A 144,179-nucleotide genomic window follows, 5' to 3' on the forward strand; every position below is an offset into this window, starting at 1 on the left:
ATTGAGAGGGTGTCTACACTCTCAATGTTTAACAACTACCATGATAGTTAAATAAAATTTATTCCTTTGCAGTAGGGAAAAATTGGCTTTACGCAAAATTGTAACCATAGAGCTTACCACCAGCCAAATATGCATGTAGTATAGCCTTACTCTTTCATTGCTCTCTATGTGTTACTTTTCCAGCATATTCCATGTGCTGACCCATTTTGGGCTGCAACGTTCATGTTGCAGACTTTTCAGACGATGAGTAAGGTGCCTTTAGGTCGTGGTTCTATACTCAGTGATGCCGTTGTAGTTGATGGACTCACTTATCTTCCAAGCCTTCCGCTGTTATCGTTATTAGAGGGCCTTAAGCCATATTTATTGTAATAAGTTCTCTTTTGAGGCACTCGATGTAATAAGTGTGTGATTGCTACTCTGTTATAAATCCTTCAAGTACTGTGTGGTGTCAGCATTACCGATCCAGGGATGACACCGGAGCACAGAGATTGGACTGTTTGAGGTCTGGTCGCTACAAGATGGTATCAGAGCACACGTTGACTGTAGGACACGACCACTAAGCTAAAGCCCTAGATCACTACTCACTCTTCTCATTCTGACTCCTCATCTTTTCTACTCTTTTAGGATGGCGGATGCAAGGAACAAGTTCACACAGCCGGATGAAGATACACCCATTGGACGTCACCTGAAGGAAGTCACTAAGTACCTGAACATCGGAGTACCAAGCTTCACCGGAACCTACAACGCCACTTTACCTGAAGAGGAGCGCGGATGATTCAAGTTCAAGTTCCAGGAAGGACATTCATGCCAGTCACCGAGCCCATAGAGTTTTCCTTTGATGCACCGACATGGAGTCTAGGAAAGAGCATGGCAGCTCACATCACCATGGGACGTATTGGAGAAGTTTACCGCAATGATCTTAAGGATACAATCTACCAGATTTGTGGGCGTTGAGATGAGCACTGGGAGATGATAAACACCAAGAAGGATAGATCAATTGCAGCTTTTATCCAGGAGTTAAACCAGCACATTCGACGTCAGGAGAACTAGATGTGCGCCGACATGATAGATCTGAAGAAGGCGAGGACAAGAATCAAGGAACTGGAGGAAGAACTCAAGGCTACACGTGAAGATTATGAAGAGGAAATCGAAGTACTGGTGGAGAAGAATGACGACTTGATCAAGAAGATCGGAATATTTATGGGAGGCCCTACACCAGTAGAAGAAGACGAAGAACCCAAGGAGATTCGCCCTGAAGACTACATCATCATCGACGACACCGACTCGGATCCAGATGATAGTGATGATGACTATGTTGATGAAGCTGGAGCATATATCATGGAGTCTGCAACCGAAGAATATTTCTAGTAGACCACCCCAACAGTAGTAGTAGTCCACCATGTAAATATAGTAGTCCGAGCACTTTTGCGATGGTTAGATCGATTGTATGCCCTTGTTGATTGAATGAAGTGAATTGTTTGCTTTTGCCTCATGTGCATATGGGTAGTGTTTTCTCTCTAGACCCCCTCTATTCTTAATCTCATCTTTTCTAAACACTCAGATGCCTTCGAGATGTGACCCCGGATTTACCTTCCCACCGGAGCTCACTCAGTTGACCCAGCAGCAGAACACACTGATGCAGTTGCTAGTCCAGAATCAGAATCAGGGGAACAACAACAACAACCCACCACCACCACCACATGTTGACCACTTAGCCCGTTTTCTTAGGCTGAATCCACCGGTGTTCTCTAGTAGCACCGAGCCGATAGTAGCATATGATTGGCTCCGCAAGACAGCTAGGGAGTTGACCACGGCAGGATGCACAGATGCGGAAAAGGTGAAGTTGGCCGCACATCAGCTTGAAGGACCCGCAGCATCATGGTGGGAGAATTTCACAGCCACTTTCCCTATCGACACTATCACATGGGACCAGTTTCAGCAAGCTTTCCGTACTGCCCATGTTTCAGCAGGAGCTATGGCCATAAAGAAGCGTGAGTTTCGCAACTTGTGCCAAGGAGGACGGATAGTTGGCCAGTATGTGGAGGACTTTAGTAAGCTAGCCCGTTATGCCCCAGATGACGTTGCTACGGATGCGGCTAAACAGGAGAAGTTTCTGGAAGGATTGAATGATGAGTTGAGCATGCAGTTGATGGTAGCAACCTTCAACAACTACCAGGAGTTGGTAGATCGTGCTCTTATGATTGAAGGGAAGCAACAGCAGATTGAGAACCGCAAGAGGAATTATGGACAAGGGAAGTACAATTCTGGAGCTCAGCAGAAGCCACGTTTTACCCCTAGACCGGGAGGACATTTTCAGCATACCCATGGAGGAGGTAGCTCACACAATCATAATGGCCCCAAGAATGGTAATGGGAATGGAGGAAGCAACGGCCAGAACCGTACCAACCCATCAACCCCAGCCAAGAGAGACCTGAGCCAAGTCACTTGTTTTAAGTGCCAGAAGACCGGACATTATGCCAATGAATGTCCTGAATCCCAGAATGGAAATGGCAATGGAAGCTCTAGGAAGAAGCCGAACCCTTTCAATAGAGGACAGGTGAACCACGTTAACATGGAGGAGGTTGAAGAGCAGCCGGATGCAGTAATCGGTAAGTTTTTGGTTAAGTCATTTACTGCACTCGTTCTTTTTGATACCGGTGCATCGCATTCATACATCTCAAGGGGATTTGTGGATAGGTATAAACTGCCAACCCAAGCCCTTAGGTCACCCATGTTAGTAACCTCCCCTGGAGCAGAGTATATGGCTAGTCTATGGTGTGATCGGTTACCATTAAGGATTGGTAACTACGTATTTCCCTCAGACCTAATACTATTGGAATCTCAAGGATTGGATGTGATATTAGGCATGGATTGGTTATTGAAGTATGAAGGGAATATTGAATGCGCCAGTAAGTCAATTTTGCTTACAACGCCGGAAGGAAGGATCAAGTATGTATCCCGGCATGTGCCAAAGAGGACTCAAGTAAATTCCCTAACGGGAGTTGTGCAGGAGGAAGTACCAGTGGTAAAGGATTTCCCTGGCGTATTTCCAGAGGGGTTGCCAGGCATGCCACCGGATAGAGATATTGAGTTTTTGATTGAGCTTTTGCCAGGCACAGGGCCAATATCTAAGAGACCATATAGGATGCCCGCAAAGGATTTGGAAGAGATTAAGAAGCAGATTAAAGAGTTATTGGATAAGGGTTATATTCGCCCAAGTTCTTCACCTTGGGGATTGCTGGTACTTCTAGTGGAGAAGAAGGATGGATCGTTAAGGATGGTTGTTGATTATCGAGGATTGAATGAAGTAACCATCAAGAACAAGTAGCCACTATCGATGATCAGTGATCTGTTTGATCGATTGCAAGGAGCTAAGGTATTTTCCAAGATCGATCTGCGATCAGGATACCACCAGTTGAAGATTCGAGAACAGGATATACCTAAGACAGCTTTTACCACCAGGTATGGGTTGTACGAGTATACTGTTATGTCATTTGGTCTGACTAACGCACCCGCATATTTTATGAACATGATGAACAAAGTATTTATGGAGTTCTTGGACAAGTTCGTCGTAGTGTTCATTGATGATATCCTAGTTTACTCAAAGAAAGAAGAGGAGCATAAGGAGCATTTGCGTTTGGTACTTGGAAAGCTCAGAGAACATCAGCTATATGCTAAGTTTAGAAAATGTGAGTTTTGGTTGAAGGAAGTTGGATTCCTCGGACACGTTATATCTGGAGAAGGTATAGCAGTAGATCCCACTAAGGTTGACACTGTGACTAATTGGGAAGCCCCAACAACAGTTGGAGAGATCCGGAGTTTTCTTGGACTCGCAGGATACTACCAGAGATTTATTGAAAACTTCTCGAAGATTGCGAAGCCTATGACGGAGTTGTTGAAGAAGGGTACCAAGTTCAAATGGACTGAAGAGTGTGAGGCCAGTTTCCAGGTGTTGAAGAAACGTTTGGTTACATCACCAGTGTTGATTTTGCCAGATCAGACCAAGGATTATGAGGTGTATTGCGATGCTTCACGTCGAGGACTTGGAGCAGTGCTTATGCAGGAAGGAAGAGTTGTTTCATATGCCTCACGACAACTTAAGCCTCATGAGTTGAATTATGCCACGCATGATTTGGATTTAGCAGCCGTAGTGCATGCGTTGAAGACTTGTAGAAATTTTCTCATTGGAAACCATTGTGAGGTGTACACGGATCACAAGAGTTTGAAGTATATCTTCACGCAGAAGGAGTTAAATCTCAGGCAGAGGAGATGGTTGGAGCTCATCAAGGATTATGATATGAGATTGCATTATCATCCCGGAAAGGCTAACGTAGTAGCTGATGCATTGAGCCGTAAAAGCCATGTCAACACTCTAAGGACGGGAGATTTACCAAGAGAGTTAGCCGAGAATCTTCGTGAGCTATGTTTGGAAATAGTTCCGAGAGGCTATGTAGCAGCATTGGACATTCAGTCTACTTTGATGGATAAGATTAGAGAAGCTCAAAGGACTGACAAGGAGATCGCTTCTATTAAGGAGAAAATGAGCAAAGGAAAAGCTAAAGGATTTAGTGAGGATGAGCACGATACCTTATGGTTTGAAGACCGTGTTTATGTGCCTAGTGACCCGGAGATCGGGAAGTTGATTCTACAAGAGGCCCATGATTCACCATATTTGATTCACCCAGGAAATACCAAGATGTATCTGGATTTGAAGGATACTTCCTGGTGGACCAGAATGAAGAAGGATATTGCGGAGTATGTAGCAGTTTGTGATGTATGTCAGAGAGTAAAGGCAGAGCATCAGAAGCCAGTCGGATTGCTACAGCCATTGCCAATACCCGAATGGAAGTGGGATAAGCTAGGCATGGATTTTATTACGGGATTGCCCAGAACTCGTTCAGGCTATGACTCGATTTGGGTAGTAGTCGATCGATTGACAAAGGTAGCTCATTTCATCCCAGTGAAGACTACCTATACTAGTGCCAAGTTGGCAAAGATATACATGACCGGGATCGTATGTCTGCATGGAGTTCCAAGGAGCATTGTATCAGATAGAGGAACCCAGTTTACCTCAAAGTTCTAGAATCAGTTGCATGAAACTTTGGGTACCAGGCTAGAATTCAGTACAGCTTTCCATCCGCAGACAGATGGACAGACCGAGAGAGTCAATCAGATTTTGGAGGATATGCTGAGAGCTTGTGCGCTAGATTATGGATCTAGTTGGGACGACAATTTGCCATATGCAGAGTTCTCTTACAACAACAGTAATCAATCCAGTTTGAAGATGGCCCCTTTCGAAGCCTTGTACGGAAGGAGGTGCAGAACCCCGTTGTCATGGGATGAAGTTGGAGACCGACAGTTGTTTGGACCGGATCTGATTAAGGAGTCTGAACAGAAGGTGAAATTGATTCGCGATAGGCTCAAGGTAGCCCAGTCCAGGCAGAAGAGCTACGTAGATTCTAAACGCAAGGAGACAGTTTACAAAGCCGGAGACCGAGTTTATCTTCGAGTATCTCCACTTCGAGGAGTTAAGCGTTTGGAGTTAAGGGAAAGTTAGCGCCACGTTTTATAGGACCATACAAGGTTTTGGAGCATATGGGAGAAGTAGCCTACAAGTTGGAATTACCCGAAGGATTGTCAGGAGTTCACGACGTGTTCCATGTTTCCCAGTTAAAGAAGTGCCACGCGGAGATGGTTGATATACCGCTGAGAGATACAGTGCCGCTGGAAGCGATTCAGTTGGACAGTGATTTGACCTATGAGGAGAAACCAGTTAAGATTCTTGAGTATGCCAGCCGAGTAACCCGCAGCAAGGTAATCAAGTTTTGCAAAGTTTAGTGGAGCCAAGTATGCCAGCCGAGTAACCCGCAGCAAGGTAATCAAGTTTTGCAAAGTTTAGTGGAGCCACCACACGGAGGATGAAGCCACCTGGGAGCGAGAGGAAGATTTGCTGAAGGACCACCCTCACCTATTTTCTAGCCAACCCGAATCTCGAGGGCGAGATTCATCTTAAGGCGGGGTAGGTTTGTAACATCCCAAATTTTCAATTTGGAATGTTATACAATAGATCATCACTGCATATCATATTTATTTGCCTTTTGGGATGATCCTAGAAATTCTACGCAACTCAAGGACCCTCGGAGAGAGTTGGGGATTTCGTTATTTTCATATTTGAGTTTTCTCAAATTTTGAAAATAGGATCATTTGATTTTATTTATTTTATCTCCAATTATTTCTATTATAAAAATATGAGAGAGGGAATAAAATTACTTTCCCAAAATAAAGAAATATTGAGCATTTAATAAAAAAATCAAATAAGGTTTTATTCTGGAGATTTTTGTGGTTTTATTTGAATTTAGGAAAAATTGCATGTTTTCAAAAATTGCATTTAGGGCCAAGAAAATGTTCATCCTGTTCTAAATATTTTATTTAGACGGTGAAATTTTGTTTTGGCAATTTTAGATTTTTATTTATTTTTCTAGATTTTTTCTTAGTTTTGGCAAAATTGTTTTTTTTAAACAGCGCCCGACTGGGCCAAAGGCCCAGCCGAGCCAGGCCACCGCCTCCCTCGCCGAGCTGCCGCCGGACTCGGGGAGACCGAGCCGGGCACGCCTCCGCCGCCGACCCCCTCCCGAAGCAAGGCCGCCGACCCCCTCCCTCCTTAAATAGCCACACCGAGGCCCCTCGGAGCCCCGAGTCGCCGAGCCGCCTCGCCCGCACCGCCGAGCCGCGCCACACGCCGCCTGCGCCTCCAGCCGCCGCCTGCCGCCGCCCCACCGCCGCTACTGCCCACTGCCGCCGCCCGGAGCCCCGCCGGACCAAGCCGAGGTAGCCGCCCCGCCGCCCGGTTTTCTGAGAAAAATCGATTCGTTTTTTTTTAAACCTAGCTTCGTTTTTTTAATAGATCGGTTTTTTCGGTTTATTTAATTAGCGAGCGCTCACTCATACGTTCGTTTTAACGAACGCGTTCAACGTTTAGTTCCAGAAAATGAACGTTCATTCGTTATTCTGTTCGTCGTTTTTCTTTTTCTCAGATTATTCTGTGATTATTTCTGATCGCGATTTCTGATCCGATTTTCGTTCTAGTTTAACTTTTCACTCGTTTATCGGAATCAGGCGATTTAAGCGCCTGGAGTTTCGTCTTGAAACCCTCTTTCCGTTTAACCAACTCAAAATTTTGCCTCGGTAAAATTTGACCTAGATCCAGAATAGTAAATGAAGCTTGTTTCTTTCGCCGTTGTCTTTCGTTGCTTCGTTTGATTTGATTCTTTTTGTCAACTGGAGTTCTTAAGTTGAACTATCTGGTTAGATCTCTTATTCGAGTTTTACCTGTGCATTAGATGAGTACTTATTGTATGCTTGTTTGTTTGCGATAGAGTACCCGGAGTGCGCCGCTTGCTACTTCGAATCGCTAGGTTTTGCGGATCATCAGCAAGGCAAGTAACACTTTGATCATACCTCCTACTACCCAGTTTTTATTGCATTAGATCAATCCTCACACCATTGCATGATTAGGATCTAATTAAATTATGGGTTTGGGAAGTAGATGAGGTAATACCTATTACCTGTTTTATTATCAAACCTTTGGGAATTACTTCTACGTTTGCTTGTTATGCCATGCTATGCCAGTAGACGTGGATTGGGTGAGTGTATCCATGACAGATGTGAGATTTTTAAATTAATGGTTTACTTAAGGTGGCAACCTAAACACACATCTGGGTGGATTGAGGCACCTGGGTATTCCAGCGATTGCCTGTTTTTCTTTTGGACCGCCACCCAGGCTCAAAGGGATCATGAGATTATTCATACTAGAAACTTCCGTGTGCAGCCACAAGCTACTATGGGCTCTAGCATAGTTGACTAAGTCGTGCGAACTCTTACAGTGGTAGACTAGCGGATCTAGGGGATGTAGGTTGGTACGGTCTACCCATTCGTAAGGTGCAAGCACTTCTGAAAGACTATGTCTCGGTCATCCATTTCTCAAACATCATGTAGTGCGAGAATCCCAGCGGAGGAGATCGAGTCTTGTGGGGAAAAGTGCGCAAACCTCTCCAGAGTGTATAAACTAATCATGGTTAGCCGTGTCCCCGGTTATGGATGTTTTGAGTGTCTATTACTTGGATTATCATGTGAATCTCATCATGTTACTCTAAATTAATTTTGTTGGGTTTTAATGATGATGCTTAATTGGGATTGAGAGGGTGTCTACACTCTCAATGTTTAACAACTATCATGATAGTTAAATAAAATTTATTCCCTTGCAGTAGGGAAAAATTGGCTTTACGCAAAACTGTAACCATAGAGCTTACCACAGCCAAATATGCATGTAGTATAGCCTTACTCTTTCATTGCTCTCTATGTGTTACTTTGCCAGCATATTCCATGTGCTGGCCCATTTCGGGCTGCAACGTTCATGTTGCAGAATTTTCAGACGATGAGTAAGGTGCCTTTAGGTCGTGGCTCTATACTCAGTGATGCCGTTGGAGTTGATGGACTCACTTATCTTCCAAGCTGTCCGTTGTTATCGTTATTAGATAGCCTTAAGCCATATTTATTATAATAAGTTCTCTTTTGAGGCACTCGATGTAATAAGTGTGTGATTGCTACTCTGTTATAAATCCTTCAAGTACTGTGTGGTGTCAGCATTACCGATCCAGGGATGACACCGGAGCACAGAGATTGGACTGTTTGAGGTCTGGTCGCTACAGGTCGCTGGCGAGGAGGCTGAGCTGCCAGTAAGCAGCAATGAAGGTTTGAACTTGGAAAGCAAGGAGGAACAGTGGAGATGTGGCTTTTGGTAGGAGGGAGGGGGCGGGGAGATAGATATTTCCCCGGTGGCCAAAAAATTTCGCTCGGTGCCGCGAGAAACTGGCGCGTAAGTGTGGTTCAAGCGGGGGCGGTGGACTGTAGACAACAAAACTTCCTGCGTAAGCCAGACAAGATGGTGCGCCAAGATATTTTATATCGCATCCCACATGATTCTTTCTAGTAAACTGTTTGTGGTATACCTAATTTTTTTTCATTATCTTTTGGAAGACAAAATGGTGTTACGGAGGGAAAGAATGGTGTTTGAATTGCTAGAACATTTACGTACAATGAACATGCAACTAGTACATGAGTGTCATGTTTAAATTTGGAATTATTCTGGGTTCGTATGACATTTTTATGCATTAATTGAGTTTCTGGGCATTTAATGTGCATAATTCAAATTTGAACTACAAGCACATGCTCCAATGCACCAAAGTTTGCTGAAAAATCACATGTGTGTCTTCGGGTGAATTTATAGGTCCCATGTAAGAAATGGGAATAAAATTCAAACATCTGGGTGTCATGGCTCGGCCGGAATGATTGAGAAACATGGTTTTTTAATTCCTATAAATCCAAAACACGACTGAAAATCATGAAACTTGGCATGGTGTCATGACATGGCACCAACATTGCTGCAATAAATTTTTTGGCCGAATTGGGACAAGCTTTGGTGTAAGCTTCTTGCAAACCGGAGCTTCCCTCAAGAAGGCTCCTGGTTCAGAGAGGGAACGTGTCACCTTCATGTGCGAAACGACATACGTACACTACCTTCTCCCACTTTAATTTTTTTACACAGACAGATTAGACCAAATAGAAGTACCGTGCTAAATTTTGGAATTATTCCGGGTTCGTTTCGCCTTTTTTATACATTAATTGAGTTTCTAGGCATTTAATGTGCATAATTCAAATTTGAACTACAAGCACAGGCTCCAGTGCACCAAAGTTGTTTGAAAAATCACGTGTGTGTCCTTGGGTGAATTTCTAGGTCCCATGCAAGAGATGAGACTGAAATTCAAACATCTGGGCGTCGTGGCTCGGCCGAAAAGATTGAGAAACTTGGTTTTTTTAATTCCTATAATTCCAAAACACGCCTGAAAATCATGAAACTTGACATGGTCTCATGACATGGCACCAACACGCTGCGGTAATTTTTTTGGCCGAATTGGGACAAGCTTTGGTGTAGGCTTCTTGCAAACCAGAGCTTCCCTCAAGAAGGCTTGTGGTTCCGAGAAGGAACGTGTCACATCCGTGTGTGAAACGACATACGTACACTGCCTTCTCCCGCCTTAATTTTTTTACACAACCAGATTAGACCAAATAGAAGTATCGTGCTAAATTTTGGAATTATTCTGGGTTCGTTTGGCCTTTTTTATACACTAATTGAGTTTTTGGGCATTTAATGTGCATAATTTAAATTTGAACTACAAGCACAGGCTCTAGTGCACCAAAGTTGTTTGAAAAATCACATGTGTGTCTTTGGGTGAATTTCTAGGTCCCATGCACGAGATTGGAGTGAAATTCAAACATCTGGGCATCGTGGCTTGGCCAGAAAGATTGAGAAACTTGGTTTTTTAATTCCTATAATTCCAAAACACGCCTAAAAATCATGAAACTTGGCATGGTGTCATGACATTGCATGAACATGTGGCGGTAATTTTTTTGGCCGAATTGGGACAAGCTTTGGTGTAAGCTTCTTGCAAACCGGAGCTTCCCTCAAGAAGGCTCGTGGTTCCGAGAGGGAACGTGTACCTCCGTGGGACGCAAGACATACGTGCACTGCCTTCTGTCGCCTTAATTTTTTTAGACAGCCAGATTAGACCAAATAGAAGTACCGTGCTAAATTTTGGAATTATTTCGGGTTCATTTGGCCTTTTTTATACATTAATTGAGTTTCTGGGCATTTAATGTGCATAATTCAAATTTGAACTACAAACACATGCCCCAGTGCACCAAAGTTGTTTAAAAAATCACATGTGTGTCCTTGGGTGAATTTCTAGGTCCCATGCAAGAGATGAGAGTGAAATTCAAACATCTGGGCGTCATGGCTCGGCCGGAAAGATTGGGAAACTTGGTTTTTTAATTCCTGTAATTCCAAAACACACCTGAAAATCATGAACCTTGGCATGGTCTCATGACATGGCACCAACATGTTGTGGAAATTTTTCTGTCCGATTTGCCAAGGCGCACACATTAACAATCAACAAAGTCATTTTGGAACAAGTGTTGTCACATTACAAATCGGAAACACAAGTATTATTGAAACTGTGGGCGTTCGACTTACCAATTACGTGCGGCCACGCGTCCCCTTTTTTATTGGCTAGGAGGTGTCGTGGGGGTAGCTATTTGAGTACGGGAGGTGTGCCATTAGACCCCTGCCCGTGCTCATTAGGGAGGAGAGCCCTTTTGACCGCTACCCGCCACGCACCTCCCTCCCAACTTCTCCATTAATGGCACCCGAGCACATGTTCTATGGCGTGGCTATATGTCTCACTGGACTGAGATTTAAGAGAGAAAAATAAAAATATGAAAAGAAAGTTTTGCATGGATCTTGATGTAAGATCCGACGGACCTATATGGCATCGACTGCGACTTATAGCAAGCATGATGAATATAAGGACGATGACATTGGATAATAATTGTCTTACATATTTATAAACATAATTAAAAAAGTCACATGCGGCAACGCCCGATATACACAAGGGAAAAAGAAGAAGACAACTAGTCTCCGCGGCGGGCGGCGACGAGCTCTTTCTTGTCCTCAAGATGCTGGTTGAGAGCATCCACAGATTCCTCCACCGGACTTCTGCGCTCGTTGCACAGCATGGCATTCTCGTCCATAAGTTTCTCGACGATGACGTCGGTCCTCTTCAACAAGGCAGTGGTCTGCTCCTGCTGCTCTGCACTTCCGACGATCTTCGCCCTCAGCAGGTCGCGCTCGGCCCGGAGCTTCGCATTGCTCTCATTTAGTTGTTGAATGACGTCGGTAGACTGTTCAAACGAGGCTTGCAGGTCATCCTGCAACCTCGTCCACCTGGAGATCTGATCCATCTGCCTAAGGATGAAGGCACGCACCTGTAAGAGTCCTCGCCTTCCCGTGAGACATTTTCCTAGGCCGCCGCGGCAAGGGAGTACATCTCTGCTGCATTCGCGATGCGGCAGGACATCTCTTCTGCTTCCGCGGTGCAGCCGGACCAGTCTGCTGCATCAATGGTGCGGCGGGTCCTCCGTGCTGCTTCGGTGGCGCAGCGGGACCTCTCTGCTGCTACGGCCATGCGGTGGGACATGTTGGCTGCTTTCGCGCGAGGCGGGACATCTCTCGTGCTCCCGCTTCCAGGCTCGCCTCTCCCTGGTGGCAATCTCTCGACCCAGAACTCATGCTGGCCATGGCGGACGCAAGGGAACGATGATGAATGACTTGTTTGTTTTTGACTTTTTGTGGACGAGGAGTTGAGGAGGAATGTGCAGTCATCTTGGAGTAGTAGTATTTATAACAACGTAGTAATACGCTCCTAAGTGGGAAACCGTTTAGGTTTTGATCGGTGTGAACAGGTTTGCAATTTAGAATGTGATGGGACGCATGTTCAAAATTTACTGACGGGTATAAGTGTGGCACTATTCCCGGAAGGCGTAACGTGGGCACGTACGCCTTCTCGGCCGTGTACGTGGCGTTTGCACCATAGGGTGCACCGCAATAGGCAATGTCAGCACACGTCTTGTTCCAACAACCGTGCGCGCTCATTATTACCTTCGCGCACGCTTCTTTTAATTAGAATGGGTGTTACCCTCTAGCGCACACACGTTGATCTATCTAATTGTTTCAGTTTGTTGTGGCTAATAGCAAACAGTTCATCCATGTGAAGTGTATGACATCAATCGCAGACACTTTGATCTGGCTTACCTGTTTCTGTTATGTTGCCTAATCGCAAACAGTTAATCGTTCTGAAGCGTATGCCCTCAATCACACACACCTTGATCTGGCCGACCATTTCTTTTGTGTTGCCTAATCACAAACAGTTCATCCGAGTGAACCGTATGATGTCTATCGCACACACCTTCATCTGGCTGCCCATTTCTTTTATGTTGCCTAATCACAAACAGTTCATCCGAGTGAACCGTATGCTCTATATCGCACACGCCTTCATCAGGTTGCCCGTTTCTTTTGTTCTGCCTCATCGCAAACAGTTCATTGGACTGAGTTGTATGCCCTGGATCGCACACGCAACTAAAATCTGAATCGTGTTTGATGCATCCTCCATCGCAAACGTTTTGCACCCTTTTGACGGTTTTCATACACCCCCGTTTGCGATTATTGCATTGCACACAGTTTCTCGAAGGGTCTCTTATCGTAGTGTCGCGTTAGTAGCATCCTGCAGTAGTGGAATCCTACTCTCCTATATATATATTCCTAAGACTCAAAATAGTTTTATTCTAGACTCAACAACGTCAGCGGTTCGATCAAGCAGGGGCTCCTAAGTTGGGATGGCTCTAATACCAACTTGTAACGCCTAATATGCGACTATACTCCACACGTGTCGGGGCACGACTTGGGGTATAAGCGCATATTGGTATGGTCGCAAGAGTGGTTGTATCTTTGCTCATCTCATGTACTGAATAGATAGAATACAAGCTTTGGCTTACAGTCGCCAGAAAGTCTCACAATATCATCAAGCTATACAATCATTCAAGAAGATCACAAAGTTCGACTACGGACGGAATCAAACGAATAAAAGACAACCACCCAAGCTAAGTCCTGACCAACCCTACTGGGCACTACTACTGATCATCTGGAAAGGAAACGTAGTAATGGCCAAGGTCTTCGTCGAACTCCCACTTGAGCTCGGTGGCATCACCTGCATTAGTCTCGTCGGTACCTGCAACTGTGTTTGTAGTATCTGTGAGCCACGAGGACTCAGCAATATCAAAACCCGCGGTATCAAGACTATTTAAGCTCAAAGGTAAGATGTGGTTATATGGTGGAGTTGCAGCAAGCACTAAGCAAATATGGTGGCTAACATACGAGTACAAGAGTAAGATGAGAATCTATGCAACGGACGTAAGCTAGAAGTGATCAAGAAGTGATCCTGAACTACTTACGTTCAAACATAACCCCATTGTGTTCACTTCCCGAACCTCGTCGGAAAGAGACCATCACGGTTACATGATGACCCACAAGTATAGGGGATCTATCGTAGTCCTTTCGATAAGTAAGAGTGTCGAACCCAACGAGGAGTAGAAGGAAATGATAAGCGGTTTCCAGCAAGGTATTCTCTGCAAGTACTGAAATAAGTGGTAACAGATAGTTTTGTGATAGGATAATTTGTAACGAGCAACAAGTAAAAAAGTAAATAAAGTGCAGCAAGGTGGCCCAATCCTTTTTGTAGCAAAGGACAAGCATGAACAAACTCTTATATAGAGAAAAGCGCTCCCATGGACACATGGGAATATCATCAAGCTAGTTTTCATCACGTTCATATGATTCGCGTTCGGTACTTTGATAATTTGGTATGTGGGTGGACCAGTGCTTGGGTGCTACCCTTACTTGGACAAGCATCCCACTTATGATTAACCTCTATTGCAAGCATCCGCAACTACAACAAAAGTATTAAGGTAAACCTAACCATAGCATGAAACATATGGATCCAAATCAGCCCCTTATGAAGCAACGCATAAACTAGGGTTTAAGCTTCTGTCACTCTAGCAACCCATCATCTACTTGTTACTTCCCAATGCCTTCCTCTAGGCCCAAATAATGGTGAAGTGTTATGTAGTCCACGTTCACATAACACCACTAGAGGAGAGACAACATACATCTCATCAAAATATCAAACGAATACCAAATTCACATGACTACTAATAGCAAGACTTCTCCCATGTCCTCAGGAACAAACGTAACTACTCACAAAGCATAATCATGTCATAATCAGAGGGGTATTAATATGCATATAGGATCTGAACATATGATCTTCCACCAAATAAACCAACTAGCATCAACTACAAGGAGTAATTAACACTACTAGCAACCTACTAGTACCAATCCCGGACTTGGAGACAAGAATGGGATACAAGAGATGAACTAGGGTTTTGAGAGGAGATGGTGCTGGTGAAGATGTTGGTGGAGATTGCCCTCTCCCGATGAGAGGAGCGTTGGTGATGACGATGGCAATGATTTCCCCCTCCCGAAGGGAAGTTTCCCCGGCAGAACAGCTCTGCCGGAGCCCTAGATTGGATCCGCCAAGGTTCCGCCTCGTGGCGGCGGAGTTTCGTCCGAGGAGATGGCTTATGATTTTTTCCTCATAGAAAGACTCCATATAGCAGAAGATGGCCACCGGAGGGCCACTAGGGGTCCCACGAGGTAGGGGCGCGCCCAGGGGGTAGGGCGCGCCCCCCACCCTCGTGGGCAGGGTGTGGCCCCCTGGTGAACTTCTTGCACTCAGTATTTTTCATATATTCTGAAAACGTCTTCCGTGAAGTTTCAGGACTTTTGGAGCTGTGCAGAATAGGTCTCTAATATTTGCTCCTTTTCCAGCCCAGAATCCCAGCTTCCGGCATTCTCCCTCTTTATGTAAACCTTGTAAAATAAGAGAGAATGGGCATAAGTATTGTGACATAATGTGTAATAACAACCCATAATGCAATAAATATCGATATAAAAGCATGATGCAAAATGGACGTATCAACTCCCCCAAGCTTAGACCTCGCTTGCCCTCAAGCGAAAGCCGAAATCGAAAAATATGTCCACATGTTTAGAGATAGAGGTGTCGATAAAAGTAAAATACGGACATGAGGGCATCATGATCATTCTTAGAATAACAACTTACATAATTCTTGTCATATGATTTCTTATGCTAGAGTAATAATTCAATCACAATTTCAAGTATGAATCGTAAACTTCATTGAAAACTAACAGACTATAATCTCAGTCATTGGAGCAATTGCAATTTATCATAACATAGGAAAGAGTCAATATATAAGAGCTTTTCAGCAAGTCCACATACTCAACTATCATATAGTCTTTCACAATTGCTGACACTCACGCAATACTTATGGGTATGGAGTTTTAATCGGACACAGAGAAAGATAGGGGCTTATAGTTTTGCCTCCCAATGTTTTACCTCAAGGGTAATGTCAACAATAATAGTTCATGAAAACTCACATCCAATTAGCCATATATACCAGGATCTTTCCAACATACTGTGCTTGCCAAAGGATAAAATGTAAAAAGGAAGGGTGAAGATCACCATGACTCTTTGCAAGGTAGGAGATAAAAGTAAAAGATAGGCCCTTCGCAGAGGGAAGCACAGGTTGTCATGCGCTTTTATGGTTGGATGCACAAAATCTTAATGCGAAAGAACATCACTTTATATTGCCACTTGTGATATGGACCTTTATTATGCAGTTTGTCGCTTTTATTTCTTCCATATCACACGATCGTATAAAGCTTATTTTCTCCCACACTAATAAGTCATACATATTTAGAGAGCAATTTTTATTGCTTGCACCGATGACAACTTACTCAATCCATAGGTAGGTATGGTGGACTCTCATGGCAAAACTGGTTTAAGGGTATTTGGAAGCACAAGTAGTATCTCTACTTGGTGCGATGAATTCGGCTAGCGTGAGGGGGAAAGGCAAGCTCAACCATGTTGGATGATCCATGACAATATAATTTATCTCAGATGTAAGAAAACATAACCCATTACGTTGTCTTCCTTGTCTGGCGTCAACTCTTTAGCATGTAATATTTTAATGAGTGCTCACAATCATAAAAGATGTCCAAGATAGTATATTTGTATGTGAAGACCTCTCTTTCTTTATTACTTCCTATTAATTGCAACGATGACCAAACTATGTTTGTCAACTCTCAACAACTTTTATTCATCATACTTTTTCTATGTGAGCTCATTACTCTTCATAAGATCCATATGATCTCTTTGTTTCCTTTTTATTTCTTCTCTTTTCTTTTATTCACTCAAGATCATGGCAAAATAATCAAGCCCTTGACTCAACACTAAACTTTATTATATATAGCTCACGGACTCGATTACATAGAGGGACCATAAAGCAAAACTCAAAAATAGATCAAGTCATAAACTTTATTCTACTAGATCAAGATATTACCAAAAGGATCGAACTAAGAAAAACGGTAAAGATAAAAGTGATGGTGATACGATACCGGGGCACTCCCCCAAGCTTGGCAGTTGCCAAGGGGAGTGCCCATATCCGATGCTCAGTTCTTCTTTGTTGGTGGAGAAGATGGAGATGATGATGGATAGTCACGCATCGAGCGTAAGAGGTCCTCCAGCTTGCAGATAATGCCCTTGAGTGCAACAATATGCTCCTTCAACAAAATATTTTCACGTGTGAGATACTTGTTCTGTATACGAGCTAACTCAATCACCTTGAAAGCTTTGATCTCAGTTGGGGTAAGAAGATTGTGATCAAGTTGAAGGATGTCTTCTACTGCCGGAGCGTGATCCTCCGTGGCCTTCTTGATCCCTTCATCCTTGTTGATCTCCATGGGTTCTTCCCTCTTCAGCTCTATCTTCATTAGCCAAGCATCGTTGTCACCATTGTTGGAGGAGGGGGACGACATGATGCCTGGCCTTGACGACCCTGACAGGAAACAGCTCGAAACAAGAACAGAGGATATTTGCGTGATACATGAGTCAAAACCTTCGGGAGATTATATAATGAATTTTTACCAACCAAATTACGTGTCGTGTAAGAAAACGGAGTCCAGAAAGCGCACGAGGTGCCCACGAGGTAGGGGCGCGCCCAGTAGGGTAGGGCGCGCCCTCCACCCTCGTGGAGGCCTCGTGTCCTTCCCGGACTATTTCTTATTTTTCTATTTTTCTAAATATTCCAAAATGGAGAAATATTGCCTTAAAAATTGTTTTGGAGTCGGTTTACTTACTGTACCACATACCTATTCCTTTTCGAGTCTGAAACGTTCCAGAAAGTGTCCCTTATGTATTCCTCCGGGGTTACAGTTTCAATAACATTGGTTTCAACATTTATGGGATTACCTGAGATATAATGTTTGATTCTTTGACCGTTCGGCACCTTCGGATTTGTGCCTTCGAATTTGTTGATTTTTATGGCACCGGAACGATAGACCTCCTCGATAACGTAAGGACCTTCCCATTTAGAGAGAAGTTTTCTTGCAAAAAAATCTTATGTGTAGTTCTATCCAGCATGGTGTCCTCCATAAGCTTCGGAGTGACACTTGCGTAGGATTTGTTCCTGTTCATGCTTAGGTACACAAAGTCTAATAACACCATCTACTCCTTCTTTATAAAGATGTGGGTCATCCCAAAAGTAATATCTCAAATCATACAAGAACTTTTTCTTTTGTTGGTATGTGAAACTAGGTGGTATGAATTTGGCAACAATGTAATTAGCATAATCAGCATACCATGGAGCAGTATGAGAAGCATTTATGACATTTAATTGCTCATCAGGAAAGCTATCATCAATAGGTAGTGGGTCATCAAGCACATTTTCTAACCTAGACAAGTTGTATGCGACAGGGTTCTCAGCTCCCTTTCTATCAACAATATGTAAATCAAATTCTTGTAGCAAGAGAACCCATCTAATAAGTCTAGGTTTAGCATCTTTCTTTTCCATAAGATATTTAATAGCAGCATGATCAATGTCAATAGTTACTTTATAATCAACAATATAAGGTCTGAACTTATCACAAGCAAATACAACTGTTAAGAATTCTTTTTCAGTAGTAGAATAATTTCTTTGAGCATTGTCTAGGGTTATACTAGCATATTGAATAATGTTTAATTTCTTATCAACTCTTTGCCCCAGAACAACACCTACAACATAATCACTAGCATCACACATAATTTCAAAGGGTAAATTCCAATCAGGTGGCTGAAAAATAGGTGCAGAGATCAATGCTTTCTTAAGTATTTCAAATGCTTCTACACAATCATCATCAAAGACAAATGGTATATCTTTTTGTAATAATTTAGTCAGAGGCCGAGAAATTTTTGAGAAGTCCTTAATGAACCTCCTATAAAATCTGGTGTGACCAAGGAAACTTCTTATACCTTTGATGTCCTTGGGGCATGGCATCTTTTCAATAGCATCAACCTTGGCTTTATCAACTTCAATACCTCTTTCAGAAACTTTATGCCCCAAGACAATACCTTCATTAACCATAAAGTGGCACTTTTCCCAATTCAAGACAAGATTAGTTTCTTCACATCTCTGCAAAACTCGATCAAGGTTGCTCAAGCAATTATCAAAATAAGATCCATAGACGGAGAAATCGTCCCTGAAAACCTCACAAATCTTTTCATAAAAGTCAGAGAATATAGCCATCATGCATCTTTGAAAGGTAGCAGGTGCATTACATAAACCAAAAGGCATACGTCTATAAGCAAAAGTACCAAAAGGGCAAGTAAAAGTAGTCCTTGATTGATCCTTGGCTGACACAGTTATTTGAGAGAAACCAGAATGACCATCTAGAAAGCAAAAAATGTGTATGTTTGGATAATCTTTCTAGAATTTGATCGATAAAAGGTAAGGGGTAATGATCCTTTTTAGTGGCCTTATTTAATTTTCGGAAATCAATTACCATCCTATAACCTGTAATAATTCTTTGAGGAATCAATTCATCTTTATCATTAGGAATGACAGTAATACCTCCCTTCTTAGGGACACAATGGACAGGACTTACCCACTGACTATCAGCAATGGGATAGATTATACCTGCCTCAAGGAGCTTTAGTATTTCCTTTCTTACCACTTCTTTCATTTTAGGATTCAGTCGCCGTTGATGATCACGAACTGGTTTAGCATCTTCTTCCAAATTTATTTTATATTGTCATAGAGTGGGACTAATGCCCTTAAGATCATCAAGAGTATACCCAATAGCAGCACGGTGCTTCTTCAGAGTTTTCAATAATCTCTCTTCCTCATGCTCTGAAAGGTTAGCACTAATAATAACAGGATATATCTTTTTCTCATCAAGATAAGCATATTTAAGAGTACCAGGCAACGGTTTAAGCTCAAACACGGGATCACCCTTGGGTGGAGGAGGATCCCCTAGGATTTCAACAGGCAAATTGTGTTTCAGAATAGGTTCCTGTTTAAAGAATACTTCATCTATTTCCCTTCTTTCATTCATAAACATATCATTTTCATGGTCTAGCAAATATTGTTCTAAAGGATCACTAGGAGGTACGGCAATAGAAGCAAGACCAATAATTTCATCCTTACTAGGTAATTCTTCTTCACGGTGTTGTCTACTAAATTTAGAGAAATTAAATTCATGACCACTGTTCAAGATATCTTCCGATATTCCGATAAATCGGCCGATTTATCGCTTACCGTGGTCTGGCCGATAAGATAAATCGGGCGATAAATCAGCCGATATGGCGATAAATTGGCCGATATGCCGATAAAATGGCCGATTTACCCCTTATCATAGGTCGACCGATATATTCCCGATAAGCGATATCCCCAACATTGTTCATGACACATATCATCTAAACCGATAGTAACAACATCCTTTTTGCAATCTATCTTAGCATTAACAGTGTTTAAGAAGGGTCTACCAAATATAATGGGACAAAAGCTATCTTGTGGGGAACCAAGAACAAGAAAATCAGGAGGATATTTAGTTTTCCCACACAAGACTTCAACATCTCTAACAATTCCCATTGGTGAAATAGTATCTCTATTGGCAAGTTTAATTGTGACATCAATATCTTATATCTCAGCAGGTGCAATATCATGCATAATTTCTTTGTATAAGTCATAAGGTATTGCACTAGCACTAGCACCCATATCACATAAGCCATGATAACAATGATCTCCTATTTTAACAGAAATAACAGGCATGCCTACCACAGGTCTGTTTTTATCTTTTGCACAAGGTTTAGCAATTCTAGCAGTCTCCTCGAGGAAATGAATAACATGCCCATCAATATTATCAGACAAGAGATCTTTAACAATAGCAATATCAAGTTCAACTTTAATTTGCTCAGGAGGTGTATAAGTTTTAATATTGCTTTTAGGAACCACAGTTGAAGCTTTAGCATGATCCTTTATCCTAACAGGGAAAGGTGGTTTCTCAACATAAGAAGTAGGAACAATAGGATCATTATAAGTGACAGTCTTTTCTTCAACTTTAATTGGTGCAGCTACTTTTACTTTTATGGGAGGATGATATTTAAACCACTTTTCCCTAGGAAGATCAACATGAGTAGCAAAAGATTCACAGAAAGAAGCTACTATTTCAGAGTCAAGTCCATATTTAGTGCTAAATTTACGGAAAACGTCGGTATCCATAAAAGATTTAACACAACCAAACTTAGGTGTCATACCTGACTCCTTACCTTTGCCGAGGTCCCAATCTTCAGAGTTGCGTTTAATTCTTCCAATAAATCCCATTTGAATTCAATAGTCTTCGTCATAAAAGAGCCAACACAAGAAGTATCGAGCATGGTGCGATTGTTATCAGAAAGCCGAGCATATAAATTTTGAATAATCATTTCTCTTGAGAGCTCATGATTGGGGCATGAATATAACATTGATTTAAGCCTCCCCCAAGCTTGAGCGATGCTTTCTCCTTCACGGGGCCAAAAATTATATATATAATTGCGATCACGATGAACAAGATGCATAGGATAAAACTTCTGATGAAATTCCAATTTCAATCGTTTGTAGTTCCATGACCCGTATCATCACATAGCCTATACCATGTCAATGCATCTTCCGTCAAAGATAAATGGAAGACCTTCTTTTTAATAACATCTCCGGGTACACCTGCAAGCTTAAATAATCTACAAACTTCATCCACATATATTAGGTGCTCATCAGGATGCGTTGTTCCGTCTCCTGCAAAAGGATTAGCTAGCAGTTTTTCTATCATACCCGAAGGAATTTCAAAGCAGACATTTTCATTTTCAGTAGGTTCAGTAGGTTGAGGAACAACTCTTTGCTCTACTGGTCGGGGTGAAGATACCCCGAACAAACCCCCCAGAGGATTACTTTCCATAGTAACAAGTGACAGTAAATTTCAGCACACTATATAAATTTTCCTTACCAAATTCCACCTACCAAAGGCGCTTCACTCCCCGGCAATGGCGCTAGAAAAGAGTCTTGATGACCCACAAGTATAAGGGATCTATCGTAGTCCTTTCGATAAGTAAGAGTGTCGAACCCAATGAGGAGCAAAAGGAAATGATAAGCGGTTTCCAGCAAGGTATTCTCTGCAAGTACTAAAATAAGTGGTAACAGATAGTTTTGTGATAGGATAATTTGTAATGAGCAACAAGTAACAAAAGTAAATAAAGTGCAGCAAGGTGGCCCAATCCTTTTTGTAGCAAAGGGCAAGCCTAAACAAACTCTTATATAGAGAAAAGCGCCCCCGAGGACACATGGGAATATCGTCAAGCTAGTTTTCATCACGTTCATATGATTCGCGTTCGGTACTTTGATAATTTGGTATGTGGGTGGACCAGTGCTTGGGTGCTTCCCTTACTTGGACAAGCATCCCACTTATGATTAACCTCTATTGCAAGCATCCGCAACTACAACAAAAGTATTAAGGTAAACCTAACCATAGCATGAAACATATGGATCCAAATCAGCCCCTTACGAAGCAACGCATAAACTAGGGTTTAAGCTTCTGTCACTCTAGCAACCCATCATCTACTTGTTACTTCCCAATGCCTTCCTCTAGGCCCAAATAATGGTGAGGTGTTATGTAGTCGACGTTCGCATAACACCACTAGAGGAGAGACAACATACATCTCATCAAAATATCGAACGAATACCAAATTCACATGACTACTAATAGCAAGACTTCTCCCATGTCCTCAGGAACAAACGTAACTACTCACAAAGCATAATCATGTTCATAATCAGAGGGGTATTAATATGCATATAGGATCTGAACATATGATCTTCCACCAAATAAACCAACTAGCATCAACTACAAGGAGTAATTAACACTACTAGCAACCTACTAGTACCAATCCCGGACTTGGAGACAAGAATTGGATACAAGAGATGAACTAGGGTTTTGAGAGGAGATGGTGCTGGTGAAGATGTTGATGGAGATTGCCCTCTCCCGATGAGAGGAGCGTTGGTGATGACGATGGCAATGATTTCCCCCTCCCGAAGGGAAGTTTCCCCGGCAGAACAGCTCTGCCGGAGCCCTAGATTGGATCCGCCAAGGTTTCTCCTTGTGGCGGCGGAGTTTCGTCCGAGGAGATGGCTTATGATTTTTTCCTCATAGAAAGACTCCATATAGCAGAAGATGGCCACCGGAGGGCCACTAGGGGTCCCATGAGGTAGGGGCGCGCCCAGGGGGTAGGGCGCGCCCCCCACCCTCGTGGGCAGGGTGTGGCCCCCTGGTGAACTTCTTGCACTCGGTATTTTTTATATATTCTGAAAACGTCTTCCGTGAAGTTTCAGGAATTTTGGAGCTATGCGGAATAGGTCTCTAATATTTGCTCCTTTTCCAGCCCAGAATCCCAGCTGCCGGCATTCTCCCTCTTTATGTAAACCTTGTAAAATAAGAGGAATAGGCATAAGTATTGTGACATAATGTGTAATAACAGCCCATAATGCAATAAATATCGATATAAAAGCATGATGCAAAATGGAGTATCATTACACACGCGGTTGGCGCATTTTAATTAAGTCAAGTGTCAAGTTCTCTACAACCGGATATTAACAAATTCCCATCTGCCACATAACCGCGGGCATGGCTCTCGAAAGTTTAAACCCTGCAGGGGTGTCCGAACTTAGCCCATGACAAGCTCACGATCCGCGAAGACAATCCTCCATCGCGGGACCCTCCGATCAGACTCGAAATCCCGGTGCACAAGACATTTCGACAATGGTAAAACTAGTCCAGCAAGACCTCCCGACGTGCCGACACCCTGATAATAGCCGTGCATATCTCGTCTTAGGCCACGTCCGGATGGGTCAGCCTACAGGTATATACCAAATACCTCGGGTTTCCCCGAGGCGGCGGCGCACGGCGGCGGCGGGTGAGGCAGGCGGCGGTGTGGGAGGCGTGGACGCGCGGCGCTGGCGGCGGAGGCGCTCAGGCCCGGGCGGGCCGTCCTCGGGCTCGCGGGCCCGCGCGGTGATGGGAGGCGGCGGCGACATGTGGCGGGCGCAGAGTGTCTGCGGTTTAGATGGGCTAGTGGGCTGTTGTGGAGGGGTATTGGGCTGCAAAGAGAGAGGGGTTTTGGTGGTTACACGGTTAACCGTTGGGGTATCAAACAACCTCCAACTGGAACGAAATTTGACAGGCGGCCTACCGGTGATATATCAAGGCCACTCAACAAATCTCGGCCCATTCTGAGAACGTTTTTCTCCCGCTCACCAAACGAGATCTGAGAGGTGCAACAGGTGCACGTGTGAGTGTCGGATTCTGAAACGGACAATGGGAAAAATGACCGGATGCAAGAGACGAACACGAATGCAAATGAGATGCACATGATGACATGAGATGAAATGCATGATATGAACAAAATGCAAAACGAGGACAAAACCCAACCATGAAGGATATAACATATAACATTGCGGAAATGGCAAGAGTTGGAGTTACAATTATGGAATGTTACATCCGGGACGTTACACAGTATGATCTTGCTGAAGAACGGTAGGCTCCATTGATCGAACATGGGAGATCAGCACTTCTGTATCCCCATGGTCAACTTCCTTAGTTAGTAATTTCCACTGATGGAGAAGCAATAACAATTTAAACAAACAGTCAACAGGTTTATTAGGGAAGACATGATCAACAGTAAACGTGTTTCTAGTGGTCCAAAAGACCCAACACATAGCATGAACCCAACCCAGAACAATCGACGCTTCTGGCACAGAAGTTGAGAAGAGAGAGCATGGAGATCCCCAAAAGAGGACGGGGACCAGATAATATCTACCACGACCGGATGTGTTTCCATATAAGTTTGGCCAGATGACAGTTATAAAGAATGTGATTGATATCTTCCCTAGCATCACAAAGGGCACATCAGAACTAGGCCGTTACTTTTACAAATCTGATCAGCCACGGGCAGCCTTCCACGGATCGCTTGCCACATAAATATATATTTTTTATCTTGAGAGGGATCTTGGCACGCCAAATATCTTTGAATTTACTAGTGGGGGAGCCCATAGTCAACCTGGAATACAAAGATATAACTGAAAACCTCCCGGAAGAGGAATGGGGCCAATGACCGTGTCCTCGGTCTTCGAGAGCAAAGGGAAGAGCTCGGCAAGATGCTGCCAGTCCACCAACTCTTCAGGAGAAAGCACACGACGAAGACCCATATCCCTGTTATTATGAGAGAGGTCTGAGATGGAAATCTCAGAAGACGAACAATAAGAGAACAATACCAGAAAAGGAGAACATAAAGGAGAATCACCACACCACCAGTCAAGCCAAAAACACATGTTCTCCCCATTACCCACCACAAACCTGACATGAGCTCGAAAATCATCTCTAACTTCAAGAAGATACAATTCGGGAAGTATTTTGCTTTACAAATGTCCAACCATAAGGTCCCAGAAGAAGTATGAAATATTCTCCACCACCATTTGATATTTATAAACTAAGTATTAATGATGCCCAACACCCCTAGGATTTTAGGCTTGCACATAAATTTCCATTTGACCACTCAAAGCAATGGGTTGCTCCTTTGATGTTGCTTTTTGTCTCCTTCACTCATGTTTGAGTGCAAAGGGTGACACATCTTCAATTTGCGCTTAATCTTTCCGTTTTTGGACGCTTGTCTTGTGTGTTGTCTTATAAGTTTAAGCCGATTCTGAGCATTCATGTATCATGTAATCCCTGACTGGTTGATGACTTCATTAATCTAAACCCGGGTTCGTATTGAGTCTTTTACTCTAAAAAATGGTCATGGGACTGTTTTTTGGACGTGTCTAGTGGGCGGCCGACTGCCCACTAGTGCAACCGAGCGGCCGGCTGAAAAAGGAAACCCCCTGTCCCCACGAAACAGAAAAGGAAGGGGCTCATCAAAATAGACTGATTGAGCCCCCACGTAGCCAGCTGTCCCCAGCTCGCACCCACGCCCCCGCTCGCCCCCACGCCTCAGCCCCTCCCACGCTGCCTTTTTCTTCTTCTCCACGCCAGAAGCAGATCCAACAGAAATCGCCCCCAACCCTTCTTCCTCCTCCTACACAGCCGCCATGGGAGCCCCAAAGTAGAAGGAGCTGCTTCAAGATCTAAAGGGCAGGGTGGTCAGAGCCATACCAGGCAGTAAGATCAAGCAGGTAAGCCCCCTCTGCACCTCTTCACTTCCCCCTTTCTTCTACTACATAGGCATATGTAAACCCCCTTCTCCATGGATCCATGGAGAATCTGCTTCAAAAAAGAGGTGAATCTGGCACATCACACCAGCCTACTTGATGTTACTGTTGGATGTGTTAAACATGGCAAAAACTACTTGATGCATGCCAGACAAGTTTCTACCACCTGGATGTGTTAAACAAGCCAACTAAAAACAAGTTCTCTGGCCAATTAAAACATGATTAAAGCCAACTCAACAAAGCATTGTAGCCAAAAACTAAACATGCATTCTACCAACTTGTAGTATATTGTTTGCAAAATGAACAAAAAATTGACTGCCCAATAGATATGTGCAACGAAAAATTCATAAATGTGCAACTGAACATGCATCCTAGCCATCTGAACCTATATTCTGGCAACTCGGCATGCATGCTAGCCAAAACTAAAACATGCATTGTACCCCACGTGTTATCTGGCCAACTAAAAAACATGTATCCTGGCCAACTAAACATGTATCCTGGCCAAGTAAACATGTATATTTCGCAATACATGTTTGTGAGTGAACACTTTGGGAAAACTGTAGTATATGTGCAAATAAAAAACATATTTTCTGGCCAACTAAACATGCATGTTGGCAAAAAACTGAGAAAATGTATCCTGGCCAACTAAGACATCTATTCTAGCCAACTGAATGCATTAATTGTCCAACTGAACATGCATGTTGGCCAAAAACTGAAATAAATGCAACCTGGCCAGCTGAGACATCTATTCTAGCCAACTAAAAACATTGAATGTCCAACTGGATATGTATGCTGGCCAAGTGCAAAGATGCATCCTGGCAATTGAGACGTCTATTCTAGCGAAAACTAGAAATCTGTAGTGCAACAGGAAAAGCAAAAGAACTTTTGTCCATGGCTAATGAAGCCACAAACCATATTAACATATTCACACATATAATCTTGTCCCACGCATATATTATGGTCCCACACCTATTGCAAACCATATTAATATGTTCAAATATACCAGAACTAGAAACATAAATGACGATGAGAAACATATAACTATAATCTATCCTCCAATTCTTCTTTCTTCTTTCACCTGGATTTACCTTCTCAAATGTAGCATCCAATTATGTGCAGAAAAATCTGAAAAGAGTTCCTTGCGAAACGGAAACCTACAGATCATTACAACAAAACAAAAAAGGGGGAAAGTCAGAAAAAACTCTGTAGCAAAAAGAAGTCATGCTTTTGCCAGTTATTTACTGCAAACTGTGCAACTAACATAACAAATCTGTGTAAACAAAAAATTTCATAACTATTATAATAAAATATTATGCTATGGTCATGTTGTTTTTGGAACTAAGATTATCACAAAATGGTGTGCAACTGCCTATTTACTAAGTTTTTAGGTTGTTTGAAACACTCTTTTTCTGTGGTTACCAACTGATGACATCAATTTCTTCTTTTTATATATGTGCAGGGAGTGTGTGGTAGCATCCAAGAACAAGGAAAAAAATGCTTGATCTCAATGAGTTGCCTCTAGATCTCAATGAGCTTCCTCGTGATATGGATCAGCAGCAACCCAGCATACAACAAGGAAATTGGACAGAAAATGGTCGATCTGTTTACTACACGCAGGCAAGTCGTGATGGTAACCCTATGGGCCATGACAATGTGGCAGGCCAGTCATCAGCCCGTGGTGCCCGTGTAGTGGTGTCTTTGCAGTCAGAGAGTCATACTCTTGATGACACAGGAACCGAGGCAAATGTTCCTGGTCCAACCAGGACTGAGCTAGAAGCTGGGGCTGTTGACAGAGCTGTGCAAGTAGAAGAAGGAGAGGATGAGGCTGGTTCTCAACCTATGGAACCCTATGTTGGCATGAGGTTTGACAGCCTTCAAATTGCTAAGGATCACTACAACAGCTACGCACTACGGATGGGTTTCTCTATCAAGATGAACACCTCTAGACGGACAGCCCGCACCAATGAATTGATAAAACAATAGTTTTGCTGCAACAAGTTCAAGAAGACCAAAGCTGATGATGGAGGAGCTGAGGCTCCTCCTGTCCTGGACCCTATTCCAGATCCAAAATCTGTTAACAGTGATGAGGAGATGGAAGAAGAACCTCCAATATTTGCTGAAGAGGAGGCTGGTACTAGTAAGAAGAAGAAGAAGAAGAAGAAGCGCAAACGCGAGACAATAAAGCAGACTGAATGCAAGGCAAAAATTTTGGTGAAGCTGATAGATGGGCGATGGGAGGTGACGCACTTTGTTCGTGAGCACAATCATACGCTTGTGAACAAACCGTCATTGTCCAAATACTTAAGATCCCACCAAGGCATCTCACCTGATGAAAAGGAGTTTCTGCGCATCTTGTATAACTGCAACTTGACTACAGGTGTGGTGTTTTTCTATATCCCTTGAAGAATTAATTTTCCCTCTAGGCAGTCCAGTGTGCAACTGTTATGGTACTACTGTGCAACTGAAATGGCTTAACTATGCAACTGGTGTCCAACTTCCCATGCTTCTTGTATATCATTTTTGGTGCTTCTTGTGCACCTAGATTGTCTTTACTGTGCAACTACACAATGTCATGTATGCAAAAACTGCAAAGTGTTTTTAAAAAGGTGCAGCTAGGTGTCCATTTCCTGCGATTATGTTCTGTGCCAACACGTGTCCTATTACTGTGCAGCTGGATGTGCCATTTGTGCAACTAAAAAAAGGATATATTGTTTGTTTTTGCATTATGCAGGACGAATGATGCATGTAATGGCAGAGTTCTATGGATCTGAGATGATGGTGCCGTTCGGACCAAAGGCAATAACAAATCTTTGTACAAGTTTCCGTAGAGATGACACAAAGGAGGGTGATCTGATTGAGACAATTGCGCACTTCAAGGATATACAAAAAACCGATCCAGACTTCTTCTATAAGGTGAAATATGAGAGTTGTCAACATATTTTGGGTGGACGGCTTAGCTCAAAAAGCTTATGCGGAGGCGTACCACGATTGCATATCGTTTGACACCACCTACATGACCAACTTGTACAATATGCCGTTCGCGCCCTTCATAGGAATAAACCGACATGGCCAATCTTTCATGTTGGGTTGCGCGTTTGTGAGGCAGGAGTTGGCATCGAGCTTTGATTGGGTCTTTGGAGCATTCCTAGAGGCTTGGATGGCAAACCTCCTGACAACTTCATCACCGATCAGGATGGTGCGATGAGGCTGTTAATACAGAGCATCTTTCCAACCACCGTGCACCGCTGTTGTCGATGGCACATCATGAAAAAGGCTCAGGAAAAGGTTGGTTGGCTGCTGTGCTGGAATCCAGGACTCTCTAATGATTTCAACAAGTGTGTTGACTTCAGCTTCACTATAGACGAGTTTGAGCAGAATTGGGCTGGGTTAATGATGAAGTATGAGGCTATGACACACACGCACTTTGAGAAGTTGTACGAATATAGGTCAACTTGGGTGCCGTGCTACTTCAAACATAGGTTCTTCCCCTTCCTCCAGTCTACACAACGTAGTGAGGGGTTCAATGCCGTCCTCAAAAGATATGTGAACCCACACAACTCAATGCTGAACTTCGTCAAGAAATATGAAAAAATCCAGAACCACATCCTTGCCAAGGAAGGTTGCAATGGTTACAGGACAGAACACCTTGAGATTGAGTTGTGGTCCAACTTCCCAAGAGAGAAGCAAGCTTACAAAACCTATACTAGAGACCTTTACCGCAAGTTCAGAGAAGAGTTTGAGCTGATTGGACGTTATAATGCATTCCAAGTTGGTGCTGATGTGTTTGAGCTCAGACCGAACCAGGAATTTGTTGCGAAATATGGTTCTCGAAACTACTTGGTGCAGGCACGGGTGGAGGAGGGTTCCTATTTGTGTGAGTGCTGTAAAATGGACAAGGACGGCATCCTCTGTTGCCACATCCTCAAGGTGTTCACCCATGTTGGTGTTGATGTCATACCGGAAAGGTACCTGCTAAGACGGTGGACACCTACTGCTGTACCTAGTGCGCCAGGGACTGGTTATGAGCAACCGGATGAAATGCCTCCTCAATCAAAGAAGCAGATAAGGGAGAGGAACATGATATATGATTTTCAGAAACTAGCAAAGTTTGCGAGTGGTTCTGATCCAGCACAAGCTATTGTATACAAGCATATGCGTGCAGCACGTACCGAGATCGGCCACCTGAACAAGTCCAAGAAAAAGAAAAAACCGACTGCTGCAACGGGGCCATCAGATGATGGCAACCCTCGAGGACCTCCTCCACCTCCAGGCAGCAATCAGGGGGCTCATCATCCAGGTAATTACCTGCCCCAACTCCTGATCTAACTAGGTGTGTAACTTCAGTTGCCCACATCATTGTGCCTAGTTGCACACACCATGGTAGCCACTTGGACAGAACATACTGTCTAGTTGCACACGCTGTGTTAGTTCAAGCATCAAGATAACACAGCTAACTTATTTTTCCAGTTCTGGATATAGGTGATGTCAACCCTCAAGGACCTCCTCCCCCTCCTGGCTGTACATGGCATCCTCCGCCACCTCCTCCCCCGCGTGCTCCTCCCAATGTGTAACACCCTCGATGCGACTATATCTCACACGTGTCGAGGCACGACTTAGAGGCATAATCGCATTGAAGGCATATGTCGCAAGTTAGGCAATCTTCACAACATCCCATGTAATATAGATAAAAAAAGGGGAGATAACATAGTTGGCTTACACTTGCCACGTCAATCAAGTACATAAATAACATTGCATCAACCAAACACTCATGGCCCGACTATGGCGCCAAAATAAAAGAGAACCCAACAAGCGACACGGTCCCGATCACCCCCAACTGGGCACCACTACTGATCATCAGGAAAGGAAACATAGTAACATTGAGTGTCTTCGTCGAACTCCCACTTGAGCTCAAGCGCGTCTCCTGGAGCGGAATCATCAGGCCCTGCATCTGGTGTAATAGTAATCTGTGAGCCACAGGGACTCAGCAATCTCGCACCCTCGCGATCAAGACTATTTAAGCTTATAGGTATGGCAAGGTAAAATGTATGTGGAGCTGCAGCAAGCGACTAGCAAATATGGTGGCTAACTTATATGCGGAAGAGAGCGAGAAGAGGAGGCAAAGCGCGAGCGAGAAACTAGAGGACAACCTACGCAAACATTACTCCAACACCGTGTCCGCTTCCCGGACTCCGCCGAGAAGAGGCCATCACGGTAACACACTCAGTTGATTCATTTTAATTAAGTTAAGGTTCAAGTTATCTACAACCGGACATTAACAAATTCCCATCTGCCCATAACCGCGGGCACGGCTTTCGAAAGTTCAAATCCCTGCAGGGGAGTCCCAACTTAGCCCATGACAAGCTCTCATGGTCAACGAAGGAATAGACCTCCTCCCAAGACGTTCCGATCAGACTCGGTATCTCGGTTCTTCAAGACACTTCGACAGGTTAAAACAAGACCAGCAACACCGCCCGAATGTGCCGACAAATCCCGATAGGAGCTGCACATATCTCATTCTCAGGGCACACTCAGATGAGCCAGACGTCGGGTAGGCCAGCCCAGAGTTGCCCCTGGTAGCCCCGGACATCGCTCGGTGGGACCAACACTCAGAGGAGCACTGGCCCGGGGGGGCTAAAATAAGATGACCCTCGGGCTCCGGAAACCCAAGGGAAAAAGAGGCTAGGTGACAAATGGTAAAACCAAGGTTGGGCATTGCTGGAAAAGCTTTAATCAAGGCGAACTATCAAGGGGTTCCCATTATAACCCAACCGCGTAAGGAACGCAAAATCCGGGAACATAACACCGATATGACGGAATCTAGGGCGGCAAGAGTGGAACAAAACACCAGGCGAGAGGCCGAGCCTTCCACCCTTTACCAAGTATATAGATGCATTAAGATAACGAGATAATATAATGATATCCCAACAAGTAAATAAATGTTCCAATAAGGAACGGCCTTCAATCTTCACCTGCAACTAGCAACGCTATAAGAGGGGCTGAGCAAAGCGGTAACATAGCCAATCAACGGTTTGCTAGGACAATGGTGGGTTAGAGGTTCGACATGGCAATTTGGGAGGCTTGAAAGAAAGTGGTAGGCATCGTAGCATTGGCATAGCAAAAGAGCGAGCAAACTAGCATAGCAAAGATAGTAGTGATTTCGAGGGTATGATCATCTTGCCTACACAGTTGTCAGAGTTGACTGGATCCTTAAAAGCAAACTCAACGGGCTCCTCGTTAGTGAACTCGTCTCCCGGCTCTACCCAAACAAGACAAACAAGCAACAAGGACACAATCAACCACGTGCAAGACTCAAACAAAATGATGCAATGATGATATGCTATGCGGGATGCGATGCGGGATGCAAAATGCAAGATATGACAGGAAATGCATGAACCTGGCCTCAACTTGGAAATACAAGTGTGCCACTGGAAAGATGAGATGAAATCTCTTGAAAACGATATAAAGAACGCCGGAATCGGAGTTACTGTTTGGAAATGGCAAGCGATTCAAATATGACACCGGTCTGCGATTTACAGCAAGTAGCCATCTAAATGCAACGAGATGAACATGCTACAGCACCCAAACATGGCAACAAAATACATGGCAGGGATGCATTCAAGATGCTTAACAAAAGTCTATCACTGAGCTACGGCCAATTCATCCATTAACAGGTTCAAACAAGCATGGCAAAAATGCATATGGCAAACAGATCTCAGACTTAGTGAAATTAACACTTGTCTGGAATTTCAGATCAGGTAGCACTCTTCGGAGCAACAAAACTACATGCTACAGGACCTGAACATGGCAAAGTAAAGCATGGCATGGAGCTACTCAAAGAGCTTAACAAAAGTCCCTTAGTGACCTTGAGTCAAAAGGGATCATAAAATACAATTGCAAGCATGTGAACATAGCAAAAACATAATCAGTTTTCAGACTCAGTGAAAACTGACACATGCTGAAACATAACTCAAGTAGGCATGTTTACGAGCTCAGTGCACTCACTACGGTGCAAGTCATGGCAAGCTAAGCACACACCCATCAATAATACACAAAATGAAAGCTAGACATGGCAAGAACAATAGCATAGCATGCATGGATCAACTACAACATCATCGGCAAAATTGCAAACAAGTTGACAATCTGCCCAGATTCACAAAGTAGCAAAAGTAGAGCTCGATTGACTCAAGCTAGGGTGCTCCATAATTGCAAACAAAGACATTGATGGAAAGAGCACTACAATATTAACAAAACATCCTTACTGACCATCCTCAAAAGAGGCACGGATCACTAGGAAACAACATGAACATATGGCAACATGAGATAAACAGATCAAGGACTTAATGGAATTGCTAAGTCCCTAAAAACAGAATTAACAAGTGCACCACTTTGCAAGCTCGTGCTAGTCACCACACACATCACAAAAATACATGGGTTGCACCTCTCGAAAGATGACAAAACCCTTAACAAAACATATGTAGAGCTCATGGGCATATCATGCACACATTAATCATGGAAAAAATGACAAAAACCTAAATGGAGCAGCAGATCTGACAATTATCTCAAGTAGCCCTCTTCTAACAGCATTTCGGGCACCAAGATGAACTCAAATAAAATGGTGCAATGGAATGAAATGATGTACTCTCTGAGATGAACATTTTGATATGCTATATGCATGAATCGGAGCTACGGATGCAAAGTTACGAGGCTGTGAACATGAGCACTTGGACTGAGATTTCGGGACTTACAAGAAAAACAACCTCCGGATCTAGGGTTTACTGTTCACGGCACACGAACCGAGGCGGCCGGATCTTCGCCGGAATTCTTCGCCGGAGTAGGAGGGAGAGGCCGAGGCGAGGGGCGGCGGGGTCCGGCGTTGAGGCGGCGGCGGGGCGGCACGGACGCGGCGGCCGGGGCGGCGAGCGGCCGGGCGGCGGGCGGCGGAGCTGCGGCGCGCGGCGCCGGGCGTGGAGAGGCGGCGGCGGCTCGTCGGCGGGTGGCGGCGGGCGAGGGAGGAGAAGGAGGCGCGGGGCGGCGCGATGGATGGGCCCGCGGGGGCCTGATGCGGGCTTCCCGGGCCCGGGCGGCGCGGGGATCTGGGGACCGGGCGCGGGCGAATGACGCGATGCCACGTGGCAGCGGCGGGACAGGTCGGACACATCTGGCCCGAATCGGACGTGTCCGGCGGCGAGAGGTGGAAGACGACTAGGGTTTGCCCGAAAATTTTGGGGAGTGGTCTTTAAATAGAGGTGCAGGGGGCTAGGAGAGTCCAAATGAGGTGCGGTTTTCGGCCACGCGATCGTGATCGAATGCTCTAGATGATGGAGAGTGTTTAGATGGGTTTTGGGCCAAAATGGAGGGGTGTTGGGCTGCAACACACACGAGGCCTTTTTGGTCCCTCAGTTAACCGTTGGAGTATCAAACGAAGTTCAAATGGTACAGAACTTGACAGGCGGTCTACCGGTAGTAAACCAAGGCCGCTTGGCAAGTCTCGGTCCAATCCGGAAATGTTTAATCCCCACACACGAACGAAAGCTAGAAATGACCACCGGAGGAGAACGAAGCGCCGGAATGCAAAACGGACAACGGGGAAAATGCTCAAATGCATGAGATGAACACGTATGCAAATGCAATGCACATGAAGACATGATATGAGATGCATGAAAACGACAACAACACACGGAGACAAAGACCCGAACCCGAGAAAATAAAATAACTTATCGCCGGAAACGGCAAGAGTTGGAGTATAAATTGGGAAAGTTACATCTAGGGTGTTACAACACTCCACCACTACGAAAGGATCTCGTCCCGAGATCTAGGACTGAAAGAACGCCGGGTACTCAGAACGGAGGTGATCCTCGCGTTCCCAGGTAGCTTCACAGTCGGAATGGTGTGACCACTTGACTTTGAGAAATTTGATTGACTTGTTGCGAGTCTTGCGTTCAGTCTCTTCAAGAATAGCAACTGGGTGCTCACGATAAGAGAGGTATTCTTGGAGCTCAATGTCCTCAAAGTTGACGGTGCGGTCAGGAGTCTTGAAGCACTTTCGGAGCTGAGAGACATGGAACACGTCATGAACATTTGCAAAGTTTGAAGGAAGCTCGATTTGATAGGCGAGGTCGCCTCTCTTGCTGACAATCTTGAAAGGTCCCATGTATCTAGGGGCAAGCTTCCCTTTGATACCGAAGCGACGAGTACCTTTCATAGGAGAGATGCGGAGGTAAACATGATCTCCGATCTCGAAAGCCAAATCACGGTGCTTACTATCATAGTAGCTCTTCTGGCGGGATTGGGCTGCTTTGAGGTTATGTCGAATGACTTTGCACATTTCTTCTACCTCTGTGATTAAGTCATTACCCAAAAGCTGACATTCATCGGTTTCAGACCAGTTGAGAGGGGTACGGCACTTCCTGCTATACAGAATTTCAAATGGGGCCTTGCCCGAACTTGCTTGAAAACTGTTGTTGTAGGAGAATTCAGCATAAGGAAGACAATCCTCCCACTTCATGCCGAAGGAGATCACACAAGCCCTAAGCATATCTTCAAGAATCTGGTTGACAAGCTCGACTTGACCGCTAGTTTAAGGATGGAAAGTTGTGCTGAAGCGGATGTTAGTGCCCATGGCCTTCTGAAAAGAATCCCAAAACTTCAAGGTAAAGATGCTGCCACGGTCTGAAGAGATCACTTGAGGAATACCGTGCAGAGAAACAATACGAGAGGTATAGAGTTTCGCCAATTGAGCTGCAGTGATTGACTCTTTGATAGGCAGAAAGTGAGCCACTTTGGTGAGTTTGTCGATGACAACGAATATAGCATCATTGCCACGCTTGGACTTTGGAAACCCAGTCACAAAGTCCATTTCAATGTGGTCAAACTTCCATTCTGGAATGGCAAGAGGTTGGAGGAGACCTGCTGGCCTTTGGTGTTCTGCCTTCACTCTTCTGCAGACATCACATTCATTCATGAATTGAGCAATCTCGCGCTTCATTCGAGTCCACCAATAAGCTTGCTTGAGGTCCTGATACATCTTCGTGCTCCCAGGGTGGATGGAGAGGAGAGAATTGTGAGCCTCATTCATGATCACTTTACGGAGGTCACCTTTGGGTACAACAATACGATCCTCGAAGAAGAGAGTATCCTTGTCATCAAGGCGGTAGCACTTGTACTTGGGTTGACTCTTGGCAATCCCAATCTTCACCTTTTTCACCATAGCATCAAGAAGCTGAGCTTGGCGAATCTGGTCTTCCAAGGTAGGAGAGACTTGAAGGTTGGCGAGGAAACCTTGAGGAACAACTTGCAGATTAAGTTTGTGGAAAGCTTCACAAAGCTCGGGTTGATAAGGCTTGAGAATCAGACTGTTACAATAAGCCTTTCTGCTCAATGCGTCAGCAATCACATTGGCCTTGCCTGGAGTATACTCGATACTCGGATTATACTCTTGAATCATTTCGACCCATCGAGTTTGCCTGAGGTTGAGATTAGGCTGAGTGAAAATGTACTTGAGACTCTTGTGATCAGTGAAAATGTCCACTTTTCTTCCCAATAAGAGATGTCTCCAAGTCAAAAGAGCATGCACAACTGCCGCCAACTCGAGATCATGAGTGGGGTAGTTCTTTTCATTAGGCTTCAACTGGCGAGAGGTATAAGCAACAACTTTCTTCTCTTGCATCAACACTGCGCCAAGACCTTGGAGAGAGGCATCACAAAAGACCTCGTACGGCTTGGATTCATCAGGCGGAGTCAGAACTGGAGCAGCGATCAATTTCTCTTTCAAAGTGTTGAAAGCAATGTCACACTCCGGAGACCAAACGTACTTGACGTGCTTCTGGAGAAGATTTGAGAGAGGATTCGCGATCTTAGAAAAGTTTTCAATGAATCTTCGGCAGTAGCTTGCGAGACCGAGGAAGCTACAGAGTTGCTTCACGTTCTGAGGAGGTTCCCAATTCACAATTGCAGACACCTTCTCAGGATTCATGGCAATGCCCTTGGCAGAGATGATATGACCAAGATAAAGAACCTCATCGAGCCAAAATTCACACTTGGAGAACTTGGCGTAGAACTGATGTTCTCTGAGCTTATCAAGAACCAAACGCAAGTGCTTGGCATGATCTTCCTTGTTCTTGGAGAAAACCAGAATGTCGTCGAGATAGACCAAAACGAAGTCATTGGTGTAGGCGTTGAAGATGAAATTCATCATGCGAGAGAACGTCGGAGGAGCATTGACGAGGCCAAAAGACATGACAGTGTCTTCATATGAACCATAGCTTGTCCTGAAAGCCGTCTTGGGAATATCTTGCTCACGGATTTGAATCTGATGATAACCCATACGGAGGTCAAGCTTGGAGAATACTTGAGCACCTTTGAGTTGTTCGAACAGCTCGTTGATGTTGGGAAGTGGGTATTTGTTCTTGATGGTCTTCTTGTTCAATGGACGGTAATCAACACAAAGTCGGTCCGTTCCATCCTTCTTCTTCACAAAAAGAACACCACAACCCCATGGAGAAGAACTAGGCCGGATGAGACCCATTTTCTCTTGAATATCGAGTTGCTTCTTCAGCTCCTTCAACTCTTCAGGTCCGAGCTTGTAAGGACGTTTACACACAGGTTCCATGCCAGGCTCAAGATCAATAACGAATTCAACTGGCCGGTGTGGAGGCATTCCTGGAAGCTCTTCTGGAAAGACGTCTTGATATTCGCAAACGACTGGAATTTGAGAGATGGCATCCAATTCACCCTTCTCATTGAGAGAAAACAGACGGATAGTGTTATCCCGAGCGGCAAAGACAATTACATCCTCAGACGAATGAGTCAATTGAATCTGCCTGGCTGCACAATCAAGATGCGCCTTGTGCTTAGAAAGCCAATCCATCCCAAGAATAAGATCAATATCCGAGTTGCCAAGAACCATCGGAGAAGAGAGAAACTTGTAATCGCCCAACGTGATAGTAACATCTGGGGCAATAGCGCTTGCATTCATGAATTTACCCAGAGAAACAACAGATAATTGTCTAGGCAAATCTTGTAAAGGAAACTCATGCTTAGAAACAAATGGTCTTGAGATGAAACAATGCGATGCACCCATGTCAAAAAGAACTTTTGCAGGCATATCATTAACAGGAAGGTTACCCATGATCACATCTGACGAGTCCTTTGCCTGAGCTGCATTCATCAAGTTGACATTGGCGGACTTGGGGTTATGCTTGACCACAGCTGTACTTGCCGATCTAACAGGAGGAGGAGGAAGACGCCTCTGATTGAGACACTTGTTGGCATAGTGACCCTTCTATTGGCACTTGTTGCACGTGACCTCTGAAAGCGGCCAGTGATACGGAGCACTTGATCTTGGAGCTTGAGACGAAGTCTTGTTCTGAAAGCCAGGGTTGGGTGGGTGGGAAGATCCACTGCCACCTTTGCTCTTCTGCTGATACGGCTGACGGAACGGAGGAGGAGGAAGCCAATACTTCTGCTGCTTGGCCACTTGAGTAGAGGAAGAAGGAGTAACATCTCTGACTCGCTTCTTGGAAGCATCACACCTCAACTGAGCAGCCTCTTGCTTCAATGCCATGTTGTAGAACTCATCGTATCTCAAGGGCTCGAAGAGAACAAGAGCTAGCTGGATTTGTTCTCTGAGACCACCCCTGAACTAGTATATCATGCTCTTCTCATCAGGGACGTCCTGCTTGGCAAAGCGGGCGAGCTTCTGAAACAACTTGTTGTAGTCATAGACAGACAAAGAGCCTTGCTTCAGGTTGTGGAATTCCTCACGCTTGCTTTCAACCATGCTCTGAGGAATATGATGAGCTCGAAAATCTTGACAGAATTCATCCCAAGTGATAACACGTCCACCTCTGGAGTCCTTGTACTGCTGGAACCATTCTGCAGCTTGATCTTTGAGTTGGAAGGAAGCGAACTTAATAAAGTCCTCAGGCCTGACGTTACTGCACTCGAAATGCTTGCACAGATCCACAAGCCAATCGTCAGCATCGGTTGCCTCAACACAATTGCTGAAAGTCTTTGGTCCGTTAGCAAGGAACTGGTTGAGTGAAGCAAAGTGATTCTGATCGTTGCCTTGATTGCGCTCTTGGAGAATTTGCATGATCAACTGTGTGTTTGCATTGGTTGCGGCCATCACAGCTTGCCATGCCTCCGGAGGAGGTGGAGGTGGTGGCGGATTAGGATTCGGAGTCGTGCGCGTTGGAGGAGCCATCCTGAAGAGGTTGACATCCATTAGCACAATGATAGATAAATATTGAAGCTGAATCCAACGGAATGAAAATTGCAACATATAGTCTTCACATCCGAACAAAATGAACAAATGCATTCCTCTTGAAATGGTCACATATCCATAAATTGAGAAGCCACGTAGAATTAAGGTAGAGAAATAAATCGACAAGGTACGGATCAAGAACGAATAATCGGTAAGAAATCCCAATCTCAAACCAATATCCGTGGAAGAAGAACTAGAGCTACTAGAATTCCCACCTATGAAACTCCCGAACCTTTCCAGTTATGCAATCAGGTGTTGGGGATACAGGGGAAGCATAATATCTCACCCAAACTAGCAAATCCTACATCCAGCTGTATCCATCCTTCAACACATAACCAAGAAAAACTTTGGAAACCATCTACCTCAACCTTCGAAAAGCATCCGTTATACAAGTTATGGCGATACTCCTGAACTCCCGCCCCAGTACTGGGTGGCGTCGAGGTTATCTCACCAACCAACTGCATAAAAGAGATTTTTGATGTCGGCGTACTAAACTCAGGTATTCCAAAACTGCAACGATAAAATTATGATGACAACACCTCAGAGCTCAACTCCCCGGGACACTTCCACTAAACCCCTGACAGGAGGCACCAAGACAATGTTCTCATCATAAAACCATCGGAACGATTCCAAGATACCCGCGTGATCCTAAAAAAAATTTAGTGAAATTTGAGAAGAGAAGAGTCAAAACTGTACGTCAGGATGCCTTACCAGAGCGATGAGGAGACTGGGAAGTAAAAAGAATTCCTAAACTCTCCGATATATAATTCCTAAATGACTCAAAACATTTTTTCTAGACACAACTCGGCCGCTAAAAAATGATCAAGCAATGGGGCTCCTAAGGTCGGGGAAGGCTCTGATTACCAACTTGTAACACCCTCGATGCGACTATATCTCACACGTGTCGAGGCACGACTTAGAGGCATAATCGCATTGAAGGCATATGTCGCAAGTTAGGCAATCTTCACAACATCCCATGTAATATAGATAAAAAAAGGGAGATAACATAGTTGGCTTACACTCGCCACGTCAATCAAGTACATAAATAACATTACATCAACCAAACACTCATGGCCCGACTATGGCGCCAAAATAAAAGAGAACCCAACAAGCGACACGGTCCCGATCACCCCCAACTGGGCACCACTACTGATCATCAGGAAAGGAAACATAGTAACATTGAGTGTCTTCTTCGAACTCCCACTTGAGCTCAAGCGCGTCTCCTGGAGCGGAATCATCAGGCCCTGCATCTGGTGTAATAGTAATCTATGAGCCACAGGGACTCAGCAATCTCGCACCCTCGCGATCAAGACTATTTAAGCTTATAGGTATGGCAAGATAAAATGTATGTGGAGCTGCAGCAAGCGACTGGCAAATATGGTGGCTAACTTATACGCAGAAGAGAGCGAGAAGAGGAGGCAAAGCGCGAGCGAGAAACTAGAGGACAACCTGCGCAAACATTACTCCAACACCGTGTCCGCTTCCCGGACTCCGCCGAGAAGAGGCCATCACGGTAGCACACTCAGTTGATTCATTTAATTAAGTTAAGGTTCAAGTTATCTACAACTGGACATTAACAAATTCCCATTTGCCCATAACCGCGGGCACGGCTTTCGAAAGTTCAAATCCCTGCAGGGGAGTCCCAACTTAGCCCATGACAAGCTCTCACGGTCAACGAAGGAATAGACCTCCTCCCAAGACGTTTCGATCAGACTCGGTATCTCGGTTCTTCAAGACACTTCGACAGGTTAAAACAAGACCAGCAACACCGCCCGAATGTGCCGACAAATCCCGATAGGAGCTGCACATATCTCGTTCTCAGGGCACACTCAGATGAGCCAGACATCGGGTAGGCCAGCCCAGAGTTGCCCCTGGTAGCCCCGGACATCGCTCGGTGGGACCAACACTCAGAGGAGCACTGGCCCGGGGGCTAAAATAAGATGACCCTCGGGCTTCGGAAACCCAAGGGAAAAAGAGGCTAGGTGGCAAATAGTAAAACCAAGGTTGGGCATTGCTGGAAAAGCTTTAATCAAGGCGAACTATCAAGGGGTTCCCATTATAACCCAACCGCGTAAGGAACGCAAAATCTGGGAACATAACACCAATATGACGGAATCTAGGGCGGCAAGAGTGGAACAAAACACTAGGTGAGAGGCCGAGCCTTCCACCCTTTACCAAGTATATAGATGTATTAAGATAACAAGATAATATAATGATATCCTAACAAGTAAATAAATGTTCCAACAAGGAACGGCCTTCAATCTTCACCTGCAACTAGCAACGCTGTAAGAGGGGCTGAGCAAAGCGGTAACATAGCCAATCAACGGTTTGCTAGGACAATGGTGGGTTAGAGGTTCGACATGGCAATTTGAGAGGCTTGAAAGCAAGTGGTAGGCATCGTAGCATTGGCATAGCAAAAGAGCGAGCAAACTAGCATAGCAAAGATAGTAGTGATTTCGAGGGTATGATCATCTTGCCTGCACAGTTGTCAGAGTTGACTGGATCCTTAAAAGCAAACTCAACGGGCTCCTCGTTAGCGAACTCGTCTCCCGGCTCTACCCAAACAAGACAAACAAGCAACAAGGACACAATCAACCACGTGCAAGACTCAAACAAAATGATGCGATGATGATATGCTATGCGGGATGCGATGCGGGATGCAAAATGCAAGATATGACAGGAAATGCATGAACCTGGCCTCAACTTGGAAATACAAGTGTGCCACTGGAAAGATGAGATGAAATCGCTTGAAAACGATATAAAGAACGCCGGAATCGGAGTTACGGTTTGGAAATGGCAAGCGATTCAAATATGACACCGGTCTGCGATTTACAGCAAGTAGCCATCTAAATGCAACGAGATGAACATGCTACAGCACCCAAACATGGCAACAAAATACATGGCAGGGATGCATTCAATATGCTTAACAAAAGTCTAGCACTGAGCTACGGCCAATTCATCCATTAACAGGTTCAAACAAGCATGGCAAAAATGCATATGGCAAACAGATCTCAGACTTAGTGAAATTAACACTTGTCTGGAATTTCAGATCAGGTAGCACTCTTCGTTGCAACAAAACTACATGCTACAGGACCTGAACATGGCAAAGTAAAGCATGGAATGGAGCTACTCAAAGAGCTTAACAAAAGTCCCTTAGTGACCTTGAGTCAAAAGGGATCATAAAATACAATTGCAAGCATGTGAACATAGCAAAAACATAATCAGTTTTCAGACTCAGTGAAAACGGACACATGCTGAAACATAACTCAAGTAGGCATGTTTACGAGCTCAGTGCACTCACTACGGTGCAAGTCATGGCAAGCTAAGCACACACCCATCAAGAATACACAAAATGCAAGCTAGACATGGCAAGAACAATAGCATAGCATGCATGGATCAACTACAACATCATCGGCAAAATTGCAAACAAGTTGACAATCTGCCCAGATTCACAAAGTAGCAAAAGTAGAGCTCGATTGACTCAAGCTAGGGTGCTCCATAATTGCAAACAAAGACATTGATGGAAAGAGCACTACAATATTAACAAAACATCCTTACTGATCATCCTCAAAAGAGGCACGGGTCACTAGGAAACAATATGAACATATGGCAACATGAGATAAACAGATCAAGGACTTAGTGGAATTGCTAAGTCCCTGAAAACAGAATTAACAAGTGCACCACTTTGCAAGCTCGTGCTAGTCACCACACACATCACAAAAATACATGGGTTGCACCTCTGGAAAGATGACAAAACCCTTAACAAAACATATGTAGAGATCATGGGCATATCATGCACACATTAATCATGGCAAAAATGACAAAAACCTAAATGGAGTAGCAGATCTGACAATTATCTCAAGTAGCCCTCTTCTAACAGCATTTCGGGCATCAAGATGAACTCAAATGAAAACGATGCAATGGAATGAAATGATCTACTCTCTGAGATGAACATTTTGATATGCTATATGCATGAATCGGAGCTACGGATGCAAAGTTACGAGGCTGTGAACATGAGCACTTGGACTGAGATTTCGGGACTTACAAGAAAAACAACCTCCGGATCTAGGGTTTACTGTTCACGGCACGCGAACCGAGGGGCCAGATCTTCGCCGGAATTCATCGCCGGAGTAGGAGGGAGAGGCTGAGGCGAGGGGCGGCGGGGTCCGGCGTTGAGGCGGCGGCGGGGCGGCACGGACGCGGCGGCCGGGGCGGCGAGCGGCCGGGCGGCGGGAGGCGGAGCTGCGGCGCGTGGCGCCGGCGTGGAGAGGCGGCAGCGGCTCGTCGGCGGGTGGCGGCGGGCGAGGGAGGAGAAGGAGGCGCGGGACGGCGCGATGGATGGGCCCGCAGGGGCCGGATGCGGGCTTCCCGGGCCCGGGCGGCGCGGGGATCTGGGGATCGGGCGCGGGCGAATGACGCGATGCCACGTGGCGGCGGCGGGACAGGTCGGACACATCCGGCCCGAATCGGACGTGTCCGGCGGCGAGAGGTGGTAGACGACTAGGGTTTGCCCGAAAATTTCGGGGAGTGGTCTTTAAATAGAGGTGGAGGGGGCTAGGAGAGTCCAAATGAGGTGCGGTTTTCGGCCACGCGATTGTGATCGAACGCTCTAGATGATGGAGAGGGTTTAGGTGGGTTTTGGGCCAAAATAGAGGGGTGTTGGGCTGCAACACACACGAGGCCTTTTCGGTCCCTCAGTTAACCGTTGGAGTATCAAACGAAGTCCAAATGGTACGAAACTTGACAGGCGGTCTACCGGTAGTAAACCAAGGCCGCTTGGCAAGTCTCGGTCCAATCCAGAAATGTTTAATCCCCACACACGAAAGAAAGCTAGAAATGACCACCGGAGGAGAACGAAGCGTCGGAATGCAAAACGGACAACGGGGAAAATGCTCAAATGCATGAGATGAACACGTATGCAAATGCAATGCACATGAAGACATGATATGAGATGCATGACAACGAAAACAACACACGGAGACAAAGACCCGAACCCGAGAAAATAAAATAACTTAACGCTGGAAACGGCAAGAGTTGGAGTACAAATTGGGAATGTTACATCCGGGGTGTTACACAATGGCCCTACAGGCAGCACTCAGGGGGCTCGTCGTCCAGGTAATTACCTGCCCCCAACTCCCCATCAAACTAGGTCTGTAACTCCAGTTGCACACATCATGGTGCTCAGTTGCACCGAACAGGCTACCTAGTTGCGCATGCTCTGTTACTTCGAGCATCAAAAAGATAAACACAACTGACTTGTTTGTCCTGTTCTGCCTATAGGTGATGCCAACCCTCAAAGATCTCCTCCCCCGCCAGGCCCAACTACCAGTGCCCTTTGTGCTACTCCCAATGGACCTACAGGCAGGACTCAGGGGGCTCATCACCCAGGTTAGTACCTTCACCGACTCCAAAACAAAAACTAGGGTGAGTGACTTTAGTTGCACATATCATAGTGCCCAGTTGAACAGAACATGCTACCTAGTTGCGTGCGCTGTGTTAGTTTGAGGATCAATCTAAAAATCTAACTTGTTTTTCATGTTCTGCCCATAGGCGACTACAATCCAAGTACCATGATAGGCCGTGCTACTGCAGGTGTTTTTTTCAACTTAACTTGCACACAGCAACCAGTTAGTTGCACAAAATGTACTGTGTGGTTGCACAGAGCATCAGTGCTGGTTGCACAATAACAAAAATACTAAACTTTTTATATGATTATTACATAGGTGATCGTGACGGTCCTACTGCCCCGTTGGAGGCTGCATCCCTTGCACAAGCTTCTGATGATTTTGTGCCCAGGGATCCTCCAAGGTCTACTACAAAGGGTAGGGCAAAGAGTCGATGGTACAAATCGGCGCTGGAGCTACACCCAAAGAAGAAAAACAAATGCAGCCAGTGCCAATCTACAGAGCACACTGCTGGTGTGTGTCCACAGAGGCTTCTGTGATTCTGTTTCCTCATTTGTAACTTTGGAACAAAAAAGGAAAATAATGATGTCTTTTTTAGCAATGTTGGGACCAAGTGGACACATTCAGCATCTATGATTCCTCTTTATCTAATTTATGCTGCTTGAATTAGTTCATGCACTGTATAAAAAAAGTTGCTATTTGTGCCTTTGTTGGCAACTGGTTAAATATTTAGTTGTTAAACAATTGTATATCCAGTGCTCCTAATGTATCAACAAAAGTGATGATATTGAGTTGCAAACGCAATTACTAGTAGTGTGCAACTACAAAATCTACTTAATAAAATTGTACAAACCAGCAACTTCCTCCATGGAGCAGAAAAAAAGAAAAAATAGTACTGACCTACTCCTTGTCGTATCTCAGCAACTTCCTCCATGGGGCGGTGTTGTGCACGCTGGTGACCCAATCATATGCCAGCTTCTTCCTGATGTTGAGTACTTCCTTGGGGTCGTAGTTGGGCAGTTGGCTACCATTCCACTCGGTGGCATTAAGCAGTGCGAACAACCCACACTAATTACTGCAAAAAAGGGCAAAAAAAATTGTCACATAAAATTAAAACCAAATAAAGGTAATGCACTCTGTGCAACTGCTTATGTCCTACTGTGCAACTGCTTGTGTTCTACTGCAACTCATTATGTGCCACTGTGCAACTGCTTACGTGCCAATGTGCAACTACTTATGCGCCACTCTGCAACTAGCTAGATAATCCATTAGAAACTCATAAAAATAATAAAACAGATTGAAGACTAGTACTGTGTCTTAAAAATACTAAAGATTGCACATGTAGAAAAATTTAAAAACTACAAAATGATGGTATATGATTGAGAAGGAATGAAATGCTTATTGTCTTACTTGCCGAGCTGCTTCGGTACGTCAATGTCAATAATCTGGAAGTGCTCGATGCTGAACTTTGGGTAATGCTTCCTCCATAGCTGGCGTACTGCCCCCGCAATGGTAGAGGCGGTGTTCATCAGCTCAATGTTGTCCAGTGTCCTGTTTGAATCAAGAACTTCGAAGCGTCCGTCCCTCAAGTTAACACTGAAGACCCAATAATGCCTCCCTCCGTCCTTATCGGTTACATCTGCGCACTCAAGCACTGGCAGCATGACCTGCAAGCGTGAACGATTTCAGACACAAATACAAGCTGTAGCTAAGAAAAACAGTAAAAGACTTGGTCAAGTTAAAAACAGGTTGCAACAAGTATCTGCCAACTAACAGATGTGTCATGTGCAACTGGACATGCTGTGGGTGCCAACTAAAAAAAGATTGATCATGTGGGCACAACACTCACCAAGTCTTTCTTGTCGAGATGGTTCTTGTAATCAAACTTCTTGTTTATCTCATTCACATTGTGGATCCCTTGCTGTAATTTTATCTGCAGAGATTATAAAACATGGCTCAAAACTCCTTAGTAGGTGAAAGGCCTCCCTCAAATGGTCAACAAAAAAAGTGCTACAGAACAAAGATGAGGGTAAAAAGAAGGTTTTGGAAAAACTTACAGAAAACCTCAGTGGCATAACAACCTTCTTTGACCCTTCTGGTAAGTTATCCATGATGTGTAAGATTCCAGTCTCAATAACAATTTTTGACAACCATTGAACCGGCTTCATCGAATCAACTAACTCCTTTAAAGAAATGTAGAAAGCACCATACCTGATTATCTCAGGGCTGATTTTTTTAAAGCAATAAAAAGACAAGTTAGCTCGAAGGGTCACAGCAGCAAAAAAATGTGCATGAAAATGAAAACAGAACAGTGTGCAACTAAAAGCCCTGTTCTGTGCAACATGCTATGCTTTCTGTGCAACTAAGTGGCTGGTCCTATGCAACTGAAAAAGATATGTATGTAGGCTGTGGGGAGTTAGTTTACCTGGTAGCTCCATCATCTGCTCCTTTGTGATGCCTGACCCAATACAAGAGGGCAGCGTAAAGCTTGTTCACTACCTCATTGGTGCTGAAAGTCTTCTTCTTGTTGTAGTCGATGAATGGAGACCTTTGAGATACTGCGGGCCTTCTTACCCTCCTCTGTCTTCGTGCAAGAGGTGGTCCCGAAGAACTGCTCGTGCCAAGTTCTGGTTCTGCGCATATCGGGGTGTGGCAATTCTCTAGTGAACCAACATCTAGTTTTTGAGCTATTGCCTTGCCAGCATCAGCAGCATCACATCCTTCATTCACAGCTGCTGGGTCCAACACACACTCATCGATGCAGGTCACACCGGCTTTCGCTGTTTCTGCTGCTGGAGCAGGTGCTGGAGCATCACCATCTATGCCGAGGTCAAAAGATGGTGCATCGCAGAACCCGTCACCATGATAAGAGTTTGATCTTCGTAAGGGTTCAAGGACTAGGGCATCTCCTTGCGTCACAAACACGGGTGCATCATTCACTGACTTGGTTTGCAATAGTGTTGTAGTTGGCGGCCTTGGAGGCTTGCACCTACTTATAATGTCGAACACCTCCTCTTGTGTTAATGGTTGCTGAAAGTCAGCTCTTGGGAATGGCACTTTGATAGTTGGATCACCTCCTTTTGTGTTTGGCATTGAAGCATCTCTATGAGTAGGCACCTTGGGACTTGCAGTTGCAGTGGTGCCTTCCTGACCAGCTATGGTGGTTTTGACTGTGATCATGCTGCTAACTGACACATCAGTTGGCACACTGGTATCTGTAGTTGGCATCTTTCCAGTCTGAGTTGGCAGCAACCTAGCAGAACTTGGCACCCCTGCATCAATGGTTGTGGCTCGCAGCTCTCTCTCATCTCTGAACCCCAAATCTTTTGTGGCCTGTTCCCCCTTTGCGCCCCTGGCAAACTTGACAATCTTCTGCTTAGGTGGTTTTGATGGGACTGTTGAAAGGGGAGTCTTCCCCTTGATCTGTTGAACTTCTCTGACATTGGTTGGCTCTCTGCTCACTACAGTTGGCATATCAGTTTGAAGCACAGCTTCCTTGACCATATTTACTTCAGCATCTGCACTCACCATCTTCTCCTTGGTTTGAGGCAACTGCAGATTCTTCTTCATTGAAACTGCTTTACGCTTCTGGACCACATGAGGGTTTGCCGTGGATGTTGCCTTGCTCTTGCTGGAGCTTAGGTCTGGGAGCTGCTTTAAATATTCCTTTATTTTTCCTTTGAATGAACCCAGTCAAGACCCTTTCCTGCTTCCTCCGTATCAATTTGATTCTTTTCAGCATCACTTGATAAGAACAGGCTCTTGTCAATGGCAAAGTTGATTTTCTCACACATATCTTTGTCGCTGAAATCTGGCACGGGAAAGGTGGTTGGCAAAGCTGGCTTCAAGTTGCAGAGCTTGAACATATCAATGCTGCCCTGAGACTCTGTTTCGTCATTTTTCTTTGACTTCGGCAAATCCTTGTCTTTCCAGCAAGTTTTGTCGATCAACATCTGTAGTGTGCTCCTGCTACTCAATGAATTGCTGCTGCTCGCAGGGGTGGCATAAGTGCTAGTCCTCCTGGATGTGTTACCACCTGTACCACCAGAACCAGGGGCGTTGTCATCATCATCGTCATCGCTGCTGTCGCTGCCTCCATTGGATCCCCCTTTATCATCACCATAACCATCCTCGTCTTCTTCATCATCGTCTTCTTCCCTCTCACTGCCATCAGCTGCTGCGCCTTTGTCTTCTCCCCTCTCACTGCCATCAACTGCTGCCCCTTTGTCCCCATCCCCCTCTTTGGCCTCACCTTCTTCTTCCTCCTCCTCTGCATCACTATCTTCTTCCTTGTCCTCCTCCTCTCCTTTGTCCTCTTCTTGTTTGTCCTCCTCCTCCCCCTCCTCCTCCTCCTCCTCTTCCTCCTCATCCTCCTCCTCCTCTGCATCTTCTTCATTGTCATCCTCATCCTTGTCCTCCTCCTCTGATTCATCCACATATGTGTCCTCATCGTTGTCAGCATCTATCGCTGCTTCCATTTCCTCATCTTCTTCTGACTCATCCTCAACAAACTCTTCTTCTTCTTGTATAGTTGACCGCCGTCTCTTTCTTTTTGGAGCACGGCGTGACACCCCAGTTTGCATTGATGGCTGCTGTACGTAAGGATCAATATCTGGTTCCTCATCATCGATCTTGGCAACTGCTTCAATGAAGGTGCCAACCTGTTCAGTTACAGCCTTGCACAGCTCATTGACCACTTTCGCAATCTTCGCCTTTTTCTGCATCAACACAAAAAAGATTCAGTAATGATTCAGTTAGAAAAAATAATAAAAAGTAAAAATGTCTGTAACTGACCATGATGTGATAAGCAAAAACGACTAATACACACTTTCTGGCCAACTAAAAACATGATTCTAGCCAACTACACATGCACTGTGGCACAAACTAAAAAACATGCATTCTGCCAAAAGTTGATGACAATGGTTGTAAATGAACACTTTGACTGTCCAAAAGAACATGTGCAACTACAAAAGCTTATATGTGCAACTGAACATACATCACAGCCAACTAAATTCTGTATTCTCGCAACTACAAAAGTTATACATGTCCATCTGAACATACATCCCGGCCAATAGAAAAATATTGGTAAGTGATACAAGTTTCTGTATGCAAAATACTAACCTGCGGATTGTATGTTATTGGTAACTTGGATGCCATGAATGCTTCAGTTTGCAAAATTTCACCAAACAGTGGTGTCTGCTCCGTGCCTCTATACTCCTCTTTAAGCTGATGTGAAAAAAAAAGAAACAGAAAATAACAAGGTTATCAAAAATAGATTTGTGTGTTGAATGAAACCACACATTACAACCTGTGCAACTACAACAAGATACTGGGGTAGACAAATTCAACTATACATATATGCAACTGAACAAAGACACAAAAACTGTGCAACACACATGGCACCTAAAAAAAGTTTCTACCAACTGATGCAACACATCTGTGCAACAAGATTAGTAAAACTGTGCAACTTAAAAAAGATGGTGTGCCAATTTAAAATGAACATGTGTGCAGATTGCCAAACTGAAAGCTACAATCTGTGCAACTACATGCATTGTTGTGCCAGCTGATGACAGTTTTCTGTGCAATTTCCAAAAAGAGTGACCAGACATCAAAAGAACATAGAAGGAAGACACTGTTGGAAAAAACAAAAAAGAACTCACTTGTAATTTGCCGAACACACCAGGAGAGATAGTATCCTTCTTGATCACCTTGGCAATTAGAGTACTATCCCATGCATTCGATCGTATCGCGCAGTTGCTTACTGGGATGTCATGTACGAGCGCATCAAGGTATAGTATCTGCACCAGACCCAAACAAAAGAAAAGGCCAAGTTCAGTTATTGTTATGAGAATTTCAGCAAACTATAACTGCACAGAAAGAACAGGAACAGATGGAAAAAGTGGTCGTTTTCACTAACCATCAAGTGATACAAGCAGCAGCAGACAGTTTGCTTCTCCTGGTCCATGTTCCGGAAAGCTTCGTTAATGTGTTCTGCTACAAAGAGGCAGATATTTGTATTCTTTAGCATTTGATGATCTAGCACAAGTCCATAACACTTTGGGCTGAGCTTCAAGGCCGTGGTTGGTGCTAGAAAAGTGCTGAAGGCAACCGCAAGCCAGGCCATAAAGAATGTGTCATCCGTTCTTCCAGCCATATCCTGAATCATCTTGAGCCATGTAGTGATCTGGGGATGAGAATTTCCAGTTATGTTGAAAGCCTGTCTGAATCTCCTAGTGGCATCCTTGTCAACTAAATATCTGACTTTTGGACCCTTGTTTGGGAGATCAAATACCCTCTGAACACTGTCAGCATCGACACGGATCCTTCCCCTTCCTGGGAAAACCATTTCAGAGGTCTGTGGCTGGTAGGACTGCACGAGGAACTTAGTGAGGTCCGCTGGAAGTGTGTCTGATAAGTTCAATAGCCCCCCGACCGACCTCGAAACTAGCTCTGATTTCTGTAGTGGGGTTAGAGAGGCGTTGAAATTTGCAAAGCGCGCTGGTGATGCCCTTATCCTGCCTACTTGTGATGGTCGCTCCACATCTTCCCCTGGAGCCACCTCAACTCCTTCACCGCTGCCCTGTTGATTAGAAAATGAAAGCATTACACAAACATTAAACACAAGAGAAAAAACAAGAATGAAAAAAACTAGCAATCATCATTTGGATCAGTATTAGAATGAGCTATATATTCATAAAATGGATCATGCCAACTAATATGATGTATTTGTGCAACTAATAAAGCTCATGAGGACAACTGCAAGACTGCCAGTGTGCAACTGAATGTGCAACAATAAAAACAGTAAATAAAAAAAGAACGAGACCTGGCAGCTACAAAAAGTTCTAGTGGATGTGCAACAATAAGAAATGATACTGCAACACAAGAAAAACAGTAACTAAAAAAAAGGTTTGCAAAGAACTATTCAAATAGCTCATAAACACACACAAAAAACCCACATACCTCAGCATCTGCTGTTGGAGATGCGACAGCTTCTCCAGCAACTGCTACCTGCACAAAAAAATGACCACTGATGTCAACTATGAAAAGATGCCAACTAGTGAACTACAAGATGCCAACTAATGCCAACTAATGTCAACTGTATTTAAATCAATATGACTAGAGATGTCAACTACAAAAAAATGGACTTGTGTCATCAGCATGCAACTTACCTCAACATCCTCTTCCTGCTCAACACTCTGCGCAGGTCGTGGCTGGCGATTAGCAGGACGCTTCGAGTTCTGGCTAAGCGGCTGACTTCCAGAATGCTGATTAAGCAACCAAAAGAAAACATGAAAAAGAAGACATTAGCATACATGCATAAGTTGAAAATAACTCAAAAACAAAACAAAAAAAGGTTTGCAAAGAACTATTCAAATAGCTTATAAACACACAAAAAACCCACATACCTCAGCATCTGTTGCGGAAGATGCGACAGCTTCTCCAGCAACTGTTGCCTGCACAAAAAAATGACCACTGATGTCAACTATGAAAAGATGCCAACTAGTGAACTACAAGATGCCAACTAATGCCAACTAATGTCAACTATATTTAAATCAATATGACTAGAGACTACAAAAGGTTGTTATTGACAGACTAAAAACAAAATTAGTGGTCCAAACTGCTGCATAATTTAATCACTATCTAAAAAAGGCGAGAAAAACACTTATATTTGAGATTTTACTTACCCTAGAAGATGACTCAGCTCCCTTGCCAAGTGCTGCACGTCTAGTCCGCTTTACAACACGGAACTGATCAGCATCCTAAGAAAAAAAAACATGAGCATGGGAAAAAACAAAAAAATGTTATATGACTCAAACAAAACCAAAAAAATGGACTTGTGTCATCAGCATGCCACTTACCTCAACATCCTCTCCCTGCTCAACACTCTGCGCAGGTCGTGGCTAGTGATTAGCAGGACGCTTCGAGTTCCGGCGAAGCGGCTGACTTCCAGAACGCTGATTAAGCAACCAAAAAAAACATGAAAAAAAAGACATTAGCATACATGCATAAGTTGAAAACAACTCAAAAACAAAAGAAAAAAAGTGCAAAAAAATACATCTCCTTCATTGCCATCCGCATCTCCTCCTATTATAACCATTTTTGCCCTGCGGCAGGAAATACAACAAAGAAACATAGTTAGAAGATGTGGACAACCAACTACTACAATGATGTAGCCAACTGGGCAGTAAACCTTGTGCAAACTGGACATAAAAAAAGTCAACTAACTTTTTTTGCCTAGTTATTACTTGCCAACTGTGACAAGTAATACCTAGGCAGAAAAAAGTTAAGTAAAGGCAACAAGCTCAGTGAGATAACTTATTCTAAAAAAGCGTCCCTAGTTGAACATGAGGGGAGACACATGAAAACAACCATATTCACAACAAAAAGACTTGCACATTGAGAAAAATTAAAAAATGGAAAAATGGCAAGCATTGGTACTAATTTGCACAAATCAAGGGGTCCTAGTTGCACAAAGAACGAGAATAACACATAAACCACCACAGCCACCACAACGCTGGTGGATTGGGTAGATTATATTGGAAAACTGGCAAGCATTGGTGCTAAAATTGCACAAACAAGAGTCCCTAGTTGCACACAGCAGAGGGGAAAATAGCCAACTCATGCGCAAAATGAGTTAGAAGATGCGCAAAATGAAGTACAGAACCAACTAGTACATGGATGCACCCAACTAATCAGGCAACTTGTGCAACTGAACGACGCATAGACAGACAACCTAGCACAAAATAGCAAGCAAACTAAGCAGGGCAACTAGTGTCCATTGTAAAACACATGGACAACCAACTTGACCACAAAAGCAGAGCAACTTGTGCAACACAAAAACAGTATATATATACAGCCAATTAGTATATGGATGCATCCATCTAATTGTGCAAATGAACAACATATAGACGGTCGACCTAGTGCAAAACAGCAAACCAACTAAGCGGGACAAACTAGTGCAGGTGTAGAACATATGGACAGCCAACTAGTAAAAGTGATGTAGCCAACTGAGCAGGCAACTTGTGCAACTGAACAGTATGTAGACACCCAACTAGCAAAAAATTGGTGCAACTGCAGAATATAGGGATAGCCAACTACTATATGAATGAAGCCAACTGGATAGAATTTTGTGCAACTGGAACACAAGTGTCTACCAACTACGCGGCAACTTCTGCAAAACTCGAACACAACTAAGAGACAGCAAGTTCGAGAGACCGCAATTGCATAGCCAACCAGTTCATAAACTTCCTGCAGCGGCCATGAACATCGAATCAAGGACGAATCGTGGGACAAAAACCACCACCACCACTACCGCACAAAAACGAAGCAAGACACAGCAGAAACACAGCAAGGGCTCCCCCCCTATGCAGCCCGCCACATCCGCCACCCGTCGACCTAGACACCACCTCGCCACCGGCGACGAGAGAGAGAGAGAGGGAGGATAGCAGAGGGTAGTCGCGGACGTCTGCCTCGAGCGCAAATCCAACAACCACCTGCACCAACAACAAACGCATTCCCCCATGAATCCCCACCATTACAGATCCAATGACACTGTGACTAGTCGAACAGAAGCACACCCATCCCACCCGAAAAACGCCTACACCAAAACAACCGTGCGAGTAAGTTGACCACAGAAACCGCAGAAACCCTAGGAATCCCAGCCCGCCATTTTCGCCGCCGACGACCTCGAGACGACCTAGACCCCCGGCGACGAGACAGAGAAAGGAGAGATGCACTGGGTACCTGCAACGCCGACGAGGGCCAGCAGCAAATCCCCGCGCGGTCCACCGGAGATTTGGAGAGCCGTGGCGCGATTTCGCCGCGGAGCGAGAGCGAGGGCGGAGGAGAGGAGCGGAGAATGGGGGAGGAACAGGAGAGAAAGGGGGAGAAAGAGCGAGAACGGCTCGCGTTTCGAAAACGGCCGCCCACGATCTACGCCACGCCCGCTTACATGTGGGTCCACGCTCGTCCGGATAAGGACAAACCGCCCACGACCGCGCGGTTGGACGAACCGACCAGGCGACACCTGGCGCTCCCCCGAGGCCGATCGCAAGCGATCGTGCGGTCGCGAGCCGGCCGCCCGGATTGTCTATTTGGTGCGCGGCCACTTTTTAGATTTTAGGCTGTTTTTTTAGGTAAAATGGTTTTTTTAGGTAAAAATATGTGTTGGCATCTCCTCGTGCTTCTCAAATAAGGCTCGACGAGCAATGGGCCATGACAGGCTATCTCACCTCCGATCTCTTGCAGCCCAGTACGAAACAAGATCAGAAAACCGCGTGCCGTACGTAGTATCGTTCAACAGAGCCGGCCAGCCAGCCCGGGACAGGGTCGCAGGTGACCCCGAAGCCGCGTGCAAGCTACGCGATGCCATCCCCCGATCCAGCACGTTGGCGCCCGCGCGGACGGCTCGGATGCTGTCTCCGTGCTGCATATTCCCACCCGACCCCGATTCTTCCAGGCCAGGGCGGGCGTTGCAACGAACAAACAAACGCTGCTTTCAGAAGAAGGGTTCTTCCTTCTCCACTTCTTCTATCCCGTCACACGAGTCCGACGACGACGACTTGAGGGAGAAGACGAAGAGGAAGCCACTCCCGAAAGATTCGACGGGAATTTTGTTGTTCGTCCGGGGGATTCCCAGCGATCGGCCTATCTCCGGCGGCGGATGGGGCAGGCGTTCCGCAAACTGTTCGATGCCTTCTTCGGCAACAGCGAGATGAGGGTACGGCGGTCTTCCCTGTCAGATAGGAGATCACCGTCCCCCTTCTGATGCTCCTCTAAGAGCTGCCCGTGCTGTATCGTGCTGGTTCTTTTTCTTCGGGCCATTTAATTGATGTTGTACTCGATTTTCAGGTCGTGATGCTTGGGCTGGATGCAGCGGGCAAGACCACCATCCTGTACAAGCTGCACATCGGGGAGGTCCTCTCGACTGTCCCTACGATTGGTAGGTTATTCAGATTTTTTTTCTTGGTATCAGCTGAATTGTTGGTTAACTGAAGTTATATCAAGGCCTTACTGATGTGTTAAACTGTTAATGAGGGGAGGCAAGCGAGTTGTTGCTGTTGGTAGTAGAGGAATAAATCAACCTGCCGTATATTGTCTTGCGGAACGGGGGTTTGGGAACTTGCTTATGTAAATGTGGTTAGCTGAACACTCTGATCTACTCCCTCCGTTCCAAAATAGATGACCCAAGTTTAGTATAAAGTTGGGTCATCTATTTTGGAACGGAGGGAGTAATATTTATGCCTGATTTTTTCTTTCTGGTTAGCTGAGCACACACCCTTGCAGTTTAGATAGTAATAATCATGCAAGAGTCAACCAGTTAACCTGCTAGTCAGATTGGCCTTAACAGACAGCGTTCTTAAATCTTTTATGAGGTTTAGATGAAAAAGGAACTACCAAGTGCTGATGTTGCTTTTCTGCTCTTACTAATAGGGTTCAATGTTGAGAAAGTTCAGTACAAGAACGTGCTGTTTACAGTGTGGGATGTTGGTGGCCAGGAGAAGTTGAGACCCTTGTGGAGACATTACTTTAATAACACAGATGGATTGGTATGTTCCAATTACTCTAGTTATACAAACTTGACAGATGTATACCCGTCTTTTATCTTTCTGCTGAGGTATTTATGGTTGACCTTTCAAATGAAATTTGTTACTGTAGTTTGGTTCTTAGCTGGTTATGGAAATCCAATTTATGTTCTGTCTCTGTTCATTTATCTGGAAAGCTAGCCCAGGCTATCTTGTCAGTAATTTGTATGTTGAAATCTTGATTTTGGTCCCTCGCAAAAACAAAAACAAAAATCTTGATTTTGGCGTTATATTTCTTGTGGCCCATCTATTTCATTTTATTTTATTGCCATTTTGCACTTTTTGGTCCCACACATCAGGGACCCGAACCCAGTGGTGATAATGGAGCATAAGATGGCAAAAATTAAGGTGCCTATGAACACATTTAGTTCTTCAGCACATAGTTCAATTTCCTACATCTTGTTAGAGCTGGAGAAAGCTTTCAGTTCTTCATATCCTGCTTCTGAGCTCGTAGGTGAACTTGCTGACTAGTACTCCCTCCGTACACAAATATAAGATGTTTTGGATATTTCAATATGAACTGCATATGGACTGAAATGAGTGAACAAACACACTAAAACGTGTCTACTTACATTCGATTCACACAAAAAAAATCAGAACATCTTATATTTGTGAACGGAAGAAGTAGAAACATAAAGGGACCACTCATGAGCAGCTCAATTATCTTGATTCGACTTCTTAAGTTTCAGTTATCACTACTATTCTTATGCACAAAGAGTGCCAGCAGATGTTCTCACTTTTAAAAGAAATACATGAAAGTAAATTATTAGTAGCAACTTTTCTGATAATCTGGTACTAACCCTTAAAGTGTTGCTAGTATTTATCACGTACTGTACAAAGCCTATCTTTTCAAATTTAGAATTATACTTGGATTATTCTGTGTTTTTTAACCTGGTGGAACTGTGCAAAGTTGTTAAGTAGTAAGTTCTAATTGTCTACAATGTGAATATAGTTAATCTTACTCTGGACAGCTGATGTTTGTCAGTAAAACCTTATTAGTCATTAGGACAGCTAGATCATGCCCTTCATTCAAAACCTTAGTCTTCACTTATGTTTTCTTCTGTTTTTGGAAGACAATTGTAGGGGAAACCTCATCCGTATGAATAGTAATGTAAGTTAGCGTCTGTGAGGATTTGAACCAAGGTAGTGGGATTGTACATCCACCCCACTCAGTTGAGGTGGACTAACATTTGTTGTCTTTCTCTTGAATGATCTGTGTGTAACGTTGGACTCTCGATGTGTTCATGAACATATTCAACTATGATATATAAATTATAATAACATCCTCACCATTGCAGATCTACGTGGTTGATTCATTGGATAGGGAGAGAATTGGAAAAGCCAAAGCAGAGTTTCAGGTTTGTAAAGTGTCATGACTGCTCATTGATGTCTTATGTTTTCTTTGTGATGAAGCTAATATTTGGCATCTTTGTTGCAGACAATAATCAACGATCCTTTCATGCTTAACAGTGTCATATTGGTATTTGCCAATAAACAAGATATGGTAAGACTACAAAATTTGACCACTATTTTAAACGCAAACATGCTTGAATATATTCTTAAGATAACAAAACTTGACCGCCATTTTTAGCAGATATGAGAAGTCTCTGCTTGTTAGTGTTATGGACTGTAGGTGAATGAATAGGTGTCAGAATATATATTTGCTCTTTTGCACTCGTTCTCCACTCCTTTTGGTTGTGATAGTACACGAGACCATCGTTGCTGCTCCTGCCTAACATAGCTTTGTTGCTCATTCAGAAAGGGGCGATGACACCAATGGAGGTGTGCGAAGGCCTTGGCCTCTATGATTTGAAGAACCGCGTCTGGCACATCCAAGGTTCCTGTGCCCTCAAAGGTGATGGTCTTTATGAGGGCTTGGACTGGCTGTCAAGTACTCTGAAGGATCTGCAAGCGTCCGGTCGCCTACCCTCAGGAGGGACCTAACAGTTCTAAGTAGCACTTCTGCTTATAAGATCCTAATGCTCATACTAACAACCTTTGGATGAAAGATGACACCAGAAAGAAAGAAAAAGATACTGGTGAGGAACACCTTATAGCCACATATCCAGTTTTCGTGATAAGCTTCGGTGTTGATTCTGCTGAAGAAAAGACCTTGCTTGGGTCTGACCGCATCAAATTTACCTGTACAATCTTGTCATGGATAGTGTGGATTCTCTAATTCGTGACATATTTCATGTAAATTTTCCTGTGAGTTTAGAGAAGCTAACCATCTTATGCTTTTGTTCACATATGAGGACTGGAACATAATGTTATTGATGTAAATTTTCTGTAAGATAATTTTGGCATGATACAATTTATGCCCCCCCCCCCCATCTCTTGTCGTAGTTGACTGTTTGGTTTCTGGAGGTTTTTGTTTTGGTGGATTGCTAGTGTTCCCTAGCCTCTGCTTTCTATAAACGCAGGCACGTATGGTCTTCTCTCTAAAACGAAAATACTTGCCGAATCAAAGAGGAGACTTGCGCAGGCCAAAAGGGTGGATGCCTTTGTTGGTTTGCTATAGGAACGTACCATTCTTCTCTGAATCATGCACCTAAATTTCATATTAGCAAACACTGTTACAAACTGAAACTGTTATTTCTGGGTTTGTCAGTTGTACCGCACGTTTATTTATTTATTTTCGTATTTTCTACATGTGAGCAAAAAAAAATGGCATTCCACAAAGGGGAAACTAGATTGAACAATCTTTACCGGTTGCACTGGGTTATGGCATCTTCAACGCGTCTACATTCATAGAGATAATGAACATAGATAACTCTGTGTAGCATTGACGCCTATGCCTATGAGACATGGAAAATAATACTCCCTCCAATTCATAGTTTGAATTTTTCTTGTTAGAAAATGGAAGAGAAAACCGAGCACACTCGTACCCTTCCACAAAACCGGTAGCTTTTGAGAAAAAACCAGCTCCCCTTCGCGACGTGTTGATCGAGGAGTTTTTCTCACCTATGACTTGCAGGGATTGGGTAATCAATACCTGAACCCCGTGGGGGATGACTCCCTGTCATGATCTCCCATTCGATTAACCCCACGCCGCCGGTTCCGTCGCCTTGACAAGAGACACACATACAGGAGAGAAACGAAGCTGATTTTTCCGGGGAGGGGAGGGGGGGGGTAGGAGCTGATTTTTTTTCCATGTGGTTTTGAGGGGTTTGGGTTGGGGTACATTGCCGAATGCACCAGATCAAACAATTTGGGATTATTTCCTAGTGGGGTCGATCCGTGTGGATCCCCGTAGTTTGGGCCCAAAAGCACGCTGGGGAGGGCGTAACCGAACATAGCCTTAGAGTGAGTGATCCCTCCGCCAAGTGATATTTGGGTCTGATAATTTATTTTTCTAACAATGATCGATGATTTTGCATATATTTTATCATAGTACAATGTGACTACGATAATTGCGGGGTCACTATATGAGTTTGTTTCAGTTATGTTCTAAATATGCTTTTAATGTGGGTTTGAAAACCAGTTCATGTTCTTTTTTTCTTGAAAAACACTTTCTCTTATATTAGTGTATTAAATGTTATTACAATCGTTCTATACATCATTCGCCATGCAGTGCGAAAAACTATTTAGGAGAAAACCATCCGACCTATTATCAAAGTTAAATTTAGCAGTCCATGGGCCATCGTATTGATGCTTGATCTTCAAAAGCTTAAAGCTATGAAGAAACTTAGTGATGCTCTTCTTTAGATTAACAAGAGGAGACCTGCCAAGGTTTTCATTTGCAAGGAAAGAAACCACAATCACACAATCATCCATGGATGTATCTCTTCTCCTCTTATACAAGGGCTCTAGATGAGTCAAATCCAATCCCAAAAATATCCCATGGAGGCCAAGAAAGTCATAGGAACAAACAGGGAGGAAATCCATGAAGAATCCTGTCCGTTCTGGGCGATTTCGTGCTTTTTCTGGGCCTGGTATGACCGCCGATATGACCCATCCTGGTCATACTGTGCGTCGTCAAAAGCTCTGGACCCCTTCGGTATGGTGTCCATAACTTTTGCATACAAACTCCAACATTTAGGCTCGCTGGAATCACATGAACGTCGGCAATGTACCTATGGTATTAAATATTTATTCTGATCCCTTTGAAAATATATTATTATTTTTACATTTCAAATGCCTAAGTCTGGTGCTCGGAAGTCCTCCGCATTGAACTCATCTTTGAGCTTTTCATCATGCTTGGTCCTTGGTTGCTCCCAAACACATGTAAACTCACAAAAAAGTATAATAAAAACTAAATAAAAACATAAAATATGCAATGCTCACAATGAAAAGAGTGAAAACAAGAAAACATGCATAGTGGACATATACTTGGTTCAATGGGACATTACATATGAAGATAATGTGCAACAACTGAACTCTAAAAATGCGTAAACATAGTCATCAATAATCACCTAAATGACCCTACACTAGGGTGGACAACAATAATGATGCCCGTGGGCACTGCTTCCTTCTGGAAGGTGTTGTTCATGTAATGTGCTCGCTCTTTTGTTCATATGAACTCTAGCGAAACCTCAAGTCATCTAGGCGATTAGATAATGGTGGCCCTTGTGCCTCGCATAATCCTTAGGGAATATCCTTGGAATTAGCACCGGTGGGAGGGCCCATAGTTGACAATGATCATTAGAGGCGGTGCATCGACAATGTGATCTTCGTTCGACCAAAGTTGCGGAATGGTTGGTGGGTGTTTCATCTAAAGTTGCGTTGTTGAGTTTGTGACATGTTCTTAGATCATCTCGTTCCTATGTGACATCTCTTGCTTCTTTTTGCGTGGTGTTATTAGTTATCAACCACACACTCGATACTTAAGACGCCTTATCTTGTTTGGTCAGATGAGGATGGATGCCAATAACCTACGCTTTGATTGAGTTGATAAGATCTTTGAAGCCGAGCTCTATTCCCCTCCCCCTCCCCCTTATTCTTGTAGTCCTTTTTTCTACTTCTTTTAGTGTAATGAAAAATGGTGGTGATGTCTTTCGGGAAGTAAATAAATAAGGACCCGAATAACTAGCGAGCGTTTGCAGGGAGGGGATCAATTGCGAATGTATTAGCTAGCAATTTACGTTATGGGAGGGTGCCAATTTTGTCGGAAACACGGGACAACTTCTGGGAAGAAGAAAAAAAATATTGTAAAAAAGACAGAATTTGCCATCTCCCACCACACAACTTGCCATAAATAAACGTTCCCTTGCCACTCCCTTCCTGGTTGACGTTCGCTAATACTCCCTCCGTTTAGGTGAGTAAGTCATTTTAGATTGTGCACCGTGACCAAAGAGAAGAGAAAACGAGAGACCTTAATGTTTATTTACTAATTAATATCATTGCATTCAATGAACTAACCATTGCATGTCGTGTTTGGTAGTCTCAAGTCATTAAGCATGCAAACCCCTCGTCTCTTATTGGTTGATATGTGAAGAAACAAAAAACGAGGTAGAAGTTAATGCACCGCGCCTAAGTGTTTTGGAATTATTTGATTTTCGTAAGATGACTTATACACCTAGATGAAGGGAGTAACGTTTTTGATAAATAAATATCAAGGCAAGCAAAACTCATGATCTAGCAAGTAGTAGTAAAAAAAAAGAAAACTGTAAGGCCTTGTTCGGTTAATTCTCATTCCTCCCAAGGATTGGAGGAGATTTGGAAGAATTTCGGCTTGTACGGGATTTAACCCCCTTCAAATCAGCACAACAGGAGGAGCTAGAGGGGACAGGCGGAGTGAGAAACGCCGTTCCGTCCCAGCCACAGCCACCCACACAAACCCAACACGCCTCGGCGTCCTCACCCGGTCACCCCCTCCCCACCACTCGTCGCCACTCACGCGCCGTGCGTGCCAGAATGAGATAGAAACTCCCCGCCCGCGCACGGCCGGAGAGCACCCCCGCAACCGCAGCGGCCCGCCCGACTCGCATGACGCCGTCGCCGGCGTCCACGTCAGCCCCCGACGCCGGCATGCTCGGCCGCCGCCTCGTGCTGCTCCCGGCGAGCGCCGCGGCGTCGTTGGCGCGCGGGGAGCGGAGGAGGGCGCGGCTCCGGCTGGGGTGCGTGCTCGAGCACGTGGCCCCGCGGCTCGCGCTGGCCTCGGCCGCGCTCGTAGGGGCCGGGGAGGTGATCGCCGCGGCGGCCGTCGCGGGGGGAAGCGGCGGCGCGGTTCACGGCGCCGTGGCATCCACTATCGCGCAACTGGCGGTCTCGGCCGTGGCGATCGCGTCAGGGGCGTGCCTGTCGACCAAGGTCGACTTCCTCTGGCCTCGCATCGAGCAGCTGCCTGGTAGATACCCTCTCTCTGCGTAGCATGTACGGAGTAATTTATTCAATTGTGAATCACTATGCTTCCATTCCATATGTGCAACTAGCTAATAAGCTCTGTTGATCGCGTTCTAGACCATCTAAATCATTGCGTCTTAGCTTTATATATACAGTTTGTCTAATTCACATCTAGATGTTTTTTAAGGATGTCACATCTAACCTCCCACAAGTATATAATGCATCAACAAGAAACAAAAAAAACTAGGACAAAAAAAATAGACCACAAACAGAGTGAAAATCAGCTTAGATGTGACATAACTATTTGAAGTAATTTATTTGCATGCTTGAATTGTTGGAAGTAGCAGTTAAGTGATGTATGCACCGCAGAGCATTTTACACCTCATAGTGTACTCTTGTAGTAGTATGACATAACAAATCAGTAATAGGTTTGTTTCTTACTGCTTAGTTAACACTGTTGCCGCAATAAGCCAGTAACATTCCTATGACCGCAGGCCCTGCACCCATTTGAGTAAGATATGCATCCGTTCTTTTGCCTACCTTACACTTTTATTCTGTATACATGCAGATACTCTTGTATTTGAAGGAGTGGAGGTGACAGGATATCAAATATTTGAGGATCCAAAGGTGTTAAAACATTAGAGACATTCTTAACAAAAATTGTCATATATATGTATTCACCTGAACTTTGACATTTTTACTCCTTTATTTGACATCCTCAATCCCGTGATACAGGTGCAGAAAGCAATTGTATTTGCAAGTACAGCTCACATTGGGCAATTTAGGAGAACAGGAGACCCATATGTTACACACTGCATACATACGGGGAAAATCTTAGCTGCCTTGGTCCCATCCACTGGAGAAAGAGTATGGCTGCGCTGCCCTTCTGTTTCTATAGGTTTTAGTTGATGAATGCTCTCCTTCTTTCATCTCTAATCCCATGGTTGCATCTCATGTAGGCAATCAATACCGTTGTTGCTGGTATTCTTCATGATGTTATTGATGATACAGCTGAGAACCTGAAGAGCGTAGCAGAGCAATTTGGGGATGATGTTGCAAGCTTGGTATCTGGTGTATCAAAACTGAGCTACATAAATCAGGTTATTCATTTGTTAGTAAAGCATTCTATATAAGCATTTCTCTGCTAGTGCTAGCATTGATTCATAAGTGCTATCTCACTACCATACAATATTGGGATGCAAATCATGATGGTGAAGACATGATTGATATAGTAAATGTGCTTATTATTGCATGATGCACGCTGTATTACTAAAATTGTTGTTAATGAATTCAGTATACCATGACATTCCTACCAGTTTTAAGTTCCATCTCAGTCCTTTTTTCTCCTGATGCTGAGTTATTTTAAATTTTCAGTCTACTTGCTTCAGATGTCTCAATACACCATATGCATGCCAATTTGCTCTGTCCTTGTTGCATAATGCAGTTCATCCCTTCCTATTGTTATCTTGAAAGATCATAATCACTGCATTGTGTAACACTTTCTGTCGTCTGTACTTTCTTTCTCTTCAACATGTTTTTGCCATTGTCCATGACTATGAGCTTTACATTACAGCTACTGCGCAGGCATCGGCAAAAAAACACTGGTGGAAGCACTCTTACTTCTGAAGAAGTATGTTCCATTCCTTATTAAGCTACTCTTAGAGATTGTTAATGCTTAATGTCCACTCTCTTTTCCTATGATTTTTCTTATTAATGAAAATTAGTTCCAAACAGTGCATTGGTATATTTGTAATTTGCCATAAAAACATATGATGCTGCTCCCAAAAAACTCAGGAATTTATGATTGTCCTGTTGTCAGCCAGGCAAACAACCTGCGTGCTATGCTATTGGGGATGGTTGATGATCCTCGTGTGGTGCTTATCAAGCTGGCAGACCGCTTGCACAATATGCGAACAATGTAAGTTATTTAGGCTTCTCCTTACTATGTAGCTTGCCGTACACGTAAAACCTGCCGTTTAATCTGAAGTATTTAGTATCTTCAATTGCAATACTCCCTCTGATCCATATTAGTTGTCACTGCTTTAGTACAACTTTAGTACAAAGTTGTACTAAAGCAGCGACGATTAATATGGATCGGAGGGAGTACCGATTTTTCTGGCTTGTCACATGACAATATCCTTGACAATACCTCCATGATATGTTTTTTGTGAGCTTCTAATGATTCTCATCAGCAATTTCTGTTTCACCTTACCATAAAGACCAACTGCTAGAGTCAGTGATGCAAAATGAACCGGCCTTAACTATCTTGTTTGTCTTGTTCCCATCTGGAACTTACTGTGTATTTCCCCTTCAAACCAGCAGTGGTACTTGTTTCGAATCATTTATGTCCATCAGCATCGTAACACACTCCTTTAGTTGCCTTATTGCCAGCACCTAAGCATTCTCTATATGTATTGAAATGCTCCTACTTTTAACTTAAGTATGCTTTCAAATAGCTATTGGATTATGTAAATGGTTGTGTGCTTACTAAGATCAGCATTTCAGCTATGCTCTTCCCATTCCAAAAGCTGAGGCTGTTGCTCAAGAGACATTAGCTGTCTGGTGCTCACTTGCTTCTCGATTGGGAGTCTGGGCTTTGAAAGCTGAGCTAGAAGACTTATGCTTTGCTGTCCTTCAGGTTTTTATTCTATTAAGCATATGGGTTGCCTCCGAAATGTTACTTTTGTTCATCTGTAATATTACCCAGTGTGATACGTCTTTTGGCTTTACTTGGTTCTGGATACATACCACGTGGGCTTTATGTTGTGTATTTGTTGTTATGCTCTCTTCAAATTTCAAGAGATACTTTGTTCATCTCATGGTTAATAGCCATTATATTGTCGTAACTTTGAGTGTTTGACGCAAGATTTGTTTGCATGCCACACCACTTGATGGGTCCCTCAAACATGTTGATTTGATGCTTAGGAGCCATTTTATAATGCATGATTGTGATAAACTAGATCTCTTTCACTGTTGGACCAAAATGCTTAAAATATGTTTAGGCAGACCAATTAGTAATATTTTGTGCATTTGAAAGGGCCAAAGAGACCATATTCCATTTAGTTCTGTCACTGGGCATATGCTGTTTTTTTTTGGGATGAAAGCATAGGCTGTTATTTTGACCTATTCATCGAGTTACTCATGTCTTGATCTTGCATCTGCAATGAGGTTATCATGGTACCTCTTGTTTAGTACCATTATAGTTTGTAATGCCTTATTTTATTCCGTGCATCATTATTTTTAAATGTTTCTTATCTCCTTCAAATTCTCGCAGCCCCAAGTTTTCATGAAAATACGATCTGAACTTACTTCGATGTGGAATTCTACCAGCAAGGATAAAAGCATGAGAAGGTCATCAATTAGAAGTGATTTGCTTGCCTCCACGAAGGAAGTGCACGCGACTTCCACCCATGATTTATTTAGTTCGAACGACCAAGAACAATCAAATATGGAGGTGCGTTAGTAAATGAATATGTTCACTAGCAACATATACTAAACAATCAGATTGACTAACATCGATATGTCATGCAACTTTCACTTATATTGCCTCCCGTACCTCGCTTCCCTCATCAGCATATGTATGATTGAACACAATAAATTCTTTATCATTCTCCTCAAACTGGTATGCTTGATAGCTTATCTTATTATAAATCCTTCCTTCACTGCAGGATTTATTGCAAGCTGTATTGCCATTTGACCTCTTTTTGGATCGGAGAAGGCGCTCTGACTTCCTTAATAATCTCCAAAGTAATTCTGAAGCATCCATACGAAAGCCTAAAATTGTTGATGACGCCGCTATTGCATTAACATCTTTAGCAGCTTGTGAGGAAGAACTTCAGCAGGAATTGCTTATAACAACGTCGTAAGTTCACAACCTAGTGATCTTAGGGATGCCCAACTTCACATCTAATTATCTAAATCTGCATGCCCACTAGTAGCATTGAGGTTCTCATTCTTGAATTACACTACATCTTTTGCAGGTATATACCTGGGATGGAAGTTAGGCTGTCAAGTAGACTCAAAAGCTTGTATAGCATCTACTGTAAGGTACCATTAGTCAATTGTTTGACTACATACAAATAGTATTATTCGTGTTGTTAAGTACTCCCTCCGTCCCAAAATTCTTGTCTTAGATTTGTCTAGATACAGATGTATCTAATACTAAAACGTGACTTGATACATCCGTATCTAGACAAATCTAAGACAAGAATTTTGGGACGGAGGGAGTACATGTGTAACCAATGCATTATGATCATAAATTTGAGAATGTATGTTGGAGTTGTCAGCCTTACTGAAAGAATTTTCTTATGGCGCGTACTTCTGCATGTTGGATTTGTTAGTTACTGACACATTTTGTATCAACAGATGAAAAGGAAACGTGTAGGCATTAGACAAGTATACGATGCTCGTGCGTTGAGGGTGATTGTTGGAGACAAAAATGGTGCATTGCATGGACCTGCAGTCAGGAGTTGCTACAGCATCCTTGATATAGTACACAGGTTTCCTGTGAATTTAATTATTTATGTGGAGCTACCCATGTCTAGAAGGTCTAGATATGCTGGAGTTGCTACTTGACCAAATAAATGCTTCATTTGATGTATCGGTGTAGCATCATCATATTTCCGTGTAACTTGGCCTTTTTATCATTATGGATGTTCTTTGTGGCTAGTTTAAGTTCATATTTTAATTGTCTGCTTTATCTGCATGTGCAGGTTATGGACTCCAATCGATGGGGAGTTTGATGACTATATTATCAACCCTAAGGGCAGCGGTTACCAAGTAAGCATCATCTCTCACCAAATAAAACATCATTATGCATTGCCAGGTGGTACTCTCAGCCACTTGTAGCCAGTATTAATGCGGAAGTATGAATTAATCCAAAAATTCGAGTGTGCTTAGTTTTGCTTGGGAACTGCTAATCACCCAAGCTAGTAATGGTATTATGCTGTCCATACCATGAACTAGCTTAGAGTTGAACCCTGACCTGCTTGTCGAATCAATTACTAGACTGCCTTGTTTACTGACTCCTTCCATCCCCTATTTGCACTTCAATTTTCTGGTGGCTATTTTCTGTTCTAGTCACTCCATACAGCAGTTCAGGCATCCGATAGCTCACCGCTGGAGGTCCAAATTAGGACCCAGGTAGATAAAGTTTCTTCTTATTTTGTTTGAATAGATGCTTAACAGTTCGTCCTGATCCTGTTGGAGGTTGTTGTCCACAGCGAATGCATGAGTATGCAGAGTATGGACTGGCTGCGCATTGGTTGTACAAGGAGAGCAGTGTTAACACGGGAAGTGGCATGGGTAACAAGATAAAACAAAGTACGTCGTATGCATCAAGTTCTTCAGAAGATGAAATAACAGACGGGGTGCCCTCAAAGTATATTTCTATGAAAGTGGGGCATCCGGTCCTCAGAATTGATGGTAATCACTTACTGGCAGCTGTCATTGTCAGGTATAGCTTCAACTTCAGTTATGAACATACTTTGTTGTTTATTTTGTAGCATTGTTATTGCAGTTGATTTCTGATTTGTGTAAGTCAAATTGCAGCATAGAAAAAGGGGGTAAAGAATTGCTTGTTGCTGTACGTTTTACCCTTGAAGCTTCTGAAGATGTAGCTGAGCGGCGGTCTTCCTTTCAGTTGAAGCGTTGGGAGGCTTATGCTAGGCTTCATAAGAAGGTATATCTGATGATGACAATTTTTTGTTTATGGATTCTGCATGTGAGAAGGCGTTTATTTCTATCTCACACTCATACTTATTTCAGGTAACTGAGAAATGGTGGTGTGCACCAGGACATGGTGACTGGTCAACAAACCTGGAGAAGTACACACTATGCCGGGATGGTATATACCATAAGGTTTGCATGGCTGAAACATTACTACTTCGTATCAATTTGTTTCTAGTACTACATTGTTGTTCATATGGTTGATTGATATCCCGTACACCTTTAATGTCTTTTGTAGCAAGACCAATTTGGGAGACTTTTGCCGACATTTATTCAAATAATTGATTTGACGGAAGAGGAAGAGGAGGAGTACTGGATGGTTGTATCTGCAGTATTTGAAGGCAAAGAAACCTCCACCCTGACATCTGAATCGAGCAACGGTGATAGATCAACTTCCGACCTTCCAATCTCTACTCCCTTGAGTGATCCCATCAACAACAAGGTCAACATGTTGCTGCCATTTCTGCCATTTACTTTGTTTAGTGAAAGGAAACCTCGAATCTCACTGCTTATATTCACTATATTTGTCATAGGTCCATTTGCTCAGGACAATGCTTCAATGGGAGGAGCAAGTACGCCGTCGAGCATCGGTAGCGGAGAGAAGTCTAGGCTCGCTGACCGATCCAATTCTTCGTGAGGTGGCCATCATCTGCTGGCCGTATGGGAAGATAATGAGGATGAGTACTGGCAGCACAGCTGCTGACGCCGGTAGAAGAATGGGTGTGGATGGGAAGCTGCTTTGGGTGAATGGCCAACTTGTGCTGCCTCAAACCGAGCTCAAGGATGGAGATATAGTGGAAGTGAGGACGTAGTAGTTCTCAGGGTAATTGATCAGATTGGCTCATTGACACATACAGGGGATGCAAAATGCAAAAGAATGATAGACGTAGCCAAAACCTCGGAAGTGTACAGTCCATCTGTGGAAATGGAAAATAATCGAAGGAAGCAGGCAGGGAGTAACAAGGTGTTGTATTCTGTACATATGCGACCAGGTACCAACTGTACGTGTCCTTGTTCACAGTAGTGGTGTACTAATTTCTCAGCATGTAAAAAAACATGTACTTGCGTGTACTATGTACAATGACTAATCGAGTTCTCTTAGCAGTGTTTGTAATTCTGTACATACTTGTTCTGGATCACTTGTACTTCTCTGGTGTTGAACACGGAACTGCCAAACTGGATATGACATGCTCGTTTCGGCTCTCGTAGTCGTCGCTAGGTAGTCTATGAATCTGGATGTAATTTTTATTATTTTTAATGTTTGTTGTACTGTCATGATTTGAAGATAAATATATCAGAAGTCCCCCCCCCCCCCCCCCCCAAAAAAAAGAATATACACTAGCTGAGAAAATAGTACATAATTACAATTATTTTTGAGCAAATACGAGGGAGAAAACTAGAATGTTCAAAATAGAGACTCGTTGATTTTTAACTCTTTTTTGTGCCGCAAGCAAACCCGTTCCTTTTCACACACACCCCAGCAACAAGGGAAACAGTTTCGTTCCACACGGAAACTCTCACCCGGTCTCAGTGAAAATCGATGAGGTTTCTATTGGCTCGGCAATAATGTGATGACCAACGAAGCAAAAACGATCTCCATTTATGGCAAAATCGGGAAGCCTCGAAGGATCCAGCCACAGCCCCCGGAATCAATCAACGCCTTCCAAACTCGCAAAGCGAGGCGCGTCTACACCTCACGCTGTCCCGGGACCCACGCGGCAGCGAGACTGGTCAAAACCGGGAACAATCAGATCTGTGTGACAGCGTGTCCCGTCGCTCACTCGCACGGCGTCTCCCGCCCGGGCCCGCGCGCAGCGACGTGACTGGGGACAGCCTAGCCTAGAGGGTACGCGGAGCCCCGCGGAGCCGCCACGCGATCTGGCCTGGCCCCTGTTCAAACATTCAAAAAGGAAGGGCAGAGGGCAAACCCTAGGCAGGCGAGCGGAGCGCCGCCTCGCCCCCAACGGTCATAAAGCCCTCCCCGAACGCGCGCTCCTATATAACCCCTCGCCCCCCGATTAGCCCCGCCGCATCTCAGCATTCATTTCGCCATCCACGAGCAAATCCATCCGCCGCGCCACGGGAGGAGGAGGAGGTAGGTAGGTGAGAGACAGGAGACGGGAGCGATGGAGATGGAGATGCAGACGGCGGCGGCGGACATGGACTTCAACGCCCTCTCGCGCCGCGAGCTCCAGGCGCTCTGCAAGCTCAACGGCGTCCGCGCCAACATGACCAACCTCGCCATGGTCGAGGCCCTCCAGTCCCTCGCCGCGGTAACGCGCCCTCCCTCCTCGGCTTCCCCCTTCCGATTCGCGTTGTTGTTTTTGAGATGCGGATGGTTCGTTGCGGGACTCGTTAGGGTGGGGATGAATTTGGGCGTGGGGATGGCCGTTTGATGCGGGTTTTTTCTGTGGATTATTAGGTGGATGGGATCGACCAGATCGGCACCACGCTCTGCCTCCCGACCCCGGGCAAGTCGGCGATGAAGTCGGTCCTCAAGGCCGCGCCGGCGGCCGGGGAGGACCAGCAGCATCTAGGAAGCCCGCTCCCGCGCGGCCGCCGCGTCTCGGTCAAGTCGCCCGAGGCCATCCGGATGGAAGTCGAGGAGGGCGAGGACGAGGTGAAGCGGAATCTCGTCAAGGAGATCGTGCGCACCCCCGGCGTCGCGCTGCGCAGCACCAGCCGCCGCCCGCGGGCCACGCCCGCGCCCCTCCCCCCGACTCCCGCGGCGGGCACTCTGCGGAGGAGCCAGAGGTCGATTAAGAAGACCGAGAAGGCCATGGAGGTCGAGGTGTCCACCACAAAGAGATCGACTAGGAAGACGGCGAGATCGAAGGCGATGTTTGATTTGGACCAGGAAGAAGCGGATTCGACCGAACTCAAGGAGGAGAAGGTGCATGAAGCAGAGCCCAAGGGTGAGAGTGATTTCCTAACCTTAATCACTATGTTTGATTGTTCGATTGCATGGGGGCAGTTTTTTTATGCGAGCATTGTGATCATGCAGGCGTTACTTCTGATGAGAAGTGCGATGATCCTGAGGAGGAGGAGGAGGAAGTTACAAAGCTTCCGGAAGAAGGAAACAACAAAGCGGATGAACCTGAGCAGGGAGATGAAGGTGATTATGTTACTGATTCTGGTTACTATTAGAATTATGTGCCTGTTATAAGTTGGTTTCTGTATTGTTTGAGAATAGTTACTGATTCGGCTTCCTGATTGTGCAGTGGTTTCTTCTGTTGTGCCCACTGAATCTGCTGACAAGAGCTGTGAAGATTCTAAGCTGGAGGAAGTTGTGGAAGAGGCTACCAAGCTCCAGGAAGGTGAGATGGTTCACATCACCGATGCTTCAGAGTCCTTTCAGCTAATCCTTGATTAAGACTCTAGACTGTGGCATTTTAAAATTCATCAATTTGTTTCTCGGCTTATCTGTACTGTTTAGGCATATAGATTTGCATTTTGACATTCATTCATCTGGTTCTTGTTTATCTGTAGTACTGATTAGCACTCTGGATTGTTCATTTGGACTGAAATGCTTCATTTCAAACCTTCATCTGTTTGTCTGTACTTATCAAGAGCTTTCTGAAATGCACTATCCATTTGTTTTTAAACTCTAGGCTGTGGCAGTTAAAAATCTATCCATTTATTCCTGTGTTATTTGTACTCAGTCTAGATTTACATTTCAAATTTCATTCATATGTTACTTGTTTATATGTACTCATTAGTACTCTGGATTGTTGCCTTAGGACTAAAATGTTTCATTTCAAACTTCATGTTCATCTATAGCGACTCTGAAATGTATCCATTTGTTCCTTGCTTTATCTGTAGCCAATATGACTTAACTGTAGCATCCCAAAATCCACCCATGTCATTGCTTTTGTATTTTATAAATTTTGTCCTTTATCTGTTGATTCCATTTGCTAATTATGAACCATGACGCATCAGAAGCTGCAGTTGAGGAAGAACAGAAGCTTGCCAGTGCTGAGAAGTCTGTTCCCTTGTCCGCAATGGAGGATTCACCTATCTTAGGTGTCCTTTCCAAGGCCACACCTGAACTAGCTATCAAGAACGTTGAAGGTGCCTCAACTGAAGATGGTGAAAGCAGCAAATGGTCACCTGTGTTCGAGATAGTTGATGAGATCAACAGTGCCAGTGAAGAAAAGGAAGTAGCTGCTGTTGAAGTGCCAAAGGAAGCCATCAACGAAGATGATTTCAGTTCCACCGCTGAGGCATCTGATGTCCCTAACAAGATGATCCCACCTGCTGTGACAGAGAAGGAAGTCGCTGGTGATGATTTGAAGGAAGATGCTTTCAATTCCACCGTTGAGGCTTCTGATGCTCTTAACGAGAAGATGACCCCAGCTGCTGTGACAGAGAAGGAAGTTTCTGCTGATGATTTCCAGGAAGATGCTTTCAATTCCACTGTTAAGGCTTCTGATGCTCTCAACGAGATGACCCCAGCTGCTGTGACAGAGAAGGAAGTTGCTGCTGCTGATTTCAAGGAAGATGCTCTCCATTCCACCATTAAGACTCCTGATGCTCCTAACAAGATGACACCAGCTGCGGTGACCGAGAAGGATGTTGCTGCTGATGATATTAAGGAAAATGCTTTCAGTTCCACTGTTGAGACTGCTGATGCTCCTACCAAGATGATCCCAGCTGCTGTTACAGAGAAGGAAGTCGCTGCTGATGATTCGCCGAAGAGTGATCTGACAGAAGAGGAGAGTGACCTCAATGGAGTGGGCAGTGAGGAGGATGACCTCAGTGAGTACAGCAGCGAGGAGGATGACCTCAGTGAGTACAGCAGCGAGGAGGATTCCCTCGAGGAGGAGGATATGCAGAAGGTGAGCGACTCTGCTGTTGTGAACTTTTATTCTGATGAAGAGGAGGACCTCGAGGATGAGGATATGCAGAAGGCTAACGACTCCACTGAAGCTAACTTTGATTCTAATGAAGAAGAGGAGGATCTCAAGATGCCGGAGACAGTTGAAGAGCCTAAAGAAAATGAGGAGAGTGGAGAGGAAGATGATTTCAGCGCTGATCTGTCATCAGAGTTTGACGATGTTGAATTCAGTGATGCTGAAACTGAAAGCCACAGCTCTCAGGTGGCGCTTGAGGCAATCCATGCTACTCCTGCCTCATCTGCAGCCAAGACTGCTGACTCTGCCACCACTAACATGAGCTTAAGGAAGCTTAAAAGTGCTTTGAAGGAGGGTCTTGAAGAACTTGAAGCCAAGACTGTTGACTCTGTCATCATCGAAGAACTTGAAGAATCCAGCGAGGGCAGTGAGGTTTCTCAGCACGCCGAGACCATCGTCAAGACACTGCACAAGTTCACCATCACTGAGGAGAAGAATGAAGAGTGCGCAAAGCAAAACGTCGCCCTCACTAACATGAGCCTAAGGAAGCTTAAGAGTGCTTTAAAGGAGGGTCTTATTGCTGCCAAGGTAATTACAATTGACAAACCTTTGTTAATACCATTATCTCATCTCTGCTAATTTATATGCTGTTCCTTGTACTGACGTACACTGACTTCTGATGCCTGTGCTTTATCTGGTGCAGGAAGGGAAGAACCTGGCCATCACTGCCGATGAAGACAGCAGGGTGGCGCTCGCGGAGCTGGACGACAACGCTGAGTGCTGATCGGCGCAGGAGTTCACTGGAATCATCAAGCATCTGCTGGGACTGAATGAAGGAGAGAGGGCTCTAGTTGTGCCGTGATAACTAGGCTTTGCTTTTTTTCATTTCCAAATGCTGCCGAGGAGTGAAATGCTCAATTTTTCGTGTGTGTGTGGGTCGAGAGCATCGGGTTGTGAAACCATGGTTTCTCTGAACCAACCTATACAGTTTGTGTCGGTTCTGGTTGTCCGTGTTTGTTCTGTGGTATATGTCAAATGGATATGGATTATATAATGAGTAATATATATACCAGTTCATTAGGTTGCTGTGCCCTGTTAATCAAATGTGAATCTAGCGATTTCAACTGCTTGTTTGTTTCAACTGGTAAGGAATGAATTTGCCGTGATATTATCATTAGTCATTACAGTGAAAACTTATGGATTGATTTGCTACATGTTACAGAGTCATAGCGTTAGTGTCTTCACATCTGGTTCGTAGACTGCAATATCAGTCAAGTCGCTGTTAGTTTGGCCATTAGATGGTAAGCTGCAGTGCTCTTGCGTTAGCGTCTTGTTTGTATGCAAACAAACTGTACAGATTGTTGCTCTTGGGTTTTTGTCCGGCAGGTTGCCCGGATTGCTAATGGCGGCTTAGCTGGTGATAATTTGTCGAGCCTGATGCATCTTTCTTTTTTTGATAGCTTGAACCTGATCCTTTCCCCTCTTTGTTCTGTCTTTTTTTGAGAGAGAGATTGTTCTCTGTGATAATATGGGGTGGACAATGAGAGAGTATGTTCTTAGCTAGGAATTGTAAACTTTTGAAAAATCCATATTTTTTTTCAAATTCATGTTTTCTTAATTCATAATCATTTTTTGATTTCATGAACTTTTTTCATATTGATGAATATTTTTTGGATTAGCGAACATTTTTTGAATTCAGGAACAATTTTCAAATTTATTTATGAACTTTTCCAATATTCATGAACTTTTTAGAATTCGAGAACATTTTTGTCAAACTTGCATTCATATTCGTGAATATTTTGCGGATACATGATTTTTTTTGAATTTGTGAACTTTGTTTTGCCAAACTCGACTTCATATTCATGAACATTTTTCAGTTTGCAAACATTTTTCAAATACATGTTTTTTCTGATATTCATGAACATTATTTGAATTCGAGAATATTTTTGTCAAAATTGTGTTCATATTCATGAAATTTTTCTGAATTCGATATCTTTTTCTCATATTCAAGAACTTTTTTCTAAATTAGTGAACTTTTTTCCATTTTGGAAAGATTATTGTCAAACTCACGAGCACTTTTTTGCTTTCATCATTTTGTCCAAAGTTAAAAAACCAATTTTTGCTAGTAATTGATTATTTTATGAACAACAGCTGGCGTATGAGTGTGTTACAATCTAATGAAAGCTCACAGTCGAACCGAATCGACTGAGCAAGGGACCGGAGAGATTGGGCCATGGCCCGCTACGCTCGCGCCGAAGACGCTAAACAGGAGGTCTGGTGCAACTCGCTATACTTGGAGCAACCAATTATGGTTTACCACTTGGAGGGCTCCGGCTGAGACCATTTTCTTGGTCCGGGAGCGCACCAAGTGGTGCACTCATTCGCTGCCATGTGTTGTGCGCTAGGTTTACCATCGGGATTGTTTTTTCTGCACCCATTTTGGTGTTCGTTTGGTTTTTCCAACGTTTGCTTGGTTTCCCTAGGTTTTGGCCGGTCTTTTTTGAGAAGCATTGCTTTTTCGCGAGAAGCAAAAGTTGTGCTTTTGAAAAAAGAGTAAAATATAGTTGTGCTTTTGTGAGAAGCACTATGCTTCCACGAGAAACACAAATGTGCTTACCGAAAAGGGAAAAAAATACAGTTATGCTTCTAAGAGCCATGCTTCTCAAAAAGGGAAATACACAATTGTGCTTCCAAAAAAAGTTAAAAAATGCATAGTTGTGCTTCCCTTTGCACAATTGTGCTTTCACGTTTGGTTTTCAATTTTCCTGAGTTTTGGTCCTTTTTCTGGTTTATATTTTTTTCTTTTTTGTGTTTTTTTATTTCTGGTATCCCATAGTGAAAATGCTTCATGATTTGGACGCAAGGTGCAAGAGATAAAACGTTTTGAAAAAATGAATCTACAGAAAAGGACTCTCAAGTAGCGACAAGTTGGCGCACACGTAGTGCGCACTTGTCATCGTCGTAGAAGGTGGGAGTGAGCTTTGTAAGGGGTTCCCCTAATTACTGATTTCGTATTTTTTATATCTACACTACCTAAAAAAGACATAAGGTCCCTATTTCGCTCAATCTTCATCTCCCTCCATCCCATGCTTAGCGCACCAAGAAAACCAGGAGAAAAACGGTCCGCTACACACGTTCACGCACGCCTCCCCTCTATTCCCTCTACACACTACGTTTATTTCTTCAAGGTTAATCAAGTCTTTGTTTTTTAGAGAAAGAGAGGTAGATGAGTTGGTGGAAGAGGAGAAATTATTATTATTTTTTGAGCATCAGTACAGACACAAGCGCTCATATACACGCGCATACACTCACCCCTATGAACGCACACATGCATACCCTACCCCTATGAGCACCTTCGAGAGACTGAGCCGGCATATCATTTTGAGATTTACGAAGTCACCGTAGGCGCCTCGTTGTCGACGGGAATGTCTCCTCCCACTGAAAGCGTATCGCCGGAAATACTGAAATAAATCCAGGAATAATGCGAGCACCCATGATTTGAACCCTGGTGGGTTGGGGATACCACTGTCCATCTAACCAACTCAACCACAGGTTGATTCGCGAGAAATTATTTAACGGTAAATCAAATCGACAATGCCGCCTAATGTACACGAGTATTCTAAAGGTATATGTTAGACATGATTGATGTAACCATTAGAATGTGTATGCTCCCGTTGCAACACATGGACAATTAGCTAGTTTTTATTAAAACCATCCACTACTTCAGCCCAACATGTGCGGTGCAGCCCATTTAGTAATCTCCCAAAGGGCCTGATTCTGACGATCCTTGACGGCCCAATACACCCATACCACTGAATAAACCACCAAACCCTAACCCCCATCCATCCCAGACAGTATATAATCTCAACACAAGCGCGCCGCTCAAACCCTAGCATCTCCAACTCCAGCCGCCGCCACACCCACAGCCAATCCTCCCCAGCCCAAGCTCGCAGCCATGCCTCCCAAGCTCGACCCGTCCCAGATCGTGGAGGTGTATGTCCGCGTCACCGGCGGGGAGGTCGGCGCTGCGTCGTCCCTGGCCCCCAAGATCGGTCCGCTCGGTCTCTCCCCAAAGAAGATCGGAGAAGACATCGCCAAGGAGACGGCCAAGGACTGGAAGGGCCTCCGCGTCACCGTCAAGCTCACCGTCCAGAATCGCCAGGCCAAGGTGTCCGTCGTCCCCTCCGCCGCAGCCCTCGTCATCAAGGCGCTCAAGGAGCCCGAGAGGGACCGCAAGAAGGTCAAGAACATCAAGCACAACGGCAACATCAGCCTCGACGACGTCATCGAGATCGCCAAGATCATGAAGGTCCGCTCCATGGCCAAGGAGATGGCCGGCACCGTCAAGGAGATCCTCGGCACCTGCGTCAGCGTCGGCTGCACCGTCGACGGCAAGGACCCCAAGGATCTGCAGACGGAGATCGACGACGGCGAGGTGGAGATCCCCGCTTAAGAAGGTAACGACCAGATTCTTGTTTGGCGGTAATTATTTGTTGCTTTGCTGGTACCAGAAATGCTGTTGTGGTCTGCTAACTTGTTAGGAAGAGTGTGGCGTGTAATAGCAGGTCATATGGACTTGAATTATGACAATTAAAGCTAGGTAGAATGTGGTAAGATTGTCTGTTGATTCAGTGCTCATGCTAGTAACTATAGATGATTTTAAGTAGATTCCTTGACTGAACTTGTATTGTTAGGATGAATGTTGCTCATGCTAGTCCATTTTATTCTTGTATCTGATCACACTGTATTCTTCGCTATGAATTTAACATTCAGTAATTAAACTGCGTACGAATCCATTGTAACAGCTTTATGTTTAATCATGCAGGCTTGGCTTTGGGGAGGTTGTTATGTGAGGCTGCTGAAGTAGTTTCTCCTATCTAGATGCTTCCTGATGCAGTTGAGAGAATGGATGTGATGTCTTCACTTGTTCTACTCTTGCTGAAGAAGAAACTTTTGTCATGCTTTAGTGGTTCCATTGTGAGACTATTTTTACTGCTTTAATGAGTACCTTGCGGAATCAATCAATGTTATTATGGCAGCTAGAATATCATATGTTGAGTTTTGTCAATGATGTTTTGAGCGTTTCTTATATATTGTTAGTTGCTGCATTTGCTTTGCTGTCTTGTCTCTTAAAGCAGTTGATTGCAGCTGGATTATTTCATCATTAGGTCCATTGAATTCAGTTATCATAATGAGAATTGCATTATTTGATCTGAACCAAATTGAAAATTTGGTTGTCAAATTGAACTGCAAAAACGACTTATGTTTAGATATGGAGGAAGTATAAATGAAAAAGAGTTAAGATATGGATTCTACATTGATAGAATGACAGAACTGTAGATTGTACCATCTTTCTTTTGCATCCTTCGACAGTCATTTTGCATTTGGAATTAGGTCGGCCCAATTTTCTGAAAGACTTGAATTTTGCTCCGTCTTGACCTGCTATTGTTTGAAAATTTGTCGGTCTGGGCTATTTATATTACCGTACGTATATTCTGTATGGCAGCAACGCCATCAGTGAGAAGTTAAAGTCTGTCAGAAGCTGACTTGCGAAAAGCAGGCCACTGGAGGAAGTCATCCAAAAACTCATTCCCAAAGCTTAAATCCACTCAGTCCCACAACTTGTATCCATTAATTTACCGTAATACTCTCTCCATCCAAAATTAAGTGTCTTGATTTATTTCAACTTTAGTGACACTTACTTTGGGATGTATAAGTGAAGAGTGAACAGTCCCTCAGCTCCTTGTTGGTGAGGGATAACATGCCTGCACTCGGCAGGGAGCTCAGACCTCATCCTCTTTGCCATCTCATTCTCAGGGCATGTACAATGGTGGCATATGGATACATATGCCCCATGACAAAAAGTAATTTGAGGCATTTACATTTATTTTTTCTCCCCAATGCAAGCTATCACTAATGGGCCTCATTAAGAAATAGAAAATAATGACTTTAGTACACATGCATCTCTACTTTTCATTCCTACCTTTTCAGCTTTTGTCACCGAACCACACTTTTTCTCTTCAAGCACCCGCCTCTTGGAGAGGATCCCGCTTCTTTATCCGAACCTACTTTACGTCATATCCGATCCTATATGGCATGCGAGGCATCACCTTGAGGCTATGCATTATACACGCCCTCGTTCGCTTGTATAGCTGTCACATTCCTTCATACTTGCTTGATCCCGCCCTCGCCTTCATCCTCTTCCATCGCTGCTACGCTTGCTTGATGCCCTCGTCGCCCTCATCCTCTTCCATCTTCTCTCACCCTTGGTCCTCATCCTCATGCGCTTCTAACGCCGCTACGTAGTGCTTGCTTTGATGCCGTCGTCCGGAGGGGAAGCAGTGCGACACATTTAGAGGATTCTCTTACAAGATTCACGGGCATGGCGACAATAAATCGGGGGTTGGGGTGGGGGTTTGTTTTCATGTTAGACAGAGGAACACACAACTGCCCTCGTCCGCTTCCTGTACAACGGTGTCGTTTGAACTGTGCTGGTCGGCCAAAGTGGAGAGAGCTATGATTTTGAGGGTTGTGGGATGGAATCAAAGGAGACTAGGTGTGGTGGTTGCTCGAATGGAGTAGGGTGTAGGTCATTCCTCTGAGATTAGGATTGAGTTTCCTCAATGTTGTCGCAGTCACGTCTGATTCAGGGGAGGCGCTCATGATTGTGATGGACAAATGTTCCTTTGTGGTTAGTACCTCTCTCATACTTATATTAGCAGATGTGAGCTGACATTTCACATTGTCGGCCATTGTAGTTGCTTGTTATTGTGAAGTCACCACACAAATTATTATTTTGCTATCTCTTGTGAATTTATCATCTACTCATTTAAAAAATGGACAACTATAACTGCCAACCATTTGGTGACAGACATATCTGAACGAACCCACCTCGCGAGGCCGAGCCATCCACAAAATCCACACCAAATCTTGGACCAAAAAAGCATCATCAGTTCCCACGTCATCTGCACCACCACACCTCTTCTCTGTTTCTTACCCCAGGCACAGGAAACAAGTTCTACTCGGCCTTACCGACAGCCAAAAAACTATCATCTCTCTATATCTAGAGGTTGCTACAGCACCATGCCCGATTCCTTTAGAAAATCCCCCAAACTCTCTTCTCCCCGTCCTCTGAAAACCACAATTATGAACACCGAATCAAAAAAATTGCCAGGGATTGGGGCAGAGATCCACAAGGAACAATTAGATAAAAAATGTAACCTTTTTAATCCCAAAAATCATCTGGTTTCTCTAAAAAACTTTGCAGACCCACTTGTTCCATTTTGTTACAAGAACATACTTATAAAACAAGAAGACAAAGGTAGAACTGCAAATAGGGTTTGTCGTTTTAAGTTTGGTATCGTAGCAAGTCAAAGTTTTCAGAAAAAAAGAATAAGAAAGTTGTCATTCTGTTTATGAAAAAGTTATCAGCTCATATGTATCAAAGTTACCAAAGCAAAAATACCACTAAAAACTGTTTTCTACTGTTTGAAAAATTGACTTAAAATATAATGTTGAAGAAACTCATGCTACATTGAATAGTTCCCGAGCAGTATAAAAAATGTGTTGTAGACATGAAGGGAAACTCATGCTATTTGAATGAAGAGCTTCCATCAGATCCCTCTGAAAAAAATGTGAACAAAAAAAGTATACAAAATCAGCGAACATGTGTAAGTTTCCTTTTTGTTGACGATAAAAGAAATTGTGTACGATAATACTAACATGCGAATATAAAAAATAAGCAGGTGCTACAATGACGTCTAACCTTGAAGATAATGTGGATGGCATACTGAGTGGTGCAAGAATGAATCACTAGGATGAGAATGCACATACGACGATCAATAATTATGCCAACCCTAGCATCGCCGTCACAGGTTAAAAAAATCCATGTGCACCTACCAACCTTCATGTGTATAAACTACCATGATCACAAATATGTCGTTTGCCATTGTTTCTGGTTAGAAATTAGCAGCCTTCAAGTGTGTAAACTACCAAGATAGCAAAAAATGATATGATATTTTACTAATCTTTATGTAAGATCCTTACCAGACAACATATGTATAAACTATCGTGTTCATAGTGTATTAGGTACCAATCTTTGTGAATCACGTGACTAAACTATATGAAAGTTACCAGACATCTTGAATGGAGTTTGCCACACCAGAAAAACTGATAGCATGTATCCATGTCGCATTGCCAGTGCTCGAACGATGAGCATACCCCGCAGCTTGCCTTGTACAAAACCAAATGCTAGCATGGGAGCAGAGAGCTTTGGGGAGCCAACAATTAGTGAACCGGCAACTCGAGAATCAAGTGCGATCAACTATGATCAAGGATACGGCAACATGGAAGCGTATTGCACAACCTCCTAATCCAGGAATGAAGTTTGGCAGTTTGAAAAATGTCGTGAGCACTACAGGATTTACGCACGGAGGTGTGGCTTTTGGATAAGACAGGAGTAAGAGAGAGAGAGAGAGAGAGAGAGAGAGAGAGAGAGAGTGGATGGCAAACCCCTCACAGACAAGGAGGAGTTGTAGGATGTGCAAAACCCAACCAACATTTGGGAAGGAGAGGAAAAGGGAAAAGGTTGTGAGGAATGCCAAGCCCACATGTATGTTACACATGTAGATGCATGGTGGACTATCGTCGACGACAACTACAACCATCCCCTCATCAAAAAGCCATCCCTAACAAAGTTTCTGTCATCACATCAGAACATCCCTGAGGAGGTAATCGAAACTGCAAGGCAGATGCAGCTGATGGCATGGTTCTACAGGTTTGCTCATGATGTACCCTACATGATGTAAGACATTACAAATGAGCGAGGTAAATTTTGCATGGATCACTACCACGCAGACGTGGGGAGCGCTATTGCGTACTTCGAGAAGATGAGGGTCAAGGATTCACATTTCTACTGGAGAATCAAGCTTGATGACGAGGACTAGGTGGAGTTGTTCTGGATTGACGGTGCGTCACGCAGGGCCTATGCAAAGTACAACTACTGGTTGTCATTCGACACTACATACATGCCGAACATGTACAAGATGCCATGTGGACCCTTCATTGACAATAATAACCATGGATAATCCATCCAGTTCGAGTGCGATTTCATTCGCAACGAACTGATCGAGAAATTTGTGCTACTGTTTAACACGTTTTTGCATGCAATGGGTGCTATTGTACAGAAAAACATCATCACGGAGCAAGACTTTACGACGAGGGCAACCATTGATATGATGGGGGGCTTGTCGATGGGAAGTGGGCTTCTGCCTCACATCATGGCGCGTGTACCCCTAGGTAGGTCGTCCAGGCCCATATCTAGGCTCAACCCACATTTGAGCAAATGACTACCATGAACAGGTACCCCCAGGATTTCCGAAGGGGAGATGTTCCATTACCAAATGAGTGGGAGTCCAAGTCGTAGGCTGGGATACCAAGGCGTACAGAAGCCAAACCAACAAAGGCCGACAATAAATACCTCAAGACCTGGACAAGGAAGGGAAATTTTCTACTTGGATGGCTAAGATGATAGAGGAATCAAAGCTCTAGCTTAGCTGAGAGTAGATTCGATATAAGACATCCAGTCTAGTTCTACCACCTCGAAACCCAACTAGCCCATATCTATGTCGTTGGATCCCCTCCCCGATTGTACTCACTTTCCTTGATATAACTCTAGACAAGCAAGATTAGGGTTTTACTTGCATCACAAGGGCACAAACCTGGGTAAAGTCTCTTTGATGTGTACGTCTAATAATCCGAGGTTGCATCCCATTTTCATACAAATCCACTTATGTTAGTGTACCGTTGTTGGGTACATTGCGAAATGATACGTCCATTTTGCATCATGTTATACTACTTTTATTTATAATGTTTTAGATCAATATTTCACTTTATGATGCAATTTTAATGCCTTCTCTCTCTTATTATGCAAGATATACATGGAGAGGGAAATTGTCGGCGGCTGGATTTCTGGACCTGAAAAAAACTACAACAGAGACAACTATTCTCCGAAGCTCGAAATGACCTGGAAATCTACGAAGATTTATTTTGGAATAAATAAATAATGCTGGAAGAAGAATCACCAAGAGGGGCCCCACCAGTGAGCCAGAAGCTTAGGTGGCACGCCACCTGGGCGCGACATGTGAGCTTGTGGGCCCACCAGTAGGCTTTTGTGGCACTCCTTCTCCTATATGAAGCCATTTTCCCTAGAAAAACATCAAGAGAAGACTTTCGGGACGAAGCACCGCCATCTCGAGGTGCAACCTGGGCAGGAGCACTTTTTCTCTCTAGCGGAGCGATTTCGTCGGGGATACTTCCCTCTGAGAGGGGGAAACTGAAGTCTTCATCATCACCAATGTTCCTCTCATCATGGGAGGACCCATCTCCATCAACATCTTCACCATCACCATCTCATCTCAAACCCTACACTAGTAGAAAACAGGGCTTTGGTTGAGGCCAGGATAAGGGCATTAATCCTGGTTCACTCATGAACCGGGACCAAAGGATGCATCAGTCCCAGTTTGTGAGGCCAGGGTGCCGGCCGGGCCTTGAGGGCCATTGGTCCTGGTTCATCTGACCCCTTTGGTCCCGATTCCAGACACGAACCGGGACCAATGGGCCTCGCTCCTGTCCCAACTCCTTTAGTCCCGGTTTGTGGATGGAACCGGGACCAAATGTTTTCCTTTAGTCCCGGTTTTAGCCACAAACTGGGACTAAAGAGAAGCCTATATATACCGCTGCCCCTGCCCGCGAATAGAGCCACTGCTTTGTTTTTTTGGCCGACCGTGGGAGAGGTGTGTTGCTCTAGCTCACCTCCTATGCACATGAGGTGTTCGATGAAATGCCCGAGCCACACTTAAACTTTCTCCTCTCCAAGCTCCTTGTCCAAGCTCCATTTTCCTCAAGATTTTTCTAGGTTTGCTGATCTGTCCTGTCCCGTCCCCGTCCTCACCGCCGTCGATTGCCCATGCCGATCTCGTCACCGGCACCACCGTTGTGAGCCTCTTGTTCTTATCTTCTTTCTGAAAAAATAATTCTTACTTGTATGATTTAGATAGATACTTGTATAATTTTCTTACTTTTATTATTGTTTGTTATTATATAGTGCGATGATTTTGGTATCCGCCCCCGTCGGCCCTTGTGCTGTATATAATTCAGATGTGGTATATCTTATCTTTTATAACTATTTGTTTCATTAAGTGTTTATGACAATTATGCCAACCAACGTGACATATATGTTTTTATCTAGGAGGTATGTGAACCGGAAATTCCAACCGACCCTCTTGTCGAGAGGTTAAATTTAGTTGGAAAAGAAAACAATTATTTGAAGAAAAAATTAAAAAGAATTGAGGAGGAGAAGATGGAATTCGAGTTGCATGTTGCGTATGTCGTTGATGATCACAAGATCAAGATGGATGCAATGCGCTTGAAGATTAGAAAGATTAGAAAATATGCCATTCATACCGAGGCTTAGTATCATTATGTCGTTGGATCATTTGTTACCTTAGTTATGACTATGATCACAATTGTTGTTGCATTGAAATGTTTTACATAGTTTCAATGTATGGTTTAATTAGATGCTCTAAAGAGCTATATGTTGTTCAATGAGAACTATGTATGAACTTTATGTATTTATTTTTTCAGTAATAACATTTGATCATTACTGTACTTTGGTTTTAGTGTGATGATGAACTTCTATTAATTTGGTTACTTCTCTATTCATGATGTTCTGTAATGGTTTTTTGATGCGGTCATCCTAGGTACTCTTGTCGTTTCACCATCATCGCCAAGTAAAGTATTTTCCAAGCGAGAGACTGGCTATGAAAATAAGATGCAAAAGTATGTGGTACCTGCTCTGCATCATAAGAAGATAATGTGTGCTACAAAACAGAGAGGAATCTTAGGTGTGATGCCTGTTTTATATGCTACTGAAGTTGCTCCTCGGATCGCGCCTCATGAAGAAGTGAAGCCCACATTGAGAACACCTTGCCAATACTTCTATGTAGGCCGGCAGAATGAAAGTTTGAAGGCTGCACCATCGAGTTCATTTTAGTTTTGGCCTAGCAACCATATATACATGCAAGTATACGTACGTGTCTTCTTTTTATTTATTTTTCCTAGTTTGTTCAGATTTTGTAGTTTCTTTCTACGTACAACTTGTAATTGCTGAGGAGTTCTCATCGTGTCCTAGTCTAGGTCGGGCTTGGCCCAGGTGTTACGCACCGGGGCGCAACTTTGTCTAGGTGGAGGTTTTAGTTTATGGAAAATATTCGCAGATGCATCCGATGATGAGGCAGTCTGTTTCCTGCGTTCCATAATTTGGTTCATGATTGCTTGTGTTTCGACGACTTGATTTCTACGACACTAGTTAGTTCGGTTCTTGACCTGCAAGGATCGATCTCATCTCTTTCCCTTCCGTCTACTGCTGCTAAATTCTCATATGCTAATTACTCCGTCGTCGTTGCCGCCACTGATCATCATTCGCATAATCCATCCATCTTTTTTTAGAACGAAGGCTCAAGAAGAGCCCGGCTTTGAATTAATAAAGCCATCAACCGGCTAGGATTACATCGAACAAACAAAGGAAACAAAGAACAAAATAGCAAGCTGATACATGGTGCTGTGTAAAAGCTATCAGGCTACAACAAACTACTAGTAAAGATATGGAAACTAAAGCACAAGTCCAGCTAGAAGTCGAAGGAGCCCTCCACAGCGAGCAGAACACCACGCAGGGCACTAGCAAAGCTTGGGGATGAAACAAATAGTAGTTGGAGGAGCTCTGTTGTCAGCTCCATGGGCTTTGGCCGTCGATGTCTCCCTCCTCCACCTCAGAAGGGGGCTCCCTGCCCCCTCGCCCTGGCACGAAGGGAGCCGATCCGTCGAAAGGCGGAGACGCCCACCCGAGGGCTAAAGAGCGGCCGACCCGTTGCCAGCCGGAAGACCACACCAGGATACCACCGCCAAACTACTTGGAGCTCATCCAAGGAAAGCATCGGCAATGCATGATATTTGCACACGAGGAGAAGCAAGCTACACGGCAAGACTGCTGAAGACCGAGCAACCCCCAACCGGAACAAGCACACTTCCCCCAAAGCTCACCAAAGACAGCACCCCCTTGAGGGTGATGACGCCCACGACGTCGCTGCCGCCCAATCCCGAGGGATTTGGGTTTCCACCTGGTCCATGAGCAACACGGGAGGAAAAGGAGGGGGAAAGGGGGCATTTTTACCAACGCCTACAAGTAGGGGACGACGCCCATGGGTGGCGGCGCCGGCAGGCTGGCATAGGCAGCCACAGATTTCTCCGGTCCCCTCTCCCAACCCCCACCTCGAGAGGAGACACGGCTACGGTGCCCGGAGGCCGCCGGAGAACGGATCTGAGACAAGGTTGACAAGAGGTTGAAGAGGAAGCTTCAGATCTGATGCGGGTGCCCTGAAGCCACCGCGCAACATAGCCATCGCCCGCCGTCACCGTGCCGCTGCACGCCCGAGATGGGCGGCCAACACCCGCTGCCGCCGTTTTCTGAGGACAACGCAGCACCACCGCCCGAGGTCGCCACCTCGGCTCCGAGATCCTCCATAGGGGCGGAGCGACCAGATCCTCGCCGCCACCATCCTCGGCAGCCGTGCGACGCTCTGGCGACCCCCTCCGGCAGCGACGAGGGGGAGGAAAAGGGGGAGGGAGGCCCGACGGCAGGCTAGGGTTTGAGCCGCCCGAGTCGCCCCTGTGGGAGCGATGCGGGGGCCTTGGGGGAGGGGGGGGGGAATGGTCTCCACCACCAAGATCAAACATGAGAAGTTAGGGGTACTTCATAATCCATCCATCTAGTCTAGCTCTAGTACTACTACACCACGTCTACTACTTCCGATCCATCTAGTCCAAATTCTTCCACACGTACACATCACACACACACACACACACACACACACACATATATATCTGTCAGCTCTAGTCCATCTGCTTCCGATCAAGTATATTCTGCTACCTCTTTGCGCCGGTGAAAGATCAGGGACATCCCACAAAATCGACTCAAAGCTATTTGAGTCGTATCAATTGGTATCAGAGAACGCCAGGTTTATCACTGCGCGCGATGTCAACCGCAAGCAAGCGTGACGAGGATGAGGTGCAGGAGGATGACGGGCCGCCGCAATATGGTCCCGATCTGGACCCATGTGTCCATGCTATGTTCAAGGCTACATACCAGCACTTCGACAACCGCATGAAGGCCCTCGACGAGATGGTGACCGACGGGTTCCAGGCCATGCAGGCAGCCCTTCGTCGCCTAGAAGCAAGGGCAACCGGCGCGGCTGCTCCAGCGAGGGCACAACATGCCCTGCAACAATGAGCACCTCAACATGCCCGAGAGGCGGACGTTGCCAATGACGACAATGATGCTGAGTCCGAGGATGGTTCTGATGCTCGCAGCGAATTTCCTCGCCGACCACGATAGGATGCTCATCCCCATGATGATGGACCAAGGCGGCGCCGCGGTGAGGACGAGGACGGAGGTATTGGTAGAATAAAATTACTATACCTTTGTTCATAGGCAAGGCCGGTCCTGAGGAGTATCTTGAGTGGGAGATGCGTGTGGAGTAGATTTTTGATAACCACCGTTACTCCGAGGAGTGGAAGATTCGTTTTGCTTCTCTCGAATTTTCAGGTTATGCATTAATTTGGTGGGATCAACTCAACCGCAATGACGCACGACTAGAATCATGGTGTGAGATGAAGCGTACAATGCGTGCTCGCTTTGTGCCAGCTTATTTCTAGAAGGAGCAACACACAAAGCTTCGACGTCTTGTTCAAGGAGCCATGGCGGTGGATGAGTATTACCAACGGATGCAAGTTTTGATGATCAGAACTAATGTGCATGAGTCTGATGATGCAACAATGACACATTTCTTTGAGGGACTGAATGAGGATATACGCGACCGTGTTGATTTGATGCAGTATAATGATATGCAAGAGCTTCTTCATCAAGCAGAGTGTGCTGAACAGTGGGTCAAAGCAAAGCAAGTTTCCAAAGGCCGCACCAATTTCAGCATGGGGCGACATTCCTATTCGCATGACGATGATAATGTCAAGCCAGTTTCATCCTATAGGTCAGCTGCTACCGATCACAAGGAGATGAACAAAGAATCTATGGCCATGAGCAAAGTGGATTCAAGGGCTGATTCAAGTGTGTGGTCTGCTATGAGTACTAGTGAGATTGTGTGTTACACATGTGGAGGTAGGGGACACAAACGCATTGATTGTCTGAACAAGAAGAGAGTGCTCCTTGTTAATGATGGATATGTTTCCGAAGACAAAACTGACTCAGAGTCTGATGAGCCCAAGCAAGGGGAAAGTGAATCTAATCCTATCATGTGCTATCCTTTAGATTATGATCTGCCATGCATCATGGTGCAACGAGCTAAAGAGGATCAAATTCCAAGCGTGGGACAACGGTGGAAAATTTTCCAGTCACAATGCCGAATCAACAAGTGTTGCAAGTTGATTATTGATGGAGGGAGCTACACCAACATCATAAGCAAGCGTGTGGTAGATGTTTTAGGACTGAAGGCATGGCCACATCCGCAACCACATTGCATTGAGTGGTTGTACAACTCTGGACGTCCGAAGGTGACTCACAAGGTACGTGTAAAGTTCAATATTGGCACATATTACGATGATGTGATTTGCGATGTTGTGCCAATGGATGTGTGTCAGTTGCTATTGGGTCGTCCGTGCCAATATGATCGCAATGCTATACATGAGGGGAGGTCTAACACTTTGTGTTCCGAGATGTTGGCATCAAACGTGTGCTACAACCTATGGGTAACAATGCTATCAAGATCGATCATGTGTTTGCTGTACACAAGGAGCCTTTGAAGACTGCCCTGGAACCGAGGACGGTTTCGCTTGAAGGGGGAGAGGATGATGCGATCACCCTAGGTAATATTGTTGTTCCACCATTGCTGCCAAATAAGATACCTTCGAAACGAGTCGCTAATAGTGAGGAAAGTACATCAAAATATATTGTGCCTGCTTTACGTCAAAGGAAGGTGTCACATTCAACAAATCAAAGAGGTATATTAGGCTCCATGCCTTGCTCATGTAATATCCAAGGAAGTCAAAAGCCAGACATTTTATTCAAGGATCCAAGTATTGGTGAGATGCCTATTGAGCTAATTCCTTCAGATGAAGTGGAGCCTTGCTTTAGAACTCCATGTAATACGAGGCTTATACCGTCTAGGGTAGCATCAAAGTATTCTCTTCTACAGTGTCATATGGCTAGAGAGCTTAATTAAGGAAACATGAGTTTTTGTAAAGGAAATCACGTGTGCCAATAAACACGTAGATATCCTATTTTAGTGGGAGTCTTTTTGGTAGAAGATAGGGATAAAATAATGGGATCGTTGTGATCGTAGCAGTAAGTTTATATAAGTTTTCTTTTAGTCGGTAACCCAGGTCGCCCTATATAACGGGGAGGCTTCTGCCATTGTGAACAGGTTTTAGTTTTAGGAAAAATACTCTCAGGTGAAAAAAGTCTGTCCCGCTTGGGTGACGGTTAACGTCCTGTCCGGTGATTCCGGGGGCGATTCCTTGGGCGATCACGATCGGGGCTGCATGTCTGCCTAGGGTTCTTCCGATCCGCCGCCGCCTAGACTCATCTGTCATCCTCGTCCTCGTGTTTGCGTCCTTCCTCCCATCCTCAACCCATCCACCATAAGCCTTCTGCCCGTTACCCTAGGGCACGTGGTCGTACAACACCTGATCCTAGGAGGAGGCCGGGGCGGTTGGGGGTGCGGAGTCATGGCGCTGGAAGGGGTGGCGGGGATGTTGAAGGGTTTGAAGCTTTCGGAGGAGGAGAAGAAGGGCGTGAAGGTTCGGCTCTCATCTAGGGAGAAAGGGAAGGAGACGATGTGGCAGGCGGTGGGTAAGGTCATGTCTGAGAGATTGGCACATCCATATGCGATCTGCCTCTCCCTGGGCAAGGTCTGGTGTCCGATCAAAGGAATTGGGTGCAAGGAGATAGGTGTGAATCAGTTCCTATTCACGTTTCATCAGGAGTCGGGTAAGCGCAAGGCGATTGAAGACGGACCATGGATGTTTGACAAGGAACTCATGGTGGTGGAAGACTACGTATTGACCAAGAGGCCGGAGGATTACAATACAACAACATCCCAATTTGGGTTAGGGTTTATAACCTTCCTCTCGGCATGATGAACGAGGAGTCTGCTGAGGATATTGATAACATCATGGGGGAGTTTGTGGAGGCGGACACATGGGCTGATGGGATTGCTATTGGCAGGTTTCTGCGGATCCAAATCAGGATGCAAATTGATAGACCAATCATGAGGGGTTTTACCCTTGACGGGGGTGATGAGAGTGCAGAGGTGCAGGACAAGGGGAAGGTAGCCATGGAGAGGGGGGAAGAAGAGGATGATAGAGATTGGTGCAGATTTGAATATGAATACTTGCCAGATTTCTATTATACATGTGGGATCATTGGTCACGGAGAGAAGGATTGCTCTATCAAGTTGAAGAAGGGAGAACGCTCACAATTTGGACGCTGGCTGCGCGCTGATATAGGTTGGCGAAAGGGATGGTCCGAGGAGAGATTTTGGAGGTCTAGAGGAAGAAGTTCCAGCGGGCCACGCAACTATGGGTACAACTAGTCGGGGGGGGGGGGGGTCGGGGGGTCGGGCAGTGGGAGCGAGAGCTTATCCTAAGGGAAGAGCGAATCCCACTCCAATGGAGGTGGAGTTGGCAGGTCAGGTAAAGAGGAGGAGGTTACTAGCCCTGTCAAAAATGATAAGTTTCGCGGGGGAAGGGGTAATCTGTAACGCCCCGAGACCGATGTGCCAGGTGTCTTCCAGTTATTTGCTGTTGTTGCCTTGTCATGTGCTTGCGTGTCATGCATCTCATATCATGTCATCATGTGCATTTCATTTGCATACATGTTCTTCTCATGCATCCGAGCATTTTCCAGGTTGTCCGTTTTGCAATCCGGCGCTCCTATGTCATCCGGTGTCCCATTTCTACCTCTTTTCTTGTGTGGGTATTAAACGTTCTCGGATTGGACCGAGACTTGCCAAGCGGCCTTGGTTTACTACTGGTAGACTGCCTGTCAAGTTTCGTGCCATTTGGACTTTGTTTGATACTCCAACGGTTAACCGAGGGACCGAAAAGGCCTCGTGTGTGTTGCAGCCCAACACCCCTCCAAAGTGGCCCAAAACCCACCTAAACCCCCTTCCATCATCTCGGTCGTTCGATCATGACCGCGTGGCCGAAAACCGCACCTCATTTGGAGCTTCCTAACTCCCTCTACCTCTATAAATAGACCCCCCTTTCCAAATTTTGGACCTCTTCCCCGAAACCCTAGATCCAACTCCCTCCGCGCCGCCGGACATGTACGCTCGCCGGCGGACGCGTCCACCCAGCCAGCCACGTCGCCGAACCAATTGGAGGCCGCCATGTCACCTTCCCCGCCGCCGCAGCCAATCAGCGCCGCCACCTCAGCGCCCGCGCCGCCCCACTTCGCCGCGGCCCAAGAGCCCATTGCGGGCCCGCGCGAGCCCGACCGCGTGCTGCCCGGACCGCATGTCGCCCGCCGCCAGCGCTTGCGTCTCGCTGACCGCCGCCTTCGCGCCGTCGCCGGCGACCAACTCCGGCGACCGGAGCGCGCCGTCCTGCGCCATCATCCCCGCCGCCTCGCTCGCGCCGCAGTGCAGAGCACCGCCGCCACCCGCGCGCAGCCTCCTCCTCCACCGCGCCGCCTGACCCCGCCTTGTTCTTCACGCCACCGCGCCCTCCTTCGCCGCCTTGCCTTGCCGGCGGGAACCGGCGTCACCGCCCCTGCCTCCCCGATCCGATGGGGATCGAGGGAGACGACGACGCCCCCGTTGACCCCTTCGTGGGCCCCGCCTTTGGCCCAACGCGCCGGCCTCGTTAGGCCCAGCGCCTAGTCGGCCCAGTCTCCAGGCCCAGCTCCACTCCCTCCGGCCCGATTTTTTTTCGCGAGGGTATATTTCTCCAAGTCCTCAGTATTTTCAGGCTTTTTCATCGCATCATAACTCCCTCATCGTAGCTCTGATTTGTGCGTGTAGCATATCAAAATGTTCATCTCGACAAGTACATCATTTCATCTCATTGCATCATTTTCATTTGAGCTCATCTTGATGCCCGAAATGCTGTTGTAAGAGGGCTATGTGATGATGGTTTCAGATCTGTTTCAGCAAATGCACTTTTGTCATTTTTGCCATGATTAATGTGTGCATGCTATGATCCTGAGCTCTACATGTGTTTTGAAGAATGCCATGCCATCTTTACAGGGGTGTATGCCATGTATTTTTGTGATCTTTGTGGTGACTAGCACAAGCATGCAAAGTAGCTTACTCAATGTTGTTGATTTCAGGGACTTAGAAATATTCCAAGTCCTTGCCCTGTTATTATTTTTATGCCATATGTTCATGTTGTTTCCGAGAAATCCGTGCCTATTTTGAGCATGATCAGTAAGGATGTTTTGTAAATAATGTTGTGCTATATCCATCCATGTCTTTGTTTGCAATTATGGTGCACCCTATCTTGATTCAATCGAGCTCTACTTTTGCTATAGAATGTTCCTGGCAGATTGTTAACATGTTTAGCAATTTTGCCGAGCTTGTTGTTGTTGATCCGAGCATGCTATGTTGTTGTTCTTACCATGTCTAGCTTCTATGCCATGTCTATTTGCTGGGTGTATGCTTAGTTTGTCATGCAATGCCTCGTAGTGAGTTCATCGAGCTCGTAAACATGCCTACTCGTTATCTGTTTTGCCATGCTCCGGTTTTTCACTAAGTCTGAATCTGTTAACGTTAATTGCTATGTTCGCATGCTTGCCATTGTATTTTCTGATCCCTTTTGGCTTATGGTCAGTAAGGGACTTTTGTTGTATGCTTTGAGTAGCTTCATGCCATGCCTTGCTTTGCCATGTTATGTTCCTGTAGCATGTAGTTTTCATGCTCTAAAGATTGCTTCCTGATGATAAATTCCTGACTTGTGTTATTTTCTCTAAGTCTGTAACCTGTTATCATTTGCACTTTTGCCATGCTTGTTTGAGCTTGCTATTGAGTGAATTAGCCGTAGCTCAGTGTTCATATTTTGTCAAGCATCTTGAGTGGATCCCTGCCATGTATTTAGTTGCCATATTTGAGTGCTGTAGCATATTTAACTTGATGCTTTTAGATGGTCTCTTGCTGTTAATCGCAGACCGGTGCCATATTTGTTTTGCTTGTCATTTCCAAACCGTGCATCCGATTCCGGTGATCTTTATATCGATTTCGACTGAAATCACCTCGCTTTTCCAGTGGCACTCTTGGATTTCCAAGTTGAGGCCAGGTTCAATCATTCCTTTGCAAATCATGCATATGCATCACATACCGCATCCCGCATATCATGCCATTTTCATGTGTTGGTTGTTTACTATGTTGTGTGCTTCTTTCCGGTGTTGCTTCTTCGGGTTGGTTCTGATAACGTCACGTTTGTGAGGACCCATTCGACTACGTTTGTTTGTCTTCTTCATGGACTCGTTCTTCTTCCTTGCAGGATCTCAGGCAAGATGACCATACCCTCGGAATCACTTCTATCTTTGCTTGCTAGATGCTCGCTCTTTTGCTATGCCTATGCTGCGATACCTACCACTTGCTTATCATGCCTCCCATATTGTTAAGCCAAGCCTCTAACCCACCTTGTCCTAGCAAACCGTTGTTTGGCTATGTTACCGCTTTGCTCAGCCCCTCTTATAGCGTTGTTAGTTGCAGGTGAAGATTGGAATTTGTTCCATGTTGGAACATGGATATTTTGTTGGGATATCACAATATCTCTTATTTAATTAATGCATCTATATACTTGGTAAAGGGTGGAAGGCTCGGCCTTATGCCCAGTGTTTCGTTCCACTCTTGCCGCCCTAGTTTCCGTCATATCGGTGTTATGTTCCCGGATTTTGCGTTCCTTACACGGTTGGGTTATAATGGGAACCCCTTGACAGTTCGCTTTGAATAAAACTCCTCCAGCAAGGCCCAACCTTGGTTTTACCATTTGCACTAAAACCTAGCCTTTTCCCTTGGGTTTCGCGGACTCAGGGGTCATCTTTATTTTAACCCCCCCGGGCCAGTGCTTCTCTAAGTGTTGGTCCGAACCGAGTAGACTGCGGGGGCAACTTGAGGGTTGGTTTTACTCGTAGGATGTATCATCTGAGTGTGCCCTGAGAACGAGATATGTGCAGCTCCTATCGGGATTTGTCGGCACATTCGGGCGGCTTTGCTGGACTTGTTTTACCATTGTCGAGGATGTCTTGTAAGCGGGATGCCGAGTCTGATCGGATTGTCTTGGGAGACGGAATATCCTTCGTTGACCGTGAGAGCTTGTGATGGGCTAAGTTGGGACACCCCTGCAGGGATTTGAACTTTCGAAATCCATGCCCGCGGTTATGGGCAGATGGGAATTTGTTAATGTCCGGTTGTAGAAAGCCTGAAGTTTATCTTAATTAAAATACATCAACCGCGTGTGTAGCCGTGATAGTCTCTTTCCGGCGGAGTCCGGGAAGTGAACACGGTGTTGGAGTTATGCTTGACGTAGGTTGTTCTAGAATCACTTCTTGGTCATAGTTTCTCGAACGTGCTTTGCCTTCTCTTCTCGCTCTCATTTGCATATGTTAGCCACCATATATGCTAGTCGCTTGCTGCAGCTCCACCTCATACCTTTTACCCTTCCCATAAGCTTAAATAGTCTTGATCGCAAGGGTGTGAGATTGCTGAGTCCCCGTGACTCACAGATACTTCCAAAACCAGTTTGTAGGTGCCGATGATACCGTACAAGTGATGCAACTGAGCTCAAGGAGGAGCTCGATGAAGATCTTGTCCTTTGTGTTGTTTCGTTTCAGTCGATCAGTAGTGGAGCCCAGTTGGGACGATCGGGGATCTGTGTAGCATTTGGGGTAGTCTTCTTTTTATTTTGGTTTCGTAGTCGGACCTTGAATGTATCTGGATGATGTAATGCTTTATTCTTGTATTGTGTGAAGTGCCGATTGTAAGCCAACTATGTATCTCTTTCCCTTTATGTATTACATGGGTTGTTGTGAAGATTACCTCACTTGTGACATTGCTTTCAATGCGGTTATGCCTCTAAGTCATGCTTCGATACGTGGGAGATATAGCCGCATTGAGGGCGTTACAAGTTGGTAATCAGAGCCTTCCGCGACCTTAGGAGCCCCCTGCTTGATCGAATCACTGGCGTTGTTGAGTCTAGAAAAATGTTGAGTCATTTAGGATTATATATATCGGAGAGTAGGATTCTTTTTACTCCTCAGTCCCTTCGTCGCTCTGGTGAGGCATCCTGACATAGAGTTTTGACTCTTCTCTTCTCAAATTTCACTAATTTTTTTAGGATCATGCGGCTATCTCAGAATCGTTCCGATGGTTTTGTGACGAGAACATTGTTCTTGGTGCCTCCTGACATTTAGGGGTTATGGCAGTGTCCCAGGGAGTTGAGCTTCGAGGTGTTGTCGTCATAATTTTATCGTTGCAGTTCTGGAATACCTGAGTTTCACCGACATCGAAAATCTCTTTTATGCAGTTGTTGGTGAGATAACCTTGACACCACCTAGTATTGGGGCGGGAGTTCGGGAGTATTGCCATAACTCGTATAATGGATGCTTTTCGAAGGTTGAGGTAAATGATTTCCGAAGGTTTCTTGGTTATGTGTTGAAGGATGGATACAGCTGGATGTAGGATTTGCTAGTTTTGGGTGAGATATTATGCTACCCCTGTATCCCCAACACCTGATTGCATAACCGGGAAAGTTTCAGGAGTTTATAAGTGGGAATTCAAGTATATCGTAGGATATCTTTCTGACAGATGTATGATATGAAATTGGGGTTCGACGTCTAGTGGTCCGCCTATCCATGGTTGGTTTTACAGTGGTCTCGTTGTGTCTTAAATAGTCCTTGGCTATGCCGACTCGGGGACACTTCGTATGTCATGTGCACTGCCTTGTACATGATGGTGCTGTACGATCGAGCCCGTGTAGGCCCCACCATGAAAACTTCGGACGATATCTCTATCATATGTTTGTTCAGGCTTATTATGCAAGCCAATCCTTTTGTTTTGTTTTGAGTTGTGGTATTCGAGTTGCTTCGAAGTCAAGTTTGCTTCCATAACTTTTTCCTAAGCGGTGTTCTCATGTTCCTATGTGAATACTAATCCTTCATGATAATCGAGATTGTCATATCAATCCTTTTCAATCGGTGTGCTTCTCTTCTAGCGGATCCGTCCATTTTCAACATCCGCAAGATTCAATCTAAGCTCTCTCAACGTTGTTTGCTTCATCCGTTTCAAGTTGCTTTGTTTTCCCTCCCTCCCACCCTTTTTCTTCAAGGACTCATATATCTTAATAAAGTATCCATTTTATTTATGTGAAGCCTCTTCTTTCTTTTCAATAAATGTCCTTACCCGGTGATTCTCATGAAGATCCTAACGAAACCTCAAGTTCATCATTCTTCATTCTTTTTCTTCTCCGGTGGATTCAATTCAAGTTTTTGGTGTTGACCATATCCTTTCCTTGTTTCAAATGTTTTTCCATGCCGGTGCACCTCATAATCATTCACCTCTCGCTATTCATTTGTTCCGGAGTGCTGGAGATATCTCAGAAGATGCTAGTGCTTATTCTCATTCATTCAAGCTCTTTCGAGATTGTTATCTCATTCAAGCCATTTAATTCAACCGGTGCATTCTCTCTTTTAAATCGTTCAACGGTGTTTTCTCTTGAATGGGCCCTAACCCACAGGTATTTTTCCAGGATCTTACCTGACTCTTCTAACTCTCCCGGAGCTATCCTCAAAAATTCTTTTCAAAGTTGACGTAAGAATGAATTGTCATCAGTCATATGTTTTTTTCTCTAAGATCTTTCAAATTCTTTTCATCGTTGGTTTAACCTCTCTAATTTTCATTCCGGAGTGCCTCAACAATTCATGGTGGTGTTTCTCATCGTCATTCTCGGATTTTGAAGACCGAAGAAGAGTTTCTCTTTAAACTTGCTCCATTCTCTTCAAAGATTCGTGAATTCTAGCTTGTTGCCATCCTCTCATAATTGTTTTTGATTGTGAGAATTCTTCTTACCCATCCGGTGCAATTCAAGAGTCTTTTCAGTTTGATTCTCCGAAGCCCATCATTTTAGAAGATTTATTCATTCTAGCTTTCAGCTCTCGTTCTTCAAATCTTACCGGTGCTTCGTTCAAGTTTTCTCTAATCAGTTCATGATCCCTTCATTCGCATGTATCTAGATTGTCTCAAGTATGTTCATTCATTTTATAATTCTTACCGGTGATTCATCCTTTTACTTCATTCGTTGTTCAATTCTTACGGTGGTTCTTCCAGGATTCTCTTCCGCTGTTGTCATATCAATTCATTCGTTGTTCCAATCCTACTGACGGTTCATTGAAGACCTTCCCAAGTTGACGCTATATCTATCTTAACCCTTTCCACGAGAATAAGTAGTATGCCAAATCCGCTGCTTGTCATCAATTTAATTGGTAAAGGATAAGCATAATGTAATTTTTATTCTTGTTTCATCGAGTGAACTCAATTCCCTATTTCGGAGGCTCATCAAATTCTTGTTTCCATTTGTTCATATTTCTTTTCCCGGAGTTCCAAGTTCTCTCAATTATCTCGTCACGGAGATCCATCTAAATCATTACAAATTTTCACCTTGTGTTTTCAACTTCTTTTTTCCTTCCGTTTGATCATTCTTTTGTTTAACGGAGTTCTTCATGAAGGTTCTACATGATGGTTCATCAAGGATTTAATTCCTTCTCGAAGTGTTCATCAAGATTCTTTTCAGAGGAGCTCAATCATTCTTCATTTTGCAATCCGGAGTGCAATTCTTTCTATCATATCATTGGAGGTGGTATTATGTCATTCTTGATAATTTGAGTTCATGTTTCATGATTCACATGTTGTTAAGAATGAGATATTTTAAATCCATCAATCTCGTCATTTGAGTTATCTTGGGTTATATTTCACCTAAAACCTTCCCTAAGGATTGTTGCTATTTATGGTGCTTTTAAATGACCCAAGTTCTTCATTTATCCTCCCGGTGAAAGTAGTTTATCGTCTTCTTGTTAATATCAATTCAAATCCATTGTTTTCCGTTAGTGGCGGAATTTTCACCTCATAGTTTTGAGATGTTCTCCATAAGCCCACTACAAGCTTACTCTTTTTCGTTGTTGGTTTTCCAACAACTCCGTTCAATCCTTCTTTTAAGGATGCTTTTCAAATTCTATTGTGGTAGAAGATGTCTTTTTCCTCTCAATTCTTTCCTTTCCAATGATCCAACTTCTATTCTTTTGTTCCAGAGGCTTTGTGATGTTGCTCTTTTCAACCCATCTTCTTGTTTTGCCAAGTTCATATTCTTTTCCTTGCTTATCCCTTCTAAACCAGAGTGCTACCCGAATCGTTTCTTTCTTTTCCTCTTTCTTAACAGAGTGCTTTCAACTTCGTTCATCTCCATTGTATTCTTGCTCGTAATTGCTCAACCTTTTCAAAGTTCTTTGGTTCCACTCGTTTGTCAAAGAAGCAACTTAGTTTGACCTCTTCTCTTTCTCTTCCGTTTTCCCCCCGGTGCCATTCTAGATCTCGGGACGAGATCCTCTCGTAGTGGTGGAGTGTTGTAACGCCCCGAGACCGATGTGCCAGGTGTCTTCCAGTTATTCACTGTGGTTGCCTTGTCATGTGCTTGCGTGTCATGCATCTCATATCATGTCATCATATGCATTTCATTTCCATACATGTCCGTCTCATGCATCCGAGCATTTTCCCCGTTGTCCGTTTTGCAATCCGGCGCTCCTATGTCATCCGGTGTCCCTTTTCTGCCTCTTTTCGTGTGCAGGTATTAAACGTTCTCGGGTTGGACCGAGACTTGCCAAGCGGCCTTGGTTTACTACCGATAGACCGCCTGTCAAGTTTCGTGCCATTTGGACTTCGTTTGATACTCCAACGGTTAACCGAGGGACCGAAAAGGCCTCGTGTGTGTTGCAGCCCAACACCCCTCCAAAGTGGCCCAAAACCCACCTAAACCCCTCCATCATCTCGGTCGTTCGATCACGATCGCATGGCCGAAAACCGCACCTCATTTGGAGCTTCCTAGCTCCCTCTACCTCTATAAATAGACCCCCTTTCCAAATTTCGGATCTCTTCCCCGAAACCCTAGATCGAACTCCCTCCGCGCCGCCAGACATGTCCGCTCGCCGGCGGATGCGTCCACCCAGCCAGCCACGTCGCTGAACCAATTGGAGGCCGCCACATCACCTTCCCCGCTGCCGTAGCCAATCAACGCCCGCCACCTCAGCGCCCGCGCCGCCCCACTTCGCCGCGGCCCGCGGAGCCCATCGCGGGCCCACGCGAGCTTGACCGCGCGCCGCCCGGACCGCACGTCGCCCACCGCCAGCGCTTGCATCTCGCCGCCCGCCGCCTTCGTGCCGTCGCCGGCGACCAACTCCGGCGACCAGAGCGCGCCGTCCTGCGCCATCGTCCCCGCTGCCTTGCTCGTGCCACAGCGTAGAGCACCGCCGCCACCCGCGCGCAGCCTCCTCCACCGTGCCGCCCGCCCCGCCTTGTTCTTCGCGCCACCATGCCCTCCTTCGCCGCCTCGCCTTGCCGGCGGGAACCGGCGTCGCCGCCCATGCCTCCCCGATCCGATCGGGATCGAGGGAGACGACGACGCCCCCATTGACACCCTCGTGGGCCCTGCCTTCTGCCCAGCGCGCCAGCCTCGTTAGGCCCAGCGCCAAGCCGGCCCATTCTCCAGGCCCAGCTCCACTCCATCCGGCCCGATTTTTTTTCGCAAGGGTATATTTCTCCAAGTCCTCAGTATTTTCAGGCTTTTTCATCGCATCATAACTCCCTCATCGTAGCTCCAATTCATGCGTGTAGCATATCAAAATATTTGTCTCGACAATTACATCATTTCATCTCATTGCATCATTTTCATTTGATTTCATCTTGATACCCGAAATTCTGTTGGAAGAGGGCTATGTGATGATAGTTTCAGATCTGTTTCAGCAAATGCACTTTTGTCATTTTTGCCATGATTAATGTGTGCATGCTATGATCCTGAGCTCTACATGTGTTTTGAAGAATGCCATGCCATCTTTACAGGGGTGTATGCCATGTCTTTTTGTGATCTTTGTGGTGACTAGCACAAGTATGCAAAGTAGCTTACTCAATGTTGCTGATTTCAGGGACTTAAAAATATTCTAAGTCCTTGCCCTGTCATTATTTTTATGCCATATGTTCATGTTGTTTCCGAGTGATCCGTGCCTCTTTTGAGCATGATCAGTAAGGATGTTTTGTAAATAATGTTGTGCTCTATCCATCCATGTCTTTGTTTGCAATTATGGAGCACCCTAGCTTGAGTCAATCGGGCTCTACTTTTGCTATAGAATGTTCCTGGCAAATTGTTAACATGTTTAGCAATTTTGCCGAGCTTGTTGTTGTTTGTCCGAGCATGCTATGTTGTTGTTCTTGCCACATCTAGCTTCTATGCCATGTCTATTTACTGGGTGTATGCTTATTTGTCATGCAATGCCTTGTAGTGAGTGCATCGAGCTCGTAAACATGCCTACTCATTATCTGTTTTGCCATGCTCCAGTTTTGCACCAAGTCTGAATCTGTTAACATTAATTGCTATGTTCGCATGCTTGCCATTGTATTTTCTGATCCCTTTTGGCTTATGGTCAGTAAGGGACTTTTTTTGTATGCTTTGAGTAGCTTCATGCCATGCCATGATTTGCCATGTTATGTTCCTGTAGCATGTAGTTTTCATGCTCTAAAGATTGCTTCCTGATGATAAATTCCTGACTTGTGTTATTTTCTCTAAGTCTGTAACCTGTTATCATTTGCACTTTTGCCATGCTTATTTGAGCTTGCTATGGAGTGAATTAGCCGTAGCTCAGTGTTCATATTTTGTCAAGCATCTTGAGTGGATCCCTGCCATGTATTTTGTTGCCATGTTTGAGTGCTGTAACATATTTAACTTGATGCTTTTAGATGGTCTCTTGCTGTTAATTGTAGACCAGTGCCATATTTGTTTTGCTTGTCATTTCCAAACCGTGCATCCGATTCCGGTGATCTTTATATCGATTTCGACCGAAATCACCTCCCCTTTCCAGTGGCACTCTTGGATTTCCAAGTTGAGGCCAGGTTCAATCATTAGTTTGCAAATCATGCATATGCATCACATACCGCATCCCGCATATCATGACATGTTCATGTGTTGGTTGTTTACTATGTTGTGTGCTTCTTTCCGGTGTTGCTTCTTCGGGTTGGTTCCTATAACATCGCGTTTGTGAGGACCCGTTCGACTATGTCCATTTGTCATCTTCATGGACTCGTTCTTCTTCCTTGCGGGATCTCATGCAAGATGGCCATACCCTCGAAATCACTTCTATCTTTGCTTGCTAGATGCTCGCTCTTTTGCTATGCCTATGCTGCGATACCTACCACTTGCTTATCATGCCTCCCATATTGTTAAGCCAAGCCTCTAACCCACCTTGTCCTAGCAAACCGTTGTTTGGCTATGTTACCGCTTTGCTCAGCCCCTCTTATAGCGTTGTTAGTTGCAGGTGAAGATTGGAGTTTGTTCCATGTTGGAACATGGATATTTTGTTGGGATATCACAATATCTCTTATTTAATTAATGCATCTATATACTTGGTAAAGGGTGGAAGGCTCGGCCTTATGCCTAGTGTGTTGTTCCACTCTTGCCGCCCTAGTTTCCGTCATATCGGTGTTATGTTCCCGGATTTTGCGTTCCTTACACAGTTGGGTTATAATGGGAACCCCTTGATAGTTCGCTTTGAATAAAACTCCTCCAGCAAGGCCCAACCTTGGTTTTACCATTTGCACTAACAACCTAGCCTTTTCCCTTGGGTTTCGCGGACTTAAGGGTCATCTTTATTTAAACCCCCCCGGACCAATGCTCTTCTAAGTGTTGGTCCGAACCGAGTAGACTACGAGGCCACCTCGGGGCAACTTGAGGGTTGGTTTTACTCGTAGGATGTCTCATCTGAGTGTTCCCTGAGAACGAGATATGTGCAGCTCCTATCGGGATTTGTCGGCACATTCAGGCGGCTTTGCTGGACTTGTTTTACCATTATCGAGGATGTCTTGTAACCGGGATGCCGAGTCTGATCGGATTGTCTTGGGAGAAGGAATATCCTTCGTTGACCGTGAAAGCTTGTGATGGGCTAAGTTGGGACACCCCTGCAGGGATTTGAACTTTCGAAAGCCGTGCCCGCGGTTGTGGGCAGATGGGAATTTGTTAATGTCCGGTTGTAGAAAACCTGATGTTTATCTTAATTAAAATACATCAACCGCGTGTGTAGCCATGATGGTCTCTTTTCGGCGGAGTCCGGGAAGTGAACACGGTGTTGGAGTTATGCTTGACGTAGGTTGTTCTAGAATCACTTCTTGATCATAGTTTCTCGAACGTGCTTTGCCTTCTCTTCTCGCTCTCATTTGCATATGTTAGCCACCATATATGCTAGTCGCTTGCTGCAGCTCCACCTCATACCTTTTACCCTTCCCATAAGCTTAAATAGTCTTGATCACGAGGGTGTGAGATTGCTGAGTCCCCGTGACTCAAAGATACTTCCAAAACCAGTTTGCAGGTGCCGATGATACCGTACAGGTGACGCAACTAAGCTCAAGGAGGAGCTCGATGAAGATCTTGTCCTTTGTGTTGTTTCGTTTCAGTCGATCAGTAGTGGAGCCCAATTGGGACGATCGGGGATCTGTGTAGCATTTGGGGTAGTCTTCTTTTTATTTTGGTTCCATAGTCAGACCTTGAATGTATATGGATGATGTAATGCTTTATTCATGTATTGTGTGAAGTGGCGATTGTAATCCAACTATGTATCTCTTTCCCTTTATGTATTACATGGGTTGTTGTGAAGATTACCTCACTTGCGACATTGCTTTCAATGCGGTTATGCCTCTAAGTTGTGCTTCAACACGTGGGAGATATAGCCGCATCGAGGGCGTTACATAACCCAAAGAAGCTGGACCTCAAAGAAGGAGAAAAGCGGCTGCAAGCTAGTCCTGACGGGCAAGAGGATGTGGCACCCGCTGTAGTAAGAAACCCGAGCAAGTCAGAGGTGGAGTCTGGGGAGAAGGGTGGGAGGATGGTTATACCAAGTGGGGTGGGGGAGAAAGACAAGTCTTTGGGAGGGAGAAAATACAAAAAGAAGGGTAGAGACAGGGCTGCTGTAGTGGGTGTGACGGAGATGGATACTGGTCTGGGCGGGAAGAGGGGGAGGGTGGAAGAAGAGGAATATGATGTAGAGTAGCTAGGAAAGAAGGGTAAGGTGGATGAGATGTCTCAGGATGTTGTGCTGGCGACCAACGCCCTGCTTTTGGCTGCCAATGATAAGATATCGGCCGGGCTGCTGGAGCAGCCCCGCCGGGAGTCATGAAAATAATAAGCTGGAATTGCCGAGGACTTGGGAATGGCCCGACGGTTCAAGGACTCCTCGATATGGGGAGACTGGAGGATCCCGATATATTGTTTTTGGCTAAAACTAAACTAATAGAAGGGGAGTTGGAGAGGTTCGTGTGGTCTCTTGGGTTGGCCAACATGATAGGTTGGGACCCAGTGGGCCAGAGCAGAGGGATTGCGATGTTCTGGAGGAGGGGTGTGGACGTGATGCTCAGATAGTACAGTAGGAGACATGTGGATGTTGATGTGGAAGGGGAGGAAGGAGGTGCATGGAGGCTAAGGGGGTTTATGGAGAGTCCGATGCTGACCGAAAAAAAGAAACATGGCGCACCATCAGATTACTAGGGAAACAACACCAAGAGGGGAGGCCGTGGTTGTGTGTAGGGGACTTCAATGAGATCCTGGCAGATGATGAGAAGGTGGGAGGAGTGTCGCGGGCATATTCTTGGATGGATAACTTCAGAGAGAGTCTTGTCAATCGTGCACTCTATGATATTGGGTACGAAGGAGACAAGTTCACTTAGAGGAATCACAACAAAGAATATGATACTTATATCTATGAAAGATTGGATAGAGCAACGACAAACGCGAAGTGGTGTGAACTCTTCCCTGAGTTCTCGGTGTTGAATGGTAATCCATGCCACTCCGACCACCGCCCTGTTATTGTTGTTACGAAGGGAGATAAAAAAGCGAGACCAAGTGGTGACCGGGGTTTTCAGTTTGAAGCTTGGTGGCTGCAGGAAGACGGGTGTAGTGAAGAGATACAAGGGGCGTGGGGGGAGAGCTGGATGAGAGGAGGAGGTGGTGTGGCCGGTGCTATGGAGGAAGTGGCAGGCAGAATGAAAAAGTGGAACAAGGAGGTGGTGGGAGAACTTGAGTGTAGATTGAAGAAGGGTCGAGCTAATCTAGAAAGATGTATGAAACAACCCGTGTCGGAGCACAAGGTTAGGGAGGAGGAGTGACTTAGATGTGTGGTGAGGGATCTGGAAGAGAAAAAGTACACTAAAGCTAAGCAAAGAACGCACATCACTTGGCTGAAACATGGCAATAGGAACACACGCTATTTCATGGCGTTTGCATCAGCCAGGAAGAAATCAAACAGAGTGAAGAAGCTGAGGAGAGAGGATGGCTCGATTTTGGAGGAGGGACCAGAGTTAACTAACTATATTCGCTCTTTTTTTCAGGACCTGTTCACCACAAATAACAACACTCGGTTAGCCGAATTGATTGATCAAGTGGAGCCCTGGGTCACGAGCACTATGCAGGCTGCCCTTAATGCGGAATTCACTCGAGAGGAAATCAAGGTAGCTCTTGACCACATAGGAGACATGAAGGCACCCGGGCCAAATGGGATGCCGTCCATAGTCTATAAAAAGCACTGGCATTTTATGGGGGACCGCATCGTGTAGGAAGTGCTTGCTGTACTGAATGGTGGTGATATCCCTATGGGGTGGAACGATACAGTGGTTGTGCTGATTCCGAAGGTCAAAAATCCAAGCAGGATCAAGGACCTCAGGCCGATATCCCTCTGTAATGTACTGTACAAACTGGTGTCCAAGGTGATTGCAAACAGACTCAAAACCATCCTTCTTGATCTTATCTCAGATAATCAGAGCGCCTTTGTTCCGGGAAGACTTATCACTGACAATGTTCTTATAGCCTACGAGCTGTCCCATTTCCTGTTAAACAAGAAGAAAGGGAAGGAAGGTGTTGCTGCAGTTAAAGCGGATATGAGTAAGGCTTATGACCGGGTCGAGTGGAATTTTCTACAGGCAATGCTTGGCAAGCTTGGTTTTAATAGAGCTTGGGTGGATCTGATTATGAAGTGTGTTACATCGGTGCGGTACCAAATTAAGGTTAATGGTGAGTTGACAGAGCAGTTTGTCTCGTCACGTGTTCTGCGTCAAGGGGACCCAGTCTCGCCATACCTATTTGTGATATGCGCTGAAGGACTATCAGCTCTACTCCATGCTGCTAAGAGGGAGGGCAGAATAACTGGAGTGAAAATCTGTCAGGCTGCCCCGGCCGTGTCACACTTGCCATTTGCCGATGATTCAGTTCTAATGCTGAAAGCCACCCCAAAAGAAGCAACTGAGTTGAGAGCAGTGTTGGATCTCTATGAGGCATGCTCGGGACAGTTATTAATGTTGAAAAGTCGGCGGTAATGTTCAGCCCCAATACCTCCACTACAGCAAGGAATACAGTAAAGGATGCACTAGAGATTCACAGCGAAAACTGGAATGAGAAGTATCTCGGGCTCCCGGTGCATGTGGGAAAATCCATAAGAAAGGCATTTGCTTATATCAAAGGGGCATTGGCAAGAAGGGTTTATGGGTGGAAGGAAAAGCTTATTGCGAAGGTGGGCAAGTAGACGTTAGTGACGGCGGTGGTGCAAGCAATCCCCACATTTGCTATGTCATGTTTTGATCTCACAAAAAGCTTCTGTCAGGGGTTAAGTTCTCTCATTGGTTCATACTGGTGGAACCAACAAGAGAAGGAGAATACGGTACACTGGATTGGGTGGGACAAACTAACCAGATCAAAAGCGAGAGGGGGACTAGGATTCCGGGACATGCACAGATTCAATATGGCAATGCTATCCAGGCAGGCTTGGTGACTGATCCAACAGTCGGACACATTATGTGCTCGTGTTCTTAAGGCCTGGTACTACCCACATAGCAGTGTTCTTGAAGCTGAAGCCAAGGGTGGTATCTCATATACCTGGAGGAGCTTAATCAAAGGCATTGATTTGATCCTAGAGGGTTATATTTGGCGGATTGGTGATGGAACTGATGTTAACATTTATACGGATCCTTGGATCCCACGACCATGGTCACGGCGAGTCATTACTCCTAGAGGTCACAATCTGCTTACCAAGGTTAGTGACCAAATAGACCCGGGTATAGGACAATGGGATGAGCAACTGGTGAGGGACTCCTTCTGAGTAGATGATGCCCGGCACATCCTCCAGATGCACTTGAGAGAAGGAGTGCATGATTTCATCGCATGGCAGTTTGATACAAAAGGGGAACACTCAGTCAAGAGCGACTACAAGTTATATGCCGAGTTAGAATCGCAACGGAGACTTGGAGGAGTGGGTATGAGCTCCACATCTGCTGGCAATCTGAATGTTTGTCGGGACGACTCATGGAAAAGGATATGGAAGCTCCCGTGCCCATGAACGGTGCAAATGTTCACATGGCGGGTGAAGCATGAATAACTGGCGCTCCTGACCAATATGGAGAGAAGAGGTCTTAAATAAGAGAGCACGAAGTGCTTCTTTTGTGGACAAGCCAGTGAGGACGGTGCTCATCTATTTATCAAGTGCAAATCTGTCAAAGTTGAGTGGAGAGAGCTTGCTCTTGAAAAGGAAAGAATGGAATTGGAAAATATAACATCCGTGCATGCAATGCTGGACTATCTGTGGGGGCTGGACGAGAGTAAGCGCATGCATATCCTTACCTTTTGGTGGCTCTGGTGGAGTGCTAGGAATAAACTGAGGAAATGGGAGCTGGGTGCAAAGGCTGGAACTGTGGCGAGAAACACTCGTACTGCAGTTCTTGAGTACATGCAGGTGTATTTCCTGCCGGCCAAGAAACCAAGCCCAGACAGATGGGCACCACCAACGGGAGAGATGGTGAAAATGAACACTGATGGGTCCTTCGTCCCAGGTGAGCACCATGCTGGTTGGGGCGTTGTGGCGAGGGACTCTGCAGGAGTGTTCATCGCAGCACGAGCCGGGAGACAGGAGTATGTGGCTGATGCATTTTCTGTAGAGGTTTATGCGCTATCGCATGCAGTCTCACTTGCGGCTGACCTTGGCCTCACGAGGGTGGAGTTTCAGGTGGATTCATAGCTGCTGGCGGAAGGCATGAACTTCATGAAAGCTGACTCGTCGCTGTATGCATCTATCATTGAATACACGAAATACCAGCTTAAGATGTGGTTCGTTGAACATGTAATAACCGTTTTGTCGTTGCAGTGCAAATTCTGTAGCACATGAACTGGCCAGTATAGGTCGTATGCTTCCTGAAAACCACTATATGGAGTGGAACTCTGATGTACCAGCCCAGGTGGCTGCTTGTGTTGTGGGCAATTTTCCCGAACACCGTTAAGTAATGAAAGCTTTGCTTGACCTTAAAAAAATACTCTCAGATGCATCCGATGATGCAGCTGTCTATTTCTTGCGTTCCATAATTTGGTTCGTGATTGCTTGTGTTCTGGCGACTTGATCTCCAGGGCACTAGGTTAGTTCGGTTCTTGATCAGCAAGGATCGATCCCATCTCTTTTCTTTCCGTCTACTACTGCTTCATTCTCAACTGCTAATTACCTCGTCACCGCCGCCACTAATCGCCTTTAGCTTAATCCCCTGCATCTATCCTAGTACTACTACTACCATGTACATCTTCTAGCCGCTGTTCATCTCTACAATCCATCCATCCATAGTCTGCTACTAGTCTCCGTCACGTACACATCCACAATCTCTTCCGATTCCAACAAGATCCATTACGTTTTCTTTTTCCTGCAAGATTGCTTCTGCTAGTACAACTATTGGCGCGTGGTGAAAGATCAGGGCAACCTAAAAATCGCCTCAACGCAACTTGAGCCGTATCATTTTTGACACACTTAATTATATATAATGCATGCAGATGAACCAGCAATAGATGTACGGTGATAGACGCACCTCCGAGTACATTAAGGATGTGCATAATTTTCTCGAAATGGCTGAGGCAAACAAGCAGAATGGTTTTATGTGTTGTCCATGCCTTATCTGTGGGAATACAAAGTCTTACTCTGACTCAAAAACCCTTCACATCCACCCACTTGAGAAGGGTTTCGTGCCACACTATAATGTTTGGACCTAGCATGGAGAAAGAGGGGTTATGATGGAAGACAACGAATAAGAAGAGGATGATGACAACTATTCGCCCCCTGAATACGATGATGTTGCAACGGGGGAAGCTGAAGATCAAGAGTGATGAGGAGCGAACCTCGAGACAAGGATCGATCCGTTGTTGGCCCGATCTTTCACGGCACAAACCTCCATCGCAGCAAGAACAAGTCATAGGTTTATGAAGATGTTCGCAAATACCACGGAAACAACACGCCAACCCCTCAATTCAAAGGAATAACGTGGATGAACCGTATAGGCTCAGCTTGTAATCCCCTACGCACCGCGTCACAGGGACTCACACGCCAGTAGAGATTTTTAACAAGATTTCTCTAAACTTGATAATGGCCGACGACCGAAAAACAGACACGTGTCTAGTTCATCTCAGAATAACCTCCCATTATAGCATGGACTTGGCTTTAGTAGCCACCCCTTCTAACTTGACTCACAAGAAGTAATTTAATATTTAACTCTATCTCTAACTCATGGCTGAAGTAGAATTGTAACAAAAAAACAACCTATAATTAACTAACCGACCCAAACTTGGTCTCTGCATATTGTGATACAGCTGAGTTGGTTTGGTGGAGCCCAACCGACATCTTTCAAGGACATAGCAGACCACGTACCAACAAATCTAATTGCATGCTTGATCTTCTCCTTACGTGGCAAGAATAAAAACAACCTTGTTTGCATGGCGTGCCCTTCACACCAATATGTGATCCTTTCATTAATTGGAAACTTTACACGTGCATGGCACGTCATAATCTTTTTCCCAAACCAGGAAACATGTTCCATATCTCCAAGGCATATTAAAGTATTCATGTATTGGCTTGGTCTCTTTATGGCACGTCTTGCTACTAATCTCATGCTGAACCCACATGTATCTGTAAAACGACTTGGTGCATGCAAACATGTAGTCGTACCATGCAACTTTGGACTAGAGTTGTTGGAAATATGCCCTAGAGGCAATAATAAAAGCATTATTATTATATTTCTTTGTTCATGATAATTGTCTTTATTCATGCTATAACTGTATTATCCGGAAATCGTAATACACGTGTGAATACATAGACCATAATATGTCCCTAGTAAGCCTCTAGTTGACTAGCTCGTTGATCAACAGATAGTCATGATTTCCTGGCTATGGACATTGGATGTCATTGATAACGGGATCACATCATTAGGAGAATGATGTGATGGACAAGACCCAATCCTAAGCATAGTACAAAGATCGTGTAGTTCGTTTGCTAGAGCTTTTCCAATGTCAAGTATCTTTTCCTTTGACCATGAGATCGTGTAACTCCCGGATACCGTAGGAGTGCTTTGGGTGTATCAAACGTCACAACGTAACTGGGTGACTATAAAGGTGCATTACAGGTATCTCCGAAAGTGTCTGTTGGGTTGACACGGATCAAGACTGGGATTTGTCACTCTGGATAACGGAGAGGTATCACTGGGCCCACTCGGTAATGCATCATCATTATGAGCTCAAGGTGACCAAGTGGTTGATCACGGGATCATGCATTACGGTACGAGTAAAGTGACTTGCCGGTAACGAGATTGAACAAGGTATTGGGATACCGACGATCGAGTCTCGGGCAAGTAACATACCGATTGACAAAGGGAATTGTATACGGGGTTGATTAATCCTCGACATCGTGGTTCATCCGATGAGATCATCGTGGAGCATGTGGGAGCCATCATGGGTATCCAGATCCCGCTGTTGGTTATTGACCGGAGAGTCGTCTCGGTCATGTCTGCTTGTCTCCCGAACCCGTAGGGTCTACACACTTAAGGTTCTGTGACGCTAGGGTTATGAAGATATGAATATGCAGTAACCCGAATGTTGTTCGGAGTCCCGGATGAGATCCCGGACGTCACGAGGAGTTCCGGAATGGTCCGGAGGTAAAGAATTATATATAGGAAGTGCTGTTTCGGCCATCGGGACAAGTTTCGGGGTTATCGGTATTGTACCGGGACCACCGGAGGGGTCCCGGGGGCCCACCGGGTGGGGCCACCTGTCCCGGGGGGCCACATGGGCTGTAGGGGGTGCGCCTTGGCCTTCATGGGCTAAGGGCACCAGCCCTACTAGGCCCATGCGCCTAGGGTTTCCACCACAGAGGAGTCCAAGTGGTGGAAGGCACCCCGAGGTGCCTTGAGGGGGAGGGAAACCCTCCCCTGGCCGCCGCACCTAGGAGATTGGATCTCCTAGGCTGCGCACCACCCCCCTTGGACCTCCTATATATAGTTGAGGAGAGGGAGGATTTCATACCTCAGCCTTTGGTGCTTCCTCTCTCCCCGTTACGTCTCTCTCTCGTAGTATAGGCGAAGCCCTGCTACTGTGACGCCCTGCATCCACCACCACGCCGTCGTGCTGCTGGATCTTCATCAACCTCTCTTCCCCCCTTGCTGGATCAAGAAAGGAGGAGACGTCATCCGTTCCGTACGTGTGTTGAACGCGGAGGCACCGTCCGTTCGGTGCTTGATCATCGGTGATTTGAATCACGTCGTGTTCGACTACATCATCCCCGTTCTTTGAACGCTTCCGCTCGCGATCTACAAGGTACGTAGATGCATCTAATCACTCGTTGCTAGATGAACTCCTAGATGGATCTTGGTGAAACGAGTAGGAAATTTTTTGTTTTCTGCAACGTTCTCCAACAGTGGCATCATGAGCTAGGTCTATGCGTAGTTCTCTTGCACGAGTAGAACACAAAGTAGTTGTGGGCGTTGATTTTATTCAATATACTTGCCGTTACTAGTCTTATCTTGATTCGGCGGCATCGTGGGATGAAGCGGCCCGAACCGACCTTACACGTACTCTTACGTGAGACAGGTTCCACCGACTGACATGCACTAGTCGAATAAGGTGGCTAGCGGGTGTCTGTCTCTCCTACTTTAGTCGGATCGGATTCGATGAAAAGGGTCCTTATGAAGGGTAAATAGCAATTGGCATATCACGTTGTGGTCATTGCGTAGGTAAGAAACGTTCTTGCTAGAAACCCATAGCAGCCACGTAAAACATGCAAACAACAATTAGAGGACGTCTAACTTGTTTTTGCAGGGTATGCTATGTGATGTGATATGGCCAAAAGGATGTGATGAATGATATATGTGATGTATGAGATTGATCATGTTCTTGTACAAGGAATCACGACTTATATGTCGATGAGTATGACGATCTACAAGGATGATCATGGAGCCCCAAGATGGAGATCAAAGGAGCTATGTGATATTGGCCATATCATGTCACTATTATTATTTGATTACATGTGATGTTTATCATGTTTTGCATCTTGTTTACTTAAAACGACGGTAGTAAATAAGATGATCCCTTACAACAATTTCAAGAAGTGTTCTCCCCTAACTGTGCACCGTCGCTACAGTTCGTCGCTTCGAAGCACCACGTGTTAATTGGGTGTGATAGATCCTTTCGTTCACATACAACGGGTGTAAGAAGTTTTACACATGCAAAAACACTTAGGGTTAACTTGACGAGCCTAAGCATGTGAAGACATGGCCTTGGAACACAGAGACCGAAAGGTCGAACACGAGTCGTATGGAAGATACGATCAACATGGAGATGTTCACCGACGATGACTAGTCCGTCTCACGTGTTAATCGGACACGGATTAGTTGACTTGGATCGTGTAACACTTAGATGACTAGAGGGATGTCTAATCTGAGTGGGAGTTCATTAATAATTTGATTAGATGAACTTGATTATCATGAACTTAGTCTAAAATCTTTACAATATGTCCTGTAGATCAAATGGCCAACGTTGTATTCAATTTCAACGCGTTCCTAGAGAAAACCAAGCTGAAAGACGATGGCAGCAACTATACGGACTGGGTCCGGAACCTGAGGATCATCCTCATAGCTGCCAAGAAAGATTATGTCCTACAAGCACCGCTAGGTGATCCACCCGTCCCACAGAACCAAGACGCTATGAACGCTTGGCAGACACGTACTGATGACTACTCCCTCGTTCAGTGTGGCATGCTTTACAGCCTAGAGCCGGGGCTCCAAAAGCGTTTTGAGAGACATGGAGCATATGAGATGTTCGAAGAGCTAAAAATGGTTTTTCAAGCTCATGCCCGGATCGAGAGATACGAAGTCTCTGATAAATTATTCAGCTGTAAGATGGAGGAAAATAGTTCTGTCAGTGAGCACATACTCACTATGTCTGGGTTGCATAACCGCTTGACTCAGCTGGGAGTTAATCTCCCGGATGACGCGGTCATTGACAGAATCCTCCAGTCGCTTCCACCAAGCTACAAGAGCTTTGTGATGAACTTCAATATGCAGGGGATGGTAAAGACCATTCCTGAAGTATTTGCTATGCTGAAATCAGCAGAGGTAGAAGTCAAGAAGGAACATCAAGTATTGATGATGAATAAAACCACTAAGTTCAAGAAGGGCAAGGGTAAAAAGAACTTCAAGAAGGACGGCAAGGAAGTTGCTGCGCCCGGCAAGCAAGCTGTCTGGAAGAAGTCAAAGAATGGACCCAAGCCTGAGACAGAGTGCTTTTATTGCAAAGGGAAGGGTCACTGGAAGCGGAACTGCCCTAAATACTTAGCGGATAAGAAGGCCGGCAACACCAAAGGTATATTTGATATACATGTGATTGATGTGTACCTTACCAGTACTCGTAGTAACTCCTGGGTATTTGATACCGGTGCCGTTACTCATATTTGTAACTCACCACAGGAGCTGTGGAATAAACGGAAACTGGAGAAGGACGAGGTGACGATGCGCGTCGGGAATGGTTCCAAGGTCGATGTGATCGCCGTCGGCACGCTACCTCTGCATTTACCTACGGGATTAGTTATAAACCTCAATAATTGTTATTTAGTGCCATGTCTGAGCATGAACATTGTATCAGGATCTCGTTTAATACGAGATGGCTACTCATTTAAATCCGAGAATAATGGTTGTTCTATTTATATGAGAGATATGTTTTATGGTCATGCTCCGATAGTCAATGGTTTATTCTTAATGAATCTCGAGCGTATCACTACACATATTCATAGTGTGAATACCAAAAGATGTAAAGTTGATAATGATAGTCCCACATACTTGTGGCACTGCCGCCTTGGTCACATAGGTGTCAAACGCATGAAGAAGCTCCATGCAGATGGACTTTTAGAGTCTCTTGATTATGAATCATTTGACACGTGCGAACCATGCCTCATGGGAAAAATGACCAAGACTCCGTTCTCAGGAACAATGGAGCGAGCAACCAACTTATTGGAAATCATACATACTGATGTGTGCGGTCCAATGAGTGTTGAGGCTCGCGGTGGCTATCGTTATGTTCTCACCCTCACTGATGACTTAAGTAGATATGGGTATGTCTACTTAATGAAACACAAGTCTGAAACCTTTGAAAAGTTCAAGGAATTTCAGAGTGAAGTTGAGAATCAACGTGACAGGAAAATCAAGTTTCTACGATCAGATCGTGGAGGAGAATACTTGAGTCACGAATTTGGCACACACTTAAGAAAATGTGGAATAGTTTCACAACTAACGCCGCCTGGAACACCTCAGCGTAATGGTGTGTCCGAACGTCGTAATCGCACTTTATTAGATATGGTGCGATCTATGATGTCTCTTGCCGATTTACCGTTATCTTTTTGGGGCTATGCTTTAGAGACTGCCGCATTCACTTTAAATAGGGCTCCGTCGAAATCCGTTGAGACGACACCGTATGAATTATGGTTTGGGAAGAAACCTAAGCTGTCGTTTCTAAAAGTTTGGGGATGCGATGCTTATGTCAAGAAACTTCAACCTGAAAAGCTCGAACCCAAGTCGGAAAAATGCATCTTCATAGGATACCCTAAAGAAACTTATGGGTATACCTTCTACCTCAGATCTGAAGGCAAGATCTTTGTTGCCAGGAATGGATCCTTTCTAGAGAAAGAGTTTCTCTCGAAAGAAGTAAGTGGGAGGAAAGTAGAACTTGATGAAGTATTGCCTCTTGAACCGGTAAATGGCGCAACTCAAGAAAATGTTCCTGAGGCACCTACACCGACTAGAGAGGAAGTTATTAATGATGATCAAGATACTTCTGATCAAGCTCCTACTGAAATTCGAAGGTCCACAAGGACACGTTCCGCACCAGAGTGGTACGGCAACCCTGTCTTGGAAATCATGTTGTTAGACAACGGTGAACCTTCGAACTATGAAGAAGCGATGGCGGGCCCAGATTCCGACAAATGGCTAGAAGCCATGAAATCCGAGATAGGATCCATGTATGAAAACGAAGTATGGACTTTGACTGACTTGCCCGTTGAACGGCGAGCCATAGAAAATAAATGGATCTTTAAGAAGAAGACAGACGCGGATGGTAATGTGACCATCTATAAAGCTAGGCTTGTCGCTAAGGGTTATCGACAAGTTCAAGGGGTTGACTACGATGAGACTTTCTCACCGGTAGCGAAGCTGAAGTCCGTACGAATCATGTTAGCAGTTGCCGCATTCTACGATTATGAAATATGGCAAATGGACGTCAAAACGGCATTCCTTAATGGTTTCCTTAAGGAAGAATTGTATATGATGCAGCCGGAAGGTTTTGTTGATCCTAAGAATGCTAACAAGGTGTGCAAGCTCCAACGCTCGATTTATGGGCTGGTGCAAGCATCTCGGAGTTGGAACATTAGCTTTGATGAGATGATCAAAGTGTTTGGGTTTACGCAGACTTATGGAGAAGCCTGCGTTTACAAGAAAGTGAGTGGGAGCTCTGTAGCATTTCTCATACTATATGTAGATGACATACTTTTGATGGGAAATGATATAGAACTCTTGGACAGCATCAAGGCCTACTTGAATAAAAGTTTTTCAATGAAGTACCTTGGAGAAGCTGCTTATATATTAGGCATCAAGATCTACAGAGATAGATCAAGACGCCTGATAGGTCTTTCACAAAGCACATACCTTGATAAGATTTTGAAGAAGTTCAAAATGGATCAGTCCAAGAAAGGGTTCTTGCCTGTTTTGCAAGGTATGAAATTGAGCTCAGCTCAATGTCCGACCACGGCAGAAGAGATAGAAGAGATGAGTGTCATCCCCTATGCCTCAGCCATAGGTTCTATCATGTATGCCATGCTGTGTACCAGACCTGATGTAAACCTTGCCGTAAGTTTGGTAGGAAGGTACCAAAGTAATCCTGGCAAGGAACACTGGACAGCGGTCAAGAATATCCTGAAGTACCTGAAAAGGACTAAGGAAATGTTTCTCGTTTATGGAGGTGACGAAGAGCTCATCGTAAAGGGTTACGTCGACGCTAGCTTCGACACAGATCTGGATGACTCTAAGTCACAAACCGGATACGTGTATATGTTGAATGGTGGAGCAGTGAGCTGGTGCAGCTGCAAACAAAGCGTCGTGGCGGGATCTACATGTGAAGCGGAGTACATGGCAGCCTCGGAGGCAGCACATGAAGCTATATGGGTGAAGGAGTTCATCACCGACCTAGGAGTCATACCCAATGCGTCGGGGCCAATCAAACTCTTTTGTGACAACACTGGAGCTATTGCACTTGCCAAGGAGCCCAGGTTTCACAAGAAGACAAGGCACATCAAGCGTCGCTTCAACTCCATTCGTGAAAATGTTGAAGATGGAGACATAGAGATTTGTAAAGTACATACGGACCTGAATATAGCAGATCCGTTGACTAAACCTCTCCCTAGGGCAAAACATGATCAACACCAGAATTCCATGGGTGTTCGATTCATCACAATGTAACTAGATTATTGACTCTAGTGCAAGTGGGAGACTGTTGGAAATATGCCCTAGAGGCAATAATAAAAGCATTATTATTATATTTCTTTGTTCATGATAATTGTCTTTATTCATGCTATAACTGTATTATCCGGAAATCGTAATACACGTGTGAATACATAGACCATAATATGTCCCTAGTAAGCCTCTAGTTGACTAGCTCGTTGATCAACAGATAGTCATGATTTCCTGGCTATGGACATTGGATGTCATTGATAACGGGATCACATCATTAGGAGAATGATGTGATGGACAAGACCCAATCCTAAGCATAGTACAAAGATCGTGTAGTTCGTTTGCTAGAGCTTTTCCAATGTCAAGTATCTTTTCCTTTGACCATGAGATCGTGTAACTCCCGGATACCGTAGGAGTGCTTTGGGTGTATCAAACGTCACAACGTAACTGGGTGACTATAAAGGTGCATTACAGGTATCTCCGAAAGTGTCTGTTGGGTTGACACGGATCAAGACTGGGATTTGTCACTCTGGATAACGGAGAGGTATCACTGGGCCCACTCGGTAATGCATCATCATTATGAGCTCAAGGTGACCAAGTGGTTGATCACGGGATCATGCATTACGGTACGAGTAAAGTGACTTGCCGGTAACGAGATTGAACAAGGTATTGGGATACCGACGATCGAGTCTCGGGCAAGTAACATACCGATTGACAAAGGGAATTGTATACGGGGTTGATTAATCCTCGACATCGTGGTTCATCCGATGAGATCATCGTGGAGCATGTGGGAGCCATCATGGGTATCCAGATCCCGCTGTTGGTTATTGACCGGAGAGTCGTCTCGGTCATGTCTGCTTGTCTCCCGAACCCGTAGGGTCTACACACTTAAGGTTCTGTGACGCTAGGGTTATGAAGATATGAATATGCAGTAACCCGAATGTTGTTCGGAGTCCCGGATGAGATCCCGGACGTCACGAGGAGTTCCGGAATGGTCCGGAGGTAAAGAATTATATATAGGAAGTGCTGTTTCGGCCATCGGGACAAGTTTCGGGGTTATCGGTATTGTACCGGGACCACCGGAGGGGTCCCGGGGGCCCACCGGGTGGGGCCACCTGTCCCGGGGGGCCACATGGGCTGTAGGGGGTGCGCCTTGGCCTTCATGGGCTAAGGGCACCAGCCCTACTAGGCCCATGCGCCTAGGGTTTCCACCACAGAGGAGTCCAAGTGGTGGAAGGCACCCCGAGGTGCCTTGAGGGGGAGGGAAACCCTCCCCTGGCCGCCGCACCTAGGAGATTGGATCTCCTAGGCTGCGCACCACCCCCCTTGGACCTCCTATATATAGTTGAGGAGAGGGAGGATTTCATACCTCAGCCTTTGGTGCTTCCTCTCTCCCCGTTACGTCTCTCTCTCGTAGTATAGGCGAATCCCTGCTACTGTGACGCCCTGCATCCACCACCACGCCGTCGTGCTGCTGGATCTTCATCAACCTCTCTTCCCCCCTTACTGGATCAAGAAAGGAGGAGACATCATCCGTTCCGTACGTGTGTTGAATGCGGAGGCACCGTCCGTTCGGTGCTTGATCATCGGTGATTTGAATCACGTCGTGTTCGACTACATCATCCCCGTTCTTTGAACGCTTCCGCTCGCGATCTACAAGGTACGTAGATGCATCTAATCACTCGTTGCTAGATGAACTCCTAGATGGATCTTGGTGAAACGAGTAGGAAATTTTTTGTTTTCTGCAACGTTCTCCAACAAGAGTCACGGCTCATCTTTTGCACAGCCTTGGCATACACACAAGTTTCACTAATAAGATGTTCCTCACCATCATAGCTTAGGCGAAGGTACCGTGGTACTTGGCATGTATATTTTGGCATGTCAATATCTTTGACCTGGAGTCCTTTGACACATGACAATGTATGAACATCAATAACACCAGTGTTAGTCATGGCCATATCAAAGAGGAACCAGACGATGTGCCCGATGATGATCTTCGCCGGGTCATTGTTGATGTAAAGAGACAATGCCAAAGTGAAAGGGAGAGGTTGAAGTTCGATCGCATGTTAGAGGATCACAAAAAAGGGTTGTACCCAAATTACGAGGATGGCAACACAAAGCTCGGCACCACACTGGAATTGCTGCAATGGAAGCCAGACAATGGTGTATCTGACAACGGATTTGAGAAGGTACTGGAAATATTGAAGAAGAAGCTTCCAAAGGATAACAAATTTCCCGACAGTACGTACAGAGCAAAGAAGGTTCTATGCCCTGTAGGATTGGAGGTGCAGAAGATACATGCATGCCCTAATGGCTGCATCCTCTACCGCGGTGTGTACAAGGATTTGAACACATGCCCGGTATGCGGTGCATTGCGGTATAAGATCAGACGAGATGACCCTGGTGATGTTGAGGGCGAGTGCCCCAGGAAGAGGGTTCCTGCCAAGGTGATGTGGTATGTTCCTACAATACCACAATTGAAACGTCTGTTCAGAAACAAAGAACATGCCAAGTTGATGCGATGGCACAAAGAGGACCGTAAGAAAGACGGGAAGTTGAGATCATCTGCTGATGGGCCGTAGTGGAGAAAAATCAAGAGAACGTGGGGCGACTTTGCAGGTGACACAAGGAACATATGGTTTGGTTTAAGCGCGGATGGCATTAATCCGTTTGGGGAGGAGAGCAGCAACCATAACACCTGGCCTGTGGCTCTATGTATCTATAACCTTCCTCCTTGGTTGTGAAGCTCTGTGCATTCCTCAATGCAATCTCTCAGAAGGTAATCCATCCAGAAATCCTACCAAGGTTAAGGAGTGATTTGGTGCAATGTCTTGTCTATTTCGAGCTGGTGTTCCTACCATCCTTCTTCAATATCATGACGCACGTCCTAGTTCATCTAGTCGACGAGATTGCCATTCTGGGCCCTGTATTTCTACATAATATGTTCCCCTTTGAGAGGTTCATGGGAGTCTTAAAGAATTATGTTCGTAACCGTGCTAGGCTAGAAGGAAGCATCTCAACGGGCCATTATACAAAGGAGGTTATTGGGTTTTGTGTTGACTTCATTCCTGACCTTAAGCCGACTGGTCTCCCTCAATCACGGTATGAGGGGAGACTGACTGGAAAAGGCACGCTAGGAGCAGACTCAATAATATGTAGGGATGAACATTCTTGGTCTCAAGCACACTACACAATTCTACAGAATTCAACCTTGATGACCCCGTATGTCAATGAACACAAGAATATTCTGCGCTCCAAACACCCGGAGCAGTGTGACGACTAGATTACATGTGAACACATCAGGAATTTCGACAGTTAGTTGCAAACACATCTCATGGGTGAAAACACCGTTGCAGATGAGCTGTACTTGTTGGCCAGGGGACCATCTTTGACTGTATTGACTTGCAAAGGGTACGAGCTAAATGGGAATACATTTTACACGACCGCCCAAGATCAAAGGAGCACCAACCAAAATAGTGGTGTCCGGTTTGATGCAGCAACCAAGAGGGGAAATGACACATATTATGGTTACATAGTGGACATATGTGAACTTGACTATGGACATGATTTTAAGGTCCCTTTGTTTCAGTGCAAATGGGTCAATCTATCAGGAGGTGGCGTACAGGTAGACCCACAAGGGAATGACCTTCATTTTCTCTCTATCTTCTGCAATGGTCGGGCATTGAGTCTGACTCAACTTCACACCTTGTAACACAGGCAAGAACCATTTCTTTAACTGATCCATTTTGAAATTCTTCAAAACTTTATCAAGGTATGTGCTTTGTGAAAGTCCAATTAAGCGTCTTGATCTATCTCTATAGATCTTGATGCCTAATGTATAAGCAGCTTCACCGAGGTCTTTCATTGAAAAATTCTTATTCAAGTATCCTTTTATGCTATCCAGAAATTCTGTATTATTTCCAATCAACAATATGTCATCTACATATAATATTAGAAATTCTACAGAGCTCCCACTCACTTTCTTGTAAATACATGCTTCTCCAAAAGTCTGTATAAAACCATATGCTTTGATCACGCTATCAAAGCGTATATTCCAACTCCAAGAGGCTTGCACCAGTCCATAAATGGATCACTGGAGCTTGCACACTTTGTTAGCACCTTTAGGATCAACAAAACCTTTTGGTTGCATCATATACAACTCTTCTTTAAGATATCCATTAAGGAATGCAGTTTCGACATCCATTTGCTAAATTTCATAATCACAAAATGCGGCAATTGCTAACATGATTCGGACAGACTTAAGCATCTCTATGGGTGAGAAGGTCTCATCGTAGTCAACTCCTTGAACTTGTCGAAAACCTTTTGCAACAAGTCGAGCTTTGTAGACAATAACATTACCGTCAGCGTCACTCTTCTTCTTGAAGATCCATTTATTCTCTATGGCTTGCCGATCATCGGGCAATTCAACCGAAGTCCACACTTTGTTCTCATACATGGATCCCATCTCAGATTTCATGGCCTCAAGCCATTTTGCAGAATCTGGGCTCATCATCGCTTCCTTATAGTTCGTACGTTCGTCATGGTCAAGTAACATGACCTCCAGAACAGGGTTACCATACCACTCTGGTGCGGACCGTACTCTGGTTGACCTACGAGGTTCAGTAGTAACTTGATCTGAAGTTTCATGATCATCATCATTAGCTTCCTGAATGATTGGTATAGGAATCACTTGAACTGATTTCTATGATGAACTACTTTCCAATTCAGGAGAAGGTACAATTACCTCATCAAGTTCTACTTTCCTCCTGATAACCCACAAGTATAGGGTATCGCAACAGTTTTTGAGGGCAGAGTATTCAACCCGAATTTATTGATTCAACACAAGGGGAGCCAAAGAATATTCTCAAGTATTAACTGTTGAGTTGTCAATTCAACCGCACCTGAAAGACTTAATATCTATAGCAAAGTATTTAGTAGCAAAGTAATATGGAAGTAGCTGTAACGATTGCAAAAGTAACAGTAGTAGTTTTTGTAGTGATTGTAACAATGGCAAGGGAAAAGTAACTAAGCAAAGATCAATATGTGAAATGCTCGTAGGCATTGGATCAGTGATGGATAATTATGTCGGATGCGATTCCTCATGCAACAGTCATAACATAGGGTTATATAGAACTAGCTCCACTTCATCAATGTAATGTAGGCATGTATTCCGAATATAGTCATACATGCTTATGGAAAAGAACTTGCATGACATCTTTTGTCCTACCCTCCCGTGGCAGTGGGGTCCTATTGGAAACTAAGGGATATTAAGGCCTCCTTTTAATAGAGTACCGGACCAAAGCATTAACACTTGGTGAATATATGAACTCCTCAAACTACGGTCATCACCAGTAAGTATCCCGATTATTGTCACTCCGGGGTTAACGGACCATAACACATAATAGGTGACTATAGACTTGCAAGATAGGATCAATAACTCACATATATTCATGAAAACATAATAGGTTCAGATCTGAAATCATGGCACTTGGGCCCTAGTGACAAGCATTAAGCATAGCAAAGTCATAGCAACATCAATCTCAGAACATAATCGATACTAGGGATCAAACCTTAACAAAACTAACTTGATTACATGACAAATCTCATCCAACCCATCACCATCCAGCAAGCCTATGATGGAATTACTCACGCACGGCGGTGAGCATCATGAAATTGGTGATGGAGGAAGGTTGATGATGATGATGATGATGGCGACGGATTTTGAAATAGAGATGAATAATATTTTGAGCGGTATACTTTCATTTTCAACATAAAAACCAAGAGATCTCGGTATCTTCCATGCTACACACATTATAGGCGGTTCCCAAGCAGAATGGTAGAGTTTATACCCCCTACCACCAACAAACATCAATCCATGGCTTGTCCGAAATAACAGGTGCCTCCAACTAACAACAATCATGGGGGAGTTTTGTTTGCAATTATTTTAATTTAAGCATGGGACTGGGCATCCCGGTTACCAGGCATTTTCTCGTGAGTGAGGAGCAGAGTCCACGCCTCTTGAGAATAACCCGCCTAGCATGGAAGATATAGACAACCCTAGTTGATACATGGGCTATTCGAGCATACAAAACAGAATTTCATTTGAAGGTTTAGAGTTTGGCACATACAAATTTACTTGGAATGGCAGGTAGATACCGCATATAGGATGGTATGGTAGACTCTTATGAAATAACTTTTGGGTTTATGGAAGTGGATGCACAAGCAGTATTCCCACTTAGTACAAGTGAAGGCTAGAAAGAGACTGGAAAGCGACCTGCTAGAGAGCGACAACAGTCATGAACATGCATTAAAATTAATCAACACTGAGTGCAAGCATGAGTAGGATATAATTCACCATGAACATAAATATCTTGGAGGCTATGTTGATTTTGTTTCAACTACATGCGTGAACATGTGCCAAGTCAAGCCACTTGAATCGTTCAAATGAGGATACCACCCTATCATACCACATCACAACCATTTTAATAGCATGTTGGCACGCAAGGTAAACCATTATAAACTCCTAGCTAATTAAGCATGGCATGAGCAACTATAATCTCTAATTGTCATTGCAAACATGTTTCATTCATAATAGGCTGAATCAGGAACGGTGAACTAATCATATTTACAAAAACAAGATAGGGCGAGTTCATACCAGCTTCTCTCATCTCAATCAGTCCATCATATATCGTCATTATTGCCTTTCACTTGCACAACCGAACAGTGTGGATAATAATAATAGTGCACGTGCATTGGACTAAGCTGGAATCTGCAAGCATTTAATACACAGGAGAAGACAAGGTAATATGGGCTCTCTGTTAGATCAATAATAATGCATATGAGAGCCACTCAACATTTTCATCATGGTCTTCTCCTCTCGACCCCCAAAGAAAAGAAAAGAAACAAAACTATTTACACGGGAAAGCTCCCAACAAGCAAAAGAAGAACGAGAAATATTTTTGGGTTTTCTTTTTTAATTACTACTACTACAGGCATGGAAGGTAAACTAGCTAAAAGCTACAACTATTTTTTTTGGTTTTTATTAAGGTTTTTCAAACACACAAGAAGACAGCTTAAAAGTAAAATAAACTAGCATGGATAGTACAATGAAAAAGTATGAGCACCGACAACTAACATGAGTGTGTGAACATGAATGTAATGTCGGTGAGAGATATGTACTCCCCCAAGCTTAGGCTTTTGGCCTAAGTGGTCTATGGACATGGCTCAAAGCTGCGCTCTCCGGTGTACGGAGGAGTGTCCTCTGGGTGCCACTGGTTGGCAATCTCCTCCGGATCCCACTGATAAACAGACTGCCAATAAGGATCAAGGGGTGGCTCCGGCTCGGGCTCTGGAGCTGATGTCAGGCTCCGGTAGGCGTGAATGGCCTCCGGCAAAACGAGGTACATGACTGAAAATATGTTAAACAAAGAGGGCGCAGGAAAGGTAATAATCCCATAGTAGTTTTTATCAAATATCAATCTATATTTAAGCATCTTGTTTTTATCCTTAACAATGAAATCATGTGCTACCATACTCTTATAATCTAGAAAAATAGGGGGCAACAACTTTTCCTCTTTCTCATAATGCCTAATAGGTATCCTAAAGTGTGCATCAAGGCGTGAAGCAAAGATGCCTCCAAAGATAGGGCCCTTTGTTCGGTTCAGATTTAACCGTTTAGCAACAATAGCATCTAGACTGAAAGTTGTATCACGAAACAAAGCATGGCACAAAATAACAATATAAGGGGCACTGAGGTTTCCACTATTCCCACGACCAATTAAGCATCTACTAGCAAATATTGCAAAGTAACGTAGAACAGGAAAATGTATACTAGTAATTCTTGCATCGAAAACTTTCCTCGTTTCCCCTACAGCAATTGTATCAACGAACCCCTCCACATCATTACAATGTGGTTCCTCTATGCTGCCCTCAAAGGGAATCTTACAGACCCGACAAAAATCATAAAGTGACATCTCCTTAACCTCATCATATAAATGAAATTCCACTGAAGGTGGTGATTTCTTAGCATGAAAGTAAAATTTTTGCATGAAAATATTAGTGAGGAGGAGATACTGTTCGCGCTGGTCGCGGAGGAAGTCGACAAGGCCTGCATTCTCAGGCAAATGATAAAAGTCTTCATAAATCCCGGCTGCTCTCAAGAACTCATCACAAGGCCATTCACACGGCCAGACCTCCGCAGTGCGAGGGAGATTATATTTGGGCTTCTTATTCTCTTCACTTTTCTTATCCTTCGAGCTTCGGCTCAAAGAGCCCCTCAACAATCTCTTCATCATTTTCTCTGAAAAATTTCTGAAATTTTTAGTGACTCAAAATAAAAGTGAACCAAACTCAACAAGATTGATAGCAACTACTCCTACAAGTGCCTAGAGGCCATATCATGCATTAAAACTACTTTTGACCACATAAATTTAACATGCAAGCTCAAGAACAGGGTCACCTAAGTAGAAATTTTTTGTAATAAATAAAGCACTAGAACAAGAACTAATTGGACCATTGGAGGAGTCACATACCAAAGAACAATCCCCCAAAGCAGTTTTGTGAATGGAGCTTTGAGCTAGGAGATTGAAAATGGTAGCAAGATGGGCAAGAACTCGGGTTTGAGCTGGTCGATGATTTTTTCTGGAGGAAGACTAAGTGTGTGGGTGCAAGAATAAGTGGAGGGGCCCACGTGGGGTCCACGAGGTAGGGGGCACGCCCTAGGGGGGTGGGCGTGCCCTGGACCCTCGTGGTCAGGTGGTGTGCCCCCTGGTGTGTTCTCAGTGCCAATAATTCTTAAATATTCTACAAAAAATCATATATAATTTTCAGGACATTTGGAGAACTTTTATTTTCGAGGTATTTTTTATTGCAAGGATAATTCAGAAAACAGACAGAAAATACTATTTTTGCTTTATTTAATCTAAATAAAAGAAAGTAAAAGGAGGGTATAGAGAGTTGTGCTTTCTAACTTCATCCATCTCATGCTCATCAAAAAGGAATCCATTAACAAGGTTGATCAAGTCTTGTTAACAAACTCTTTCCGAATAACACTAAGTTACCTCAACGGGGATATGCACATCCCCAACAATAAGAATATCATATTTCTTCTTGATAGTAGGGAGAGGAAATTCAAAACGTCCAATAGTAATTGTTGAAGTTTTTCCAATAGAATTTATACTGTGGACTTGAGGTTGTTTCCTCAGAAAATGCACCGTATGCTCATTACCATTAACAGGAAAAGTGACATTGCCTTTGTTGCAATCAATAACAGCCCCTGTAGTATTCAAAAAGGGTCTACCAAGAATAATAGACATACTATCGTCCTCGGGAATATCAAGAATAACAAAGTCCGTTAAAACATTAACGTTTGCAACCACAACAGGCACATCCTCACAAATACCGATAGGTATAGTAGTTGATTTATCATCCATTTGGAAAGATATTTCAGTAGGTGTCAACTTATTCAAATCAAGTCTACGATATAAAGAGATAGGCATAACACTAACACCGGCTCCAAGATCACATAAAGCAGTTTTAACATAGTTTCTCTTAATGGAGCATGGTATAGTTGGTACTCCTGGATCTCCAAGTTTCTTTGGTATTCCACTCTTAAAAGTATAACTAGCAAGCATGGTGGAAATTTCAGCTTTCGGTATCTTTCTTTTATTTGTGACAATATCTTTCATATACTTAGCATAAGGATTCATTTTAAGCATCAGTCAAACACATACGCAAAAATATAGGTCTAATCATTTCAACAAAGCGCTCAAAATCCTCATCTTCCTTTTTCTTGGATGGTTTAGGAGGAAAAGGCATAGGTTTCTAAACCCATGGTTCTCTTTCTTTACCGTGCTTCCTAGCAATGAAGTCTCTCTTATCATAACATTGATTCTTTGATTGTGGGTTATCAAGATCAACAGCAGGTTCAATCTCTACATCATTGTCATTGCTAGGTTGAGCATCATCATTAACATTATCACTAGGTTCATGTTCATTACCAGATTGTGTTTCAGCATCAAAAATAGAAATATCATTGGGATTCTCAGGTGTGTCAACAACAGGTTCACTAGAAGCATGCAAAGTGCTATCATTTTTCCTTTTCTTCCTCTTAGAAGGACTAGGTGCATCAACAATAATTCTCTGAGAATCTTGCTCAATTCTCTTAGGGTGGCCCTCCGGATACAAAGGTTCCTAGGTCATTTTACCCCCCTCTAGTCACGACTCTAATAGCATTATCATTTTTCTTTTTATTTAATTCATTGAGCAAATCATTCTGAGCTTTAAGCACTTGTTCTACTTGAGTGGTAACCATAGAAGCATATTTACTAAAAAATTTAAGTTCACCTTTAACTCTAGACATATAATCACTCAAGTGTTCAATCATATAAGCATTACGTTTCAATTGTCTACCAACATAAGCATTGAAGTTTTATTGCTTAACAATAAAATTATCAAACTCATCCAAGCATTGGCTAGCAGACTTATTACGAGGAATATCACCTTCATCAAATCTATAGAGAGAATTTACCTTTACTACCTGTGTCAGGTTATCAAGACCATGTATTTCTTCAATAGGTGGTAAATTATTAACATCTTCAACTTCAATACCCTTTTCTTTCATAGATTTCTTTGCCTCTTGCATATCTTCAGGACTGAGAAATAGAATACCCCTTTTCTTCGGAGTTGGCTTATGAGTTGGTTTAGGAAGTGTCCAATCATTTTCATTACTCAACATATTATGCAATAGCAATTCATCTTGATCAACAGTTCTTTTCCTGAAAACACAACCAACACAACTATCCAGGTGGTCTCTGGAAGCATCGGTTAGTCCATTATAAAAGATATCAAGTATTTCATTTTTCTTGAGAGGATGATCGGGCAAAGCATTAAGTAATCAAAGAAGCCTCCCCAAGCTTGTGGGAGACTCTTCCTCTATTTGCACAAAATTATTTATTTCCCTTAAGGCAGCTTGTTTCTTATGAGCGGGGAAATATTTAGCAGAGAAGTAATAAATCATATCCTGGGGACTGCACACACAACCAGGATCAAGAGAATTAAACCATGGTTTAGCATCACCCTTTAATGAGAACGGAAATAACTTAAGGATAAAGTAATAGCGAGTTTTCTGGTCATTAGTGAACATGGTGGCTATATCATTTAATTTAGTAAGATGTGCCACAACAATTTCAGATTCATAGCCATAAAAAGGATCAGATTCAACCAAAGTAATTAACTCAGGATCGACAGAGAAATCATAATACTTATCGGAAATACAGATAGGTGAAGTAGCAAAAGCAGGGTCATATTTCATTCTAGCATTCAAAGACTTTTCTTTGAGCTTAACTAATTGTTTCTTAAGATCATATCTATCATTGCAAGCTAAAAAGTCTCTAGCAGTTTCTTCATCCATAACATAACCCTCAGGCACAACAGGCAATTCATATCTAGGGGGAGAATCTTCATCATCACTTTCATCAATATTATCAGTTTCAATAATTTCATTCGCTCTAACCCTAGCAAGTTGTTCATTAAGAAATTCACCTAGTGGCACAGTATTATCAAGCATAGAAGTAGTTTCATCATAAGCATCATGCAAAGCAGAAATGGCATCATCAATAACATGCGACATATCAAAATAGATGTCAGGTGTAGGTGTCGCAAGTTTACTCAAAACAGAAGGCGAATCAAGTGCAGAGCTAGATGGCAGTTCCTTACCACCCCTCGTAGTTGAGGGAAAAATCTTGGTTCTTTCATCTTTCCAGTTCTTCATAGTGCTCAACAAATATAAATCCCAAGTGACTCAAAGAATAAAGCTATGCTCCCCGGCAACGGCGCCAGAAAATAGTCTTGATAACCCACAAGTATAGGGGATCGCAACTATTTTCGAGGGTAGAATATCCAACCCAAATTTATTGATTCGACACAAGGGGAGCCAAAGAATATTCTCAACTATTAAAATTTGAGTTGTCAATTCAACTGCACCTGAAAGACTTAATATCTGCAGCAAAGTAATATGGAAGTAGCGGTAATGGTGGCAAAAGTAACAGTAGTAGTTTTTATAGTGATTGTAATAGTGGCAACGGAAAAGTAACTAAGCAAAGATCAATATGTGAAAATCACGTAGGCATTGGATCAGTGATGGATAATTATGTCGGATGCGATTCCTCATGCAACAGTCATAACATAGGGTGACACAGAACTAGCTCTAGTTCATCAATGTAATGTAGGCATGTATTCCGAATATAGTCATACGTGCTTATGGAAAAGAACTTGAATGACATCTTTTGTCCTACCCTCCCGTGGCAGCGGGGTCCTATTGGAAACTAAGGGATATTAATGCTTCCTTTTAATAGAGTACCTGACCAAAGCATTAACACTTAGTGAATACATGAACTCCTCAAACTACAGTCATCACCGGGAGTGGTCCCGATTATTGTCACTTCGGGGTTACCGGATCATAACACATAGTAGGTGACTATTGACTTGCAAAATAGGATCAAAAACTCACATATATTCATGGAAACATAATAGGTTCAGATCTGAAATCATGGCACTCGAGCCCTAGTGACAAGCATTAAGCATAGAAAAGTCATAGCAACATCAATCTCAGAACATAATGGATACTAGGGATCAAACCCTAACAATACTAACTTGATTACATGATAAATCTCATCCAACCCATCACCGTCCAACAAACCTACGATGGAATTACTCATGCACGGCGGTGAGCATCATGAAATTGGTGATGGAGGAAGGTTGATGACGATGGCGATGGATTCCCCTCTCGGGAGCCCCGAACGGACTCCAGATCAGCACTCCCGAGAGAGATTAGGGCTTGGCGGCGGCTTCGTATCGTAAAGCACGATGAATCCTTCTCCCTGATTTTTTTCTCCCCGAACGTGAATATATAGAGTTGGAGTTGAGGTTGGTGGAGCATCAGGGGGCCCACGAGACAGGGGTGCGCACCCCAGTGCGGTGGGCACACCCCCACCCTCGTGGACAGGGTGTGGGCCCCCTGACGTTGATTCTTTCGCCAATATTTTTTTATATATTCCAAAAATATTCTCCATGAAGTTTCAGGTCATTCCAAGAACTTTTATTTCTGGATAAAAATAACGCCATGGCAATTCTGCTGAAAACAGCGTCAGTCCGGGTTAGTTCCATTCAAATCATGCAAGTTAGAGTCCAAAACAAGGTCAAAAGTGTTTGGAAAAGTAGATACGATGGAGACGTATCACCTGCCACTCACTTGTTTCGAGAGAAGCTCCTTCTCTAGAAAGGATCCATTCTTAGCAATGAATATCTTGCCTTTGGATCTGTGATAGAAGGTGTACCCAACAGTCTCCTTCGAGTATCCTGTGAAGACACATTTCTCCGATTTGGGTCCGAGCTTATCAGGTTGAAGCTTTTTCACATAAGCTTCGTAGCCCCAAACTTTAAGAAACGACAGCTTAGGTTTCTTGCCAAACCATAGTTCATATGGTGTCGTCTCAACAGATTTAGATGGTGCCCTATTTAATGTGAATGCAGCCGTCTCTAAAGCATAACCCCAAAACAATAGCGGTAAATCAGTAAGAGACATCATAGATCGCACCATATCTAATAAAGTATGGTTACGACGTTCGGACACACCATTATGCTGTGATGTTCCAGGTGGCGTGCGTTGCGAAACTATTCCACATTGTTTCAAATAAAGACCAAACTCATAACTCAAATATTCACCTCCACGATCAGATCGTAGAAACTTTATTTTCTTGTTACGATGATTTTCCACTTCACTCTGAAATTCTTTGAACTTTTCAAATGTTTCAGACGACGGCGGAGGCGGCGTACCGCTCCGTCGTTGTCGTTGTCGTCCTCCGGGACGCCATTGTTGAAGTCTTCAACGCAGCACAGAATGTTATTCACTTGTAAATCAAACATCACGTCGTCCCGAGATCGATGTGCGGGGCGCGGGAGGACGGCAACTGGCGGCGCTGAGAGGTAGCATTCGACGGTGGCGCCCCATGCCGCTGAGGGGGGCGCGTGCACGGAGAGGAAGGCAGGCGGCCATGGAAGTCAAAGGGCTCGCTTCCCAGTGAACCTGCGCAGCGTACAACTCGCACACTTCCTGGTGAGCCTGCGCATTCGAGGATAGCTTGCACGCCTCTCGGTCAGCCTGCACACCGGAATGCGCTCGCACGCCTCCCGTTCAGTCAAGGTCAAGCAACCGTCCGCACGACACCTCCTACAACCATTAAAACCAAGACACGTGTGTCACGTGAATGGTTAATAGAACACTCACGGTTTGAATTATACAAATGTTTGAGATATTAAAGTGACAACTATTTTTTCAAAATGCCTTTGTTGGCTGTCGTTATTCGAGTGCACCTTCTCTCAAAATGGACATGAAAAATAACAAAGCATGTCGGGTGCCATTCCATGATAGCATGCCAAGTTTCATGAATTTCAGACGAGTTTTAGATTTACTAGTATTTAAAAATAAAGTATCTCAATGTTTTGCTGGCAATCAACGGTGCCATGGTGTTTGAAATTCATTCTCATTTCTTGCATGTGACCTAAGCATGCACCCAAGGACACAGATTTGATTTTTCAACCAATTTATATGCACTGGAGCATGTGCATGTAGTTCAAATTTGAATTATGCACATAAATGCATTGAAAACTCAGTTAATGCGTAAAAATGTCCAAACGAACCCCGAAAAATATCATTTCATCCCCAAAGGTGGGATGTTCCCTACCGAAACCATCATGCTTGTTGTGAGAAGCTCTGGTTTGTGAGAAGCATATACCCAAACCTGCCCCAAATGGGATACAATTTTTACCACGGCATGTTGATGCCGCTCTATGATAGCATGCCAAGTTTCATGAATTTCAGACGAGTTTTGGATTTACTAGAATTTAAAAACCAGGTATCTCAATGTTTTGCCTGCAATCAACAGTGCTCCGGTGTTTGAAATTCATTTCCATTTCTTGCATGGGACCTAAGCATGCACCCAAGGACACATATTTGATTTTTCAACCAATTTATCTGCACTAGAGCATGTGCATATAGTTCAAATTTGAATTATGCACATAAATGCATTGAAAACTCAGTTAATGCATAAAAATGTCCAAACGAACCCTGAAAAATAAAAAAAATGACAAAACACTCCTATTGTTCTATGTTGACACGAGAATTTTTTTGAAAGCAATAAGAGGCAATGGATATCGTTTCGTCCCCAAAGGTGGGACGTTCCCTACCGAACCATCATGCTTGTTGTGAGAAGCTCTAGTTTGTGAGAAGCATATACCCAAACCTGCCCCAAATGGGAAATTTTTTTTACCACGGCATGTTGATGCCGCTCCATGATAGCATGCCAAGTTTCATGAATTTCAGACGAGTTTTGGATTTACTAGAATTTAAAAACCAGGTATCTCAATGTTTTGCCGGCAATCAACGGTGCCCTGATGTTTGAAATTCATTCCCATTTCTTGCATGGGACCTAAGCATGCACCCAAGGACACATATTTGATTTTTCAACCAATTTATATGCACTGGAGCATGTGCATGTTTCTCAAATTTGAATTATGCACATAAATGCATTGAAAACTCAGTTAATGCCTAAATATGTCCAAACGAACCCTGAAAATCACAAAAATTGACAGAACACTCCTGTTGTTCTATGTTGACACGAGAAAATTTTTGAAAGCAATAAGAGGCAATGGATATCGTTTCGTCCCCAAAGGTGGGACGTTCCCTATCGAAACCATCATGCTTGTTGTGAGAAGCTCTGGTTAGCGAGAAACATATACCTAAACCTGCCCCAAATGGGACAAAATTTTTACCATGTCATGTTGATGCCGCTCCATGATAGCATGCCAAGTTTCATGAATTTCAGATGAGTTTTGGATTTACTAGAATTTAAAAACCAGGTATCTCAATGTTTACGGCCCAGTGACGGTGGTAGGGTGCTTGACATTCATTCCCATTTCTTGCATGGGACCTAAGCATGCAACCAAGAACACATATTTGAATTTTCAACCAATTTATATGCATTAGAGCATGTGCATGTAGTTCAAATTTGAATTATGCACATAAATGCATTGAAAACTCAATTAATGCATAAAATTGTCCAAACGAATCCCGAAAAATCCCAAAAATTGACATAACACTCCTGTTGTTATATGTTGACACTAGGAAAAAATTTGTAATCGAGAAGAGGCAACGGATATTGTTTTGTCCAGAAAGGTGAAATGTTCCCTACCGAAACCATTAGGCTTGTTGTGAGAAGCGCTGGTTCGTGAGAAGCATATCCCCAAACCTGACCCAAATGGGACCAAAAAAATTTACCACGACATGTTGATGCCGCTCCATGACAGCATGCCAAGTTTCATGAATTTCAGACGAGCTTTGGATTTACTAGAATTTAAAAACCAGGTATATCAATGTTTGTGGCTGAGTGACGGTGGCAGGGTGTTTGACATTCATTCCCATTTCTTACATGGGACCTACGTAGGAAACCAAGGACACATATTTGAATTTTCAACTAATTTATATGCATTAGAGCATGTGCATGTAGTTCAAATTTGAATTATGCACATGAATGCATAGAAAACTCAGTTAATGTATGAGAATGTCCAAGCGAACCCCGAAAAATCCCAAAAATTAACACAACACTCCTGTTGTTCTATGTTGACACTAGGAAAAAAAATTCAAATCGAGAAGAGGCAACGGATATCATTTCGTCCAGAAAGGTGAAACGTTCCCTACCGAAACCATCACACTTGTTGTGAGAAGCTCTAGTTTATGAGAAGCTTATACCCAAACATGCCCCAAATGGGGCAATTTTTTTACCATGACATGTTGATGCCGCTCCATGATAGCATGCCAAGTTTCATGAATTTTGGATGAATTTTGGATTTACTAGAATTACAAAAGCAAGTACATCGACGTTTGCCGAAGAGCCACGGTGCCGTGGTGGTCGAATTTCATCCCCATTTCTTGCATGGGAGATAAGCATAAACCCATGGACACATATATGATTTTACAACCTATAAGTGCATCTAGTGCCACCCCTAGTTGGGTTTGGAGTATTGACGACAAACCTGGTTGAGGGACTAATGTGTTTGTGAGAATTGCATGATAACACAGGTAGTAGTCCCTCATTGATTCGGTTTACCTACCGGAGATGACCCCAAAAAAATGTATGAAGACATTGAAGACAAAGGTGGTATGTGAAGATATTCACATTGAAGACTATGACAAGAGAATACATCGCGTGAAGACTATGGAGCGCGAAGACTTAGTTGTTTCGTTGTTTCCTTTTCTTCTTTGTTGAGTCATAGGAACCACCGTACTGTTAAGTGGGGTCCCAGTGAACAAAGCCAGAGTGACTAAAGTGATGCTTAACCAAAATCCTATGTCTTCGAGCGAAGACAATGAGAGCAAAACTTATCCAGAGCTGGATAAGTCAGCTTTACTTGTAGACCAAGTAAAGTTGCCGCGTGTGTTTGAAATCTGACCGTTGGAACACGTGTCAGTTCCTTAGTGATCTAGGGTCATTTCGGACAAATCAGGTCGGGTTGCCTAGTGGCTATAAATAGCCCACCCCCTACACCATAAATTGGTGGCTGCTTAGAGTTAGTGCACGACTTTTGTCGTTTGAGAGCAACCCACCTCGAAGCCTTTGAGAGAGAAATCCTTGCGAGGACAAAGCCCTAAACACCCAGAGCCAAAGAGTGTTAGGCATCACTGAAGTCTTCCTGTCTGTGTGATCTGAAGACTTGTTACACTTGAGGACTGTGAATCCTCCAGCCGGTTAGGCGTCGCGTTCTGAGCATCCAAGAGTCATTGTGGATCACCGGTGAACGAAGTCTGTGAAGGTTTGGAAGTCTACCTTGAAGACTTACCAGAGTGATTGAGCGAGGACTGGGTGTCCTTAGCTCAAGGGGAATAAGGTGAAGACACGGTCTTCTGAGTTAAATCTCAGCCTCCCTAACTAGACGTACATTTGTCACAGCAACTAGAACTGGTCCAACAAATCATTGTCTTCAACAAGCAACTGGTTCTATCCTTCCCATCTCTTTATTTACAGTTGGTCCTTATGAAGTCATTGCCTGTTTGCATTGTCCATTTGTCTTCACTGTGTGACTATTTGTTCTGATTGGTTACATACTATCTTCCATCCTGATCCGTACTGCCTAGCTGCTATTAGTCTTCGTGCTCTCACTTCATTGAATACTTGACTATGGCTTGTCTAGTATAGTCTACCTTCCACTACATGGTTATAGGTTCATTTCTATCGTTTGTCTTCGAAACTCCCATGTTTTGAAGACTTCCATAAAAATCGCCTATTCACCCCCTCTAGTCGATAACTTGCACTTTCAATTGGTATCAGAGCAAGGTACTCCCTTGTTCTGTGTGATTCGGTTTAACCACCTGGAGTTTTAGCTATGTCGACTGCAAGGATAATCAAAGTCTCTGCTGCGTGCCCCGTCTTCGATGGAACTAAGTATCCCTACTAGAAGAATAAGATGCACATGCATCTTGAAGCCATTGATGTCGACCTCTGGTATGTCATCAAGAATGGCGTTCCCAAGGCTGGTGAAGGTGTCACCGCTGCCGATGGCAAGAAGTTCGTTCAACTGGATTCCACTGCCAGGAACATCATCTGTGGTCATCTGACCAAAGGGCAGTATGGCTGTGTGAGTTCTCTGGAAACATCGAAGCTAGACTGGGACTGGCTCTCCAAAGTCAACGAAGGCGTCTCAACCCAGAGAGATCAAAGGATCAGTGTCCTTCGCAACCTCTTCAACCGCTTCAAGAGAAACGGCAATGAGAATGTTCAGCTCACGTTTGATCGCCTCACTGACATCACAAATGAGCTTTAGGCTCTCGGCGCTATTGAGATCACCAAGCATGAAATCGTCAAGACACTCCTGAGATACTTGATAGCTCGTTTGACACCCTAACCCGGATGATTCAAGAACGCCCTGACTTCAAGACACTCGATCCGTCTGACATACTTCAAAGGCTCAACACACATGAGTTTCAGCTTTATGATAAAAGAGATATCTACGGTCCCAACTATGGCCGAACTCGCGCCTTGAAGGCAAAAGCTGTTTCCTCATCTGAAGAAGAATCTGACTGCAGTTCTAATGATCCTGAAGACATTGGAAAGGAGCTTGCTATGCTTGTGAAGAAGTTCCAGAAATTCACCAGGAAGAAAGGCTTCAGAAAGTCTTCACGATCCAGCTTAAGGAATGATGAAGCTTCTACTCATGACTACAAGAAGAGAACATGCCACAAGTGCAAGAAACCTGGTCACTACATCTCTGAGTGTCCGCAGTGGGACAATGAGAACAAGAAGAAGCGCAAGGAATATGATTCTGACGACAAGAAGAAGAAGAAATACTCAAAGTCTTCTTCCAAGTCTTCCTCAAAGTCTTCATCACACAAGAAGAGCTCATCTGGCAAGGTTCGTGTGTTTGTTGGCAAGGAAATGGATTCAGAGGAGGAGTCTGCTTCTGAGGAGGCGGAGGTGGAGTCCGAGGAGGAGTCTGACTCTGGCGTTGCAAGTCTGGTTACAACCTACGTTGCCAAGTCCATCTTCAACACTGAAGACAATGACTTCATCACCGACGCCGATGCTAATGACAAGGACGACTCCGCTCCCACCTATTGCTTCATGGCACGCGGTGCCAAGGTAAACTCACGCAATACTCACTATCAAACATCCAGCGAAGATGACTCTGATTGTGGTTCCAAACCCAGCTACAAAACACTTGCTAAAATTGCAACTGAACAACAAAAAGCTATGGAACATATTCAAAAACTGTTAGACAAAAGCGATGACCTGTTGGGCGCTGAAATGACTCGATCCCAGTCCTTAATTGAAGACACAAAAAATCTTCATGTTAAGTATGAGGAACTTGAAAGTCGTCATGAAACGTTCTCAACAACTCATGAAAAGCTTTCCTATGATTATCTTCAAAGGAAGCAAGAACTTGAGAAATTGAGAGCGGTTCATGAAGATCTTCAAAAGGAAAACGAGTCACTTCGCGCTGAACAGACCAGTTCCGCTCAGGAAGGATTTGAACCACCATGTCTTAAATGCCTTGAGCGTGATAACGCTACTTCTGTTGCTGAATGTTCTACTGCTACTACTGTTGCAATATCTTCAACTGTTGATGTGGTATCTAACCCCTCTGCTGAGGATGCCACTGCTATTGCTGATGAAAATGCTAGGTTGAAGACATTTCTTGAAACAGGGATGTACAAAAGTCTCAAAGGGCATCAGACACTATGTGATGTCCTCAAAAGGCAGATTCTGAACCAAAACCCTAGGAAAGAGGGTGTTGGGTTCAAAAGGAAAATTAATGCTGATGGCTCTTACTGGAAGCCTGAGCAGTACCCCAAAACCACATGGGTTGCTGCAAAGGAACCTTCAGTGGATCCATCCACCCTATCTGGCTTCACTTGTGCTAATCCTGTTGTCATTGATGAATCCTTTGATGCAAACTATAAACTGTTTAAGAATCAGAATGGTGAAGTGTTTGCCAGGTATATTGGTACTAACTGCAAGAATGGACCACCTATGAAGAAAGTCTGGGTGCCCAAAAGGTGTCTGGAGAATCTTCCTGTGAATGTTGTCATGACACCACAAGGGAAGAAGACAAACCCCAGACCACAGGCTTCATATGGTCCAAAGGCTTCATACAGACAGAGGATTCACCTGAGTCACACTAACACAAATATTTTGTAGGGAAATCATACCCAGGCCTATGAATATGAGCGTGTTTCATCAAACCGCCATGTTCATAAGACCAAGAACTACTCTGCTTATTCCTATGAGTATTATTCGCCTCATGCAAAACTATTTGCCAGGGCTTCAAAGCCAAAGTTCTCAGATGCTGCACTTAGACTCATTGCTTCGAAGCCACCCTTGAAGATGTGGGTGGCTAAGAAATCTTAACTCTCTTTTGCAGGGAAAGGTCTCCAGCCGAAAATCAAATGCGTCTGAAGCTATTGCTGGGGACCTAAAACATCTTGTAGGGCGCAAGATCAAATGCCCAAATGGTCTTATTATGTATTTTGTTCCTGAGTCGCTTGCTATTTGTTCTATTAGTCCTAACCTCGATCTAAGCTTTCATAATCCACTTGCTCGTCAAATGTTTATGCTTCACAATGCTCTTCGTGAAGCCTATCCCCCTAACTGCACTGTAGGGTATGACACAAGCTGCTTCAGAATGAATTATTGATAGTGGATGTACTAATCACATGACTGGCGAACGAAGTCTTCTCATGGACTCGACCTTACGTCCATCTAACAAAAGTCACATCACATTTGTTGATACTGGTAAAAGCAAGGTATTGGGTCTAGGTAGAGTTGCAATCTCAAAGGATCAACACATGGATAAAGTGATGCTTGTTGAATCCCTTGGTTTCAACTTAATGTCTGTCTCAATGCTTTGCGATTTGAACATGATTGTGATATTTGGAAAATATCGTTGCCTTGTTCTAATGGAATCTGACAAGTCTCTAGTCTTTGAAGGGTATCGGAAAGATGATTTGTACATGGTAGATTTCTCAGCAGGACCACAGCTTGCCGTATGTCTTCTAGAAAAAGCTTCAGAGTGCTGGCTCTGGCATCGGAGGCTAGGGCATGCTGGCATGAGGAACTTGCATACTCTTGCAAAGAAGAAGCACGTCATAGGCATCGAGGGCATCAAGTTCAAGAAGGATCACTTATGCGGTGCCTGTGAAGCTGGAAAGATGACGAGGCCAAGCATCCCTCGAAGACAATCATGACAACGACTCAACCCTTCGAGTTGCTACACATGGACCTCTTCAGCCCTACTCACTACTCTACCCTTACTACTACTGCTTGTCTCTATGGCTTCGTCATTGTTGATGATTATTCAAGATATACATGGGTACATATAATCCTCTACAAGACTGAAGTGCAGGATGTCTTCAGACGCTTCGCCAATCAAGCCATGAACAACTATGACGTCAAGATCAAGCACATCAGAAGTGACAATGGCACTAAATTCAAGAACACCGGCCTCGACACTTATCTTGATACATTGGGCATCACTCATGAGTTCTCAGCTCCGTACACGCCGTAGCAGAATGGCATCGTGGAACGCAAGAACAAAACACTCATTGAGATGGCTCGGATAATGCTCGATGAATACAAGACACCAAGAAAGTTCTGGCCTAAAGCTATTGATACTGCATGCCATGTCATCAACTGTGTTTATCTTCACAAGCTTCTGAAGATAACATCCTATGAACTCCTCACTGGTAAGAAGCCAAATGTCAGTTACTTTAGAGTATTTGGTGCTAGGTGCTAGATCAAGGATCCACATCACACTTCAAAATTTGCACCGAAAGCACATGAAGGTTTTATGCTTGGTTACGGAAAGGATTCACACTCCTACAGAGTCTTCAACCTCTTTCACTATAAAGTGGTTGAAACTGTGGATGTGCGGTTCGATGAGACTAACGGCTCGCAAAGAGAGCACCTGCGAAATGTGCTAGATGAAATTCCACCCACTGAATCCATCGAGCTTATGGGAACTGGAGAAATCATACCATCTGAAGTACAGCCTGAAGAGGAACTTATCATTTCTGCACCTAATCAACCTGAAGACAATGCTCAGCCTGAAGACACTCCTTCAAACGATGATAATGATCAGCAAGAGCAAAATCTTCGTCCAATTCATCCTCGTGTTGCAAATGAAGTACAGATTGAGAAGATAATTGATAGCATCAATGCACCTAGTCCACTCACTCGTTCAAGGGCAACACAGCTAGCAAATTTCTGTGGGCACTTTGCATTCGTCTCAATATCTGAACCCAAGAAAGTTGATGAAGCCTTCATGGAACCTGAATGGATTCAAGCTATGCAAAAAGAGCTTCAACAGTTCGAGCTGAATAATGTTTGGGAACTGGTCAAGCGTCCTGATCCTCATAAACACAATATCATAGGCACTAAATGGATATATCGCAACAAGCAAGATGAGCATGGTCAAGTTGTCAGAAACAAGTCTTGTCTCGTTGCTCAAGGATACACTCAAGTTGAAGGAATTGACTTCGATGAAACATTTGCTCCTGTGGCTAGGCTTGAAGCTATTCGCATACTGCTAGCCTATGCAAATCATCATAACATCCTTCTGTATCAAATGGATGTGAAGAGTGCCTTTCTCAATGGCAAGATTGAAGAAGAAGTGTATGTTAGACAACCACCTGGTTTTGAAGATCCAAAACATCCTGACATGGTTTACAAGCTCAACAAGGCACTGTATGGCCTCAAACAAGCCCCTCGTGCTTGGTATGACACACTCAAAGACTTTCTGAAGAGCAAAGGCTTCAAACCTGGTTCCCTGGATCCCACACTCTTCACGAAGACATATGATGGTGAACTGTTTGTGTGCCAAATATATGTGGATGACATTATCTTCGGCTGCACTAATCAGAAATACAATGATGAGTTTGGACACATGAGGCAAGAGGAATATCAGATGTCCATGATGGGTGAGCTGAAGTTCTTGGTCTTCAAATACGGCAGCAACGCAACGACATCTTCATATCTCAAGAGAAATACCTCAAAGATTGCCTGAAGAAGTTTGGAATGCAAGACTGCAAAGGTTATACGACGCCAATGCCAACCAAAAGTCATCTGGGTCCTGACGCCAATGGTAAAGAGTTCGATCAAAAGGTATACCGCTCCATGATTGGTTCTTTGCTTTATTTATGTGCATCTAGGCCAGATATCATGCTTAGTGTTTGCATGTGTGCCCGATTCCAAGCGGCACCAAAGGAATCGCATCACTTAGCTGTGAAGCGAATTCTTCAATATTTGGCTTACACCCCAACACTAGGATTATGGTATCCAAAGGGCTCAGAGTTTGATCTAGTTGGATTCTCGGATGCTGATTATGCTGGTGACATGGTGGATCGCAAGTCTACATCAGGCACATGTCACTTCCTGGGACGATCACTTGTGTGTTGGTCTTCAAAGAAGCAGAACTGTGTATCTCTCTCCACTACTGAATCTGAATACATTGCTGCTGGATCTTGCTGCGCTCAGCTTCTATGGATGAAGCAAACACTCAAATACTATGGCATTCATCTAAAGCAAGTGCCACTCTACTGTGACAATGAAACCTCTATCAAGATTGCCAACAACCCAGTTCAGCACTCGAAGACAAAGCACATTCAGATCCGTCATCACTTTCTCAGAGATCATGTCATGAAGGAAGATATTGATATCATTCACGTCAACACTGAAGAGCAACTGGCAGATATCTTCACAAAGCCCTTGGATGAGAAAAGGTTTTGCAAGTTGCGGTGTGAGCTAAATATCTTGGAATCCTCAAATGTCCTGTGATCAGGCACACATCCTAACACTTATGCATGATTGATGACTTAGATGTGCAACACACGAAGTAATGTATATGTTCAATTAATGAAGACTTACACTCTGAGTGAGAATACATTAACACATAATTTGACTTCGGAGCGCCACGATAATTGTGCGTCGTGTCTGGGTCTAATACTTCCTATACGGTGGGTAACACCACCACCAAACTTTTGTTTGGAGTGTTTTCTGTTGGCGTTACATTTGCTATGTCATCACATTTGGTTTATCTTCAAATTTCAACATGTCCTCATGTTTATCTTCACTATTGAGTTAGTCTTATTCGGATATATTCATATATTAGCGCTCTGTCCTCTATAGCATTCACTTATAGCTATGTCTTCTCATTTTGAATCTTTTGAACTAAGTGAATGTGATCGGACCCTAACCTTTTTATGCTCCCATCTCAAATCTATCTATCCAAATCATATGCATTCTATTGAAACTGTTGAATGTCTTCTCTACGTCCTTGTCAGCAGAAGATACCGGGACAAACATTAAATCTGTTTTAAATGCTCAATCCTTTTTTCCTGAAACCCGGAGAAGCGGGAACGACCACCCGACAAACCAGGCGTGCGTGGGAACATGGAACAACCTCCAATGTGTTGCATGTTCGCCATGTGTCCTTCAGATGTGAACCGCCAGGGGCACCTGCGTAATAATGCTGCGCCGTCCCTGTCCTTATAAATACACGCCACACCCCAGTCATCATCTCTTCTTCCACTTCTCCTTCTCGCATAAACCTTAGCGCCACCGCTAGCTCTCGACGATGCCGTTGATGAAGCGCTTAACTGCCGCGACCTCACCGATGCCGTCCTCACGCCGGCCGCAGACATCGTCTTCTCCGTTGTCCTCGTAGGTGACCTCCGTCTCGAAGTTAGGGCACGGAAGATCGAACTGCTCGGCCTCATCTCCTACTCCGTCTAGCAGTTCCTCGAGTGGTAAATAAAAACTCTTTTTAGAGTCCTTTTTGATCCTATAGATTCATCTTTTTCAACCACAAGTGGTTTTTGTCCCAACAAATTGAATCTATCCTTTTCTGCATCTCTTAACATGCCTAGTATGTTCACTTATGCTTCACAAAGTAGTTAGATTCCTCACTTGTACTTATTCATGGATTCGTACAAATCTGGAACCAACTCTCTACATATGAGTGAATGTCTTCGCACTATGAGGTCAATGTCTTCTAAACTGATTTATCTTCAAAATCTTCTGAGAATGCATGTGACCTCTTCCCCTTCCCTCGCATCTCTAATGCTATCACAAGTACATGTCCATGGGAGAATCCCTTGGTTCTCATAGTCTCCATTCATTTGCAGAGTTCTTACAGCATCACATCAATTCTCCTGAAGCTAATTCTTGTCTGACCAGCAGAAGGAAGCCTTTGCACGTTCTGAAGCCTTTCAGTCTGAACTTCATTGCAACAGAAAAATCAGTCAGGAAGGGCGGCAGAAAACACCGTGAAAACACTGCCAAGGACCTGCCACCGGATCTCTATGATCTATACAAGTCAGATCCAGAAGAGACCTATGGAGAACGCAAGAACCGAATCCAATGGATTCGAAGACATTGGGCAGAGGAATGGTTCAAGTACAGATTTGTCACTGACGAATATGCTGAAAAGAATGCCATCAAGGGCCCCTGGGGAGATATTATATACAAAGGTATTCAGCCCAAGTCGAAGTCCGAAGCTATTGCTCAAGGCTTCTACCACTGCATGACCCGTGGACCTTAGCCTGCTAATGCCGACCCATCCTCTCTGTTAAGGTGTCGTGAAGACAATCTCTTTAAGCACAACTTCCAGTTTGCCAAAACTTCTGCCAAAGAGAACAAGAAGTCACTAGGGTTAGACTTCAACCCCGGTCCCTCTGCTCCTCGTGCCGACGGCACACGCGATGCTGAACCCAATATTGTTGGGACCTTCTACAACCTTGAAGGTCTCATCACTCACATTCACGTTCAAGGGGCAACTATGGATCACTCTGCAGATGATGCTGATTCTAACGAAGTGCCTGCACCATCGAAGCCTGTGAAGCAAAAGAAACCAAATGCTTCAAAGCCCTCCTCCGCACCAAAGGGTCTCACAGGCGAAGCCTCTGGCCACTGCACCTCCTGAAGCCAGTGTGTAGTCTGAAGATCTCTCTCGCATCTCCAAGTCTGACAAGATGAAGAAGCCCTTGCAACCAACTGGTCAAGCATTGACCCCTGCTGCCGTTCTGAGGAACAAGAATGAAGCCATTGATCTGTCCAGCGACGACGATCTTGGCGATGATGCTCTTGAGATGCTTATAAAGAGCAAGCAAGAGGCGGAAATCTTCAATGATCTTCCCCTCTTTGATGCGGAGATCCTGTACAAGTTCATTGATGAGTGGTTTGACAGCCCAGACCTCAGTTTTGATGATCTTCAGCTCCCAATTGGCCTCAGCGTCTCCTTCCATGGAGCCATTGCTCCTGAGCTGGCTCTTGCATAGAAAATTGTTGAGTTGAAGCACAAGATTGGTTATGAAAAGGCTCAGTTCAAGAAGCACATGGCCAAGCTCAACGTGGAAGACGTCCAAAACTTCAAGGTCATGCTGCATGAGCTCAAGGAGGCGTTCCACAAGAAACGTGAAGAAACTAAAGGTTCTCGAGAGCGCATGAAACACCTGGCTGCCAAATGTGTTCAAGGCTACAATGAAGCTGAAAAGCGCAAGGCTTTGGGGCGACCAGGCATCGACCCCAGAATGGCTGCCAAGAAGAAGAAGAAGCCTGCTGTGGCCCAACCAGAAGCATCAAGGCAGGAAGAACCTCGCATTGTCTTCCCGGCAAGTATGACAGGCTCAAAGCCTAAAGTCCCCATAGTGGCTTCGGAGTTCAAGAAAACAAGGGCAGCTAAAGCCGAAGCCCGAAAGCGCAAGACCAAGGCCACCACTAATGATGCTCCACCGACAAAGAAGAGAAAAACCAAGAAGAAAGATCGGGCTGCTCCCAAAGAGCCCCTTGTCGTCGAGCCAATCTCAGTTGCTCGTCCTGCGTCTGAACACCGTTAGCGCCAATTGATAGTTCATGAGCCTGCTTCCACAGAGGCTCCAGAAGTTGAAGACATTCCAGCTGTTGACCCCACCGCAGCTGAAGACATTGGTCATCAAGACAATGTTGAAGATGATGAAGTCCTTCCTCAGATCAAACACAATGTGGTATCATCTCCTGTTCTCACAAACAGCGAACTCATCAGCATTGGTCGTCTATTGATGCCAATTGCTCAGGATGACTCATGGGCTAATCACCCACAAGGCTCCCCTCGTTGAGAAGAATCACCAAGTACCCCCCCACCCCAAGTCACCACTTCGGTGCTTGAAGACAATGACTTTGTGGCCTGATGACCCACAAGTATAGGGGATCTAT

The 144,179-nt window shown here is 44.4% G+C and overlaps 5 protein-coding genes and 1 pseudogene across 5 annotated transcripts; all 6 read left to right on the forward strand.

Annotated features, from left to right (window-relative positions):
* Window positions 1-27,586: 27,586 nt before the first annotated feature.
* LOC147965796 (uncharacterized) lies at window positions 27,587-28,527 on the forward strand (annotated as a pseudogene).
* Window positions 28,528-29,997: 1,470 nt separating this feature from the next.
* On the forward strand, window positions 29,998-45,332 carry LOC125512379 (uncharacterized). Its single transcript, XM_087530611.1, has 6 exons — window positions 29,998-30,421; window positions 30,604-30,685; window positions 44,463-44,503; window positions 44,669-44,776; window positions 44,939-44,980; window positions 45,112-45,332. Exons 1-6 carry the CDS (start codon window positions 30,013-30,015, stop codon window positions 45,330-45,332), a joined length of 903 nt encoding a protein of 300 aa, XP_087386737.1. The 5' UTR covers window positions 29,998-30,012.
* A 9,931-nt stretch (window positions 45,333-55,263) lies between these two features.
* LOC125514230 (uncharacterized) lies at window positions 55,264-58,692 on the forward strand. Its single transcript, XM_048679521.2, has 6 exons — window positions 55,264-55,513; window positions 55,645-55,735; window positions 56,227-56,342; window positions 57,677-57,736; window positions 57,817-57,882; window positions 58,137-58,692. Exons 1-6 carry the CDS (start codon window positions 55,457-55,459, stop codon window positions 58,320-58,322), a joined length of 576 nt encoding a protein of 191 aa, XP_048535478.1. The 5' UTR covers window positions 55,264-55,456; the 3' UTR covers window positions 58,323-58,692.
* Window positions 58,693-62,124: 3,432 nt separating this feature from the next.
* LOC125514231 (uncharacterized) lies at window positions 62,125-69,576 on the forward strand. The gene is made up of 18 exons (XM_048679522.2): window positions 62,125-62,667; window positions 63,232-63,290; window positions 63,399-63,530; window positions 63,623-63,763; window positions 64,237-64,293; window positions 64,487-64,581; window positions 65,169-65,301; window positions 65,938-66,117; window positions 66,332-66,525; window positions 66,644-66,710; window positions 67,029-67,162; window positions 67,376-67,442; window positions 67,743-67,805; window positions 67,886-68,118; window positions 68,214-68,343; window positions 68,430-68,522; window positions 68,629-68,832; window positions 68,924-69,576. The coding sequence occupies exons 1-18, from the start codon at window positions 62,307-62,309 to the stop codon at window positions 69,200-69,202; spliced, it is 2,622 nt and encodes an 873-aa protein (XP_048535479.1). The 5' UTR covers window positions 62,125-62,306; the 3' UTR covers window positions 69,203-69,576.
* Window positions 69,577-70,309: 733 nt separating this feature from the next.
* Window positions 70,310-74,323, forward strand: LOC125514232 (uncharacterized). The gene is made up of 6 exons (XM_048679524.2): window positions 70,310-70,663; window positions 70,813-71,305; window positions 71,395-71,505; window positions 71,612-71,707; window positions 72,330-73,831; window positions 73,947-74,323. Exons 1-6 carry the CDS (start codon window positions 70,517-70,519, stop codon window positions 74,025-74,027), a joined length of 2,430 nt encoding a protein of 809 aa, XP_048535481.1. The 5' UTR covers window positions 70,310-70,516; the 3' UTR covers window positions 74,028-74,323.
* Window positions 74,324-77,111: 2,788 nt separating this feature from the next.
* Window positions 77,112-78,311, forward strand: LOC125514233 (large ribosomal subunit protein uL11x). The gene is made up of 2 exons (XM_048679525.2): window positions 77,112-77,700; window positions 78,069-78,311. The coding sequence occupies exon 1, from the start codon at window positions 77,199-77,201 to the stop codon at window positions 77,694-77,696; it is 498 nt and encodes a 165-aa protein (XP_048535482.1). The 5' UTR covers window positions 77,112-77,198; the 3' UTR covers window positions 77,697-77,700; window positions 78,069-78,311.
* Window positions 78,312-144,179: the final 65,868 nt, after the last annotated feature.

The sequence above is a fragment of the Triticum urartu genome, chromosome 6A (assembly GCF_056163025.1).
Source record: "Triticum urartu cultivar PI428250 chromosome 6A, HENAU_Tu73, whole genome shotgun sequence".
NCBI lineage: Eukaryota > Viridiplantae > Streptophyta > Magnoliopsida > Poales > Poaceae > Triticum > Triticum urartu.

Coding starts and splice junctions, on each gene's coding strand:
- LOC125514231 (XM_048679522.2), top strand. CDS start 62,307: ATGACGCCGTCGCCGGCGTCCACGTCAGCCCCCGACGCCGGCATGCTC. Junction 67,806..67,885: donor AGGTCCAAATTAGGACCCAG/GTAGATAAAGTT, acceptor TGTTGTCCACAG/CGAATGCATGAGTATGCAGA. Junction 68,344..68,429: donor ATGCTAGGCTTCATAAGAAG/GTATATCTGATG, acceptor TACTTATTTCAG/GTAACTGAGAAATGGTGGTG.
- LOC125514233 (XM_048679525.2), top strand. CDS start 77,199: ATGCCTCCCAAGCTCGACCCGTCCCAGATCGTGGAGGTGTATGTCCGC.
- LOC125512379 (XM_087530611.1), top strand. CDS start 30,013: ATGGACAAGGACGGCATCCTCTGTTGCCACATCCTCAAGGTGTTCACC. Junction 30,422..30,603: donor TCAGGGGGCTCATCATCCAG/GTAATTACCTGC, acceptor TTCTGGATATAG/GTGATGTCAACCCTCAAGGA. Junction 30,686..44,462: donor CCTCCCCCGCGTGCTCCTCC/CAATGTGTAACA, acceptor CGGGGTGTTACA/CAATGGCCCTACAGGCAGCA.
- LOC125514230 (XM_048679521.2), top strand. CDS start 55,457: ATGGGGCAGGCGTTCCGCAAACTGTTCGATGCCTTCTTCGGCAACAGC. Junction 57,737..57,816: donor AAGCCAAAGCAGAGTTTCAG/GTTTGTAAAGTG, acceptor TCTTTGTTGCAG/ACAATAATCAACGATCCTTT. Junction 57,883..58,136: donor TTGCCAATAAACAAGATATG/GTAAGACTACAA, acceptor TTGCTCATTCAG/AAAGGGGCGATGACACCAAT.
- LOC125514232 (XM_048679524.2), top strand. CDS start 70,517: ATGGAGATGGAGATGCAGACGGCGGCGGCGGACATGGACTTCAACGCC. Junction 71,306..71,394: donor GCATGAAGCAGAGCCCAAGG/GTGAGAGTGATT, acceptor GTGATCATGCAG/GCGTTACTTCTGATGAGAAG. Junction 73,832..73,946: donor AGGGTCTTATTGCTGCCAAG/GTAATTACAATT, acceptor TATCTGGTGCAG/GAAGGGAAGAACCTGGCCAT.